Source organism: Argentina silus (assembly GCF_951799395.1).
Source record: "Argentina silus genome assembly, chromosome: 6".
Lineage (NCBI taxonomy): Eukaryota > Metazoa > Chordata > Actinopteri > Argentiniformes > Argentinidae > Argentina > Argentina silus.
In genome coordinates, this window is record NC_139660.1 from 12,745,406 (window position 1) to 12,880,316 (window position 134,911).

Sequence of the window (134,911 nt, forward strand, 5' to 3'; positions counted from 1 at the left end):
ACCACTGTACAAGACAGTAGGCTATAGGAACCATTCACCCTTTCAGTGCCTTGGACAACTGCCTTTGCAGTCTCTTACCCCACCATCTCCAGTTTCCAATAAAGAGGACTGATAGTTCTGTCAATGTTTGTGGTAGCTTTCTTTTGACAGTGAGTAGATTCGATTAAGTAGCCTGATTGGCGGCAGTTCAATTACTAGATCGCATTTTTGTAGACCTACTTATTTAATTTGTTGCTGAAATCGTATTCCATTGCTGAGATTAAATGAAACTATTTTGTACATTTTTGTCGCGAATATTTTGTCAACTGCTGGCACCATGACACTCGAGACTCTCATTGTAAATTACATTGAAGTATAAGCAACACTTGAAACAGTTTATGACCTTTAAGCCGGCGTCTCTACAATTAGGGTGCCCCTAAATTTGTGACAAGCGTTAGAACTCCTTCCCGACCTTACTTGCGAACAAGCTAGTGCCATTGGTCTACTCATTCAAGCGCTCCTCCACCATTCTCCCATGATTCCTTCTCACTTGTTGGAAGTATCTGAATTTCCATCTCGATTATTTTTGCTTCCATATTTTGCGCAGACAAGGACCCCATAAAAGATAACGGCGTATAGCATGCTTCAAGTGCCATGCATTCTTTCCCAGCAACACACGCGGAAAACAGCTTTTCGATTTAACACTGGCGTCTGTATTTTTTCGCGTCTGAGTGAGCTACACTGTCGTGACGACGCTCTTTCTCCCTGAATGATAGTGGCTATTGCTGTACTCTCTGACCTCTATTGAACATTCATCCATCAGGACTGTTGCATTCTTCCAGGGACACCGGCTGCGCGCTGAGCCTAGGCTATTCATCGGGTGAACGTACGCCGCAATCCATACAGTGCTCTTTCCATCTCTTTTTCTTGGTAATGCAACTAATTACTGGTACCTTTTAAAGCGGTTGAATTCAAGAGGAATACTGCAAGTTGATGAAACGAACAATGTAACACCTTCAGTGTCCGACAAGTAAGTATCCTGTATGTTTTGTGATGCGAATAGATTCATCACACGACGCGAAGCATCACTGACGTCCGATGATGTTGTTCATTGACTTGACAGGTCTGAGGTGTATTGATTATGAACATGATTCAAGCGACAGCGTTGAGCAAATGTCACTTAAAATGTGTCACGAGATCAAACTGTGTAATGTGGGAGTGTATTTCAGCAGTTATTTAACGGGTATATCAATGGTGCATGCGACGCATAAAAATGAACTGTTAGTAGAATAGCTGAGAATGAACTGAACCCCATGCTCCTGCCATTTTTCTTTTACCTCTCACATCCCACACCATATACTTATGTGTTATATCTACTATGTGTAGCGCTCGCCCTCCTCTAAAGAATAACATTGTAAAGTTGTATGATTAAGCCTACTCTTGGGGGCACAATTAGTTAGCTATACTGTCTCGCGCACACACACACACACACACACACACACACACACACACACACACACACACACACACACACACACACACACACACACACACACACACACACACACACACACACACACACACACACACACACACACACACACACACACACACACACACACACACACACACACACACACACACACACACACACACACACACACACACACAATTAAGTGATAATGCTGCAGGTCCGGATGTTGTATTCACTGACCCGTGCTCAAGACTCGATAAGCATGATAATGTCGCCTGTCCTCCCTATATATCTCCTTATTTTTTCACCTCTAGCGGAGGCAATGATGCAATGGACTGATTTCCCACGGGACTCTCTGCAGTGTTGTCCATGCTGGGCTAACAGGATATGGGATCAGAGAGCTACAGCCACAACAGAGAAATATGCCATGTAATACTATATACAGTGCTAAGCAGGGGCTTCTGTTGATGGAATTGATAGTCTGTGTCTTAAACAAGGGTGTCAACAATGCCTAATCTGTATGTGTTTAGGTAGGCCTACTCAGATACTTTCCTGTGGGAGCGAATGCATATTCAGAGTTAAGATTTCAACTTGTTAATGCAGTGGGCTATTTATCCATATGCTTGAATTTTAGGAGAGATGTTTTAGGGCAATTAGTAATCTGATTTTAACAATGATAATGTTGTGTTGAGATTGAGTACAGGATAACAATCTACTCCTCTTTGAAACGGAATTATTGCCACAGTAGAACCGATCTATGGTTATTATACAAGGTTCTCTTGTTTGAAAAGTTTTATATCTTTCATATCCAAAAATCTTATTCATATTTCAAGTTCTGAGATTTCTGAGACGATAAACAGTACATACAACACTTCAAGGGAAGTGAGAGGGCAGCAGGGTTAGAACTGCTATTTCACCAGAGTAGACCAGTCACAGACACCTCTACCTCTAATTTACTTTAAAAGTAAGGGTAACAAGTGATCATTTGAATCACGTTTTGACCAAGGAAAATTGGTATCTGATGTTGCCATCTCCCTATGGCATACTGTGCTTGACAGAGAAAAGAGAGTACACTCTCCCGTCTTTTTGGTCATGTCTCTAAGCCACCTACTGTACAGACCTTATCATAGATGTATTCTCTCAGAGAACATGCTGAGATGAGTGCTTTTTGAAGATGGAAAAGGGGTAGGGGGAAGGGGCTCAACTGGAATACCTGGCTAAAACTGCCCTGTGATGGGAAAAGATTGTTGCAGGAATGAATTTAAATTATTGAAAGGCAGGTTTTACGGTTGCTAGATCCTGCTGTTTCCAAGTGCATAGATAGAGATGGCTCTATCAAAAGGTTCATGTGATTACATAACAGAGGGGAGAGATACAGGTATATAAGGAGCGAAGTCCTCTGTTCTGATTGAATTGTACAAAGAGCTCTGACCTACCCTAATACTGTAGCTACTGTATAGGGTTGATGGAAGGATGATGAAAGGAAATAAAGTAGACTTTTGGGGGGAAAAAAGCTGGAGTCATTTCTGGGTTTCCACAGCATTATGCACTGGATATCTCACCTCCCATCATCAGAGAACATGTCAGTCTGTAGTCCTTCTGTTGATATGTTTATTTGTCCTCCTCTCAAATTCTGTATTTAATGATTTATATCAACAAATACAACTGCAACTTAAAGCTGCTGTTGTACAGTACCTTAGGTGAGGATTGAGGCTTGACATGTGGAGAAGCATTTGATGGCTTCTGCACACACAGGAGCCTTTGGGGTTGGTGAATGCATCACCCTGCTCATCTGAGCATTTAAAGGCGATGCGCAGTGTGTGTGAACGGAGCAGAGCATTGGAACATTGCCAAGGTGAATGAAGAGTCTAGGAGGCTAAACCAGGGCCAGATCCTTGGCACAGTCTCTCACAGGGATATGGGTCTTGGAACAGTAGTAGTCAACTTGGAACCCTTTTTATTATTATTATCTGCTTACGTAGCTCTTATGAAGGGGTTTATCTAATGAGTCATCTACTGTACACACTCCAACATGGTTGTTGTTATACGGTATGCCTTTTCAGAGATACATGCACCTAACTTTATTTATTGCAGCATTGTCAGAGGTCAGTTCCTTGCTAGTATTATCCCTTGCTCTTGAGCCCAGCGCACTACATCCTATAACAATAGTCAATTAATATCGGAAGTGTTGTAATGTCTCATAAACATGCATGGTCGCTTTACTATCCCCATCTTCAGGAAGTGCGCCTTCAACATTTGCAAAGTCCCAACTTCTCACACCAATGGATCAAAGTCTAGGGTTATTTGTTCTTGCTAGATGATATAGTCCAGACTAGCTCTATGGGGTGGGCTGTAATGTCCTCACTTATGGGTGCGGAGAGGTACAGTCTGTACAATGCCATAACATTGTAATGATACCTCTCTCAAAAGAGTGACAAAACACCTAACAATGTCAATTGATGGCAAGGAAGACTGTCATAATGCATGGACTATCAAAACTGTATCTTACATCAGGGCAATTTCTTTCTCACTAATAATTCATTTAATATTTTGATGTTGAGGCTTTGAGAGATTTTAATAAGAAATGGGTACTGTATGATTGTTTAAAAAAGATAATGATCAGCTAATTTTGTAGGGAAACCTATATCAAACTTCTGCAGTGTAGTTTCCTGTTCTTCATATTACACCCTCAACTGGTGACGAGCAGATTTAACTAGGCACTGGAAAACTAAAAACAGCACTTAGTGTCAGACAAGAGCAAATCTCCGTCAATATTTGTCGAATAGAAGCATTCCCATATCATTAAGCCTCTCTGAGTTAAGCCTACAGTCTTTCCTTCCCTCCCGGGGTTGTTGGTGTAAACAAAGCTGAATGGGGGTCTGCTCTCCGGCCGTGTGCTGCTGAATAAGGCCGTGGCTGAGCACCACTGTCTCTGCTTTACTGCTAGAGCCTGCTGTCTGACTGTACTCATCTTGTCTGTCCTTGGAGTGAGACAGATGTGTGGAAAAGCAGAGGAAAGTCAAACTGAGCTGGGCTCAGAGAGCAGCAGAGGAGCCTCAGCTAGAGAACCATCCAACTTAACGGTTATTAAGTGTTACTCTGAACAATGCAGTGTTAGTCAGAGCAAGAGTTGGAACAGATTAGACCAAAAAATGTATGGCAATAGAGTAACGTTGTCTTATGCACATAACATTGTGTTTAGGTGCTGGACGAAGAGATGCACATGATAAAAGACAAAAAGCCCTGCACACTTTAATGCTCCGTTGTTAAAAGTGATATTAAGGAGAATAACAGTGTGCAGGCTTTTTTTTTCTTCAAAAAGAAGGGGATAGAGTAGATTAGGATGATGTGGAACAGTATGCAGTAGTAAATGACAAATGGAGAACAATAAAGTACTGTAGTAGAGTAGAAAAAAGCAAAGTAGCTAGGCATGAAGTGATCATAAATCCTTCTACAGTGTTCTGTCTGCACACGCCACCTCAGCTAGGGCCTGAAATGGCCGGGGGCCAAGAGAGGAGAGTATAGGAGATGGAGACAGTATCAGATGCTCTCTCCACAGAGGGATTGTGGAGGACCATCTACATTCCTTCTATTCTACATATTCATCTATAGTAGGCTATAGTCATTGATCCAATGCTTTTATCAAGGCCACTGACTCTGCACCCTTAATAACCGTGAGAAAATGCATTAATAGAGCAGACAACATTATTTTTGTCTAACCATAATGATCAGCCATAATGATCAGCTTTTCTCATAGTTATCTACCCATAACCTTCTATGCTGTCCACAGACCAGAGCCAGGTAGAGTTTCGGGTGCTAAGAGGCTAGGTATTTAAACACACACACACACACACACACACACACACACACACACACACACACACACACACACACACACACACACACACACACACACACACACACACACACACACACACACACACACACACACACACACACACCACATCTATTATGCCTTGGTGAGGATACCCAAGATAAAAGACATCACCAACACTAGTCTTTGCAGTCCCACTCAAAAGCATCTCATGCTTCCCACCCTTTTTGGTACATATTTCCATTGCCATTCCCAAACACACTAACACAAAGAAGATGGAGAGAAAATGTGAAAAGAGGGAAGCCTACTGGAGCTCCTGATAACAGAATTACACAAATTACATTAACTCTGTGACCATGAATCCTATTTGGTGTGTGTGTGCGCGTGTGCATGTGCGTGCACATGCTATCGAGTGGCAAGGCTTGGCGGCTTCCACAATGATATGCTCTGTACCCAGAGAGAGATTTTGGGGTATGCCGCATGAGTGAGTGGATTTTAGTTTGCATCTGCTAAAATAAGTTGTTGCTTATACTCTCCAGTCAGCTTTTGGAAGTAATGATGAAAAATTAAAGGCTTATAGAAGAGGAATAGCATAAAGTCTATTATGAAGTCTAATAGTTTGAGGTTTGCCAATCAAAATAAATCTGTTAATGACGATTTGGGATATGAACCATTGCTAGAGATTGATACTGAACTACTGAAAATCTATTTTAAAAAGTATGCTAAAAGTCGTTCCATGGTTCAGACTGAGTTTTAGCACAGTAGTTGTGTTGTTGCCACAGGGCTTTGGAACTGTACAGGCTTATGTAGAATTAGTGGGCTTGCTTGAGAAAGTTCAACTACTGTTCTTGTACTTCTTTTACTCTCTTTCTTCCGAATTTCCACCTGCTACTCCTACTACTTTTAAGCCATTCACACCAATCGAACTTTACAATGTGCAGGGATGTTTTACTTGTATTCAACTTTTTGAAACTCATTATAGGCCTACTTTTTAAAATATTCAGCTTTTTGTAACTCAAAAACTCAGGCGTTAACATGGTGGAATGTTGTTTTAGGCCAGCATTCTGTGAGCTCCATATGTTGTCATCATTACTGCAACTGCCATGAAACTCAGAAATATTGAATGTTCTATTAGTTGAGTTGAACAACTTTGTTCATCATCACAAAGTTGTAATTTAAGATTAATGTCATCATTCCTTCATTTATGAGAGAGCGAGAGAAAGAAAGAAGGGGATAGAGTGGCAGTCATACTGTATGTCTTTCCTAGGAGATTAATGCTGTATCCTCATCCACATACCCTCTCTGCATACTGTACTGATTACAAAATGACCAGCAAAGCACAGCAGTAAGGCAGTGGTTCAAACATGTTCTTAGGGTATCATAGGTGGCTCTTAAGAACAGAACACTGCTTGGCTCTGCGGTTTGGGACTGTCAATCAATCTCTTGTAAAACAAAAAAGATTTCCTATTCTCACAGTGTAAGTGGAATATCAGAGTCTTGGCACAGATACTCCTAGAAACTATTTTTTCCCCCCTAAATGAATCCCTTTGTTGATGCCAAAGGGTGATGCAATTATTCGTCCTGCCCAATGAGGACATGCCGTATGGTATGACTCATACTGTAAGTACTATTGTGTGTGTACTGTAGAATACTGTGGTGTAAGTACTTTAGAAAACTGTTGTGTAAGTACTGTATAGAATACCACAGAACCTTGCATGGATACTTTTATAAACTTTCAAAATGGATCTCAGTATTGATGCCAAAGGATGATGCCATTATTGGCTCATCACATTGTGGGCATGTCCTCAAGGAGGACTCATATTTCAAGAGCCAATATTGGCAGTGTAGGCTGATTTTAATTCTGTTTTTGTTGATGTCTGTTAGCAGGAAGTTACACCACTGTTTACCATTATGTCATCTAGCTGAATCTAATTGAGATATGGAGATCAGATTATACATTATTGTTTGCCTGCAAAGACATTCTTCTTGAATCATATTCTCCATCCCAGCAAGGATACAAAAGGTACAGTTTAGTTGACCAAAAATGTACCCTTGGCTGCTGCATGCATGTACATCTATACATGGGAAGTATCTGAATATAATCAGCACATGACAGGAATAGGAACATTTAGAATTGCTCAATGGACAAGAAAGGGCAGATGGGAAATATGTAAGTAAGTTTTGACACTGCATTTAATGTTAAAGATGGAGAGAGAGTAAGGTGACAAATGATGGTTGGATGAAAAAAAAATAGTTTGATGGAATAAAAGTAGGAGTGGGTGGGAGGCCTGCACACTCATAGCAGTGATAGAGGTAAATGAATGGAAGGTATTGGCAGGGACTGAACTACTGTACAGTGTATGTACACACACATACATACACACATACACACACACACACATGCAAGTTCTAGCAACCCTGAATGTAAATGCTGAATGTGTGTTGACATTAAGAACTTCTTATGTGAAGTTACAGTAGGGCTCTGACCTTTTCTGACCATATGACCTGACCAGGAAAACTCTAGTGGGATCATGACACGTGGTAGGACTTTTTCCTGGTCTGGTCACATGGCCAGGATAAAGTCAGGACGCTCACAGTTAGATGTCTCCAGAATGCACATAGTTGACGGAGAGAGTGTGCCATGGTGCAGAAGTCTGTTTATGGACTGCAGTGGCATGTCTGTCTGTCTTATCAGTGTTTGGACTCCTCAGGCAGTGTAAGGGGATTGAAGGCTGCGACAGGCCACTATTGTTTCTCTAATCTGGGCCCAGCGGTGGTTTGTGTGAGCGGCTGATCCAGCTCTCTCTCTCTCTTTCTGTTTATCCAGTGTGTGTGCGTTTGAAATATTAAACAGGGCCTGTGTGTGTGTACAGAGTTGACACTTTCTTGGTCTGTCTGTTCTCTTTAAATAATGAAAAGATGATAACAGTTACATGGATGAGGAGACGCAATGCAATTGTCAATGAGTACAGTGTCTCAGAATAACATAACTTACACAACTTTACATACACAACTTTAAAAATGTAACAGGTTACTGTTACACATAAGATACAGTAGCGTCATCTCTCCAGACTTTGATCCACAAGCTACTCAAAGCCTTTGAATCTCTAGGATTCAAAGACAAAATATAACAAAATCTTCCAGGGAGGTATTTTTCTGTCAGTCATTTCTTTGGACGAATGGAAACTTTCAAAATGAAAAAAATCTTCATATTTGGTCGATTTGGAGAGCTAAAGTTTTCTATATTCATCGGCCACTTTATTAGGTACACCTGTTCAACTGCTTGGTAACGCAAATATCTAATCAGCCTATCACATGGCAGCAGCTCAATGCATTTAGGCATGTAGACATGGTCAAGACGACCTGCTGAAGTTCAAACCAAGCATCAGAATGGGGAAGAAAGGTGATTTAAGTGACTTTGAACGTGGCATGGTTGTTGGTGCCAGACGGGCTGGTCTGAGATTTCAGAAACTGCTGATCTACTGGGATTTTCATGCACAACCATCTCTAGGGTTTACAGAGAATGGTCTGAAAAAGAGAAAATATCCAGTGAGCGGCAGTTCTCTGGGCGAAAATGCCTTGTTGATGCCAGAGGTCAAAGGAGAATGGCCAGACTGTTTCAAGATGATAGAAAAGCAACAGTAACTCAAATAACCACTCGTCACAACCAAGGTATGCAGAAGACCATCTCTGAATGCACAACACGTCGAACCTTGAAGCAGATGGGTTACAAAAGGGGGTCTAACCCAGTACTAGCAAGGTGTACCTAATAAAGTGTCCGGTGAGTGTATATCTACCAACTGTTACTGGGGGATGAAAACATACAGATGTGGAAAAGCAAAAGCAACCCTTCACCGGCTCACAGCTTGTGTAGGTGTAAACAAACACACAAAGGTTTCTCTGCCAATAAAGTTTAATTGCCATCTGAGGTATGTAATTGTCCCCACATGTAGGGAGGGATGTAGGTGGGGAAAGAACAGACATGACTGGGCACCTCCTGTCTCTGTCAGGAAGTGGTGGCGCCCCGCACAGCGAGGCATCCCTTGTGTGATGGAGCCCCATCCACCTGCAGCTGTGTGATTATATTTCATTACACTGAGTCCTTAATCAGATCTGCCCTGCTATTCAAACTCAATTCTGTCTGGCTGACTGGGGACGACACTTCCTTTGTAAGCACCCAGTGTGCACACACATACACACACACACACACACACACACACACACACACACACACACACACACATTTGTGCATGTGCGCAGGAAGAAAGACATCCTAAGTACAGGGTGTGTGTGTCTGATTGTGTGACATGTAATCTCTAAACCCAGAATCTCATCTTTATATATAGAGTTGGATTTAGTGAGTCTCTGTGACATGCTGTGTGTGTCATAATGTATGTCTGAGTTTGTAACTGTGTGCATGATTTTGTGTGTGTGTTTGTTTGTGTCACTGTGAGGGTATGAATCTGTGGTTTACACGCCAAATATGTGTGTCACTCCAGTAAGCGCCATTGTGCCAATTGTGCGCTTTGGGTGGAGAAAGATGGATTAGATATGGATAATTAGATTAGACTATAGATTAGAGGGGTGTGTCTCATGAAAATAAATGCATGCTCATCTGATATTATACATGCAAAAGTTGTGTTGATTCAGCTGACTGCTTGATTCAATGTAGGACAATTAGCCTACAAGTATTAGCCTACAGAGGGGACTAAACGTTTGTACATGTATTATTTTTGGTGGTTGGGATTGGAACCTTCCATTCTTTAGATTGGCCTTGTAAAGGGTAACTGATCACTTCATCACTTGTATACAGATATACAGTAGAACTCTTTGCCCTGACATGGCAAGCCTCCATTACTGTAGAGACAATCATAGTAATGAAGGCGTACCATATCAGGGCTATGGTATTCTGAGCCTATGATAATAGACATGGGTTGCATTCGAGGTCATCTACATAGCAGTTGGACTGCACAGATCGTTAGATTGTTATATCATATTCAATGGGGTTCCTGGTTTTGTGAAATCTGATCATCTGTAATGTTTGGCGACCTGGTAACTGAATGATTGGACTATGCTCTATGGACTATGGTAACACTGACCCAATGTCTGTACTGTAGCTCTCAGAACATTGTTATATAATCAATTATAGACGTAATATACATGTACATATTTGACAAACGGAGCATGGCACAGATAGGGTGAGAGTATTGACATTTCCGAGACCAGCACACTGTTTTTCTCCAACCAGATTTGTATTCTGCAGCCCCATCTTGTGGCAAGTGTTGGTACTTCAAGAATACTCTGGAGTGGGACATTTGATCTATCATCTACATTTTTGTTCTCCAAGATGACATCGGGGAGTGGAATGTGGATCTGTTTTCGTCCGTTTGCATGTTCGTATGTCACACGCGATATCTCAGACAGCGCTGGGACAATCTTGACCAAACTTGATGGTGAATGATGCGTCTTGTCATAGAGATCCGGCATTTACAAAATGACACTTATTGGCTCAAAGGGGGTACTATAGCATACAATTGCGAAATTACACTGATTGGCCTAACTGAAATTCCAAACTTTGATCAAGCATCTCCTGTCCCGTTTGAGCAAAAATCTGGAAATTTGGTACATATGTGTGTAAATGTAAATTATAGAAAACAATGGATTGATGAAAATATTTCACAGTCAATTAATTGACATCAACCATAATGTTACTTTCAGTATAATCCAACAAGAGTTAGTATAAATGACAGTATTTATAGACTGTATAAATGTCCCTTGTCTGCCTTTAAAAAATAAATCCTCTTTTATATCAATGCATCTCCCTTCCATCAAACAGTCCATTATCTGACATACCGCCCATAGACAACTATCAATTTTTAATTTCTGGAAAGGGAAAAAATAATGAATTGTCTCTCTCATTAATCCACAAGACATACATTTGAATAATTGTCACCAATTCACACAAGGAGGAGTGCAACATCATTCGGGGGGGACAACATGTTTACTGTAGACTTGTTTAAAACCTCTTTCTTTCTTTCTTTCTTTCTGTCTTTCTTTCTTTCTTTCTTTCTGTCTTTAGTTGATCAGGGTGTAGTTTGGTCTGAAGACGGTGCTGTGTGTCTACCCATCAGCGTGCCCCATCCTCTTTGACGTCACCTGCCCCGACACTCTACTGATGTGAGTTTCACTCCTTTCTTTTCCCACACAGCCAAGAGTCAACAATATCATATACCGTACTATCAAATCACAACTGTCACTGGAACAATCAAGGATAACAGCTTCACAATCACTGTACTCTAGAATATACAATATATAGGGTATGTTATTAATTGTTGCATGGTGAATATAAACGTGATTGGTACTTCCCATGTTCTCTATTGCAGGTGTTAAAGCACACTTTGGTGAACGTGAGTACCAGTTTATGAAAATGTCATGGACAATAAAGTTGTATTATTTTATCTTATCTTAGTTCCATAAAATTATGTCTATGAATGTATTCAGTACAGCTGGACCCATTCTCAATTGTTAAAAACTTGATTCCTCACATCCTCTCCTCCTTCCTCCACTTGCTTCCTACTCAAAACGTCAGAGGGAAACGAGGGGAGTGAACGAGGAAACGAGGGTGAGAGGAAACACACTTGTAAGAAATTCCTTTGGAATTTGGACGTTCCTTTGGTCTCTCTTAGCCCATGGACTTGGTTTGATGATGTAACTATTTGTGCCTCCAGAGTTTGATGGAGAGCTGGTCGGATGACAGCTGGAACTGTTGTTATAACTGGAGGAATTCTCGCCACGGTGATACTCCTGAGTATCATAGCAGTGCTCTGTTACTGTAGACTCCAGGTAGGTGTGTGTGTGTGTGTGTGTGTGTGTGTGTGTGTGTGTGTGTGTGTGTGTGTGTGTCCTGCATAGAGTCACTTCTTCTAGTTCTACTTCTTCTACAATTTACAACTGTATCCTGTGCATATGACCAATAAACTGTGACTTCATTTCCACAACCATGATATATCATATATTGCCTTTTTTTTTCTGTCACACTTGCCCAATATTATCCGTCTTCACCCCATCACTTTAATTATTTTTCCGCCTTTTTGTCACCTTTTCTCTTCATTTATTGTCCTTCATCCTTACTCTCTGTCATGGTTTCATCTGGACACTAGGGGGCGGCAGTGACCACCTCATGAACTCAGGCACAACAGGTGCATATTATTATTTCATTATGACCGTTTAATAATAAGTTGTGTGTTTTGTTTATCGCTGTGTGGTAGCTTGACTCTTGCCAGAGGTACATCTCTCATGGTCCTTTAATGCCGTGTCTTAGGAACAGGTTCTCTAATGTCCTAGTTGTCTTATTTAAATCCTTTTGTTTATTATTTTCCAAGGTTTGTTCCTGTCTACCTTGTGGATTACTCCAGTAAAGTGGCTTTGCCTTTCAACTGCATTCCCTCATCTGGTCTCTTCACACAGCTCACACTCTCAACCTCTCCCCATTCTAATTTTTTCCTCCTCTCCCTCCCCAACTCCATCACTCATGTTTCTCCCACTGTCTCTATATTTCACTCTCATTGTCACTTTCTCTTCTCCTTCTCTTCCCCTTCTCTCTCTACATCCACTTTTTCTCTCCAACTCTCTCACACCTTCTCTGTTTCTCCTCTTACCTCCAGTATTACTGCTGTAAGAAAAATGAATCTGACACTGGCTCTGTCTCCCAGCCCCACTTCGCCTGCAACGCCTGCAGTGCTCCCGGCTTGGACGGGGCAGCTGTTACCCCCCTCTCCCTCTCCACAGACCCCCCAGCCTCTGGCACTGCCCCCACCACTGCTGGCGTCCCCCGCACCTATTGCCCCACCTGCTCCCCTTACGACTCGCCCTTCTACATCCGCACTACTGACGAGATACGCAACGGCGGTGAGCGCATCACCTACATGCCCACGCACTACGAGAACCAGGCGCTGGCACTCTCCCTGCCCCCCCAGCACGGCACCTTGTTGAGTACCAGCCAGCAGCAGCGCAACTTGGTGCCGGACTTCTATACTAGCACCCGAGCCATCAGTACTGAAGTGTGACCACCTACCCAATTTTCTCCAGGGGTTTCTAATGTATGTTCATGTTCTGGTTGCTCAATTGGTGGGGGCAAGGTGCTTGTAAAGCCAAAGTTGTGGGTTTGATTTCCTGCACGGGCCACATATACACTGAATATATGTTCAATGGTAATTGCTTTGGATTAAAGTATTTTCAAAGTTGACCATATTTTTGTGAGGGTGGCCCCTGGCAGCACCTGTCTTTGAGTCTCTCTCTCTTTTGACCACAAAAAGATGAGTGACAGTGGGACATCGCAGAGGAACAACCGTCATATGAGCCTGTGGTCATGAACCTCCTCGCTCTCATTCTCTCTATACTGTTGAGCCAGCTTCTGGTTAGATTTGAGTAGACAATCTTTCTTTTTTAAAACGGAGGTAGCTATACTGTTTTATTGTTGTATAAAACCCCAAGCAAAGGGCATTCATTAGTCCCCACTTGAGGGGATGAGACCTACACACTGTCTGTTGAGGTGCTGCAGTGTGTGGTGTTCCTATATTTACTGTTTGAGGGCTATCTATATTGTTGTCTCACCTGCACCTACTCTTGTAATTTCCTATATCTGCCAAAAGAGAGAAAAATAAATCTTGTATACAGTATGTTTAATTTTGGACCAGAAACTAAAGCAAACTCCATTTTGAGAATGAAGGTAATGAATGAAGGTAACCAGTAAGAAGAACAATCAATGTTTCTTACCAATGGATGAGATGTAGAGTAAACACATGAAGAGACACTACTTCAGAGCTTTCTCTATGCAGGTTCTATGCACTCAAACCCAAGAGAGGTGGAGAGAAAAGCCAAACAATGCAGCTGTCCATCTTGTATGTTTTTCTTTCAACTGTAACTGTAACTTTGTTATTGAAATAGGACTACCTGGTGGCTTCTTTTGGGACAATAGAATTTGATGGTACAGAAGGACTAGAATATTACCGTTTAAAGTTAGGTCAGTACAAGGGCGTAGTTTTTGGAAGAGGATGATATAGATCTCGTATTGAATAGACAGTTTGTCCATGACTCAAAACTGGACTACCAGTAGACCTACTAGTCAAACTGCAGAGCACTGAAGCTAAGGTTCAAATGAATATATTGTATTTCTATTTATTGACAGTGATGCAAAATGTTGAAAATATATATAATAACAACATGCATTGAAAGCATTGTTATGTATTAGTTTGTCTCCTTGATTGACCGGCTGACTTTTGGGATTTGGCCATAATGCATTTTGATTAGGAACGACTGAGACTCTTGTATGATTGTATGAAGTCTGGTATGATTTAGATGTGCTGTACTGTAGTTTGTGTCATTTTGTGTCTGCACTCTTCTGAATCCGCTTGTTAAATATATGAACTGTACACGTCCATGTTTTTTCTTTAAACATAGTATTTATTTCAACTTGTGAAAAACTTGAAGTACAATATTTATGTAATTAAAGAATACACCATTACTAGTCTATCAATCATGTTATGGCACTAATTTCAAACTATTCATTATAGAGCATTGCTTACCACATACATTGATTTTGCCACAATGTTGTTTTGGTGTGAAAACAATTTCAAACTTAGATTTGTTGAAACAGCTAAGAAAAAGAAATTAAAGACATGTATGATAGTCTTACCACACATTTTTTAAATAGTTTTCCCCCTGACACTTATATACTTGGCAGGGATTGCCATATCCAACCTTGTTTGACAACATCAGCATTGCCATAACCAAATGGTAAACAGTCTTTAATCCATTGGCTCCTTACACTTTGAGGCAGATCTGCAAAGCTTTTGCACTAGAGGAAATATTGTGTTTTTTCCTCCAGTTATTCTAGGCCTAAGTAAACAAATGAAAAGACACTAGTGGTAGATGGGAGGTTGAAAGAAGGAATATGATGTAAAGTTACAGGCTTTGTTTGTAGTGTTATTTAAGGGTTATTTAAGGTTTTGTGCATTAGTAAATCCAAACGGGTCCAAATAAAACAAGTCAGAACAAAGGCACTAGGGCTTCCAGAATTCTGCCTAAAGCAAGTTTCAATATAGAATACATACACAATTATAGTTACCTCCATGCTAGATAAGGATACATTTTCATTATTGAGCTCTGCTAGATTGGGTTAGTAATATCTTTTAAAAAATCTATGGAGTTTTAGAAACACAAGGCTAAGACAAAAGGATGAATGAAAATAGAAACAAATCAAATATTTCACAGTGTTACTTTTTGACAATTAAAGATTTGTAACTGCTTAAAATGCCATTGTTGTCGTTATTCTACAACGCAGTATATTCAAAAGCTTTTTCTCTTTAGTTGTGTGTTGTATGCCAACAGTTGGTCACACACACACACACACACACACACACACACACACACACACACACACACACACACACACACACACAGTAGAATAGGCTAATACCCATTACTTATAACAATACGGCCATATTTCAAGGGTCTAGAAGACTCAATAGAAAAAAGAAAAAAAATCCTAATTTTGTCTGTAGCCTACATTAACCAAAAAACAAACTTCCATCTGGTCTAAAATGTAACAGTAAAGCATGTCACAACATCTTTACTTTCACCAGATGCCAGAATGACTAATACTACGGGCTCGCTCCCGTGCCTTGCAGCTGGAGCGTTGATGAGTCTCCGGAACGCGCATAGGACCGGTGGGGTTCGCCTTGCCGATCGGTGTGCTGCTGCAATTCATCTGACAGCTACTCGCTCGGACTCCGGAGGCGTTCACACTCTAAACAAGTAAGTTGTTTTGTAGCTACCTTCTGAAGATATTTACCTGCGACAATTGCGTGTGGTGTAAGGGTAACTTGATATAATGGCTCACAGTCAGTATTGTTCTTTTGTTACCGACTTTTCTCAATGTCTTGTGCGAGGTTGCACCAGATAAATCTGGTGGCTGAACTGTTTTGACTCATAGCGAGCGAGCAAGCTAGCTAGCATTTGCAAAAACTAGCTTAGCAGGTGTAGCTTGTAAGGCACTTTTGTGTCCAGTCTCAGTGGTTTGACACGTAGTTATGTTGTGACAGCCCTGTCTTTACTTGCCTTATGTATGATAGCTCAACATCACAAAGCAATGGTGTAATTTCCTTGATATATGTTATTTTAAACATATGCTAGCCTGCAAGCTAAACATTTGTCATGTTCTTTACGAAGCTAGCTTGCTAGTTGGCTAGCTAGTTTCCTTCCTGTGCAACTCGCAGGCAAATTGCCATTACAGTTTATTGTACTATACTACAGTAAATAGCTATCTTGTTGTTAGACTTCAACCAGCGATTGTAGTTTCCTAACACTAATGCTCAAAGTGTTAGCTTGCAGCTAGGTAACATTTACATAACAGATACTGTAGATAGCTACCCAACAAACAGAGGTAGGTTAAGGGAAGCTGTCTGACCTGTAGCTGGGTTAGCCAAATACTGTACATGGCTTTACTATTTACAACGTAGTTATCTGTTTGTTAGCTGGCATGTTTTCATGTGACAGACAGCTGAGACGTATTGCTAGGCCTTTCTAGGCTCATCCGTCTCAAAGTGGACAACCGATAATTTGTCAGGAGCTTGTGTCGAAAAGTTTGCCTTGTTGCCACACCTTTCCTCTGTTCTCCTCAATTAACTTTACTTGGACTTGGGCATCCACGTTTACAGGAAGGCTGGATCTTAATATCTGGCTGGAAATGTTAGTGTAGTTGCTAGCTACAATACTGAATTATCTAGGTTTGGCAAGTATGGTGAGGGAGGGAGAAAATGTCTAATGCACAGTATTTAGTATCTGCCAGTACAACCTGTAAAAACATGTATATCTTGGAGGACAATAATTAAGATCACGTGAATCAGGACATAGAATAGAAAGTAAATATGCAGCACCCTCCAGACTGTTTTAGGTCAAGTCAAGCTTTACAGTGGCCTTGTGCTAGAGGAGCAGTTTCAGTAGTGTTTATTCATATTCATCAAGTGTTGTACAACGTTTTAGCGACTGTGGCTAGACCTAGACCTGCTGTGTTTGCATTTGAAGTATTATCCATATTTGCAAAAACAGTCTCTCTCTCTCTCTCTCTCTCTCTCTCTCTCTCTCTCTCTCTCTCTCTCTCTCTCTCTCTCACACACACACACACACAAGATGATCTTTATTGGTTGGACAACTAGTTCATTAATGGATGCCCCTACTGCGTAAAATGCAGTTGACAAAGGAAGCACAACTGAGTCAGTCAGTCTACCCTCTTTGGTTTCTCATTCTGTGAGTGCATCCGTACAGTAGGTAGGCCTAAGGTTAGCCACAGCAGTGACAGGCCTGTATGGGCCCCACCATACTGAGATCAGATGTCTTTGCCAGAGAGGCCGGAGGAAAGTTGCTGTCACCAGTAACCAAGCAGTTATCCATGCTCTCCACAGGAACTCAGAGTGAAGTCATGGCCCAGATATATCCAGAGTACTGTCAGAGACTTGGCATCTTGCAGAAAGTCTGAGAACCTACCATGAGAAATAATGCCACTTTTCACCCATCCTCCTTACCGTCAACACTGACAATTTTGTTTAAAAACATCATAAAACTTATGCAGATTTGGCTGGTGACCTGACTGTGTGTGGACAAGTGGGAGTGCTAAGTCTGAGTCCTCGGGTTTGGCCATGATACAGCTATAGACAGACATTCGCCCACCATAATGTCATCTGGAAGGAGATGCCAGGCAAGGAAAAGTGGATGCCCCACCTTCATGATTGAGACCATCAGCTCAGTCGTTTTCCAGGTGCTGAATGCTTGAAAGCAGTTCTGTAGCATTGGACTAAATATAGGCTAGTCTAGAGTGTTTTTTTTTTTGTTGGTATATTTATTCCTTTTATATAGTATATGTATACCACTCAGGCCTAGTCTACAGGCTAGGATATTTTGCCCTTATTGTGTTTTTTTTGCAACAGAAAAAGCTTAGGCCCGTAGCTTGATGGTTGATTTGATTTTAAGGTGAGGCTACCTCGTCTTTGTTAAAGCGGAATTTTACCAAAAAAAACATATATTTCTCATCAGCCCACCATTAGCAAGATCTCGAAATATCATTAAAGCCTCATAGATATCCTAATACCATGCTTAGATTTACATCCCGCAATAGTCTCATGATGATGTGTTTTGACACAAAACAATCACTATGAGAGTATTCCAGGAAGTAAATCTGAGCTCACAACTGGTATATCTATGAGGTTTTTATGCACAAAGTAATTATATTTTGGGACCATATCAATGGTGGGTTGATGATGCTGATAAAATTATGCTTTAAAAATGCTTTAACTCTCACACAGCCTGATAATACATTTGAGTAGACTACGTGGTAAAAGGGATCTGAACCTGTACTGTATGAGAGTGTCTAACTGTGTGTTGCAATGCCAGGGAGCCAGTTTCACCTGTAATTCAGACCAACCTCTGCCTGCCCACTCACAAATGTAATGGGATCATTATTGTCTTTGTGTGTAGAGACGGTCTATGAGTGTTCTCAATAGCTCTCACCACTCCCCTACCTAAATATAGGCTGTTGTGAGTGAGAGATATAGTGTTGGTACAACAGTTACAGTAGGCTTACCTGGTTCCCATGTTTAGATAGGTCACCAATAATTATCAGGCTACTGTATGCAGGACAATGTGGGTATTAGGCCTACATTCAAGACTGGAGACTGAAGGGATAGGGGGGTTACTTTATTAGAGAGGGGATAGGGGGAAACTGCTACACTCCTTGGCTATGTTCCAAAATGCGGTCTTGCACTCTATAGACCATATACCAAGTACGGTATACGCTCTAGATAAAGTGCAAGAACGCATTTTGGAACACAGCCCCTGTCTCTCAAAATAAAAAAGCCCTAGACATTTCCTTGAAACATAATAGTCAAACATTCAGGGCACAATTAAATCAATAGAGATAGCCAACACTCTTATCCTTTCTGGTATTGTGCTTTGCATATTGAGGGGGAACTGTGGCAAGATAAGGCCCACTGTTTAAATTACCAGGGTGGGTTGAAAGAGCTAGGCTTAGGCTTATAGCCTGTATTTTTCTGCTAATTAAATTCATTGAGTGAGTCAGCCCACAGTTTGGCCTATTGTCCCCAATAACCATGACTAACTTTCTCATAAACATATAATGCGCAAACCATTGTAAAACAGGTTTGGAAAGGTCTAGGCCTAGCCAGCTACACATCACAAGCTAAGCCAAGGTTGTGGTTTCGATTCCCACTAGGACCATATAATAAATGTATCTGCTCACTACTGTAAGTCACTTTGGATAGATGTGTCTGCTAAATGGCATATATATTAATAAATAATAATAATAAATGTATTTGTATAGCATACAGACTATGCAGCTCAAAGTGTTTTGACAGTTCAGCACAACCATATCACAATACATTTACATTTTACATTTATGGCATTTAGCAGACGCCTTTATCCAAAGTGACTTACAACAAATACATTTGTTTAAGTAAGTGAATCATCTATCCAACAGTCATCATAAGACAAAGTATAAATAAGACAATAATGAATAGTTCAGCACAACCATATCACAATAATGAATAAAACAACTTTAATAAAAATAAAAAAACACTAAAATAATCCAAAAAGTAAAAAGAGTAGAAAAAAAGTATTGGTAATTGTATGGCAGGTTAAAAAGATATGTTTTCAGCTGTCGTTTAAAAATGTCTACTGAGTCCACCTCTCTAATACATTTTGGCAGGGGGTTCCACAGTTTTGGCGCGTAATGGATGAAGGCGGCTTTCCCAATTTTCTTTTGGGGAACCTTCGGTACGTTTAAAAGACCTACCTCAGAGGACCTGAGGGCTCTTGAGGGGACATAGGATACCAAGGACTCTAAGATGTATGGGGGTGCTAAGCCATTAAGAGCCTTAAAAACAAGTCAAATAATTCAAAATCAACTCTAAAAGACACAGGGAGCCAGTGCAGTGCAGCCAGGACAGGGGTTATATGCTCTCTCTTCTTTGTTTTCGTCAAGAATCGAGCTGCAGAGTTCTAAACCAGCTGTAGCTTCTCAATTGTCTTTTTAGGAAAGCCAGTAAAAAGAGCATTACAATAATTAAGTCTGGTTGATGTAAAAGCATGAATTAGCCTCAGCATCCTGCTGGGTTAAAAACGAACATACCTTTAATAATGGTAGACATAAGCTCTGAGAATTGCTTTGGTGGTCTGTATAATGTTAAAATAAGCACATTTGATTCAGCTTTTAGCACAATGGCAAGATATTCAAAGGAAGAGAATTGACCCAGATCAATGTTAGTGCAGCTAAACTGATCAGAGAAAATAGCAGCTATTCCCCCACCTCTCTTCTCCCGTCTCACTGATTGAAAAAAATTGTAGTTGGGAGGAGTTTCAACAAGAGTTGCAATGCCGTCAATTTTTAGCCAGGTTTCCCCAAGAAACATAAAATGTAACTTCCTCTCAGAAATAAAATAATGAATTAAGAAACTCTTGTTTGTTAAAGATCTCACATTTAAAAGTGCTATGTTTATACTAATGTCCATCCTTGCAGTATGATCTTTTCCTGTTGCCGATTCCCTTGGAAGAGGCCGAAGATTCTGAAAGCACACACCGTGCACAGTGGAACGACTCACCAGGGGGGAGGAGCTCTCTGTAGCAACAGTCTGAATAGGGAGATGAACCGGTGAGAGTGTTAATGTTAATGCCAGGGGAGGACAGTAAGGGGGGCTAGATGAAGATGAAAACCTGAGAAGAAGAGGGGGATTCTGGTGTGTGTGTGGAGTGTATATTAGGCCTATAGGCCTAAATCTCACATACCAAAACACTGCCCTTGTCCACTGAGCTTTGTAATCTACTGCAGGGGTTTGGGTCTCTGGCAAGACTACTTGTCATTACGAGAGCTTGGGTCTCTGTACCACCTCCATAACATTTGCACAACTGTGTGTGTGTGTGTGTACTGTATGTCTGTGTGTGCTTGCATGTGTGTGCACTGTATGTGCATGCATGCGTGTGTGTGTGCTGTGTACTGAAAAATGTGTGCAAATACAGTTGTTTTTAAACATTGAGAACAATCATACTCTGAATTCTCTTTAAAACTTGGTACTTTAATAGCCTATCACTGGGAGCATTCATTTCTTTGTCTCCCTCCTCTGCAGCCTGTAATGGATGTAATTGAATGAGTGTGATGGGAGCACATGACTCTGCTGTCTCAGTGGGACACAGTTGCCCAACAGGCCATGCTGTGTGTTTAGCCCTTACTCTGTATCTGTGTGGGCTCTTTCGCCAACAAGGGTCAAAGACCCCTGCTACATGCCGTCCACGTGTTTCATTTTGATGGTGTTAGCCTAGGTGGCTAGCAAGTGTTAGCAAGCAACTCTTTAAGGCAGGCTTCGAGGGTGAAGGGGACTAGCAACTCCCAGCTGCTACTATTCCATGCTGCAGCGGACAGTGTTTCTGCAGAGTTTCAAGGTAAATTTGTCTTTAAAACAAGGTCTTTGGAAATGTTCAGTTTGTAGGACAGCTATTCATTCACTGTAACAGGTCTCAGTTCAAGAACCACTTGGCTATCTTAAAGGGGCAATTAATGATATATTAAATTAATGATATATAGGCCTTGCTATTGATTGTTGAATATAACATATAAATGCCTCATGTGCTTAGTTCAACTGTCTTAGCCCCTCAGATTCCAAAATATAAGCTTGGTTTTCTACATTGTTTAAAAACAATGTAATTGTAAACACTTTATAGCTTCAAAACATGGTTAAAACTATCATTTTGACCCAATGGATGGTCAGTCCTTGCATCCATAGCTCTGTTTATGAGTTTGAGTCCTTACATTTCTCCAACCCCATACCATAGCTGTTTACCCCCAAAAGTTGGGGGTGACCACTTTGTTGTTTAAATCTCAGATTGTCCCTTTATGATCATGACTTAACCTTGAGACCAAGGTTGTACTGTATGTATTTTAGGCCTACGTCTCAAAGCTATAATTTGAAATTGAATTTGATCTCATCAAGATGTGAGACAGAGGATATTAAACCTATACAGGCTATTGTTATACCCTTCCAAAACTGGTAAAAGTCTTCAGATCAGTATCATACTTCAAGGTGTTTACCCAAAATCCAGTTTCATGTGTATTTCAGGTAAATCCACAATGCATACCGTTTCCATCTGTCATCATTTTGGGTGCAGCTGCATCATAGCTATCGAAACGCGAGGCCTGTGTTTACTTCCTTAAAAAGTCTCATACTGTGTTAAAATACGTCAGAGACTTTTTGCACTCTGACCCTGCTATTATGCTCACCAGGGGGGAGGACCTATCTGTAACAACAGTCTGAATAGGGAGATGAGCTGGTGAGAGTGTTAATGTTAATGCCAGGAGAGGACAACTTTCATATTGATCCTAGATTCCATTAAGAATACCAAAAATGCTATTTTACCATGCTCTCAAGTTAAGATAAATCGCGAGCAGATTACTCTCAAGCCAATATCTGAAGCTGATAACTCGACTCTACGTGTCGTTAATGATGCATGTGAACATTAGACATTAAATGGGAGAACTTGGTCACCATTATGTCATGCTGTATTAACAGAACATTTATCTAGCCCAACACATCACATTAATGAACATAGGAAGAATGAGAATAGAGTATCAACAAATTAACCAATTTAACAGTTTCAAAGCAACATGTGACTATAAGTTTAACCATACCTTTAACGTGTGTCAAGGACAACATGGGAGACCGGTGGCCATGGGCCTTACCCGAGTAACTCAAATCTTGCTGTCCTTGTCCTTAAATATCATCCCAACAATAGGACAAAGGTGTGAGATGCAAAGCAATGCAAAGGAATTGACAAATGGCGAGGTGTGATTTCTTCAGGATGTCCGCCAGGCATGCTCATTCTACTGTGAATCTGATTAGGCTACAGCGAGTATAAAATGATATTTAGTGGGCTAGATTGAGAATATATTGGTGGATGATGAAATAACATGAAATATCGTGGCCATATTGAAACTAATCGTTCAGTATATTTTGAACACCTAGGCAGATTAGGAGCTTCTCATAAATAATACAAAAAAAGCACAGAATCTGAATAAATTATACTCCTTCTGTATCCTTCTGTTACAGTCATTGATCCTAATAGGGCATAAATTAATAAACGTCAGAACTAAATAAATACGATCAATAATTACGATGTAGGCTACACATTAAGGTTACTGCAGTTTATCTATATGTGCTTTAGCCTTGGCTAAAGAAAAGCGACTTCTATAATGGGTATTGTTTTATCAACAGAATGATGTGCTGTATCTGCATTGCCCCGTTCTCAACATTGCTTGTTGGCTGAAGGCTGAGGTGTATTTCTGTGTGCTTCTTGTATTGGTAACCCAGTGCGCATGCTAGATTGGCAGAGGCCTGCTCATGGCTGCCCAGGGGTCGCTTTTTGCTCACTCGTTGTTCTCGCGTTGTTCTAGACGAGAGTGAATACTGAGCAAGTTCAGTGGGTGGACAGACCAAAATGGTGATGAGGAAGTACGCATTTCGTTGGGGCATTAGCGACACAAGCTACAACTATTGAAATGAATCTGGTGACGTCAGACTTCAATGTGTCCATTCATTTCCAGTCGTGTTCAACAGAAGGACCTCACGTGGGAGGGAGATGGGAATCTTGGGAGTTGTACAGTAGGAATTGGCAATTTGGAAAATCAGGACTGATCAGGGCATTCAAAACAAAGCAGTATATCTTGACTCAGGGATCATATTAAAACACAACTTTTTGTGAATGTGTCTTCTATTGACTATTGAAAACAACACATCCTCTGGATAGCAGGGTAAAATTCTGTTTTAACAGAGCGTAACATTGGCAAAACATTTAGGCTAGATTCAGACTCATTTTCTAAACAAAGTGCAGAGCATAGGCCTATTTTGTGTTCTGAGCTGTTCAGCACAAGCTGGGCCTAAGCATAATTTGACTGTGATGAATCGAAGATATCCATTTCAGATGACATTGTGGTAATTGAGGCTTGGTGTAATGTCTGGGTTGGCAGATTTTGGGCACTGCTGTCAGCTGAGTCTGAATGTCCTCTTCACTCAAGTTTCACAGTTTAGAATGAAGCTATGATGACATTGACATTGTGGCTCTTTAGGGCCACACATACCCTAAATAGTTACCCTGTTTTCTATTTTGCTTCTTTTTACTATGGGTTGTACTATGCCTTTTGTCATTAATGTGTTTTCATACTTGCTGTAATTTTCTTTAAAATCTCTTTTTAAATAATTTTAAGTGTAACCTTGTGTAGAATGAACTTTAAACATTAAATGAACATTAGAAATGAGCAACATAACATTTCACAGAATTTGTGTTTTGACCAGTCTATTACTTTGACACACCACACATTCTCAGTCCCCACACCCTAACCCAACCTATAATTGTACAAGCCATGGGTTTTATGTGATTATGGAAATCCTAAGAAAGGCCTATGTTTTGTATTGATGTGTCCAGGGCTGCTGCAGAAGGGGGCCGAAGGCACTGTGCTGTGAGGGCAGGGGGAGAGCACCTGCCCCTGGGCTCCCTGGATAACCATGGATGACAGCTCCTCTCTGGGCAAAGTGAGTGGCTCCACAGAATCCGTGGCCACTGTCACCAGCGAGGAATTTGTGCTGGTGCAGCCCTCTGCCGGAGGATCACCCTCAGGCTCCGAGGGCAAGCCCCGACTCAAGGTGAGGGACAGTCAGTCAGTCAGTCAAGTCATTAGTTTATATACTCTCCCTCACTTGTTCACTCAAGCATTCATTTATTCAGTCTCTTACTCACTCACTCATTCACTCACTCACTTGTTGCTCATCCATGTATTATTTCACTTGCCCTCTTAATCCCTCTCTCAGATGTCCTGGAATGGTAACGAGCAGCTGGAGAGAGCAATGGAGGAGGTGTTGGATGACGATGTTGGGAAGGAAGAGAAAAGTGAGGTGGAGAGAAGAGCAAAACTTCAGGACCCAGAGCTCTCCCCCACTACACCTGACCCAAAGACGCGGCCCCTAGGCCTGGTGCTGGACCCCCTATCCTCTGGTACTGTACACCTGTCAAACCTCCCATTGAGCTGATGTCTAGCTATAGAAGCATGTCTGACATAAGATTTCCACACACCCTTGTACACTTTTGGGAAGGGGAAGGTTTGAGTTTTGTGAGTATTGAATCTCATGGTAAGATATAAGCCCATGTCTTATGAATGCTATCAACAATTTTAGATGCATCAAGTTGAAAATAAGAAGTTAAATCAGTTAAATGTTGTCCCTGAAACCACAGGAGCCCTCTGACTGGTTGTCCTGCTGACCTCTCATGCATAAAGAAATCTTATCTACCTTCTTATCAGATATCTGAAAACTGTCTAACTAACTAATGCGTTACTGTATGGAACATCTGTACTGAAGAAACCATAAACGATGAGATATCTGCCTCCCTGGGGGAGACTGACTGTCTGACCCAAACACAAAGTAGATCTCTGCTACAAACATGCTAAAAGAATTAAGGCTAGGGAGGACCCAGAATGAAGGATCTACTCACAGAATTCGTAGGCTAACCACAAACTTAAGCCTCCACCATTGGCTTTACTCATACAATTTGTTTTATGACTCATTAAAATAAACGGTCAGAACATATAAGCAACCATGGAGAAAATATTATTTATATATATTTCACAAAGGAGAAATATACATGCCATTTGGCCCGGAATCTCTGATAGATACATGAAGAATACACATTCATGTTTTACTTACTAATCTCCAGTAAGTTGCATTTCAGTGTTGGTAATAATTGTGCAAGTCAGCAGTGTAAATCCAGGTGCAGCTCTCATTGTTCTAGTTCCTGTTGTTGACTGAGAAAGTCTGAAACCACAGGTCAGGTTAGACATGTTCCACACTTCCTCTTTCCCATACCTAGCTTGCTCCGCTGTAGATGGCTATTTTAGAACAGTCCTAACTGCAGGCTACATGCTAACGGTATTGTGGATTGTCTAAACAACATTGTTGCACTACAAATGTATATCAAATAACAGTTTTGATCTTGATTAGTTCCATCCCAGTTCAAGTCAGAAATTGTACTCAAGCACTGGGCTTGAATTTGAGAATTACCTTTTGTTTGCATGATTTTCCCCCTCCAAATTATAGTTGAACAAATGAAAATGCATGGAGCCCAACATAGAATCTTTATGGTAAAATTAATGCTGATGCTAATGCACATACTATACCTTGAACTGTGATATTATACAGCTAGCAATTTAGCAGAATGAGTCAGCCAAGACCACTTACATGTGTAAAACAAATAAAAGCAGACTTGCTTGACCACCTCAGCAGAAATGACCTTTGCCCTCCTATCTGTCCCCTCAGAGGTGTCTGCATGTCCTGTGGGCAGTCTCCCGGTGCAGGAGGAGGACAGTGTCCAGTTCAGTAAACTGTCCTACCTTGGCTGTACGTGGGTGAAGGCCCCTCGCAGTGAGCCAGAGGCACTGAGGGCCATGTCCACCCTGCGGGCTGAGAGCGCCATCCCCATACCTGTCACCCTCTACGTGCCCAACGTACCTGAAGGCTGCGTCAGGTCAGTAACATACTGTAGGCCTGTGTGTGTGTGTCTACTGACACACATCTTGCTACCTTAATCTAGTCCGTCGCTCACACAAACACCAGTGCCTAATACTGCTGTGCATGGGTGTGCATTTGTTTGTGTGTCATGTCAGAACCTTTGCCACTGGAGTTGAACAGTCCTACTTCCTAGTCCTACTACACACTTGCAATGTCAAGTGTGTAGTAGTTGTCATATACAGTGTGTGTGTGTGTGTGTGTATACATACATACAGTACCAGTCAAAAGTTTGGACACACCTTGCTAAGAGTGTGTAAAGCTGTCATCAAAGCAAAAGGTGGCTACTTTGAAGAATCTAAAATATAAACCATATTCTGGTTTGTTTAACACTTTTTTGTTTACTACATAATTCCATATGTGTACCTTCATAGGGTTAGGGTACCTTCATAGTTTTGATGTCTTCAATATTAATCTACAATGTAGAAAATAATAAAAAATAAAGAAAAACCATTGAATGAGAAGGTGTGTCCAAACGTTTGACTGGTACTGTATATATATTAGACATGGGAGCACCTGCACCAGTTATGAAGGGTAGAGCATATTTGGCTGTATGCCTAACCATTGAAGTCCACAGAAGAGGAAATGAAACATTGGGTTATGAAATGGTCATGAAATGACTAATTTCCCACAAACATACTTTTTTTTTGTATGAACATGACTTGCACTGTAGGATTACGACAGAGAGGAAATTAGGGAGGCATGTAGAAAATGTTGACATCAATAGATGACAACGTCAGTGTATGAGGTGCTTGGGTCTCACCAGTCATCAGCACACCACATTTTATATCCTTTAAGGTTTGATGAAGGATGGCTCTGCATCTTTAAATAATGTCTCTATGATGCATTAAGTTGTGACTTGTGAAGTACAGTTGGGTCCGGAAATATTTGGACAGTGACACAATTTCATCATAATTTTGGCTCCGTACACCACCACAATGGATCGAGATGCAACTGAAGTGCAGACTTTCAGCTTTAATTCAAAGGGTTGGCCTTTACTGCAGCTGTCTTCAGTTGTTGTTTGTTCGTGGGTCTTTCTGCCTTTAGTTTTGTCTTCAGCAAGTGAAATGCATGTTCGATCACTTGACTCAGCCATTGCAGAATATTCCACTTCTTTGCCTTAAAAAACTCCTGGGTTGCTTTCGCAGTATATTTTGGGTCATTGTCCATCTGTACTGTGAAGTGCTGTCCAATCAACTTGAATTTGCTGAATTTGGCTGAATCTGAGCAGACAGTATATCCCTAAACACTTCAGAATTCATCCGGCTGCTTCTGTCTTCTGTCACATCAACAATAAACACTAGTGACCCAGTGCCATTGGAAGCCATGCATGCCCATGCCATCACACTGCCTCCACTGTGTTTTATAGATGATGTGGTATGCTTCGGACCATGAGCAGTTCCAAGCCTTCTCCATACTTTTTTCTTCCCATCATGCTGGTACAGGTTGATCTTAGTTTCATCTGTCCAAAGAATGCTGTTCCAGAACTGGGCTGGCTTTTTTAGATGTGTTTTGGCAAGTCTAATGTAGTCTAATCTGGCCTTTCTATTCTTGAGGCTTATTGAATGGTTTGCACCTTGTGGTGAACCCTCTGTATAAGTCTTCTCTTTATGGTAGACTTGGATAATGATATGCCTACCTCCTGGAGAGTGTTCTTCACTTGGCTAGATGTTGTGAAGGGGTTTTTCTTTACCATGTGAAGGATCCTGCGATCATCCACCACTGTTGTCTTCTGTGGACATTCAGGCCTTTTTGTGTTGCCGAGCTCATCAGTGCGTTCTTTTTCTCTCAGAATGTACCAAACTGTTGATTTGGCCACTCCTAATGTTGCTGCTATCTCTCTGATGGATTTTTTTGTTTTTGCAGGATGTAAGGATGGCCTGTTTCACTTGCATTGTGAACTCCTTTGACCGCATATTGTGCGTTCACAGCAACAGTTTCCAAATGCAAATGCCACACTCAGACCTTTTACCTGCTTAATTGATAAAGAAATATCAAAGGAATAGCCCACACCTGTCAATGAAACTGCTTTTGAGTCAATTGTCCAATTACTTTTGGTCCCTTGAAAAAGAGGGGGCTACATTTTAAAGAGCTGTAATTCCTAAACCCTTCCTCCAATTTGGATGTGAATTAAAGCTGAGAGTCTGCACTTTAAGCCTATATTCATATAACTGTAACTTTAATATGTTTTGGTAAACAGCTAAAATAACAAAAATTGTGTCAGAGTCCAAATATATATGGACCTAACTGTATATCCCTTGAACTCCCCCTGTCCTCTCCTGCTCTCTAGGATTGTGGACCAGGCCTCGGGCACGGAGATTGCTTCGTTTCCCATCTACAAGGTGCTGTTCTGCGCCCGCGGTCGTGAGGGCTCCATCGAGAGCGACTGCTTCTCTTTCACAGAGAGCTACCGTAGCTCTGAGGACTTTCAGATCCATGTCTTCTCCTGCCACATCAAAGAAGCTGTGAGTCACAGTGAAGTTAACCTTGGGAAGAGTTTTACTATAGTAGAGTGTAGTTTGGTGCCTTGGCATTTGCCTCCATAATACTGGAAGAAAGCCAAGGGAGGGCGCTTCAAGTCCAAGACCAAGACCCATAGATTAAGGTTTTTGGAATGATGATTTCTTTGTCTGGCTTTGTTAGATTTCAGGACTCAGTAGAAATACTCTTCTTTTCTTAACCCCACAAAAACACCAGGAAAACTTTTCTCCCAATTTTCTGTCTGTAAAAAAAAAATATATATATTCTGCCGTGATGAATCCTATTCTCAATATTCCCTCCCTGCTATAGGTGAGTCGCATCCTCTACAGCTTCTCCACAGCATTTCGCCGCTCCTCCAAACCGGCCCCTGATGTGAGGGACTCGGCCCTGCCCCTCTCACCCGACAGTGACGTCTTCACCTTCACCGTCTCCCTGGAGGTGCGGGAAGATGACGGCAAGGGCAACTACAGGTTAGCCTGTGTGTGTGCATGCACACAAACACAGAATAACACAGTTTAAAGCGCTCAGTTAAAAACCCCTTTCACACTGCATCTTGGACCCAGGTATTTTCTGGACTTGACCCAGGTTTTCAAACCCAGTAATATACCCAGGAGTAGACCAGTGTACAACCTGGGAAATTCCAGGTGTCTCATCTGTTGTGAAGGGGGTCATCAAATGTGTCAGACAGACATCATAATATAGACTTAAAACCAACAACTGTGTGTTTCTAACACCTTCTCCATTCACCTCCCCGCAGCCCAGTTCCTAAGGACAGAGACAAGTTCTACTTCAAGCTGCGCCAGGGTGTGCAGAAGAAGGTGGTGGTCACAGTTCAGCAGATGAGCAATCAAGAGCTGGGTATCGAGAGGTGAGGGGGCTTAGTGCGTATTCACTGCACTGCATTGTATCCACTGTAACATAGAAGTGTAGGGTTTGTTTGGATCTAATTGCATACAAAGTTTAAAAGAAGACAACAAAACATGAGTGTGTGCAGAGTATGGAACCGAGGAATCCCAAGAGGGCTTGCATGCATAAGAATTGGGGCGGCCAGGCCTTTGTATGGGTATGCAGGCTTTGTTCCAGCCCACCTCCTAACTTATTTCTCTAATTCTTATTCCTTTAATCAGCAGCTTGGCTGGACCTCAATTAGATTAACCAGGTGTGTTAGTGCAGAGCTAGAAGAGAAGCTATTACATCCTGAAGCAGAGCCCTAGGTTGAGAATCCTCTATCCAGGGACTGAATTTCAGAGTAGGCTCATGAAGTTGTAGTAACTCTACTGGGTCAAATGGTTACGGCAACCTATGGAAAACTTCACATTTGGAAATACAGTAGCTACAGTGTAGATAAAACAGACAATGTTTGATATGCCACTATAAACAAATAACAGGTTTTTCTGATTGATTTTTTTCAGATCAACTTCATCAGTCATGTTTACAGGCTTTTAAACAGCACAGCTGTTTAGAAGAATTAGACTGTGCTTTTTATTCCACCCCCTCATTTCCTCCCTCCTGTTTGTTTTGTAGTGTTCTATGAATAGCAGGTACTGGACCGTGGATCCTATTTTTAGTGTCAACATCCTATTGGATCTTTCCTCAACAATGACACTATAGCGTAGCATACCTACTGTGTTATGCCCAACTAGCTGTATAAGATGAATGGAGTTGCACATGAATTAGCTTGCCTGGTACAGTGGAACCAATCGAATAGTCACCAAAGTGTGAACTGCAAGCTTAATTAAGCACACCTGTGTTTGATCCAGGTCTTGTGGAAGCGCAGTACATTATGGTGAATGGTAAGAAAAATAAGGAGGGATTCTCACAGTAACCACTTGATGGCGCTCCTGTTACAAGAAACAGGCAGTACGTTTTTATTGTGATACTGCCACTGGGCTGCAGTCACATTAGATTTCTTTAGTTAAAACTTAGTTAAGACTATTCATACAAATAAACCCACACTAACTAGCCCAGAGAGTCTTATTTTTGTACATGTAGGTCTTTGTTTTTATGTGCTTCTTTTTAAAATGGTCAAATAAACTAAAGTAAACACACTGTGGAATGCGTGTTACCTGTTGGAGAAATGTTTGACTATTGCAATTTTAATTCGATTTTAATTTCATTTTATTTTACCGCTAGAGAGTCTCTCAGCAAGGACCATTTATAAGATAAAAACCAAATGCTGAAATGATGAAAGGTGAATTGCAGTGGCCCTTGATCCATTGTTCCTGACCTGTCCCCGTCTCCCCTAGGTGTTTCGGGATGTTGCTGAGCCCAGGGCAGAAGGTGCGGAACAGTGACATGCATCTGCTAGACATGGTAAGCTCTCAGGGTGGTTTGATGAATTCTATTTATTAGCCCACATGAGTGTAGCTAATATTCAATGTCTATATTCTCTAGATCTATGATAAACATTCATTATTTTCTCTTTTCTGTTTTATTGTCATAATACTGCACTGTTCATAATGTGAGGGACATAACAGTTGCTTAGAGTTATTATTGACATGAATTGGGAATTTGTTCCCTTATTGACTATAAGCTACAGCTCTACAGAGCAATGATGTCCATAAGATGTGACATATTAAGTGTCATATTTGCTGTCATCTACTCTAGGTCCAATGTACACATCGTGATCATACACAATGTAAAATCCCAGTTTACTTGGTGTGTGTTGGGTGGTTTACTAAACTTCTTATGAGTAGAATCCAAATTCTTCCTGTTTATTCATACTACAATATTCGTCAGTGTTCTACAGTGATATTTACAAGTGTATAAAGATGTATTGTTAGCATTTTTTAGCAGAGGTTTATGTGGAGTGTGTCAATTATGTGTTGCGTCTGCTCTTGTTTAGGAGTCCATGGGGAAGAGCTCGGATGGAAAGGCGTATGTGATCACCGGCACATGGAACCCCAACTTGCCTGCTTTCCAGGTGCTGAATGAGGACACACCTAAAGGTAGGCGGAACACCCTGCTCTGTCACCAGCTTTGCATTTAGCTTAGCGTTTAGCTTAACATTGAGCCTAGCGTTTAGCCTAGCTTGTAGCATGTCCAAGCACAGCCCATCGTATTTAACATATACTGTAGTGCTTTATAAGGAAGTCCTTCCGTACTGCCCTATGGATACAGTAAAAGCATAGCTTTCGGAGGTTGCTGGTTCTTTCAATTCCATCCCCTTATTCCCCAAAATCTGAGCAACGCCACTGAAAATGATGTTATTTGATGTTGTTATAGTCTAGTATGTACAGTATGATGTTGATTAATTATATTTTGGAAGGCACTTTATTTACTAATTTTATTTTGGTTTTCATCTCTGTGGACGGCCTGTTGGAATATTTCTGTGGCTATGCTCAGGGAGCATTCAACCTGAGGTTATTGAGGGCAGAGGCATGTTTTCCATGTGGTAATTCTGCATAGTGGTCATGTCTAGATGGTCCGAAGTTCAAACTGTAGGCTATAGCACCTTCCTCTGATTAATTCTCGCTCCTGACCAACTGGGTCATATTTTTGTAAAATCACTTTTTTCAATATTCATAACATTATCAAAATCAGTTAATTGTGGTTTCTTGTATTTTTACAGTCAAATTGTGTGCTTTTTCGAGGGGTAGTAAAAAAATGTTGACGTAGCAGAGGTAACCAACTTGAATGTTGGGATATGTTGGTGTTGTCCACATCATTTTAGTGTTACAGTAAGACATTACAGAGCGGTGCGAGTGCAAGACCTCGCCTCACTGAACCCATTATATCAAACAAATTAGTCGAGCTGCCAACTTGCTGACTCGGAAAAGTCAGAAGAGTTTGACTTGAGCCTATGAGGCAGGTTGTCAAAGCAACCCAGCTCCTGGGTAGCCAAAACTACAACCAACGCTTACACATAAATAACAGACCACTCTCGTATACGTTTCAACATAAGAAGAAACTATAAGTAAAAGGCTTTGATTACTGGTTGGCATAACATAGGCCTATGTAAACCATGAACTTGGATATTTGTTTCCATGTACATTGTCAGCCTGATTACATGTGCCTGATACAACAATTCATTTTTGGTATAGTTGGTATGTATAGAGCAGGATTTACACCGTTCTTTTTATTTTTTTATAATAAATGTTTAAGGGATAGATCAGCTTTGAAAAATAGAATTTAAGTTCTATCCGATAGCATTGCTTGCATAATTTCTAGTCCGTTTTTTCCCCCTGCCCAAACCGTCCACTAATTGGAGGACATGAAAAGAAAATTATAATTATATGCTGCTGTTTAAGTATGAAAGCATCTGACAAACATTGTTTTGGGAGTGAGTTATCCCTTTCTTGCTTAATCCCAACACAGAGAGAGAGAGCAATCTAAAATAGAACAATTTTAGTTGTCTCAACTAAACAAGTTCTTTTGGGACTGGGAGTAAGTGATCCTGAGGTATCTGAAGCTTGAAGGGATGCCGTTACCCTAAAACATCATTCCAAATCAACATTTTATGCTTGACTTTATCGTAATTGGAATCTATTTTTAGACAATTTCTTATAATGGCTGTAGTGTTGTCGTCTTTTTTCAAGTTAATTGTTATAATAAAACCTTCTCACTGTGAAATGGGTTATTTTCCTTTGTTTCACAGTTTGGTGATTTGCTATCTGCTCTTGTTTATCCTCTTCCATCATTATAGTTTACCTTTATCCCCCAGAAGGGGAAATGGTAAGATTAAACTGCCCAAACTTCACTTTCCATGTGAAGGTCTTATGCCATAACCTTTGCATCTCACTTTGTTCAGATATCAAAAAGCGTGTCTCCTGCTGTGAATTCCATATGCCTTGTTTTTGTACATAGTGGGTGTGTTGTTTTTGTTAACAGTGTGTATAAATACATAGAGGTGATATTTCAAGATTGGTCTAAAGACCTCTCATCCGTTACACAGATATGAATGTGAATGCATTATGCTACCCCCCTTTCAGTTGGCTCATTCATCCCCTATCCCCTATGCCCTATAAAGAGTATTGATATTTATGCAACTAAGAACACACTATGTTCTCCCCACTGTATGAACAAAAGATTCAAGCAAGTGCATACTGTACCTTCATATCCACTTACACTGTGTCAGCCGACAACAGCCACTTAGACTCAGGCAGTTACACTGTATGCATTCTGGAGTCCTTGTTGATACTACAAACACCAACTCAGCATAAACCTCTCCTACGACCCCATCACTTACCCCTAAGCCCCCACCCCCCACTATGTTCTTTCTGTGATCGTTTCCAGATAAGCAGGTGTATATGACTGTGGCTGTGGACCTGGTGGTGACGGAGGTGGTTGAACCGGTGCGGTTCCTGCTGGAGACCCTGGTGCGGGTCTACCCGGCCAACGAACGCTTCTGGTACTTCAGCCGCAAGGCCTTCAGTGAGACCTTCTACCTCAAACTCAAACAGGTATGGGTTCACTAAGATGACCCTCACAGTACTGTAAATATGCAGCCTTCACCGCCAAGACCGATAGATAGATGTTTATGTCCCTCTGACTAGTCCACAGGGATATGGACTGGACAGATACCAATAACTTTTGCTCTAAGATGGGGTATCAGCCACATTTTTGTCTTTCCAATCCTCTGAGCTAAGTGAGCAGTAGATAATACCAGTAAGACATCACTTTGAAAATGATGAAACCACTTGAAAGTATCAACATCTACCACATTGTCATATCAGATCAACTATGTGTATGTATACACAACCACGCCCAAAACACAGACCCTGCAATAAATCTCTCTGACCTCTGATTTAAAATTCATGAGCGTCATGGAGCGAAGGGACATTCAATTATCGGATTTGAACACAAGTGCAGGTAGTCCAGTCATTTCGCAGGTGCTTAAAAAGCCAAATCAAGGCTTAAGTCGGAAACACAAGCCCCCCTTTTTTGAAAGGCAAATCTCCTTTACTGTGCTCGGGGACCCTGTGAAGCAGCAAACAGGAGGCTTTGTATCAGCCGAGCTAATAAGAGGCTGCGTCTCTCATTATAGCGCTATAGCAATTAGCGCCAGTGCCTGAATCGCTGCCTGATTGCCTCTGTAGTTATCTCATCAGCACCAGGAAGAATGCCGTCGCTGTAGTTAAAAGCTAATTAAAAGATAATATTGTCGTGGTTCTTGCACAAGATTCTAATCCGTCCGTATTATTTTATTCTTATTTATTTGTTCCAGAGGGCTCTCATTAGGGTGTGTGGAATTCAAGTTATTGTCGTCACTCTCGGAGAACATATTTTGTGTCTTGTTCACGAGAAAATGGAGGGCATTTGGTGACGCTTAAAGGTGCAATCATAAAAACGGCTGGCTCGCCACCTCTTTTGGTATAAAGTTGAAAGATGGGGAAATATGGCCACTCTGAAATTCATAAACAGAGCTCTCGATGCAAGGACTAACAGACCTTGATATTGAAATTACAGTTTTAAACATGTTTCAAAGCTAAACTTGGTTTGTTTACAAAGACATGGTTTATAAACATTTAACTTAAACAATTGTGATAAGCTAATTAGAATCAATGTGTAAAAAACTAATTCCAGATTGTGCCTTAAGGGAGATGCTCTACGTAAGGACTGCCCAAAACTACAACAAACGTTTGTTATTGTAACACCCCAAATCTGTACTACATAAACCATTGTAAATGCTGATCTTTTTCAAGGTAATGGTATGGCAGGTTGCCATTAACTAGCTGTTAGCTCGTCAAATTAATAGCCGTCATGTCAAATTATAGCCGTCATCGCTTGTTAGCGTTAGCGTACTACATAGCCTTTATATAGGACCCTTGTTCTGTTGAGGAAAGAGTACCCAAGGTTATACTCTAGTCCAACCGCTGAGTCAAAACAAAACCTCTCTGGTATCAACAGTGATGAGGTGATGTGGATTATGACAAAAGCTCAACTTTGGAAGTGACCTGCACAGACGAGTGAGCCGAGGCACTCTGTGCTCTGATTGCACTCGGCTCCCTGTGAACCCTATTACCACTCTGGTCAAAAAGCCGCCGGTGGGATCTTTGGCTCTCTCTCCGCCACTGCTCCATTTAATTTCCTCCTGTACGTGTAATTATATTTTCCCCTGCTCCCCTTGGGCGGTGGCAAAGGTGAGGCTAACTTTGGATTGGCTTTCAAAAGGGAGCCTCTAAACATATTAAACAGCCAGTTGCGCTCGCTCATATGTAAATGCTGTTTTCCTAATGGAGAATATAATTTTCCAAAACTTTTAGTGACTTTGCAGATAAAACCTATATTGAGTTACTCTATTGCAGTGTATTTTCTTATTTATTTTTTACCACATTTTTAATGAAATGTTTATATTTTCCAGGAAAGAGCAAATACAAGGCAGTCGACTATCATAGGGGATTCACAATGAACACATTCGTAGAGAACAAACTTAGGATATAAAAGAGGAGTAGAGGGGAGGAAAATAAATAATGTTAACAAATGATGATACATAGGAGTCAATGTAGTGTAATACATAGTAATGAAAATAATAGAATAACTGCAATATCTTTGTGAAATAACTGTTTCCCCCACCCTGATATCAGACTTAAAGGTCTTTGTATTATGTGTGCACCATACATGACCGTGTGTGTGTGAAGGGCGGTGAGAAGGGCAGCCAGGGCGATGCCATGTTGGAGGTGGTGAGTCTGCAGAGGCAGACTGAGAGGGCCAATGGGGCACGAGGACGGCTTGCCTCCCCAGCTGAGGAAGAGGAGCCAGAGGAAGGTATGGAGCTTTCTCTCCCCTTATCTCTTTATCTCTCTCCCTTACCCTCTCCATCTCTTTCCCCTAGCTCTCTCTCTCTCCGCTCTCTCTCCATGTGGGTTGAAAAAGGGTGCTTTGCCATGTTAGGTTGCTCGTGTTCATAAGCTTGCTGCCCTCTTCTCCACTTCTCCACTTCCAAGGTCACCATGAGAACCCTCCTCCCGGCCTCTCCATCCACAGCAGTCACACAGGGACCACGTCATTTCATTACCAAATATTGCTTGATTGAAAAATGCACTCCATTCCCTAATGCTGAAAAACTCACGCTGTTCAAAAAACGAGTCTGTCTCTGAGCTTACTCAGATTGGCTTTAGGGACTGTGTACAAGGCAAAAAAGAACAGATTGCTTTGGCACAAATAGCTTGTTGGAGGAGCATTTGTTTTATTTATATATTTCGAGCAATCGTTTTTCCTCCTTCCTTTTACACCTCATGCAAATGAGATCATCTGTCCAGATATTCCACCCCCAAATTGAATGTTATTCCACGTTGGCTCACGTTGCATTTTCTTTAGGAAGCCCCCAGCCTCCCTCTGTATTTGGCTGTCATGAATCAACTGTGAAGTTTAATTTAGTTTGGGTGTATTGGGGGGGGGGGCAGGGGCGGGCGGGCGGGCGGGCGTGTGTGTGTGTATGGAGCGTGGGCAAGCAGGCGTGTGTGTGGGCGTAGGTTCCTCAGACAGCGTGGAGGTGTTCTGGACCAGGCAGGACTGGGTCTGAGACACCCCAGAGGCTCCGGGTTTTGAGGCTCAGTGGTTTCACTGGAGCGGAGTCCAATCCGGTTAAGTGGGGTTGGTTCACTGGCACAGCCCACGCGCTGTGGCAGAAGACCACCTGGTACCCACACTACCCGCCTCATCCTTCTGGCAGTCTCAGTGCTCAACTCAGTAAATAGTTTCAGCAGGATTCCAGTCTATATTTTAAAGATCATTTCATGCTTTCCTCTAACATAGGATTTAAATAATGATCATTGAATGTGTGATGTTTTTAGGTCCACAATTGGGTTTCATTGATGACAGAGGGAACAACTAAACAGTAGGATTGCAAATTCAATATGGCAAAGGTGGAAACTTTCCATGGGAATTAATTCTATTACATACTATAACAGCCTCTTAAAACTTTACTTAGGTTAACATTTTGAGCTGTAATGGTGTGTGACATGTAACATTGACCTTGTACTTGTAACATTGGTCCAGATTATCCATTCAAGAATGAATTATTATCCCCCCCCCCCCCCCCCCCACACACACACACTATTGTTTTATCCCTTTGTGATGCATGAGTTTTCATGTTAATCCTCAATGTCATGCTCCCCCACTGCTAGAAGGACCTGTAATTCACCAAACTGTCAACCCTAGGTATAGGCAAAGCAAGTAGGTTTGAAATGGCAAAAATACACATCATCTGACTTCCTTGACACATAAAATGATCAGTCAAGGTCAATGAACAACTCATCAATAAATAATTTTCTGTCAGATTACTCTCTAGAAGCAACCTGTCCACATTCAGTATCAAACAGCTCTTACTGTTGTAGGCAATGCAGGTTGTAGGTCAAAGCAGATTTTTTTTTTCTTTACTGTAAATAAGGGTGGCTGGTCCTTTTGAATAATGGCAAAACAGGAGAAATAACATCACCATTTGGACTCCAAAGGTGCACCAAACATACCCCAGTTCCAGCCCCACCACTGTAAACAGGGTGTTTTTCCACATGACTGCAGTCCAGTAGGTTCCCATGCTCTTCCAACAAGGTTCGCCCATTTCATTTATTGTGCATTTTAGTCCTTTAGCAGAATCTCTCATCCATAGCAGAATAACCACATAATAGCACCATCACCATCACAAGTACTCCTCCTCAGAAATAAATGTCATCACAATACTGGAATTAAATTCAAACTGAAAAAGAAACATGAAAAATATGAAACGAGGAGCAAAGTTTGATCTGGGAGTTTAGTCTAGTTTAGTCTCATTCAGGATCTCTTAAACAATGCCCAGGCTTCTCCTCTCTTACAGTCAGCACATTGACACCTGATTGGTTTGAACCGCGTTGTCACCTTCCGAAGATGGAGGATTTTTCTCCAAGGCTGGAGTTGTGTTAAAAAGCACTGCAGCTTCTGCCAGGATGGAGAGAAAAGCCATTCAGAGGCATTTCTAAAGCGTCCGCCTGCCCCGCTGTCAGTGGAGGGTGGTGAAAAGAGAGGCATTCAAGGGCTCTAGCTGGAGGTCAACCTCATTGTCAATGGAACTGAATGCTTTCCCAGTGTGAACTGCTGCCTGCCGATTCCCCCAAGTTATGCACACGTGCCTTTTTTATGTTCTTGTCAATTGCGATGCAGAAACTGACCAGAATGTCTCTTTTGCTCAATTTTGTGTCTGTCCTCTCATCCACATAAAAGGCGAGGCGCACACACACACACAAAACATATCACATGCTTACATACTTTCATATCAGTCTGTACTAGGGCTGTCAGTCGATTAAAAATATAACAAACATTTGTTGATTTAATCTTTTCCTATTAATGTGTAAATGTGATAAATACGATTAAAAAAAAAAAAAAAGTTCATCCGGAAATTTAGGTGGTTGCATATTTTCTAAACATTCCTAGACAGCCCAAAGTAGTGTTTAAACAATGAGTGGGGCGTAATAGGATTCTTTATGAAATCAAAGGTGTGAATTGCCATTATCATTCTCATGGATGAAGAAGGGTACAAAAGGGGTTCATTGCTTGAACCGAGCTTCCTTCGTGTACAACACTCTTCTTTACTTGGTTACATGTCACTCACTCTAGCTTTAACTTCTTGTCCTTGTCCTGATATATAGAAATCTGATTTCTCAAATTAGTTGTCAACTGAAACATTAGTTGATTAATCTGTACAGCCCCAGGCTTTACACATATGTGTACATTCACACCCACACTCCTATTTTATACACAAAAATAATATACAGGATTAAAACCTCTACTGAAGTGCTCAGCGTCGTACACCAGCCTGTGAGATGGCCCGTGCAGTGGGAGGCGTGGGGCTCTGCAGATAAAGAGGGTCTACTGTAGGCTTCTCTGTAATGACCTTTTCTAAACGTACTGTAGCGCCTCTTTCCACACATTATTTTATTACCTTGAGTCGCAGGCAGTGTGGAGCTGCAGCCACTGCCATGTCACGCTCCAGGGCCACGTGTCGTGTCCAAGCAAACCTCTGGCTGCTCAAAGGAGAGCCTAGAGTCTCTGGTAGTACTGGACCTGGAGCTTACAGGAGCAAAACTGTCATTTGGTTATTTGGTTGGCGACCAGTATTGACCAATATGCTAAGTGAAAATGTGACTGAAATGTTAGATGCTGGTTAATGTTAATCACAGAGTGTGTGTGTGTGAGAGAGAGAGCGAGAGAGTGTGAGTGTGTGTGAGAGAGTGTGTCAGACATGGTGTTTGAGCCAGACTAAGGGCAGAGAACCCACCCTCTCTCTCTCTCTCTCTGTGTGTTAAAATGGCAACAGTACTTGTCAGCTCTGAGTGGGAATCATAGCTCATCACATCCAGCCTCTTCAGTCTCCACCATGAGAGCCGCCATCTCAGCTTACAGTAGTACAGCGCATTGCGGCCCCGGCCAGTGGCTACATTACTTTACAAGTGGCCCAAAGCTAATTGGGTATTGTGTAGATTCATTTTGTGGTTTACTTCCAGATTGGAAGTCTACAAAATAATGGAATTTGTAATAGAGTTGGTACGTTTTGTATTTATACACTCCCAATAGTGTTGACAGATCAATGCCTTTAATTCACAGTTCTCACCCAGGTATATATTATCATGCCCCTTATGTTGCGTCATTGGTTTCAAAACAGTTATTCTTTGCAACTCTTGTGGCTCCCATTGATGTAGAAACTGCAAACTGGACTTCAATTGAGTCTCATTGGATCTGACACGTTCTGTATTAGTAATGACCTCTGATCTCACCGCATTCTATTGGGCCTTGTGTCTCTCTTTCCTGCAGATAGTGACAGTGAGATCTCCAGTGGCACCGGTGATGTGTCCAAGGACTGCCCTGAGAAGATCCTAGAGTCCTGGGGTGGAATCCTTCACAGATGGTGAGACTCCCAGTCAGAGGGAGAGATACTGTAGTGTGGCACTCATGATCACAGTTTCATTGGACAGTTGATACTCAGAATGAAAGAACCTAGCTGGGCCTATTGAAATAATGACCATGTTAACAGATTGCATGTATTATAACATTGTAACAACTTCTACTTGTATTGGGGCAACTCACCTCATCCACAACCAATGTATACAATCCAAGCTATCATATTGTCATACATTATCATACATCAAAAGGGACGAATAGTCATTGCAATATCATGTCTGTACGTTCTGTAATTGCATTAATGGGGGGATGTACAGTGGATGACAGCTAAATTAAATGAACATTGCCATTTACAGTAATACATTTCTGCAGTCCCCTGCATTTGCAGTAAATTAGTTGGATGTAGTGTCAGTGAATAAAATCAAAGATCTATCAGTATCTAATATTGTGTGTGTGTGTGTGTGTGTGTGTGTGTGTCAGGCACGGGAACCTGTCTGCACGGCCTAAGGGCCTGTCAGCACTGGTGAAGCCGGGGGTCCCCGAGGCCCTGAGAGCTGAGGTCTGGCAGCTACTCTCTGGCTGCCACAGTGACCAAGCCCTGCTGGAACGCTACCGCATTCTCATTACCAAGGTAGGCTTATAACTGAATATATTCTCACACACACATATCATTGTCTAGAATGCAGAGGTTGTTTGATTTTCCACTAAAGATTGCTGCATGTCATAAAACCTAACCAAGTGTTGCGGTATTTGAAATGTATGAACCAATGAGAGTTGTCAAATATATCTAATCCCTAAAGGCCTTGGTGTGAAAATGTTTGTATATCACATTTGAATATCACAGTCCTTTAAATACATACATCTTACAGTAGATGTCACCTCAAGTTGTCCCTTGTCCCTCTGGAAAGCCTCAAGGACTGTGAATTAGCTCTGTAAAGATCACTCGGATCCCGGGGAGAGCAGGGTTGATGTTGGAGTGGTTTTTGCTAATTCTCTTATGTTGCTCTTGGAGGTATTCTGGTTCTCATGCCAACTATGGGGGATGGCAGGAATTTTTCCCACAGTAAGGCACTATTGTTGACTTTATCACAAACGGAGCCCTCGTGGTGTACTGTAAGTTGAAAAATGCTGTTTGAGATTTGTCATGACTTGTCTAAACTAATGCACAGGGACACATGAGATTGTCCCTGACAAAAGAACAGGACGTACAATTGATCCTCATTATCTTGTTATGGTATCAGAATAGTAGTATCTTGGTGAAACGTACTTTATTCATTATTTCATTTTTATTATTTTGCAAGTACAAAAATGAACTGCAATGTACAATATATGATAGGTATAACTTCTGTATAAATCTCCGGCTTCCAAAGGTGTAGCGTAGCCCTTTCTATTGTTAGCATCCTGACCTTAATGTGTGGTGTGTAAGTGCATTTGTGTGTAAGTGCAGTGTGTGAACCTCCCTGTCCACAAGTCTGTTCATCACGTGGGGAGATCAGGCAGAGACTAGGCTAACCTACTTGCCCCCAACCCTCGTCCTCCTGGCACTAAAATGTCATGACTAATGTACAGTACCCTGGGCTATAGTCTGGCCAATAGCTTACCCCTAACCTACAGTAAGCCACGGTCCAATTCACTCCAACTGAAACAGTGAAATACAATATGATACTGTGAAATACAACACAATATAACATTGGCAAAAAAAAAATCTGAAATACAACACAATGTGCAGATACAGCTGTCTGTTTGATGATATGGCCGATTGCTTGAGATGATGTGGAGGTTGACAGAACGAAGGCCCTCAGTTTTATGTATAATACAATACTCATTCCCAGAGGAGAAAAAGGCTTGAAATACAATGCGGTAATCAATGGCTAGGAAAGATGCTGAGGGAGAGAAAATGGCCCCATAAACAAAAGGTTGCTTGGATGAAAAAAAGGCAAAGACGTCAAATGAAAGAATGAAACAGAGAGGTAGCGGGCTTCTTCTTCACATGGATTTATGCACGGTTGTTGTCTTTCGCCAGGCGGTGTAAATTTTCCCCCTCCACGCTTCTTTAACCCAGAGCCTCTCTCTCCCTCTCTCCCTCTCCCTCTCCCGCCTCCCACGGAGATAGGAATAGCAGCAGTCCAGATGAGCTGCTAAATATACCTCACACAGCTAGCTTACGTAAATCAGGTTATGTGACACGGAGAACAGAGCTCACTCATTCATTTTAATTTGTTGAGTGGGCTCCCCCCGTCTTATTGAAATAATGATATCGATAGATGGGCTATTAATAACAGTGAAAAGCCGAGGGGTGGGGGTGTAGGGAGCGAGTGACGGGGCCGCGGGGGCCTGGTGATGTCAACGTTATTAATGGCTTTCTGTCTCAACTCGATGATGATTCTAATGCTGATTGAATCCTAAGTTATTGTGCCGTGGCTGGTTATGGGAATATTGATGTCGTCAATCAGAGCACATTTCACTCAGGCTTCTTGACTGTGACGTGCATTTTAATAATTACACCTGGCACTTGGACACAAGGCTGTGTTGTCATGCAAGGATGCCTTCGGTAGGGGAAGAGGGGCTGCTGTGTCCTCTCTGTCTTTTGGGTCATAGTCATTTGTCAAGGCTCAGGGTGGATTTGTGGTAATTTGTCTTGAGCTGATATAGATAGATAGCTACTTTATTGACCCCCGAGTGGAAATTAAGGCGTTACAGCAGCTCACATCACAAAAAACAACAGCAAAATAAAGTGACAATAGAATAATAGAATAAAATAGACATCTGGAAACATTATATACAGTAAGAACAGTCCAGTATGATTTAACATCCCCCAGCCTGACTATGATCACCCCGATCGAGCCAGTCGAGTTGTACAGTCTTATTGCGGCAGGCAGAAAAGATCTCCTATAGCGCTCCTTATTGCAACGTGGTTGTAGTAATCTGTTGCTAACGGAGCTTCTCTGCTCTGCCACAGTGTCATGTAGGGGATAGGAGGGATTGTCCATGATGACCAGGAGTTTGGTCCTCATCCTCCTATTGGCCACCTCCTCCACAGTGTCCAGGGTGGCACCGAGGACAGAACCAGCTTTCCTAATAAGCTTGTTCAGCCTCTTGGTGTCACCTTCCTTGATGCTGCCCCCCCAGCATACCACCGCGTACAGCACTGCGCTGGCCACCACTGACTGGTATAGTGCTGTTCCTAATGTGTGAGGCATGATATAGTCATTGTTATGGCTGTATCTAATCAAACGTGGTATACCACTGGCAGATGTATTAAAGTTATAAGACAGGATATCACACCTTTGCAACAATTCACATTTTATCTCATTTAATCAATAACAAAGTTGACTGTTAGAGGTTGTCCATCAACTGAATATCAGTTCAGTCAAACTCTTTCTCAGAACTGAGAAACCCTCTTACCTAATCTCACACACACACACCCACTGTGTGTCAGACATGAGATTAAGTGCTAACTTGCAAATATCTTGTTTCCCAGTCTGTGTGGCGCTTTTCCAGAGGGAAGCGTGAAACTGACATTTTCACAACCTTTTACTCACCCAGTGTGATCTGCCAAAGGTGTGCTGCTGTTGAATCATGGCTTTAAAAAGCACTGAAAGTTATTTTGAGCTATTGTTCATCTGAAGAACAATTCCACTGCATTGCTGCCAATTCACTCTGAGTTCTCTTCTGTCTGGATCAATCAGAACCAGTAAGGGAGGTTTGATGGCTCCTATTGGAGGTCTCAAACACTGGTGTAAGTGCAGACTGTATAGGCCTATATACTAAATTGAATGTCCTTGAATGAAGATTGATACAGTATGGACAATAAGAAGACCTTTCATCAGTCCTCTACATGTACATTTTGTATCTGTGTTTTATGGATGAAAACTAAATCCAAGTATAGGCATGGACTGATTGTATTAGTCAGCTAAAACATTCTTTTAAATGTCCTCAGAGGCTGTGGTACACTACTCTACTTTCAATTCTCACCTGGATTGGCTAATGCTGTCTCTCACCCGGGCCCGTAATGAACTCAATTTCAATCTTTATGAAGCATGTAATTAAATCTGAGATGGGGGATCTTTTTTTGCCTCTCTGAAGGTGCTTTACGTTTTTATGTACCGTCATATTTGGGCTACCCTCCAGCTTTGTGGTGGCATTTAGCAAGTGATGGTCTGCAATCAAAGGTAGCATCGGCAGTGGTGTCAGGATAGAATTAATAAGACTCCTACGCATTATAACCCACATACAATACAGTACAATGTACATAGGACGAGCTGCCATGGAAACCTGCTTGGATTTATTAAGTTGTTTCTGCTTGTAATACTGTCTATGCCAGGTCTGGTTGTAATACTCTCTATGCCAGGTCTGGTTGTAATACTCTCTATGCCAGGTCTGGTTGTAATACTCTCTATGCCAGGTCTGGTTGTAATACTCTCTATGCCAGGTCTGGTTGTAATACTCTCTCTGCCAGGTCTGGTTGTAATACTGTCTATGCCAGGTCTGGTTGTAATACTCTCTCTGCCAGGTCTGGTTGTAATACTGTCTATGCCAGGTCTGGTTGTAATACTGTCTATGCCAGGTCTGGTTGTAATACTCTCTATGCCAGGTCTGGTTGTAATACTCTCTCTGCCAGGTCTGCTTGTAATACTGTCTATGCCAGGTCTGGTTGTAATACTCTCTATGCCAGGTCTGGTTGTAATACTCTCTCTGCCAGGTCTGGTTGTAATACTGTCTATGCCAGGTCTGGTTGTAATACTCTCTCTGCCAGGTCTGGTTGTAATACTCTCTATGCCAGGTCTGGTTGTAATACTCTCTCTGCCAGGTCTGGTTGTAATACTCTCTATGCCAGGTCTGGTTGTAATACTCTCTATGCCAGGTCTGGTTGTAATACTCTCTCTGCCAGGTCTGGTTGTAATACTCTCTCTGCCAGGTCTGGTTGTAATACTCTCCATGCCAGGTCTGGTTGTAATACTCTCTATGCCAGGTCTGGTTGTAATACTCTCTCTGCCAGGTCTGGTTGTCGTCTCTCGGTTTTCTGGTTTAGGTCCTTATGTCATACTCCAGGATATACCAGCTTTTGCTATGCAGTTAAGACATTGTTCATGTCATACATTGTGGCAAGCTGTATTTGACAAGAATAAAATAATAATGCAATTTAGAGCAGGCTAATAGGCATGCAAGTGGCTAGGTAAACAAATCCAAATCAGGGGTTGCCAAGCTTTCCAGGTCCATAGTCGTTTTAAGGTATTTATAAGATACAGTACGATACAACTGGATTTCGGGTGCATTCATGTATTTTGATTTGCTGTGCTTAAAGCAATAGTGCAATTTTATTTTTTAACTTCAACATGATCTCACACGTACATCTTGGTTGAATTGACCACAGCCCAGGTATGTGCAAAAATAAAGTGCACTAATATCCTTTAATACGCTATTAAAATACATATTTACGGTTAGTTAGCTACCGCTTGTATTTATTTTAGCTAGCAATCGTAGTGCTAGACATCGGTCTCCAGAAATGATGAGTGTCTGCATATATTCTATAATTCCTCTATTCTATTAAATTCTGAGCTGCCATCCTTTTATGCATGAGAAGTGTCCTTGGGCTCTGAGTGTCTGTCACTCACTATATACCCCCTCCCTACACTCCCGCTACAGTGTCCCTAGGCCAGCTGTATTGCTGAACCACACGTCCACACGTCCACTCCCCCACCCCCCTCCTCCCCCCTCCCCCACCCCCCTCCTCCCTCACAATGCACTCCTGTTCACAGCCCCCCAAGCCCTACACAGACCTTAATGCAACTCAACGTCATTTACTCAACTCAACTCCCATTCACACAGCCCAGTGGCCTCCATTAACAGTACACACCATGCTCTCTCTTCCCCCAGAATAATCAATATCTGGAGAAACTAAAATAAATTTGATTTGTGATTTTAGAGCATGTTAAGTTTGGCCATTTGACACCAAATAAAGTGAGAGGAAAAACAAGATGTAGCATTTATAAAGTTTTCATCATATCATTCATCCGGGATTATGGGATGGATTTTTATGTGTGTCCATTTGCAGCCCCTCTGAGCTGATATGCTTGCTCTTCTTAAGGTGTGTGTGTGTGTGTGTGTGTGTGTGTTTCATGTGGCTGCAGAACCAGTGCTGTGCTTGATGCTTCTGACAAAGAAATTACATTTAGATTACAGTGAAACACCGCAAAGCCAACTCCTCTGGTCATGTGTGAAGTTCCCATCACCTCTCTCTCCCTCTCTCCCTCCCTCCCTTCCTCAACACAGACTGATGGGTAAGAGCCCAAGGGCACAACTAGGAATGCAATGAGCTTCCCCTCACACACTGTAATGTATACAGTAACTTGATACAAACGGTTTACAGATTATACAGCGCTTCTCAAACAGAAGAGCTCATGCAAGAATTGGTCAATATGTTGTTAGACCTTTGAATAAATTAGGCTATAATTACTCTATTACCTACTGTAGTAATTATACCCCATTTTCAAAGCATGCACTATATTTGCTGATATACTGTATATGGTACCCTATATTAACTATATCACTGTAACCTAATTAACCTTCCATCTATACAACCAGTTTTTGTAATTTAAATCCCCCTTTCTTCCAAAGTCTATTGTGAATCATCAGGATAGGTTGGCCTTGGCTCTATTTTGTGTACCAGTGCTACAACAGGTTTGGTTTGGCAATGCATTGATAGTGATACTTGTATCGAGTCCCCGACAATGATCTCAGCCCTGTTCACCCCAGGGGCAGTCTCTGGGTGTCAGTGTTAGTGCAAGCTACAGTGCACTACAGTAGCCCTGCCCTTATTTACCCAACCGTGACAAAGAGCCAGGACAGCGGCTGCCTGCTTGTCCCAACACACAGCCATAGTGGCTGGGATCAAAAGCCTCGGGGGTGGGGTGGGGGACAGGGAAAGGGGATTACTACCTTCTTTTTGCTGCCCTCCTTGTTCCCTTTATTTTTTCCCTCAAATAAATTATTAACATAGCCATCTGGACGGTTTTTTTACCAGCACTCCAAGAGGTAAAGAACAGCAGGTTGTCGACTTCCCATTCAGTGTGTCCTTCTCATCTCTCTGTCTCCTGTTCTTTTGTGCACTACTAGGAAAATATAGGGTACAGTGTTCTAAAACCGGTGGAAATATGCTTTAACATTTAGTGGACATTGTGTGTCCTAGAGGCTTGCAATGGTTTAGTTAAGCCTCACTCGGTGATGGTATACTACAGACCTTCTACTTCAAAAACTGCCCTCCTGCCTCCCCAATTTGCTACTGCTTGTTAGACTTTGTCGCCTGTCAGCGAGGGATGGTCCCAACTAACTGAAATGCCTGGCAACTGTAACTATGGGGCAGTCATAGCTGGGCTTGGTCATTGGTCAGTGCAACTGACTGGGGGCAAAGAGAGTGAGCGAGAGAGAAAGAGAAAAGGGGGAAGGGGGGTGGGAAATGGGGGAGGGGGCTTAGCCTAGTAATTTCGGGAATAGGAAACATGTCTAAATTTAGCTCTCAGAAAAAGAAATGGAGAGAATGAGGAGGAACACATTAGGAGAGAGACAGAATAATGTGGCTGAGAACCTCAGGTGCAGCCAAAATGGGAGGGGAAAGAGAGAGAGCAACAGCGAGACAGAGAAAGAAAGAGGGAGGGTTTATAGGAGGGAGGGAGAGAGAGTGTGCCGGCGAGAGAGAGAGAGGGGGGGGGGGACTGTAACCCAGTCACAGCATCTCCTTCTCACTGCACCAGCGGTGAGGGACAGCTCATCTACTTGCCTCTCTTTCAAAGGTTTTCATCTATTTTTTCGGTATAAGTGCTACTAGCCGAAGCTTCTGCTATTGGACTGCTTTTGGTGGATGAACTGCGTTTGTCTCTTTTTATTCAGAGTCCAGTTTATTTATTTGGAGTAAGCTCAGGTGGACTGGATGAATGGAATTAAAAGGAGACGCTTACAGAGGACAGTACTGAACCTAGGACTTAAACTGGGACTCTCTTTCTCTGCACTGGTGGAGTGCTTTCCCTTTTGTTGTGCCTGGGTTTTTGTTTCGAGGAGCAGACGTATTGAGTGAGAAAACAAGAATCAAAGGATAGACGGCCGTGCCTCCCCAAAACAAAAAATGCATCTGAATGGACCCGGGCTTGTATAAGTAATAATATCATCTGAATGGACCCGGGCTGTATAAGTAATAATATCAATAGTGGAAACAAGCACTCCAGAGGCGAGGCTGATGTAAACAACTTTCACCCTTGGCTGTCAAAAGAATGTCACTGGAAAAAAACGGAACCACAAACAAGTTTATGGGATAAACAAGCAGAATGCAGATATATCCTCACACCCATGGTAGCCAGATATGCTGAGAGGAGCACTGAGACACTCCGTTGTCCTCTCACAGCTCCAGTGTCCATTAACCTGCTTATGTTGAAGAGATAAAAATCCTCTGCTCAACTTGCTTTGCCTGTCTCACAACCTGAACGAGGAAAGTTCCTGAAGTAATTGGATTGGAACTACCAGAGAAGAAGCCCTCTTTGTGGCTACACACACACACACACACACACACACCACAGGATCTGGACATTTTGATGCGCTTCGCTTCGCCCCTCACGCTCACTGTGGTGCGCTGTAAACACAATTCCCCCAGCACTCGGTGGAACGAGAGCTGTGACATTAACTCCCGCGGAGATCCCTGTGTTTTTCTAGCGTGTGTCTGTGTTTTGATTTGGACAATAGCAGGGCATACATGGGGTCCAGACACTGACCGGGGACCACTCTGTACTCCAAAATAGGATGCATACTACGAGAACTAACTGATACTGATGGCACTTTGTAAAGGGACTCGATATTGGAGGTATGATACAAACACAGAGACTAATATGGATGTCATTTTCTTTGCATGGCTGGTATTTTCTGAGTAGATTCTGAAGCAGCTCTTTTTTTGCTTCAGCACAATAAGCTATTTTTAAATCCAATAAAAATGACACAGTGATGGTAAATTCCCCTCTACAATTTACTTATATCTATAGACTTAATATAGAGTCACATGCTGCCTGGCTTATTTAATCTGCAGTAGGATCTGCAGGGGAAGCAGAGTGTCTGCCTCATGCTTCTCCCCCACGCGCTGGCTGCCCTACGTCTCTTCAGCTTTTTGCCCTTGTGAGGACAGCTCCTGCCCTCAGCCCCCAGTGGCAGCCCTCATTAGAATCAGGAGATGTGGCCACGGACTGGCAGAGAGAGCAGTGGGAAGCCCTGCCACTGGTATAGATGCCTTGAGTAGCATTAGCCTTTTTTTGTTTTCTGTCTGACTGTTACCTCTATACCTCCTCTAAGCATGACTGATTGGAAAAGGAGAGCCGAGTCGGCAGTAGTCCTTTCCTGCAGGCTGTATTGATTTTCCTCAGTCCTTGTTCATTTGATCGAGACCCAGCTATGTGAGAGTGAGTGTGAGAGAGAGCGAGAGAGAGAGAGCTAGAGAGACAGGATTGAGCTCCGTTTGCTGAGGGAGGCTACAGACAGCAGACAGGTCTCCAGTTACAGGCCATCTGCATCACATGTGGGCAGCACAAACCTGACCCACCTGGACCGTGCCCAGAACAATGAACCAGTCAGGACTGACGACAGCCCTGGTGCCTACTGCCAACAGCAGCCTCCCCTCTGGCGTGGCCGTCAACCACTCCTGCCCCCTGGGGTGGGGCCAGAATGAGGGCTTGGAGGCCTGTGTTTTGGAGACGGCCGTCATAGTGCTGCTGACAGTGCTCATCATCGCAGGGAACTTGACCGTGATCTTTGTGTTCCACTGCGCCCCCCTGTTGCACCACTACACCACCAGCTACTTCATCCAGACCATGGCCTATGCTGACCTGCTGGTGGGCCTCAGCTGCTTGGTGCCCACGCTGTCCCTACTGCACTACCCAGCTGGCGTCCAGGAGCCCATCACCTGCCAGGTATTCAGCTACGTCATCTCCGTGCTCAAGAGCGTCTCCATGGCCTGCCTGGCCTGCATCAGTGTGGACCGCTACCTGGCTATCACCAAGCCCCTGTCCTACAACCAGCTTGTGACGCCGTGCCGGCTGCGTGGCTGCATCGCCCTCATCTGGGTCTACTCTAGCCTTGTGTTCCTGCCCTCCTTCTTTGGCTGGGGCAAGCCGGGCTACCATGGGGACATCTTTGAGTGGTGCGCCCACTCCTGGCCCACCTCTGCCCTGTTTACAGGTTTCGTGGTGTGCCTGCTGTATGCACCCGCCGCGCTGGTGGTCTGCTTCACCTACTTTCACATCTTCCGCATCTGCCAGCAGCACAACCGGGAGATCAGTGAGCGGCGGGCACGCTTCCCCAGCCAGGAGATGGAGGCCGGGGAGGGAGGCGGAGGTGGTAGTGGCAGCGGGCATCACGGGGGGCATGGGCCTGACCGGCGCTATGCGATGGTACTGTTCCGCATCACCAGCGTCTTCTACATGCTTTGGCTACCCTACATCATCTATTTCCTGCTGGAGAGCTCCCATGTGCTGGATAGCCCTGCCTTGTCCTTCGTCACCACCTGGCTAGCCATCAGCAACAGCTTCTGCAACTGCGTTATCTACAGCCTGTCCAACAGTGTGTTCCGCCTGGGCATGCGCAGGCTCTCGCAGACAATATGCTCCTTTAGCCACTGCGCAGCTGACGACAGGGACTTCGGAGAGCCCAAACCCAGGAAGAGGGCAAACTCTTGCTCCATTTGAAGGGAGGGGACTTTTGAGGATATGGTAGGAGAAGTAAAGAATTAAAAGATTGAATCTCTACAAAGCTGCTGAGCATCAAATTGACAGGGCTGTCCCAAGGACTAAGGATTCCCCAATCTGATGGTTTATTTAAAAGAATACCAATGACATTGCCAAAATCATGATTCACAGGCAAACACTAGATTTGCCTGTAGCGGCGTGAGAGGAATGTTCCAAGAAGGTTTTGTTTCTGAACAAGAAGAGTAACGGGAGATTGGCACTATATTTTGGCTTGCAGCCTACTGTATGTACGTCTCTTGCAGCCTACTGTATGTACGTCTCTTAGGACATTGTTTTATCATGGTTATCTCAGGCTTTGACGTTTACATTTTGTTTGTCTCTTGTCAGGTAAGCAGTAGAAAAAAGACAAAGCGGTAGCACTTTACAATAAGGGTACATGAATTGAAATGGTACAGTAGTAGTTAACAATAGTTAGTAGTTACTACAATGGTGGTAGTAGTAGTTAATAATGAACAGAGAGATTGACATTTATATGTGTGTGTTCATAGAGAGAGAGAGAGACATTTAAATGCATCTGTTCATCATTAACTTAAGTTAACTACTACCTTTTAGTTAATGTTGATTCATGTACCATTGTGGTAGTGTTACTTACAGAGCTATAGGTCCTTGAAATGGAGAAACATTTTCCCCAAACATTTAATGTGACCTTAAGCATCTCTGATTTCATGGTTTTGTGAATAAGAATATATTGAGTTGGACTATCAATATTGGCCTGTTAGCATAGGCCTGTATTATTTGTAGGATGGTTAAATTAGCATAGGCAACATCAACATGTAATCATCATTGGGTTATCTGGGCGCAAATGGTTGACTATACATTCACTGTATACTGTATATATACACGACATGAACAATGGTGGCACCCATTACATTGATCTTAGATAACAACAAATGGTCTGTGGCTTTCATATTTAACATAATTTTGAAGAGTTTGTCAAAGGTTTTGTTAGCAGACACAACATTGAGCATGCAAAGACTTTCGGTCAGCCCTAAACAGAAAAGGAGGGCACTCAAACTGAAGAGTTACACAAACTGCACAAAAAAACACTGCTGGTTAAAGTAGTCTTGTTAGATATTTCTCTATTTTGACGTGAACTTTTTGAAACTTTGAAACATTTTTTTCAATGCCTCCTCAGATGACTGTTTAGGTGGGCAGATTATGGGTGTATGATTCTGTCCACAAGTGAATATTCCTTAATTTCTTCTTTATGGCTGCTCATCGGAGTTTAGACGTTTTACATCTACTCCATTCTACTTAAGGACCAGCGTCATACATACTGTATGTCTCTGTCCCATCAGTTTATCCATGCTAATTGCAGACTGTTCCCCTTTTGGGGCTTTATTGTACACATTGCAAATGGCATGTGCAGTAAATGCACCATAAATACTGCCTTTGGTTATGTATTTTGCTTTTCAAGACAGCACCGGTGTAGTCATTCCTAACTGTTCTCTTGTACATTCCTAGAACCACCTATTACTATAGTTAATGTCAAAAGAATTCATAGACGCGCACAATTTCCAACATTGAGTTCTTGTGAGATCCCTTTCGTGTAGGCTATTTGTAAATAGACCTTTATGACTGTAGTGTATCTTTGACCGTGTGAGAAATAAGCAACACAGCAAACCCAACCTTCTATATCGTGACTGTTGTTCAACTTAATGCTGCTTAACAGTAACCTGTGTTAGTCATTCCCCACTTTGCATTACAGATTGTTCTGTATATGTGCCTAGAGATGTATATTTTAAAGAAAGATATCACAAAGTTTTACATCATTTTCATTCTATACAGTAACATGGACACACTGCACTTTTTCATAATTACTGTCTGGCTGCATGGCATTGTATTGGACCGTATTTTGTGACATGACCCTTCCTTTGGCTCAACCTAAGACACATTTGCATTTGCTGATGCAGTTCCATTGAAATTAGTCTTTAGTGAGCTAATGATTGGGGTCTGAAGGATTGCTCTTTATGGCAAGTTCAAAAAGTGCATAATCAATTTGAAGGTGATCTTCATCATGCTGTAGGTTTTCTGAATTATGCCATAAAATCTGTAAACCTTTTCCACTGGGTTGGTTGATGTCTATAAGATGAAAACAAAGAAGGGGCCAATTATTGATGTACTTCAAAGTACCTTGTGTCTAATCTGATTTACTGAAACAAGTAGGAAAAAGCAGATACAGTAGACAATGAAACATCATTTTGAGACACTCTTTATTATATTATTTTTCCTTTATTTTATGTTTTATTTGTTTTACATTGTCTGAGTAGTGGAAACAGAGGAGTACAGTTGATGACTTAAAATAAAAGATCTGCCATCCAACCCTGCCATTTTAAGACTTAGTTAAATAGTCACACAAGTGACTACAGTATATTATCCTGACTATCTCTGTGGGTAATTCTACAGAGAAAATCACTATTTTGTGCATGTATGCACTATAGCACTAACTTCTCACTCTCAATCAAGAGAAGGCTACAGTGCAGATTGTTATGATACATGGTAATTCAGCATTGTTGATAAGCAAAATTCCATCAAGATATTGCTTAAGTCTTGTCCTTGTGGTTTCATGGGGGACAGTTGGTCACACTTGGAATATTGGCATTGCAATCGTGAGTGTGTTACCTAAATAGTTTATTTTCAGCTAAGAGTTGGCTAAATTGATTTGTTCATTCTTTTTATATGGTTCATTTCTTTGCAGGTTGTTATGTGAACTGTATACATGTTGTTTTTATACTCAAGCACCACTGAGTATTCATTTTTTGACTTATGTATGATAATGACCAAACTTGTTTCCTCTGAAGAGATGGAAGTACAAACATGTAAAAAAATCAAGTGCATTGGTTAGGGTTTTTCATCTTTTAAAGATTAGATTGACACAGTATAAAGTCTATTTATTTATTTTATTATTTCCAAATGGATACGCTACTTGTTAAATAGGAGTATGTATGGTATGTGTATCTGTTTTTACCCTGCTGTACAGCATATCTGTTTGAAAAAAATCTTATGACGAAATCTCGACCAGTGATGGCACATATATTTGTGTTAATTCAACTAGGCTGCTGTGACTATGAAGTATGATGTTTTTGATTAGGAGACAAATCGGTTAATTACACAGTATCTATTTTTTTATTTCTGAGATTTTGTCAAAGGCTATGGTTTTGCTGTTGCTGCCAATCCAATTAAAAAGAAATGGAAATTAAAATGCAGCACTGTTGCCTTTGTGAGCACTGCCATGATATAAAGAAGTAACATGTTGCTATGTCTGAGATGGAGTGTGCAGTTGTTTTACTCGGTGGTATAAAGCAGACAATGATAGAATGGCAATGTGCTCACTCAGTGACACAAACAAAGTGAGCTAAACAAAGTGAATCCACTAGCAAGTGTGACTTCAACATTTCACATTATACAACTTGCGATTCATAAATAAATCATGTGCACACTTCTCATGATACGAATGATCAATTACACATATACCTTGATGTTATGTAATGCGTGATGAGGATCTATTCCTTAAAAATAAGTAGATTTTCTGATAAAAAAAACTGTGTTGTTTCTCTCTTTCAATTGACTCATTGATTGACCAAGACACTGTCTATCCCAACAGTAGCTGTAATATAAAGTGCAGCTGGTTAGCACGGTTAGCTTTAGCTCAGCATTCAACTGACCATTAGTCTTCAATATTGCTACACACACAGCAGGGCATTATCATTGCAGCTGGATCTCCAAAGGTTACTGCGCTGGCCTCGGAGGAGGAATAAGATCTGTGCCATTAGAGACGGAAAAATAATGTGATCTTTCTCCCCTACATCTAATGAGCACATCAAATGTTTGTCTGATCATGCAGCTCTTTGGACTTTTGTGGGGTCATGAATAAAGTATGTGTGCTGATGCCCTTCACTTAGCTACAGACCTTAGTGGTTTAATTATTGCCTTACTGTATGTGGGAATTGTAATTATGGTTTTAAATTATCTTTATATATGAATCTGACTCTCTTGCAGATATGCACAGTATGTACTGAGTAAATCGAGTATCATCCACTTGCCTGTACCATATAATTACCTTTCTCATTCAAGATTTGAGAGGGCTGAAGGGGGTGGGCTGTTGTGAGATCGCCGTTACTGGCTATGCAGCTACCATGCCCTTTCCTGACATTGGAGCTAATGCATGCCGTGTCGCAGACTCTCCCAGCCATCGAGAGGTGCTCATTATTTGGCAGACATTATCCCGACAACGCCACTGCGAGCTGCCGGGTCTTGTTTCACTGAGAGAAAGCTGAGGCCGGGTGAAATTGCCTGGTGAAATCCATACCTTCACCAGCCATGTTCACACTATTATTCCCCCCCCAGCTGAGAATGTTTTAATTAACCAGGCAATGAACCAATTCAGTTAATTTAGGGAAATGGTTAAACACCTTGATTGTGGGGCTTCTTTCAAATCCCTCCTTTATCAGACTATTGTTGAGAGCTGTTATTGGCAGACATTTTAATGGGCTCTTCACAAGTTTGTTCTCAGTGTTGTATTCAGACAATTTCATGGTAACAGAATGACCCTGGGGCTACATTTGTCACTTTCAAACGTATGCCAAACAAAAACCCTTTATAGCAAAGTTTCACAAACGATATAACTCTTTGCACAAGGACTACTTCTAACAATTCCAACTAAAAATGTATTTAAAGAAAAATACTTTAAAGTTCTCTAACGGAATGACCCTAAAATCTCCCAGGGTTTTTTATGTAACCACATTTCCCCAAAACCCTGTTAAATATCTGCTCCAAATTAAGATTCAAATATGTATGCAGAAGGAGTGGGGTGTTGGCTATCATATGATACCTTGAGTTTGAAAATATCTCTTTTGGTTGTTGAGCTGCAGTAAGTGCAGTGGAAACAACATTTACATTTACAGAATGTTTCTTCATTATACAACAAAAGTCTACACTTTTGCCACCAAAAAACTGAATTAGAAATTTGAAGAATTGAAAATGAAATACAAGTACGCCTGTGCAGGTGCAAGTGCAGAAACACACAGAGACACCCAATCTGCTCCTAGTTTGCCTCAGAATTGGCCTGCAAAAATGATATGTTCTTTATTGTCTGCAAACGGTGTCGGAAGTATCCGAAAAATCTGTCTTAGGGACACCACACCAGTGCGCTTTTTAATGATGAAGACAAATCTCTTGCTGCTCTTTTTGTAGAAGTGTGCAACATGCATGTCATCATTCTCAATGGAAGTTACTTGTGATACATATTTGTGTGATTTGCTGGCTTTGCTTTCCCAAACGTACGCAACAACAATGAAGTCTCCATTTATTGGAGCATGAAATGAGGATTATGATGCAGTGCTTGGTGAGGATGTTAATGCAGTGGTTTGTAACTACTATTGTATGATTTCCGACTGTTTTTCGGCTGTCCCTGTGGAAGAACACTTTTGGAACCCTTTTGGGTTCCAATAGCTTTCTACATGGAACCAAAAATGATTACTTAAAGGGTTTTCCCACAGGACAGCCAAAGAAGAAGTTTTAATCACTTATTAATTCATAAACTAAACCATTATCGGTCAAGACACAAGTATTTGGTAGGTCTACCTATACTTCTTGCTTTTATTAACTTGAATTATCCTTGCTCCTCATGAGGCAGAGACATTTGAAAATATCTTGTACTTATTTGGGTTTTTAGTATCAGAATGACCCGGACACTGGCCAATGATTCTTGCTTACAGAAGCCAAACCATTTCCTCAGAACTAAATATAAGTGTTGATATTACTTCACCGGGGTCTATACTGGAACATTAATGAGGTTTGATGTTTTTTTAAACACCTTTAAGGACTTGTTCTGGTAGAAGCTTTTCCGTATGTTTGACCAGAAGTCAAAGTTTCTGCTTATCCCGATTACTATGGTGGAAGATGGTTGAGAAATGTATTTCTGACTTGACAGCGTCCCAACAATATAGACTCACCTCATTTGATATGCTCTGATGAATTTCAAATTTTGGATCTTCATGGATCCTTTTACATGGAACTGCCCATTTGTTATTGATGGCTCTCACCCTGTGTCTCTGTCTATCTCTCTCTCTCCTGACAGCCATCCTATATTCATTCCTCTAAAATGGCAGTGTCTTGTGTTTCCAGCTTTGTAGGTTGCTTGATGGCTTTCAGAAGTTTGTCATGCTCCCTCCCCTGGCTATTGTCAAGGCGATGCTCAGTGGGTGGCTGTTGCTTAGCTGCTGATGCAGCCTTCACACTCCAATAAAGAGGGGAATAAAATAAATAAATACACATCTAAAATTAGCAAGGTGCTGACCTGCCGGTTTGAACCGAGGATAGACTGTGAGTGAAAGTTGCACTCTAGTTATTATTAGGGTTGGGTATTTTTAGACCTCTGTATTTGGCACAGAAACCTCAGGCCTCTCTCTTTCCCACCATTTCTCCACACATAGGAGATCATGTTGTCAATGTTTTTCACAACATTGATTTTTCTTGGAAGTCAAGGCTGATTAGCTAGTTTTCGGCAGTCTCTTTGACGCACACAGATCCCCATCCATCTATCCCCTTAGCATACCCAACTGTCTCCTGACAGGCTTCTTTCTACAGTAGTGCGTGTGTAATAACTGTTTTGTAATATATTTGTCATATACATTGTCATACAGTATATGAGGTGTTCCCCTTCAAACGCTATTTTGTTCTTTGTATCATCCTCCCCTTCTTCTTGTGCGTGTGGTTCGACATTTGTTGTTCTTGCCAGCCTTTCATCCATATGCATGAAGCCAACCAAGAGGAGCTTACAGTCCAGGCTGCTGAATATTTATGCCCAAATCCTCTCCATGCCGACTGTATTATGAATTCCCTTTAATATTAATCGCTGCAGCTGCACCACTGTCGAAGAGTGTCTCTTCTCCCCATCACACGAACCCAACTTCTCTGCTAGCTAGGTGAAACACCTGCCCCTATCTCAGAGCCTACCAGGCGAGGCAAGGCAAGGCGGAATGCCCTAATCAAAGATGAACAACTGTCAGAAACAATGGGGCCCTGTGATGCCTACCAAACAGTTTTTAATGGGTATTCTGCATAAATGAGTAGACACACACACACACACACACCTCCATGCATTTTATATGGCACAGCTCAGCCTTTCAAAAGCTCTAGTGTATTTAACTAACACATTGCCTATGCTGTCTAACAGGTGCTTGCCACGTCATGGCAGGGTGAAGTCTTGTTATGTGATGATGGAGCAGCAGAGTAGTGTGACTTATGAAGGGTCCAGCCACTAAAAAGAAGAGGATTTTGTTCTGTGAATCAAAAGGCTGGAGTGGCTGTCCTTTTACCAGACCTTTATGGTTTATTCAGATTGACTATACTGTACTTATGTTGAGGTAAAGGCTAATTGTTTTCTTCCAACCTATCAATTTATCATTTTCACCATCTCCACCTTCACCATCCAATTCACACACCTTAACATTAGCTAGAATGTCGGTGAAGGATTGTTTTTTTTGTGTGTGTGTGTGTGAGCTCCCAAGCACGGCTGACAATGGCAGATGAATGGCCCGCGGTTTGTTGACGCTAACGCGCACCGACAGCTGCCCACTCGCTGCTATTAGGCTGGTCGCATGCCCACTTCGCCAGCTAACGCCATCTGGAAGCCTGCACATGTTACATCAGAGAGATAGGGGAATGGCAAGGAGGGGGTGGGGGGTGGTAGTGATGGTGATGGTGACATGAAAGCCAACCAGCTCTAAGTACAAGCGGGTATAGTGGTGTGGAAGTACTGTAAATGTGTTTTTGCACAGCGATATCACTGTTGGTGTCTTAATGACTGAGGATAAAAGAGCATATGATAACGCACTGGAAAGAATAGAGAGTGAATATATGAAAAGAAGTGCTTGACGCTCAGTAGGGTTTTCTTTTACCATTGGCTTCTTTGCTGAGTGGGACATATACAGTGCCTTTGGAAAGTATTCAGACCCCTTCACTTTTTCCACATTTTGTTGTGTTATAGACTCAGATGGATGGATTAAATTAAAAGAATTTGCCATCAATCCACACACAATACCCCAGAATGACAAAGTGAAAACAATTTTTTTTAAATAAATTTAGTACATTTATTAAAATTGAAATACAGAAATACCTCATGTACATAAGTATTCAGACCCTTTGCTATGACACTCTTAATGACACTGCAAAAATGTCATCAACAAATCACTCTAAGTTGAATTGAGTCCATCTTAATGCAAGGATAATAGTTCATGTAATTTTGGAATTAATATCTTTGTTTTTATAGGGTCTCTGATTTGCATGGGAATCAATTACACACTGTATAGATTAGGAAACTCAAGAAAATAAACAAGTAAATGGGCTTATGAAGTGCATTCAATATTGTACTAAATGTGTACATTTGCCTAAAGCACAGGGAATGTGATGGATATCGCAAATTGTTTCTTTTGTCTCAATTATATCATGTTTTTTTTTATTATATATATTTTTTATTTATCCTTGTTGTCTTATGCAATGCAGACTCAAAAAGCACTCACGAAAACCAACCCCCCAGCGCATTACAACTTTTATGGCTCGTTGGTGAATTCCTTTATGAAAACCCATTTTGGCCAATGTTATTGTAGCGAACGGCAGGGCTCAAACTCGAGACCTGCTTGCCAACCAGTGGCCCTAGCTACTGGCCCAAGAGAGTTAACTAAGATAAGGAGAGGTGGGCAATGTTATAGATATAGCTGTAATGCCCATCTCTTCTGTAAATGAGGGGGGATTTGAAATGGCTTTTTGGTGATATTTTCTAGCTCACTGAAGATTCTTCAATGTTTGTCTCTTGTTTGTCTTTTTGACCCTTGTAAATTGTGAGTGTGTGTGTGCACTATGTATATATCGCCCCACTGCCAGTGTGGATGCCAGCCTCTCGCAGGACTGGACCCAGCTGCCAGGCTCCTGTGGCCTGCCTGACTCTGGCACACACACACCCCCGCCATGCCCTCAGCAGGGAAGGTGCCAACCACAGAGACACAAAGAGAGAGAGAAATGGAGAGAGGGATGGAGGAGTATACAGAGATGGAGACAAAGATGAAGAAAGGTAGAGATAGAATGACCAGTATGGAAGGTAACAAAAGATGAGATGGAGAAAGGACAGATAAAAAAGACAATAGGAATTTGGAGAAACATAGATTGGTAGAAATAGAGATGGTGAGAGACAAAGGGACAGAGTTCAGAGAGACTCAGGGACATATAGTTGTAGAGAGGCCTTCAGCGCATTGTTGGCATTCATGTCTCTCTCTGTGTTTCTATGGTCATGATTAGTGTATATGTTATGCATAATGATGGTGATTGATTGAGATGGTTGGTTGACTGAATCAATTATTGTTTTTTTAGTCTGTCTGTGACATACATTGTGAAAATAATCTTGTATCTCTCTCTCCCTCCCCCTCTCCCCCTGTCCCTCATATTCTGTCCTCCCTGTCCTATCTCTCGAACACACCCAGCCAAACCCCAGGTGGTCTGACACTGGCAGACTCTGTGTAGCCTGGTCCCCAAGCCTCTCTAAAAGCACTTAACAGAATGAAATACCATAAGACAGTGGAATAGCCCCCCCCCAGCCCCAGCTCGCCTATTACTGGCCCTCCGTCCCAGGGCAGTGTTTCACATGCTAATATGAGTAGCACACAGTATTATGGTGTTGATTAGTGTTCCCCCCAAACCATTATCAGTATGGTTAGTGCCACCACTGTACACTGTGAATAGGGAATGTCCTCCCTGGGTGTGTTGTTGGAGAGATTGGATAAAGTAGCATATCCCTTATATCCCCAAGCTGCTCTCGCTGCTGTGGCACACAGCACACTGCTCAAGTGTTTGTGTTTACACAAACATACACAAACACATACACACACAAGCGTGTGTGTGTGTGTATGCGTGTGTTAACACAAACATACCCTGTTTAGCAACCCAGAGACTTGAGCAGTCTGCTGTGTTCGACTGCAGCGAGAGCAGCTTGGGGATATAAGGTATATCCTACTGTACCTCAGCCAATCTCTCAAACAAAGCCTTCATACACACACATGCACACACACTCACATCTAGCCTGTCCAGGCCCATACACGAGAACAAACAGATAAACAAATTAGCGGTGAGTATGTGCTCCATCACAACACCCCATAACAAGAGTAGATCACAGCTGCTTACAGTAGGACATCAATATCTCGACATACTGTAGCAGACAAGGTGGGGGAAATGAAAAGAATAATAATCTGTAATAAACTAGAAGACAACCACAGTTTGGAGTGAGCTTTTCTAACCTCAGTAATTGTATGTTGGATTGTTGATTGTTTTGAAATGTTTTTGTTTGAATATGGACGCGTTTTTTGAGTTTCCTTGGGGATCATAAGGATGCCACATACACTGTAATACTTATGTGGCAGAGTCACAGAGTTATACTTTTAAATTCTTAAAAAAAAACAGTTGTACAATCTATTGAATCAAAATGTAATTGAGCCCAACCCTGTTTGTTTTGGGCTCAATGGGCCAGGTCAGACATAAAGGAGGTTCATTGACCAGAAGCTAAAAGGGGTGAAGGGTATTGTTCTCTCATTGTTTTTTTTTTCTTTGTGTTGTTATTGATAACCTTCTCTTCTGTTTGTGTGTGTCTCTGTCTGGAATGGTTAGAAGGGAGGAGGTGGAGAAGGGCCTCGAAAAGAGGGAGGTAGAGAGAGAGGCATATTTATTAGGAAGGAATGGAGAGAGGAAGAGAAAGCATTTCTATACTTCTATGGTACAGACTATAATGAGATACTGTATATGATGTCAGAAGGTTAGAAGTGTGGTCTAGGAATGGTATTAAAACTTCAAGGTTTTGTTTTACCAAAACATTCTTTTGAGGTCTCCAAGGACAACCTAAAAATGTCATTTGTTGTTTTGATTCTGTCTTGGTTTCATTGCCAAGTCACTGTTTTGATGTGGGCTGTCAAGGACATCTACAGAAACCTTGGTTTGAGTCAGAGAAAGAAAATGTCTCTCTTTGAAATTGTCATGGTAACTGAGAGGTTCTTCAACACCTGTGATGAATCATTTAGTAAATCAAAAAGTCTCTGTCATGTATGTGCGACTGTGTGTTTGTGTATTTTCCCATCTCCACCGGCGCTTTTTCCTATTTGCTGCCCCACATTGTTATCCCCTTGGATCCGTGTCATCTGAGTCCCTCCCCATTGTTTTCTGTGAAAAGCCCAGCCAACGGGATCATGTATCTCAGGGCCCAAAATAGAGCCTGCAATGGAATAACCAACTAATGTCATTAGGAACTGAACAAGCAGGTTATGAAGACCCATAGTACTAGGGAGGCAGGGAGAGAGAGAGGGAAAGAGAGAAAAGGAATATTCACTCCCCTCTCCAAGGAGTTGAAGCGTCATTTAATCAGCCAACAAGTGGCCGCTTTTGAGGAGTGTTAACAGCCTCCCCAGGGGTGGGTGCGCGTGCGTGCGTGCGTGCATGTGAGTTCCTCCAGAATTAAGTGGTCAGTAACTATAGAACATTCACTGCTGTGCTGATGCTGCAGCCTTGACTCCACAGTTGCGAAGATTGTGTGTGTGTGTGTGTTTGTTTGTTTCTGTATATGTCTGTGCTTACGTGTTTCGTTGTTTAGAGGTGGGCATTTGAGCAAAGGCATATTGATGCATGTTTAAAGTAAGGGATGTTTGGCAGACCACACTCACATTGACTTCTGCTCACATGTAACTCAGATATGCCTGTGCATGTATTGTTTGCGTGCCCTAACCCCTCATGTGGTCATACCTCCATGTGTGCACAATTCACATGCTTGCCAGTTGCTGCTCATGTCAGTGTGAACAGCGTGGTATGCTTTGGTCACATCTGGGGGGGCCAGGCGATGAGCAAAAGTGATAGGCCAGAGATGAATAGAGCCAGTGTTTTTCAGGAACTCATTTCCCAGCTAATGACAACCAGCAGAGAAATGAGGTCACCGAGGAAGGGAGAGAAAGCACCAGAGCATGATCTTCACTTTATCTCAACAATTACACCAAAGACTGGGTGTCATCCCACTGCATCAGGCTACGAAAAACCAGTTTACCTTGAGCTAGGTTGTGGCCGCTGATTACTTTTTGTAGATTGCGTTTCAAGTGCTGGTTTGCCATTGAATATTGTGCTGGTCAGTTTGAATCATGGTACACAATGTGTTGGCTGTTCTTGGGTTTGTAAGGCTGCTGTTCTAGGTCTAGGTGTTTCACTTTGTTTTATCACTTGAAACACTGGCTCAACATTTCCCATTAAAACCAGTTATAGAGAAGGGGGTAAAATGTGCTTGTATATATGCATACTTACAGTATTGTACAGTGTGTGTGTCTAGGGGAGAATTGACGTGTTTCATGATTCTTTCTTGAGTGTTTCCCTACCACAGCCCAAGACTTCACTGAAGTAGTGTAGCTATGGCAACCCGGAGCTGCACTCTGGAAGGGAAGAGGTTTCTGAGAGTTTATTTGAAGTTTAAAAATAGGGTGCAATTAAAATTGATATTTGTGCCGCTCAAAAATAGCGACTTTGTTATTCATTCATGTATACATTTATTTTGAGCATATAGCCCTTCGGGTACATTGGCTGCACAGCAAAAATAGAACCCTTCTCTCAACTCAAAGAACAACGGCCTAACCATCCCAATACTACTCTGTTAGTTTATGCCATAACAACTTGATCAGTGGTCGCACCTGTATTTCTGTATTCAATATTATGATCCAGCAGTGTTATAATTTCTGCACAGTTCAATAAATGTGCAGAGGTTTCAATGGATTGTTTTGTAACAGTAGAACATTAAGTAAGCAATTTACAGGATACTGTACATGGGGACTATTGTTCTTACTTATGAATAGTGGATGGTTATGTAATGTCAAATAGAACTCTTTTGATGGTCTGACTTGATAGAAAGTGCCACAATTCCAACATAATAAACCTTGAGTGAGAGTGTGAGTGTGCATGTACTGGAGCATGTGAGAACAAGGTTGGCTGCAACAGACAGGTCAGAGAGGTGAACCGAGACTGACAACGCATGCTCTCTCTCTCTCTCTCTCTCTCACATACTCACACTCCCACACACACACACACACACATGCAACCTCACATCTTTATCCCCAGCACACCAGAAGTGATGTCTACCTTGTCAATTACCCTTCCCCCAGAGTTTGTTCTCCAGCAGGGCAAAAGCTCAACCCGAGTCCTGATGAAAAATGGACACAACCTCCAATGTCCTCCAGTAAAAACACAAATATAGAAATGTCAGGTGCCAGGGGATACACTTTATCCAGTGCCCGCTATCAACAGGGGACTACACTCCAACCCTGTTCCAACAACCTACTCACACACCTCTCTGAAGTGCACTCAACTTGGAACAAGCCTACGGTCCACAACAAATTAGAATGCATCACCACTCAGGCCATTAAAACCACAATGACAACATGGCGACAGATGAGTTTGCAATCTGTCAAAAAGACCAGCTGTTGTACCCCCTAAGGGACCTCCCCAAAAATGATTTGCCACGACAAAGGACAAAGGTCTGGGAGGGACTTGATTTTTAATTAACGACTCACCGCCTCAGGATGGGAAATGAGCAGTGGTTTGGGATCCAGGTGTGTAAAAAGAGATATTATGTATTGGGGTCTGGTTTGTTATGTCTGGGCTCACTTTTAGTCATAACATATTTTTAGTCAATGACCAGACTGCCAAACAGGGGGAGATGCACTCCCGTCTCAGTGTTCTTAAAGGGCGTATCACAGCATTCCACTTTAGAATGCTCTGTAGCGTTTCCTGCCATGGAGATCAGGTTCACGGCGGCTGTGTGTGTGCGGTCTGTTGATGCGTTGTGTGTTCTCCCCACGACACACTTAATAACGGGCCGCCAGTATGATCACACACAGCGCATGCATGCATAATGCATGAACAAGATTAATCTGTCTCTACTCTGGCAAGGCTTAAAAGGCACCCCACCTCTCTCTCCCCTCCCCTCCCCACCCTCCCTCCCTCCCTCCCTCCTTCTCACCCACCTCCATCCCTCCTTCTCACCTTTTATTTCGTTGCTCCTCTGCAAGATTGGGCTATGTGATCAGGCTAATGCAGCTGTTTGTCAATTTCAATTATGGGTTCCTTTGAGGTGCTAGATTTCACCTAGGGAAGAAATAGGCCTGTAATATCCTTTCTGTCAATCACCTTGGGGCTCTCTCTCCTTACTCAGCCTCTCTTGCCCTGAGAGCAACCTCTCTCCACCTCTCTCCAGGTGTCTTTGCTTTGGTTTGCCAGGCATAGGTTGTAGTCAAGCTAAACAGAATTCATAAACATTGTCCTCAGATATTGTCCATGTGACTTTCCATAAGGGTGTCATTGCAAGCAATGCAACTGTCACGCCTGCAATACCATTATGATAATCCTCAGAATACTGAGGACAGCGGTTGCTAAAGATACAGGAAGTAATGGAGAGTGAGAGAACATTGGACATCAGATGCTTTGTAGATGCTACCTGCCTTCTTGAATCCCCTTGGCGAAAATAATCTAGACTTCCACTCTGCCTACATGAAGTCCTCAACATTTTGTTTCTCTTAATCTTTAACTCCTGGGTGTGCCACTCATTTTGTGTACAATATTCCCTGAAGTATTGGGCGCTGTCTCCATCCTATTAAAATACAAGACCTGAGAACATTCCCTGGAGGCGTCCCAGGGTGTAGTCTACAGACAGGCGAGATCTCTAACACACCATCCTGCCTGTTCATCTGAGATGCAGGCTGCTCTCCAGCATGGCATGCTATTTGCCCCTGCTCTCTCTCCATTGGGGTGTGTGATGGCATGGTATTGGCCCCTGCTTAGTCTCCATTGGGGAGTGTGATGAGCACATTGGCATCCCCAGTGATCTGGGTCAGGATGCAGCAGGATGGGCGGCTGGTGAGACCTGATCCCTCTCAGTCGGGGTGATGATGGTTGGAGAGGAGCCGTCTCCCTGCCTCCCTCAAAACCCGCTGAAGGAGCCAAGGCTCACATCCAGCACCGTTCCAAACACACTCAGCATGATACAACACTACTGAGAATAACTCAGAAAGTTCTAGAAATTAGCTTTGCACTTTCAGCAGAATGTACTGTACATTGTGATAAGCGAAACTAGAGCTGTGTTTCAGTGTTTTATTTGACCTGCACCGGGTTCAAGTACTTAATGATGCATGCACCTCAGAAGTGCATGTATGCTTGTGACGTCAAAAGAAGCCTTGAATTTTGCAATGTTAATATAATATGCTTCGGATGTCCTTTGTTGCTTATGAAAAACTACAGAAAATAATTTTAAAAACTGACATTTCTTTCCAAAACAGTCTTATTTGGCCAGATGGAATACAAAGTTTAACATGGGTTTCAATGGGGAAACATGCATTTTTTTGTGTTGCAGTACCCAGTATGGCCACCATGGTATTGCAGGCTTCAAAATCTCTCGACAGCAATAGTAGCCTGTCACCAACACACAAGGAATTATTTACAGTAAGGTAATTTAAACTGGTGCATGGTCTGATAGCAGCATACACACACTGCCACACTCATTTGCATTTGGCACTCCAGGAATTTCTGGATCAACTGTTGCTGTGCAGCGTATCTGCATCAGCCTAAAGAGAGCGAACTGTGTCATGAGCACAATGCAGCTAGCTGTCAGACTGACTTGATGATGCTCCTGCAGCATGATGCTAGTGGCACTTGTCACGCAGGATCTCTTGCCACCCTTATTGGGTTGGCTGTCTTGTGGGCTTAATGAGGTTTGACTGAGTCTGAGCCCTCACATGCAGCCCAGCTTGGAGCGTTAGCAAAGCATCACTGCATCTCAGCAGTTGGTCTGAACTGAGTAGAGCCCCTTCCACAACAATATTATGTAACCTTGTTGAATGCTCAACCAAGGTTCTGACCAGTCAGACTATTTGCACCCACATGTTGATCTTGTGTGGACAGATGTTCTTTGGTTCTGCTCAGAAACCTCTGGCAATGTAGCATTGACAGCTTGTTGGCCTTTCGCTAGAGTAATCTGATCAATCTTGTTGGTTGACTTGCTTGTTAGCGTTCCCCAAGCACATTTAATTTCAATAAGGGCGCTCAACTGCATTACAATAATAACCTACAAATATGTTCATTAATCCATCTCAGCTTAAAGGGATAGTTCACTACTTTACCACTTATAGTGAGATGGTTCTTACCTTGAAGGTGGTCTATGGAGAGGAGAAATTGTAATCCATGGTTCAGAGTTGTTTAAATAGCCACTACTAACTTCAGCTAACTTTAGCCACCGCTAACAGAAACACTATTGGTGTTCATGTTGAAGTTCAACATTGGTGGCCAAAAATCACCTCAAATGAAGTTGGAATTTACTTTGAGGTGATGTGGACCCAAATGTTAAACCCCCTCCCCAACTAATGTCATTAGTTGCAGCTGTTTGTCAATTTAGCCGAGCCTAACAGTGTAGAACTCTTCTCTACAGTAGCAATCCCCTTAATGTGGCAGAATTCTCCCCAAACCGTTGGAAGCTTCCAGCAGTGCTCTCTAAGTGATCTCTCAGTGTGCCACAGAGGTGAGCCTGTCTCAGATCAATGGGCTTGAAGGTCATCGGTTTTATCTTTCTTCCTAACTGGGGGGAAATTTGACAGCACTAGCCTATCTGCTTGTTGACCGGGTCTTGGGTAAGGCAAACAACAGGCGAGCAGGGCTACTCGATCTGTCAACCCCTTCGAGCAAACTCCACAAAAAGGGTTAGCTTCAAATTAGCCTTAGCAATTAGCAAATTTACGCAAGGGAGAGACAGCATCTCATATTGACTTCCACTCCATTCCCTACCTATTCCTCTCCCTCCTCCTCTTCGCCTGTTCGTCTGTGGCAGGTTTCACAGATGTTAGTGCCTAAATTACCATTTGGAGGCCCCCCCCTACTCCCTCTGCTTATTTATGAATCCGATTTGTCTGGAACCATGGGCCTTACAAGGTTGCGCTGAAGATGAGAGAACTATTTTCATACATGCAGAAAGAGAGAGGGAGAAAGAAAGAGCGATAGAACGGAGGGAGGAGGAGAGCAGAGCAGAGCAGATCCCCACCATTCCATAATTAACGAGAAACTATGCCCCCTGGATTGCAGCTTGGATTACTGTTTTTTTCTTTCTCCCAGACATACAACACACAACCCAAGCCCTCCTCAAGGCAGTGTTTTCAGTTTATTTGTTTAATGCAATGTAAATCGTGTCAGAGCTTGTCATAATTTCCTAGCTTTTATCTTCAGCAAGAAGAATGGATTGTTCACACGTAAGTGTCAACATCACCTTTTACTGGTTTTGACCTCAATTTACCCTGCTGTGGAGTCCCTTATTCTCTGTTGCATCTCGCCGAGGGCAAGAGTGGCACTCAAGGTTTGCACCTGAGTGGCTAGCACCAGCTCTGGTTGCAGTGTTAGCTTGTTAAGGAAATGGCGATGTTGGTGGCGGTGTTAGCCGCAAGGCAGAGAGGGAGCTTGACTTGGCTAAATCAGCACTTTTTATTTCTCTGGTGCTAAATGGGTTACCTGCCTGTGCTCTCAACGGGGCTGAGTAATGACGTGTCCGTCTGAGAACAGGCCCCCAAGCTGCAATTAGAAGAGCTCTCCCCCTCCATCTATGTCTCTCTCTTTCTCTCTCTGACTCCACACAGTCAGTCAGCAGTCAAGGCAGCTGGGGGTAAAGCATGACAGCATGTCACACAGACACACACACACAGATTCTGATATAAAAAAACAACAGCACCCCATCTCTCTTACCCCACTTGCAAAATAAACTGTCAACACTGCTAGTACTGTCAGATGTAACAGGCTAAGCACGTTAAATGAGTTGAAGTGATTGAGCAGGATCATGTGTAGAATTCCACAATGCCACAAATCTGTGCACAACAGTAATTTTTTTCTTTTCTTTTTTTTTTCTTCTTTTTTTTTTTAAACGATCCCCGTGTGCCAATAAGTCTTTGCACCACACAAATGCCAGGTTCACATACAATATTAAAACTATTTACTAATAGTTATAATAGATACTGAACAGCCATACTATCAATACAGTATAGTATTTATTTTTCGCTGGAAGGATGCAAAGCTTTTACAAAGATTTAATTTCAAATGGGTGTTTCCACCACGGCACTTTCATGAAAGAAACCTAAACCAGGAAATTGCTTTAGGAAAAGTTATGCATTCCAGCCGGCGATTTCGCGGCCGTATCGCCGGGTGAGTGAATGATCGATATATATACACATACAGGCTATTGCTCCATTTTGAATAACATATACAGATGTAGTTAATATATTTTTGTTGTGGCTGTTGTTTAGTTTGAGCTCCTGCAATAACTTTGTGTGTGTGAATGTTCTCAAATGGGGTCTTTTTAAGAGTGTCAGGGGGAGGGTGGTCTTTGAGCCTATGGTAAAACTGGGTCATAGCCCCATACTGTTCATAGCCATTCAATACAGTGGGACTAATGGTGATAGTGGATCTGTAGTACGACCTACACTCCTCATTCAGCCATGGTATGCTTCAAAGGCCCTCAAGCCCCCAAATCCACTGATAAAATGGGTCCACTAAACTGAGAGAAATATCCCCTCTTTTGAAATGATAAGGTCATACGAACACATTGCAGCAAGGACCCAACAGACACACGAACGTACACGCGTGCGCACACTCACACACACACAGACACACTGCAAATACCACTCATTGAACTGAGCCCTGACCATACCACTGATTCCTACAAGGAAGTGGTAGCATTCAACAATTACTAGAAACAACAGAACACTACGAGAATGCAGTATGTGTATAATGGGTATAATCTTTATAGAAGAGAAGGCTAGTACGTCTAGAGTTTATTTATAAATGCCTGGACTTTTTCAACTTCAAAGAATCTCTCATAAGATGGGTAAAAGTCATGTATAATGATCATATATGTAAAATAATGAATAATGCTTACTTCTCTGAGAATATTGGATTGACATACGGGTGTATGTCTTCGGAGGCTGGGTGCGCACTGGCTTCTATCCACATGTAATCACGCAAATAACGATTGTTGTCCTTCTGTCTGTGTGCGCGACCCATTATGGTTGAAATGGGTAAGCCATTCATAACCGTAAAGTCAGCTTCCATTCACCATGATGAGGGTAAAAGCTATGGTGAGGGAGCGCAGAAAACTGCCCATTTCAAGTGGATTGATAATGGAACACTGTTTAAACTATCCTCCTTTTTTAATTAAACCATACAGTTGGCTACAATTATAATTACATCCTCCAGACAGAACAAATATTACAGTAAATAATATGGATAAACTCTGATGTACCCATAGAGAAAAAGCCAATTTTCTTGGGTCTTATTTTTTTTTAATGCCATTGTGAACAAGGACGGTAAAATCATGTCACACAAGCAACTAACAAAAGTGTATGCTCAATACTAATATATTTAATATACAAAACAACTATTGACACAGAAATCAGTTCTTTTCAATTTAAACTCTTTAAATTCTTGCTACAAAAACAATGCTCAATATATGGGGCATTGAACAGTCAGCCTTGTGCAGATTCTGCCACGAGGAAACAGAATCAATAGATCATCTATTTTGGTACTGTCCATCGCAGGCTCACTTTTGGATTCAGGTCCAGGAATGGTTGTTAAGGCATAATATCAGTGTGCCTATAGACCTGCAATCTATATGGTTGAGGGATCTGAGGGACCAGGCCCATTCATTGGGAAATATGATTATACTCTTAGGTAAAATAATTATTTTTAGGGAAATTTCTGCAGAAATTATACAAATGGAGATGTTCAAGACCTTTGTAAAACATCACAGAAAAATAGAATGATATATTGCAAAAAGAAGTAGTAAAATGGTCATATACTGAGAAAGCTGTGGACATCTAAAAGTTAGAATAAAAATTGGAATAAATAATTGAATTGAATAACTGATTAACCATCCACTACCATGACATGTAACCCTAACACACTAACACTAGCACACACATAGTAGCCGATCACAGCTTATCTGAGCTGCGTCATGATTAGCCAGTATGTCCAACACCGAGATCTCGGTGTATCAGAAAAGTAGCTGAGGAGAGAGGAGAGCTACCCTTATTTACTGGCATTAGTTGACTAATGACGCCTTTAATTAGTAGTGACATGCGCCGTTAATTTAATCAAAGTGTTTACAATTCACCCTGTCAACGAGATTTCTCCAGCCTCTGATTGATGTTGCCATGGTAGTGCTCTTTGTTTAATTATTGGACTACTTTGAACAGGGATGCAGGGAAAGTGTACAGAGCTCCTGCAAGGTGTGCGTGTGTGTACGTGCGTGTGCATACGTGCATGTGTGTGCATATTTTAAATGCCAAAAATGCAAGACATATTTTTTCTGAGACATTAACATTGCTTTTGCTCTAGTAATGAAATAATGTAAAACTGTTAGTTCCAATCCTTCACATAATACATTGTGTGTCATACCGCCTCTTCGTTTTCAAATCTCATTAAAGCATTACAAGTTGTTTCGCCAGCTATCACAATCAAACCTTTTAGTTGTGTGTTGCTCGTCTGCTTGAATAATCAGAGCTGTTTTTGGTTATTGGCACAATATGGAGAGAAAGTAGCCACTTCCAATTCCAGATCAGATGTCCGCAGTAGAAATGTAGCTATGCCACAACGCTTTGTTAACCAAATCTTTGATGACTAAATCCAGGGTTTTACTCGGAATATTAGTTTATTCATCAAATGGATCACACCTAAAGTAGCCTCTGCCGTGTAGTAACCACATGACTGTTGCTGCAAAATACCTGTTCAGACAAAGGAAACAATGACCAGTATTTGCTGTCTACATACTGAGAACATGTAAAAACCCAAGGCAGCACCAGTTCCGAAAGGAGCAGCACTTCCATGACTCTTACTGACTAACTTGTTAAGTTGAACAGGCGCTGCCAGGCAGTTGGGGAGCCATCAGTGTATCAATGGTATCTCTGCCCATAAAGAGGTTCAAAGATGTTGTCTCAGGGTGGCGAGAGAGAGAGAGATAATGCCAGTGTGGCACGACTGCACTTTGACCTTTTGACCCCATCTGGTCTGATTTGACCTGGCTGTGACTCGATTTCAACTGCAACTTATCATGGCCTAGCGTAGGCTCTTTCAATCAAACCTGGTTTCCAGGAAAGGACCCACCCCCACCCTCTATATCAAAGAGAGGAAGCAAGAGGAGAGAAGTATTAAACAAGCTCAAATAAAGTGAGACTAGACTAGGCTAGGAGTGAATTAAACCATTGTGCATCCTGACACTCTTCACTTGACTTTAACTCCATTACACACAATTGAGTGTCATTTGCTCTGGTGCATTTGTTTTTACTCTCATGCCTCTAACTTGCAAATGCTTTGGCAGTTCCTCTTCTGTCATGTCAGCGAGCAGAGAGAGAAAGACAATGTTTTCCTCCTCAGATATACACACACACACACACACACACACACACACACACACACACACACACACATACACACACAAACACACAAATGTCAAACCATCAGGGCTCAGGCCTGTTTTATCTGCAGCTCACAGTGGGTTCTTTCAGAATGCCAGGCCTCAAGTCTTCCTTGAGGAAGCGTTGCGTTGCAGATTAGAAGCCCAGGCTGCCTAGGCAGCTGAGTGGAATGGGACAGCGGGCGCTCAGACTGCAATGCTGTGAAGATCCAGAGGAAAAAAGCAAATGTTGTAGCCCTGGCCCCAGCAAATGTTAGGCCATGGCTATTTGTCTTATAGGAAGGAATCTATTGATTGAACCATTTTAGGTTATTATAAGCCTCTCTATATATTATAAGCCTCTCTATATTTATTTTTTTCTTGTGTAAAGGTGGTGATGATCAGTCAGCCAGAATTCATTAATGCCAGAAAGTTTTTCAGTGGTGAAGGGTTTGATTTGCTATATCTCTTAAGGATGTTGGTGATCTTTATTGGCTTTTGATTGCGTGGGAGTCAGTACAGGTATGCATATTCGTCAGTGGTATTGACAACATGTGTTTTTCTGCATGTGTGTGTGGTTGTGCGCATGTCTGGTGCACAGTATATTGGTAAGTCTCACACACCTCTTCTGTATGTTTGTCCTATAGGACTCTGCCCAGGAAGGGGTGATAACTAGAGACATCCACCGGACCTTCCCTGCCCACGACTACTTCAAGGACTCGGATGGAGACGGCCAAGACTCTCTCTACAAGATCTGTAAGGTAAGGATGGCCCATAGAACCACCACAGCCACTACTGATACCTCGATACCAGTCTGAATCTAGCTGGTGCTAGGTTTGAAACGGGGGGGAAAAAAAAAAAGAAAAAAAAAATCACTGGTGAGCTCAGCAATAGCAAACGGGCTGGTAGGCCGAGGAAGACTTCTACAGTGGATGACCGAAGAATGCTCACCATAATTAAGAAAACCCCCAAAACAACTGTCCCACAGATCAGGAATACTCTCCAGGAAGTAGTGTGTCAGAGACTACCATCCACAGGATACGTCACCAGCCTAACTACGGAGGCTTCACTACAAGGTGCAAACCACTAGTTATCCTCAAAAAGGATAGTCAGGTTACAGTTTACTAAAAAGTACCTAAAACTAAATACTAAACATGAGTGGCTAATTTGAGCATTATATGAATCTGTCCCATTACTTATGGTATGCCCTGAAATAGGGGGACTATGTGTAAAAACTGATAATCTCAATACTTTGTAATGTAAATATAAATGTCCTTTAACCTCATTGTGATTGTTTTATTTCAAATCCCAGTATAGAGTCAAAAGAAGAAAAAATGCTTCACTGTCCCATTACTTACGCAGGGCACTGTATCTGATAGATGTAAGACCATAAACAGAAATATTAAAGCAAACAAGCTACATACAGTAGTACTGAGTTGCCATAGTAACATATTGGGATGCACAGATAGATGACTTTGTGCCTCTCTCAAAATGAGACATACAAACATTTGTTTATATAATATCATTTCATTTGTTTCACACCATAATTTGACTTGTTCTTATTATGTATATTTCAGGAACACTACACTGAATAATGCTGTAGTTAGTTGGCCAAAAAAAATGAACTGAGTTGTCAGAAAGCCTTAACATCCTTCCAAGTAGGTCATTGGAGAGCCAGGTCTCATTGATATGCAAATACATGTAGATTGCCTGTTGATAGGCTTGGCTAGTTCCTGAAGAGCGACACACTTGTCTCCATTTCCTACAGTACACAGCTTTTTCTCAGGTAATGCCATTTTATAGTTCCAATCCAACATTGTCTTCATTAGAAAGGAATTAGTTCAGAGGTAAACAAAATACACAGTGGATGGTGTGAACATTAGGTCAAAAGGGCCTCTACCATTAATCTAGTTGGTTGTTCTTCAAATGATAATTACACAACAGTCACAGTAATCTGTTCCCTAAGCAAATTAAATGTGTTCAACTAACAAATGGGGATGTCATGTCTTCCAGACCCCCATCCGTCTAGCACTGAATCCTTTAACCATGGCAGGGTCCTGTGAATGGTGCTCTTTATCAAATGTGTCTGTCTAACTGCACCCAAGACAGCTCGGCTGAGTAAGCTCTTCAATTACTTACCATGTGAATTCCCTGCCAGGTGGAAAAACATGTTGACATTTTTTAAATGTCCATCTCTCATATCCTCGTATGAGCATTGGGGGATGTTTTGAGATCACTATTACTCTATTTTAACACTTGTTACAATGATAGACACTGTATGAAAATAAAAGGTAAGTCTACTTGAATTCTCTGTGGTTGTCAGCAACATGGTCAAGACAGTACATTACAGATGTCATCATCATGTGAGCAGGTAACCTAGACTTTATACACAAACTTGATTTAAATTCCATCGAATTCAAACATGCTTATTTAGTGTACATGTACTTCCATTGGTTTTTGTATAGAAAATGCTAATATTAGTGGAATTTGGCAGTGGCTGACAAACCCAAAGAGTGGATTGAACTATGTCCTTGTCCAAAGACTACTGACGAGGCAAGGCAAGGCAAATAAACCCTAATTTAAACTTTACTTCAAGATACATCCTTTCCTAGTTTTGAGTAGATTTTAGTAGGCTGATTTTCACCGGTTGCTGCTCTTTGAAGAAGACTAGCCGACTCAGGGAGCTTTCTGTGCTCTCTGTTGTTTAAATCTGCCCTTTGAAACCAGGGCTTTAGTAAGCTCCTCTCCATCTCTTGATTGTTACAGACAGATTAAAGACGCCCATACAAAAGAGAGAGTCCCAAAGGCTCTCACACGACAGGAACTAATGGCAAAGCCAATCTAGCTCCTCAAGAAAATTTGTTTTATATGCTGTTTGAGGCGTGTCCACAGTCTGACAACTCATTATATAAGTTTTGACAGTCAGTACTGGCCATGCTGCCCTTAATCTGTGTGAATTGTGGAGCAGTATATAGCCTGACAGATTTGAGGTGAAGGGCCTAAAAAATGTATTGAGTAATTCTAAAACTGCTGAGGCAATGGAAGCAACTATTTGAGTTGCAACGGGACCTCTTGTCCAAAGGAGGTAGTACACATTGCCTAGCCATCAAAATAACAACAATAACTCATAAATAAATGTATGTGCAAAGAGCTAAACATTCTTTGTCTATCATGAATGGCTGTACAACTGTAATGTCTTATGCCTCTCATCGGTGAACGAGTTGACTGACCAGTGTTGTCCTCTGTCTGCTGTGTTTCAGGCCTACTCTGTCTACGATGAGGAGATTGGCTATTGCCAGGGTCAGTCCTTCCTGGCTGCTGTACTGTTACTGCATGTAAGTGTGAATGTCATCCAACTGCAAACGTCTCTACAAGTACTACTCAACTATCTATACAACTGTGCAGAATTTTAGAGGATAAAGTGGGACAAAGTGGTTTTAATGTGGGCAACATAGACTGGATTGAAAGGAGATTTGACCCAGCTCTGAAAAGGTGATTCAGTAATGATATAGGGAGGAAAGAAAGGAGAATTTAAAGTCGAATTTTATGAAGGAGGTATATCGGAAAAGAAAAGAGAAAGGGATGAGAGACATTTTCTGATAGAGGAAGATCAGAGGTGGAAGCAGAGATGGGTAGATGAGCAAGATGTGAGAAAGAATGGGAGGAAGGAGGAGTGATGGAGGGGAGATAAAGAATGAGAAGTGGAGAGGTCCTTTGGCATACAGGAAGCAGAGATGGGTCGGTGAGCAAGGTGTTAGAGAGATAGTTGGAGGGAGGAGGAGTGATAGTGGAGAGAGAGGAGCGGAGAAGGAGAATTTAAGTCCTTTGGAATGCAGGGGAGGTGTCAGGAATATTAATGACCGTGCCTGTCTACCTGCAGGAGCCCATTCTGCCCAGGACACACTGTCGCACTGACTAAATACCCACTTGTGTGCGCGTGTGCGTGCGTGCAAGACACACACCTTGTCTTTCACACTGACACTCCCACCTTCTGTCTACCTTTCATACACTTCCCATATCCTCTCACCTTGTCTCTCTCACTCACACCTCAACTCAATCTCTCTTATAGTCTCTATCTCTATCCCATGTATTCCCTTTTTTTTCTTCCTCTTTCCAACATTTCTCCAGTGGGACATGAATGTGTGGTGAAAACTCAACTCTTCTCTCTCCTCTTTCAACTCTTTCAAACTAGTCTTAGTGACAATATACTGTATATGTAGCAAGTAAGACTTCAGTAGCTGTAGTGATTTTACTCTACTTGTATGCTTACCCATTTAGTTTCCTTTCTTGGCCTTTCTCACTGTCAGATGTCGCCCTCATATTCAGGGATGTAGTGGTAGGGAAAACGGTGGGTAAATACTTGGCACCGGAGAAAATTACGTCAATGCTAACATTAAAATATGGTATTTTTCGTAAAAGGTGGCTAAACACTACATTTGTAACGTAAATAAAAAGGTGTGTAAAAAAACAGAGATTACCTGTGTTTACCCTTCACTAAATCCCTGCTCATATTACCCCCTCTCCTAAAACGTCCCCTGCTCTCAGAGCTGATAATGAAAGTATCACTTTATGTTAGATAAAACAAACAGGTACGTTGTCTGCCTCACGTACGGTATACCCCTTTAAATAATGTGTTAGCTTTTGTAATGTCAAACTAACCAGAAGAAAAAAAGATTAATCGAAGCAACATTGCTTCCATTTGACCTCCACTCTCATACACTTGTGAAACCTCCTTTCACACTGGATGTCTGACCTCATCTAAAGCTCCATTTATGGTGTGGTGTTTTTATCTGCTTCAGATGCCAGAGGAGCAGGCCTTCTGTGTGCTGGTGAAAATCATGTATGAGTATGGGCTTCGGGCTCTCTACAAGAACAACTTTGAGGATCTCCACTGCAAGTTCTACCAGCTGGAGCGACTGCTACAGGTTAGTCTACATGTCTACAACAGCAATGTAACCACTGATGTTCATGATTTATGACCAAACTTATGGCACAAACTAAGACGTTTTCTTATTACAAACCTATTAGGGTATGCCTGCCTGCGTAGGTGTGTGTGTGTGTGTGTGTGTGTGTGTGTGTGTGTGTGTTTGTGTGTGCGCGTGCGCGCGCATGTGATTTCTGCACACTCTCAAGGGCAGGGGGTGAATGTGTGAGAAGGTAACTATGAGTGTTGGGGCCTAAAGGGCTTAACTCACGCTAGCTATTAGGCTATATCCACTCCAAATTGGAGTTTAATTTTGTACTGAAATCCACTTTAGCCTCCTAAGTGGCCTTCTTTCAGCATCAAGCTGATCTGGGTTAGTATTGACAAGCTCCCAAGGCAAGGGTGTTAGCATTGATTGCTAAGCATTAGCATACAGGTGGGAGGAAAGCAAGGTTATACAGCAACTATATTTCCTTTAACATTTCCTCACTACGAAGCACAAGGTGTTGAAATTTATGTTCGTTTTGTATTTGTTAAAGTTAATTTCCATTTACAAGCACATACACACACCAAACAATATGTATTGCATGTTGATGTCCTGCAGCTGTTGTCTCTGATTGTTAACGGTGTAGTTAGTCTGAAGGCTCCAAGTTCTGTGGGAGAGTGAAACCGTGTTAGGTATGCTTGGATTCAGGTATGATGTGTGGAGTCGAGATGAGATCAGATCACCCGTGTTTTTCAATAATTTAATACAATGTGTGCACAAGGGAGAGATGCAGCATACAGTAAGGTAGGAAGGATCTCTGAGGAGCGGATGGCTGGTCCTCAGTTTTAAGCTAAACTACAAGCGGTGGAAAAGTACCAGAGACAGCAAATGTAATTACCTTGCTCAGCCCCCCTCTTCCTTTCTGTCTTATCATATGGGCAGCAGGTGCCCACCTGGAGGTTAACGTGTTTACCATGCTGAGGATGTGAATGGCACCAGCAGTTTAGCCTAAGACAATAGCCCAAGAAATCCTTCTGTGGACAAAGAGATGGGGGTCTGATCGAGCAGCCTATAACTGATCTGACAACTGTAATATTAATGCATCATGTAACTTATTAATCAACCAGAATCATTATTCCCATCAGCTGCTGGATACTCATGTTGGTTACTTGTCAGTCACTGTGTTTGAGAGAGATGAAGGTATATTGACTACTTACTGCTTTCCGTGTCAAGACCCCATTTACGCCTTACCATGTGTCCTTAATCAGCATATTGACCACATTCTGATTGTGTCAACATTAAAAGAGAATGGAAATATACAACATTGTGATCGCGTCGCAATCCGATCTTCAGAACCACATCCAGCCGTGGACGAGCTTGCGTTGTGACTGCATTGTGGACAAGTGTTAAGAGATATTAATAATAAAAGAACAAATATGGACAAATGTCAACTCTCTCCTACATTCTCTCTCTGTCTGTGTCCAGGAGCAGCTTCCTGAGCTGTGGTCTCACTTCCAGGAGTTAAACCTGGAGGCCCACATGTACGCCTCCCAGTGGTTCCTCACTCTCTTCACCGCCAAGTTCCCACTCTGCATGGTCTTCCACATCACCGACCTGCTGCTGTGTGAGGTAAGAACCACAGCACTGAACCACAGAAACGAGCTGTACCTGAACCCAGCATTGAACTTCATTCTTTATTGAACTTGAATTAGCCCCTAATTCATTCAACTCACTTTTAAACCCTCTAACATTATTTTTACCTTCAACATCATCACCAATCCATACTCTGAACACTAAATTTAACACCATCAGTGACCCATAGCTCCTACCATAACCATTGACCCCCCCCCCCCCCCCCCCCATACAGTATGAGCATCTTTACCAACTCTGGCCTTAACATAAAGCAGAGCCTTCCCAGTATTTAAATACCTGTGTACCTCAAAGCGAAAGCCTTAGCAATGGTAACCCTGAGATCACACAGTTAGAGTAAGATGAAGCCTTGAACCCCCTCTCCCCAAAGCCAGTTTCTTACCAGTCACTGTACAGACCTGTTACCCCCAGGAGAAGCTCTGTGGCCTTTTCTTTTAGTGATTCTGTCTCCTCTTCTCCTCCCCCTCCTCGTGTTATTGGTCTTTCGTCCCTCGTGCTGACCCCAGGTGGAACAATTAAATGTTTCCTGGGCGTTTTTCAGCCAATTAGCCGCGTGATGAGAATCTGTTCCTCAGTCCTCCAACCTGCTCAAGCTTCTCTCTGACATGCTCTCTCCCTCTTTTCTCCCTCTCCTTTTTTTCCACATTCTCCCTCTCTCACCTTTCTCTCTCTCTCTATTTTAGATTGTCCCTGTCTGATTTCTTCCTCTGTCTGATTTCTTTGTTGCGCCCCCCCCCTCCCCCCCTCTCCTCTTTCCATCTCTTTCTGTTTTGCTAGATCTGCCCTAAACATACAGTGGACGATGTCCATCCTGTGTGTGTACAGCATATGTGTGTGCACACCTTTTTCACGTCTATGCATTTTTTTGCAATGGTACATCAAACCCTCTTGCGCTTGCTGACTGTTGGACTCCATTTCAGTTTGACACGCATGTGGAAGTTTGTTGGCATTCTTTGTGTGTGGTGTTGCCCTAAGCTACACACTCATTTATACACACACACACACACACACACACACACACACACACACACACACGCACGCGCCCACACTCATGCTCCCGACACCCCAGCGCCATCTAGAGCCCTTAAAGAGGGAGAGAGGAAGATAGAAAGAAATAGGTCCTTTGCTCAGTTATTTATAGAGCTGCGGGGATATTTTTAGCACAGTGTTGCCATGTGAATGGGTTGTCGGAGCGACAGAGGAGACGGGTGTTCCCATGCAGGGCTGACATCAGCATTGCATCTCTCTCTCTCTCTCTCTCTCTCTCTCTTTCTCCTCCTCCTTCAATGCTTTCTCCCACTCCTCTCCCACTCTTTCCTTATCTGACTCTCTCACTCTCTCCCTGCCTCCATCAGGTTTTCTCCCTCTGTCATTCATCCATCTGACTGTCACTCTGTGGCCATGATGCAACCCCACCTGTCTGTGAGAGGGACTGTCTGTTTCTCTTCTCCTCCTGCCATCTGGCCCTCCCACTCTTTCCCTCCTTTTCTCTCTCTCTCTCCTTTCCATAGCCATGCCACTTGTCCTCCCTCCATCTCACTCTGGCCATTCTTGAGGAAGATTATGTCACTCAGTGCCCTCAGCAGAGGTGCATTTGCATCCTCAAGAGTGGTTGTGACATTAATGAAGTCTAACATTCCCATAATGCTCCCACAACATTCCCATAACGTACCACAAGGAAAGCAAAGTCGGATCTTTATGATCCCCAAACGGTGATTTGCTGCAACATGTCGACAACCAGGCAGAATTGAAGTGTAAACAGAAGTGTAGTATGACAACATTTGACATCTAGAGCAGACTACAGTGAAAATGCGGTGGTACTGTATTAACAGTACCACCCAATAAGCATTGAGACTTTCCATCCTGTATACTGTAGGTTTGGTTTTCTTAACTCTCGACATAAAAGCTGTTGAAATTGTGATAATTTGAGGGAGTCTTTCATTTCTGGAGGTCCATTATGACAAACACAATAAATTACAATCAAATGAGCTTTATTTGTATGACTTTTAAATAGTGAGAGTATTTACTATATATACCTTATGTAGTAGGGAGCAGAGGTGGATGGTCACTTCAGCCCTGCTTTAGGTCCCACTGAAGCCCAGTGATTTTTAAGTAATTTAGGATTATAAAAAATCCTTGAAAGTTATTCATGATTCTCTATAAAAGTCATCTGGATTGTTGACTTTTCTCATTTGATTGATAAACTAAAACGCAATAACATATTGAAGGTTCATACTGTAACTGCACATAGCACACTTTGTTTACAATCGTTTATAAATACATTTCAGTAGGGCAATACGTTCAATATTTCAGTTCCTAGAACCAGATGTCATTGCAAGTGATGATGACCTCTGGTCCCAATACCATACACAGGTGTGTTTAGGTGATAGCCTCAGAGCTGTACGTCTCATCCTGTATATATTTTCTGACCCTTTTCTGTCTTGTCTTCCCCAGGGATTAAACATCATCTTTAACGTTGCCCTGGCCCTCCTCAAGGTATGATTGCTCTACTTTGTTTGATTAGTTTTAGATCAAATCCATTCTTTAGATGTTGAAACAAATCATGTGAGACAGTTGAACAAAGGGACACTTGACCCCTGATCTAGACTAGGTCCAATGGGGCATGGAAGAACTCCCCTCAGTTCAAGTGTAACTGCTGCATTGGTATTACACACTCTTGGGAATGCCCTGAAAAGTGGGCTGTACCAATGTTTATATTTTGAACACACATTGTATGGGTTAATCTTTTTAAGCTTGGGGCTACCTTGATTTGTTACGGTAGTGTCCAATTACTCCAGTCTCACCCCTAATTTGAACCATGAAGGTAAGGAATATTCCTTATAAAAGGAACCAGACTCAAAATGACAGGGTCCATGTACCTCCTGTTAGAATCATTTAATGTACATTGCCAATATAAATTATACACACACTTTCAAAGTGTTCACCTTTTGTTGCCCCAGACCCTGCAATCAAGGATTTTTTCCCCATTGATCTTCACAGCGTATACTAGAAACTTTCAAAGTAAAACATTCAAATAATTTATTAAAAATGACAGAGAAAACCTGTTTGCAAAAGTCTAAACCCCCTTGCTGTGGCTCTCTTTAAATTTGCTAAAATGCAAAAATGTTACAAATGTTACTCAAGTTGAATTGAGTTTATTGAGTGCAATGATTTGAATGTAGAACTTTCCTACATTCCCTCATTCAAATAGGAATCAATTACACACTTTGCTGAACAGGTTGTCACTACAAACTGAGGTATAAAGAGGAACAAAACTGCTCAGGAATGCTACCCTGAAGCCTGGGGAGACTTACAAAAAAAGTCGAATGGCTGAGAGGGAGAAGTACAGTGGATGGGACATCATCATCCGATCACTCTACAAAATTGGTCTATATAACCTACCTGACGGAATCCCTTAATGAATCTATTTTAAATCCATAATTGTGTTGCAACAATGAAATCACATCAAATGATACAGCAAAAAACATGCATTGCCTTTTCCGCACCATGTCCTGTTTTAAGAATAGTGGTAGCTGCATCATAGTATGGGTATGCTTGTCACCGGCAGGGACCGGGGAGTTTGTTACCATCAAGAGAACATGTAGAAATGTGTTAAGTTGGTAGTGACAGCCTTATCAACACATTGTGTAATTGATTCCTATTCAAATCAGGGACTCTACAAAGACAGATATTCATTTTGAAATCACATGAACTATTGTCCTTGCATTCATATGGACTCAATTTAACTCATTTGAGCTCATTTTATGAGAGCCACAGCAAGGGGGGCGTAGACTAGGTCTTTTTATTATTATTATTTTTTTTTTTAATCTGTTTTTCATTTTTAATAAAATGAAAAACAGATTTTTTTTTAAACAATAGACATTTTCTTTCACTTTGAAAGTGTCAGGTAGGCTGTATAGATCAATGGGAATCCTAAAATCCTAATTTAATGTATTTTTGATCCTAGGCTCTGGGAACAAAAGGTGAACATTTTGAAAGGGGGGTGTATACTCTCTATAGGCACTGTATATTTCTATCCCTCTAAGGTCCTTTTACTTACTTGGGATCAGCAATGTTGAGAAGTGTACAGTAAGTGCATAGAAAGCTTGTCCAAGAAGCAAGCCCTGGCCCCTACCCCTAGGCACTCAAATAGATAAGTGTGAATGATATGGTTGTAGTTTTACCTTGCCCTTTGATTGGCTTGGCGGATTCTTGCTAAATACCTGAATACAAGTGCCTAGGGAAGAGGGGCTAGGGGTAGGAGTTGTTACTGGACTGTGCCTTTGCAATGTCAGACTATGATGTAATGGGAGTTTGGCTTGGTAGGCTATATGGAGGAATGAGCTGTGAGAAAGTGAAATAGTTTGTCTGTGTCTCCCTCTGCTGCTCATAGACATTACTGCAGTGGGAGGTAATGAGACATTTCCCTCCATTATATCAGTGATTTCTGAAGCTGTTTTTCTCATGGGACTTATTCTGTTATTCTAAATACACCCAATAGCCTAAAGCACTTAGGGCCTAGCTACAGTATAGCAGTTGATTCAAATGACCAATACAATTGCTCTAGAAGCTAGAGAAGCTAGGAGTTCAAATACAGGTTCGGATTGGACAGGGCAAGTCATAATCATTTGACCAAATTCTGTATATTACATGTGATTCTATTTTCATAATATTACCCATCTCATTATGTTTACACTGGTAATATAATATATTTTCACCTTATTATTCACCCCAAATTGATGGTTGTGACGAAATACGATGAAACAACAAATTAGGAAATTGAATATTGTGTAAGTAATTGAATAGTGTGCGAGATTAAAGAAATACTAGCCTATACTGTTAGAGGATGTTTTTGTGATTGTATCGATCCACACTTGTTTTGATGACACAGTAGAAGATTTGATGTTGATGGCATTGCAGCGTCATTGATATAGTGCTGAGGGTTTCTATGGTGGTTAATATGATCATAGACAATGCAATATTTAATAGAGATGCTCATTTAAAATACAGTCAGTAAAATGTCCAGAGATTTCAACAAATGAAATATAGGCCGACCTCTTTGTCTGTTTTGATGGGTTAATACGGCCGAGAGTGACATGGTGTCTGACTGTAAACTGACGGTCACAGAATGTAAACATACAATTTTATTGGTCAAGGACAAGATTTCAGGTGATGAGTTTTTGCTGAGGACTTTCATTCCATGATAGCCACATATTGCTTATGGGCATTTAGTGCTATTTCCATGTAAAATTGTTGCAAATTGTACCTTTAGATACAACTAGTTATGTGCTTCAGTGCTGTATAAAGACATATTCTATTTTTATTTTATATATTTAATAGAAGTCTATACTGAGTACTGCAAATTGAGTTATTTGCTGATAAATGAGTTGATAATCAATTAGTCATGAACCTGTCAACGGTTTAGCATTTGTTTTCTTGCTTTACCCAACAAATTTTGGATTTGACTATTGACAAGTAATATTTTGATCAGTCTATCTGCTTTGATATACAGTATTACATAAGATGATTTGGGTCTTTAGAGTAGTTTGTTTTAGTCCATATCATGATTCAGTTTACAGTGATGATTGCACCACAGATTTCGCCATACTATTTTCTATTTCGTTCTATTGAATCAACCATAGGGGAAGTGAGTAACAGGAAGGGAATAGGGTCACATAGAGTGTAATGTTAGATGAACCCTTCCTCTATACATACCACAGGATTTGACTCTACTCTTAGAGAGAGATTTTTTTTTTTTTTTTAAGAGAGAGAGAATGTTGGAGGCGCTATGGGCATGGCTCCCTCTATTTGAACTGATGCACTGTCTCTCCACAGTCTCCTCACTGCTGATATTGTTAGATTAGATTTATTTTATAACTAAGGAGTGCTTATATGTCTATCTGCCAATAACCAGTACAGAATTCAACAAAGATGAAAATTATAATTAAATTAAATGTTAGGATTTGCAAAAGAAGATACTGGAGCCTTTCACTTGAGTGTGCAAACCATTTTTATTTGTACCAAATGGGAGATACCATTAAGGACAGAAGAAGATGGGAGAGAGTGTATTTGAGGAAGTGGAGAGCGAAATTGAGGATAGAAGGGGGTGAGTAAGGGGCTTGCACTGCCTCTCTCCCATTGGCTAGGCATGACGGCATTCTCCCTGGAGGCTCTCTCTCTGCCCCTCCCCTCTCTCTTTCTACCCACCGCTCCCTCCCTCCCTCTGCACCTCTCCCTGTGCACTTGCCTTCCCTTGCCTGTCTACCATTGCCCGTTCAGAGCACGCAGCAGCAGTAGCATCCGTTAGCAATTAGCAGCGGTGCAGCAAAAGAGAGGGGGCGTCTGTCACATTTTCTTCAGGGATGTCTACCAAGAGTGTATCAGCACAGCCAGCCTGCAGACCCCTCCCTCAATTCCTTCCCCTCTCCTTCTGTCTGCTTCCCCGCTCTCCTCCTCCTCTCCTCTTCTAGCTCCAACAGCCTCTCGGTCTCCGTTGCACGCTCTCTCTCTCTCTCTCTCTCTATTTCTCTCCGCGTCTGGCGTTTGGTATGTACGCTCTGCTGTCAACCGCCCAGCCCCACACCTCTGCAACAGAGCTGCCTGAGCAGCAGGCTTAGCCGTTAGCTTTTAGCATCACAGGCCTCACCGGGGGAGTAACATAGGAGAGAGAGAGGAAGAGAGTGGGGGAACACCGGTGTGGTTTCTCCACCTGCCTCATCTAACCACTCCCTGAACTATCGCTCCAAAAATCCCTTGCTCCCCTCGTTGGCCAGTGTTTTGGACCAGCTGCACCTGACACAGCAGACAGGACTCTATTGCCAAGGACTGGGCTCTCCTTGTGAGGATTTACAAACCTGGGGTGTATTTTTCTTATGGACGTCTAGAGGCTTTGACGCAGGAGTCCTCTTTAAAGTTGTCTCCTAGGCTTTGACCGTTTTTCAGTGACTCGACTGAGGTTGTACCCCTGCTTGTTGTTTCTATTCTGGAGTGAGGGAAAAGCTATCCTGGAGAAGAGGGATAGACCAACACACACCAACACTCGGCTCCTGCGGAATCGCATGACAAGAGCCATCTCTCCTTTGGCTCTCCTGACCGGATCTACCCTATGTCTGTTCCCCTTCCGCCTCAACTCTGACTCACTGGCTTCAACAGCCATTCAGCCGTAAACAACACATACTGGGCCGAAGCGGCTTCACCCCCCCAAAGGCAGTGTGGCTTTAGCCAACCATGCAAACAAGCCTCAGCTTCTCCTCTTCCTTCAGCATCATATCAGATAGAACAATCAGCCGTAAATGACTATAGACATTTGACAGGTTTTTTTTTTTTCCAAAGCAAACCTAAATCCATCTGCTTTTTCAGGTGTGACTTTACCATTACATCTTTTTATATAAAAGTAATTAGCTTTTTTGTGATAAAAAAAAAAGTGCATTGCTTTGATGTCTCCACTCGTATGCTCCAAGCCTTGGGCATAGGGGCAAGGTTGCACAAAGAGGGGAGATTCTCTCTTCAAAGGAGGAGGGAGAAAAAAAAGGTGGAGGACGCATCCGGCACCTGTCGTCTACTTAAACCGCAAACCCACGTGCCAGGCTGCTTTGTTGCTAGGCAACGACATACCGTTTGGAATTTGGGAAGAGACCGTGTGAAAGAGGATGAACATCCAAAGCGTGACAGTGTTTCCAATTTGGATTGAATGGGAGAGATAGCTGGTAATTCCTACACAATGCTGAAAGCAGTGATAAGCTGCCATTTTATGACTGTAGTGTTATTGGGCCTCTGGCCTGTATGTAGTCTCTGACAGTGGTGCTTATTTGATGGACTAAATTAACCCTCACTGAAATCTCTGGTGCTCAAATTAGCTGGATCAATTCTACCTTTGTAAATGTTTTGTCTATTTTTGCTGAGTTTATATTATCTTGGGGACTGCGGCTTTGCATCTTTTCCGATCTCTGTGGACCATCCAATCCTATACCTCACAGTGTTGTGGCACTGCCCGATGCAGAAAAATCATCTTCCTCTCCAAATAGGTCACCCCTGTCATTTGTTGAGACTCACTTCCCCAAAATCTCTGGACCTAACCTCAGTCTGGCTGGGTTGACCGACCTCGACCTCCACTTGGACATTACCAGGACCTCAGACGGCACGCTGGAGTCACCCTGCACCCTGACCCTGGAGGAGCAGGACCCCCCTCCTCCACCCCCCTCCTCCCCACCCCCGGTGTCCTCCTTGGCCCCCCAGCTGTCCCCAGCAGTGCCTGGTGGGGCAGAGGAGAGAGGTCTGATGGAGGAGAAGGATGGGGGGCAGGCGGGGACAGAGTCCGTCTGCAAAGTGATGGGGCTCCTGGGGATGGGCCACCGTCTCTTTGTCCCCCGACTACTGGCGGTGAGAGAGGAGGGGTGGGGGGGGAAACTAGCTATTATTTTAGTATTTTACTAACATTATTGACAGTTAAAAAAGTTTTCAAGGGGGTTGAGTTTGAATGGCTGTCTGGCAAAAGTTGCCTAGACAATTGCACTGGAGAAAAACATGGTTAATAGTTTTCCAAACTCTGCCTATTGTTCTGGTATAGGCCCAAGGGATCCAGTTTTAGCAGTTGAGTGCTCATCCTAGCTAGAGTGATTTGAGGGTTCTGATATGCCAGTGATTCATAACATATCAACGGTACTGTAGGATTTGTGTTTTCCATCTTTTGTGTCTTCTCTCTGGTGCTGGTAGACTGACTAATAATGTTGGTATTTTTTCTATGTGACTCTGATTCCTCCTTTTTTATTCCTTGTATTTTAGCTGCGGTCATATATACTATTGAAATATTAGTCATCATATTAAAGGCTGCCCTCAGTCAATGTGGTTCTTTCATGTAAATGTACCGTCGTGAAATGCTTTTTTACTTTACTTTTTTGTATTTTAGGCCATAATTATGACAGTGCTTCTTTATGCCATTGGGTGGTGCTATGACTGTTATATTATCGTACTCAAGTGTCAATATTTGTCATCAAAGGATACAGTGACACCAAGTAAAAATACTCACCCAGCCATAGCCCTGCATAGGCTTATGTTTTACTAGAGACAGTCTTCAACTGTGTTGCCGAAAGTATACTATATGAGAGTTCCTTACAGTAGGTCCTATTTTACTAAGCATTTGCATAGTAGGGTATAACACACCAAAAAACTATGCTAAAACATGAAACTTTCATCATTCTCATATCACCTTAGGTCTCTCATAATAATTTGTTTTGGTCTGCCCTCAACAGTAGCTTATGTTTACTTCCCTTTGTTAAAAAAAAAGGAAAAAGAAGATTAGCACATGGTGAGAACATTGATGTAAACCGAGTGTGTAGAATGGACCAATTCCATGGCCAGTAAGCTCGTAACCTAAGCCTGTCCCCTTCTCTCTTATCACAGACATCAAAGGATGACCTGCTCCAGGCAGACTTCGAGGGGGCACTGAAGTTCTTCCGGGTCCAGTTGCCCAAACGCTACCGGGCGGCAGAGAACGCTCGCCGGCTCATGGAACAGGCCTGCAACATCAAGGTATAGTAGGAGCCCTCAGCCCACACCTGACTAGCACTTTATTACACTGATCCATACACACTGTCCTGAGCACTCTTCACAGTGAGTGATGGTCAGAGCTGCCAGTTTAGAACTATCAATCCAGGGCGAAATGTATAATTTAAGTATTATATAATTCTATATTTCTGACCACAGAAAGTCGAGAAAGGGGCACTATTTCTAACAACTGGCTGTATTGAATCATTAGAATAGGCAGATACAATGTTGTGCCTATGCCAACTCCTGAGGTTCTTCATATCCCTGAGTTCATTCATGTTAGATTGCTTTACGTACAGTAGTCCAGACCTGAACAATTGAAGACATGCTAAAACAACTAAGTATACAGTAGCTGTGTCTGATGAAATCACAAAGCCCATTGGCATTGTTTTGTGCTGAGTAGAACATGTCTGTGGATGCAATATTGTAGGAATATGAGGTCTGGGGGGTTGTGGCTCTAGGAGTGGGTAGTTAAACCGCCTGCTACACCCTCTTAGAGTAAATAATCTTTGGTGAACTGCGTGGACGTGTTGTGGCATATCAGTCTGTCTATTGCCCAATGTCTACTACTGTATTTGTGCTTATTGCCAAATGTTTTGGTTCTTACCTTGAACACACAGATGATGCCATCCCCATACTGTATCTTATTCATTGTTTTCCATATCTTTGATTTGCCATGACCTACCACTAATGCAGGCTGTCTGTACCCCCTCCCACAGAGAGTAAAATAATTAGCCTTTTGGTATTTGGGGAATGTGCTGAGGTCGGATGAAGGAACCGGCGGCCCATGGCTGCACATAGGGATGGCAGTGGAGCATCATGGGCTCAAGGCTAAAGCCAAACACTCATTCACAGGCAAACACACACACCCGAACAGTATATGGACACATGCCCAAAGAGGCAAGCAACCACACACAGGCAGACACACATATGTGCAAGTTGTGTGTTCGGTAGATAAACTGATATTTCAATTCAAGAACTGAAAAATAATGTTTACTTGACAGAGTTGAAATGGAAATGACCCCGAACTGTCTGTCTGTCTGTCTGTCTGTCTGTCTGTCTGTCTGTCTGTCTGTCTGTCTGTCTGTGTGTGTGTGTGTGTGTGTGTGTGTGTGTGTGTGTGTGTGTGTGTGTGTGTATAGCTTTGCAAATGTCTAAGTGGTGATTGGGCAGGGTGATTGCACTCTTGTGTCTCAGGAAGGAAGAGGAGTAATAGAGATTAAAGTGATATTCGCCCCATCCCCACCCTCTCTGTCTCACTCCCATCTCCCCTGTGTATTTCTTACCATAGGATATCCTGAGTGGAGAGACTTTGCATAAGTTATGCAATAATTGAGTTGTAGCGGCTTATCTCCAGGAAAAAGTTTTTTATTATTATTTATTTTTTATAAATAAATGTTTGAGTAATACTGCTGCTGCTCTCTCACATTCTGTAGTCACATGATATATCAGGCATGTAAGCACAGACACACACAATTTGCCTCTAAAACTACGCTGTCAGAGAAGGATAGATTTTAAAAATACCATGGGAGGGAAGGAGGGAGAGAGAAAGTGTGCAAGGTGAGCTGAACCGGTGCATTCATCGGTTGCCTGACCATGAGTCAGCAGAAAACAGAGGTAGGCTCAAATTCTTCCACTTTCATTTGGATGAGAGAATCTTTAGAGCCATTGCAAGCAATGCTTAACCATGGCTCAACTGTGCAGACATTTTACATTGCTCAGGCCTCTCCTATGTTCTGCTTTTTCTCTCTTTTTCACTCTCACTCTCACTCTCACTCATACTCATACTCATACTCTCACACTCACACACACACTCTCCCTCCTGAGGGGAGTGTCTCTGTTGCTAGTTCACATAGGCAGGGACTGCCTGGTAGAGATTCCGATCACCTTGGGTGTAGACACTCTGCAGTGTTACTGAACGGAAGACACCAGGGGAAGTCAGCCTCAACTCTGAGATTGACTATTTTCTTATGTTGGCTACTCTGTTTGGATGTAAATGCATTTGATATGACTGGATTCTGGTGATCTGACGGGCTGTTTAAACCAGAATATGGAGGCTCTTGGCTAGCCGTGTGTGTGTCTGTGTGTGTCCGTCCGTCCGTCCGTGTGTCTGGGTGTTGGGTGTGTGTGTGTGCGCGAGAGAGAGAAACAAGAGACAGCAGCCCTCTCATCTTGGGATTTCAATTCTCTTTTAAATTTCCTCTGAAGTGACATTCTGTGTTCTGACAGAAAAGGGGCTTGTCGCCAGAATTAGCCACCGTAGTCTATTTTTGTATCTTGTCCTTTTTAACACTTTTTAACACTTTTTTTTTCCATTTGTGTATATATATATATGTCCTATCCGTTTTTTTTGTGGCGCTTAACTTCTAACTACAAGATTCTGGTTCGAGAGAGAGAGAGAGAGAGAGAGAGAGAGAGAGACCTCAGCTCTTTAGGGGGAGGAGTGTGTCAGAGAGAAAGAGACAGAGGAAGCCTTGCATCACATCACTGATCAGGATTCAATACCATTAGAAGCACTCAAACGCAAGCACTTTCTACCAGAGACCAAACCTAAGGGAACTATACTTAACCATGGACAAGCATGTAGTTCATGCTACTTCATGAAAACGTTAATGAGACGAAGGAGGAAAGCTTGCCTGCTCAATTTATTTTCTCTTTTCATTTTTTTGTTGATGTCTAAAGCGGATCAACTTGACTTCTAAGCTGCTTAGGAGAGTGCAAGAATTCACTGGCACCTGCTTGTTTCAGACGAAGGAGACTAAGCTTCCTACAAGTAACAACCCCCTCGGATTATGGAAGGAATTTACATTTCATAGCCCCTTAGACACCCAAGGACATTGTCGAGAGGTGGAGAAACACTTTCCAAGACAAAAAGGCCTTGAAAGTCTGCATTAATATTTGAGTCCATTCAAAACTAGCTTGGGGACTCTCACTGAAGATTTCAGCAACAGGGCTTGATTTGATTGATTAATCAATTTGAGGTTATTACATTTCTGCCTTGTCTGGAAATCCCCTTGGGAGAAATTTCAGGCTCAGTGGTTTCGGCGTTGAGAAGAAGTGGAGAGGGGGAGGAAGAGTGAGCAGTGGTGCTCCAATGCTACTCCCTTGAGAGGTGGAGATGTACATGTACAGTGCCTTTCCACACCAGGGACCACAGAGAGACATCAAGGCTCTGCAAAGCTCCACAAGAAGCTAAAGCTAACCAGAGGGGTTCTAAGGAGCCAGGCAGCTTGTACAGCCTCTGTATTTTTCTCTGTGTATGAATTTCAGTGTCAGAACAAGTAATTTGTGGAGACAGGGTGTATTTGTGATGTGCAACTGACAGTCATTGTGGTCAGTCTGACAGCTCCAAAACTTACACACACACACACACACCCACACACACACACATAGAAGTGTGTGTAGCCAAGAGCCAGAGTGTGACTAAACCAAACTTTATCTTACCAAAAACCGGAGTGGGAAAATAATACCCTCAATGCAACCTAAGACATCACGGACCACAGCACAAATAAATAAAGGAGAGAAAGGAAAGAGGGGGGGAAAATAACCGCCAAGGAAGACGGGAAAGAAAGGCACCCTATCTTCCTCTTCCCTGCGCTTTAATACTGAGCATCAGAGAGAGAGAGAAACAAACAGGTGTGTTGTTCCTTAGGCTCCCCCTTCCTTCATCCCTCCCTCCCTTAGGGGTGTGGCCTGAGCCCTGAGGAACAGCCAAGGAGTCCAGTCACTCTGCTCTCAGACAGACCTGTCGGCTCCACTCCTCTCTACTCCTCTTCTTGCTCTCACAACATCTTCTTAAACAACCCACCTGTCAAGCTCTTTGTCCTGTAGTCAAGATGATGCAAGAGGTTTCCATTACGGTGGCCTACGATGCCCACGTTATCAACCAGATTTGTGAGGATGATATACTAGCCAGCCTGGTGGCCCACTCAAAGCCCAAACCTGTGGTAGGTTTACCCATCCTCTCCCTCTCCCCCTCTCTCTCTCTCTCTCTCTCTCTCACTGCCTGAGAACTACACAAGCAACATGGGTTGTTTGTGCAGTGTATGCAGGAACTAGAAAACTGTATCCTTCCTGGCTTGTAGGAGATTGTGTGTGTGTGTGTGTGTGTGTGTGTGTGTGTGTGTGTGTGTGTGTGTGTGTGTGTGTGTGTGTGTGTGTGTGTGTGTGTGTGTGTGTGTGTGTGTGTGTGTGTGTGTGTGTGTGTGTGTGTGTGTGTGTGTGTGTGTGTGTGTGTGTGTGTGTGTGTACTCTTCTGATAGTCTTTTCCCCCACTCTAGTCAGTCAGCTACATTGCAGAACACTAATGACATTACTGGTTGTCAGTTTGTTTCAATTAGAGATGTATTCCGGACTCAAAGGAGACCTTATTTTTGACCTTGCATTGTGAGTGTGAGTGCATCTCAGATTGGTCATTGAATTCAAGCATGACCCAGTTTTTCCTGAAACATCCATTTGAATGCTCAGATAAGTGGCATCATTTCAATATTCAAAAGCTTCTAGGCAGACAAGGCACCCTTATGCAACAGAAGGCCTCACTTCCAGTCCACACAGTCAGTCAGTCCTACTGTAGTAGAGTAAATTCCAGGTTACACATCCACGTGCGCGTGTTCATACATCATACTGTATATGCAGGTACTGTATATTACACGTGCCTTACCTGTGTACTCTGTTTGGGTGTAGTAGTAGATAGGATTGTGTAACATTTGAGAGTTATCAATAACTGCTGTGTGCTCATAGGTACAGTTTGCACTTGTACTGATTAGGAGTGGCTGGAAAACAATAGCTGCATAGGCTGGCATTGGACAGCTGAGCCTCTCAATGGAGATTATTTTAGCCCTTTAGTTCCCTTAGTGAGAGCGTCCAGAGTGCGACTGTGCTGGTGTTAGCTAGATTGTGCTGAGTTTGTTTTGGTTCCCATTGCTTTACGTACTGTAGTTCCATCTATCACTCATTAGAATGTATGGTAGGGCATGTTATAGCATTGTGAATATATTCTGTTTGGCATATGTTACAGTAGCATATCCTTGTTTATAGTACATGTTAGCATTGTGTGGATGTTTTAGTGAAGCTTATGGACTCAATGACTAAGCTAACCAGAAATCTACTTCAGAGATGGTGAAATGAAATACTCATTTAAGGATGGAAAGTATATTGTGGATATTGTATTAGTCATAATATATAGAACAGGGGTATGCTTAAGGCTCACATGACTTGAATGGAAAGGCTGAAAGTATAACACTGGGGGCGGCTGCCACCTACAAGGCTGTTTGTGGTCCGATATGACAGAAGGAATATGTAGCAACCGGAAAGTGAAAGATGAGTGTCTGAGAGAAAAAGAGAGAGAGAGATAGAGAGGGTGGGAATTGAAGCCGTTCCTTTTTTTATATTGTTTGCACTTGCACATCCAAACTACAAACCTTTTAAGTTGAATGTTGTATCCTTTCATTTCCACACTTCTGTACAGTCTCTGTCCTTCCTATTCATATTACTTTTTGGTAATGGCTCTGTTCACTCTAAACTCCTCTTTTCCCACAGCTAGTGATGGCCTCTTATCTTTTAGGAATCACACCTGCACACACACACACACACACACCTGCACTACCAGGCTTGTGGCTTCAGTCGCCAGGAAAAGAGGTGCTCAGGGGGATGGAGAGTCCTTAGAGTGGTTAAGGATACAGGCCAGTGGACCATCAAATAATGCTGCTATATTTTTTGTTTAACCAGACGCACAGACACATTTGCTGTAACTCACTACTGAGCTATCAAATCTAGAAAAGATGTGCCTGCTTTTTAACTCTCTATCAGGTTGAGAACAAAGCTAGCCTATAGAACAAACATATGTCTGTTGTTGAGGTACTTTGTGGGGTAGTTAAATGATAACCTAACAGGATCAGCCTTTGTGTATCCTGGGTCAGAAAGGTCAAGGATCAACAGGGTGTGGATAGGTCAGGTCAGATAGGTCAGGTGGACGCCGTGAAACTCCACTGGGCTGTTTAATGGTCATTACACGGCTAGGAAAAGACTGTCAGTGGCTCATGACACTAAGCTACGGGTTGATACTTGTAGAACATGTACCTGTAGAAGTGTTTTCATCCCATTTCATTAAACATGCCATGCCTCTCTCTCCCTCTCTCTCCCTGTCCCTCCTTTTACACTGCTTTCTTCTCACTGGACAGCTATTGCTTCCCTTCTATCAATGAGTTGCTCTTTCACACTTTGTTTTTTTTCTAAACTTTTATCTCTCTATTCCTTCCTCCTTCCCCCTCTCCCTCTCTCCTTCCACATCTTTTTCTAGCGGTCTCAGTCAGTGAGCTGTGCCCCCCCTCCCCCTCACTCCTCTCCAACTCTCAGGGGGCCTCTTGTGTACCATTAACAAAGTCCCTCCCATTGGCGACTTGTTACGTCTCAGACCAACCTGTAATCCACATCCCTAGCAGCAGGTGCCATGGCAACACCGACGGCTGAGCCTCCCTGCACTCGACACAGAAGGGATAGCATTTCTAATGGCCTGGCTGGCACTGAGAGCTCCTCTGTCTCAATGGGTCGCAGTGTTTAGGGGTGGGCGATATGGCCTACATTTCATATGATATTTTCCACACTATGGACAATAACGATATGATATCATGATGTACCATGATTTGTTTATGAACCACATTTTATGAGCCCTGCAAGGTTTATAGATGACAAAGATTGCTTTTAACCTGATAAAAAACCCTGGGGTCGCATGGAATTCAAACGCGCAAAGTTTGAAAGAAAATCAGAGCAACAGGAAGTAGGAAAGAAAATGGAAAGATTTCTTCACCCACCTGCGTCCCCCACGACATCTTCAAGTAAAACTAAGAAACAGACATCAAAAATACAGAGAAAATATGATAACCTTCCTTCAGTATGGATTTACTAGCATAACTGAAAACAACGACAAATATGTTGAGCTGAATAAGCAGCAAGTGTACTTCAGAAAGGCAATGACTGTCAGTGAGCAAGCCTTGAAAGTATCTTTTGAGGTGAGCCATCTTGTTGCAAAGGCTATGAAGCCACATACCATTGTTGAGACTTTGATATTGCCAGCTGCCATTGAAATGGTAACAACGATGTGTGGGGAGGCCCTAAAGGTTGAGTTCTCAGCCATGGCAGCCATGGCAGCCATTTTGTGTCAGGGCTAACAGCATGTTTTGGTTGACTGAAGGTTTTGCATTGTCCCCTCTGTATGTATGGCTTGGAGTTGGATGATAAAACAAATAATATAATTCTCTACACACTTACAATAAACAGTATATCACAGGCTCACCTAGCTCACAGTTTACCAAACCACATTTGGAGAAACAGAATGGGACCAGTTGACACTCTATTCTACTCTAGTCTCGTTTGTGTCACCATCTAGTGGTTGAGAATCTCACCTCAAGTGAACTCCTGTTCACTGACACTAACATCTCCTCCCAACCCCCAGGTGCCCACCAAGAAGCTGAAGAAGTTTGAGAAGGAGTACCAGTCCTTGAGAGAGAGCCAGCTGCAGCAGGAGGACCCCATCGACCGCTACCAGGTAAGAGCCAGCCAGTAAGCCCCTCTATGCAGCTGCTCCAGGTTCAAATTGCCTCTGATCACAGGCCTAGGATCAAATTAGCCAATCCTAAACCTAAACCATTAGGTAGGGTGAATAAATACCTGACCTTGTATCATGGGCTTCAACATACTCTGTTGCAGCCACCTAAACATTGCCAGTGTTTCTCCTTATCATTACTCAGGCAGGATGGGCCCTAACAAACTTAAATCATTTTGCCAACATTAGAAAAGGTTTGCCTTGGTTAGCAGAACTAGATATTGCTTCACATGCTTTTTGTGTCCCGCCTATGAAAACAACATCAAGGAGAAACACTGATCTTCCTTCCTCCCCATCATCCCACGTTTTTGGGGAAGGCTACAGTACTGTAGATTTGGGAGGTAGACCCCAGTCACACCCATAGTGTCTCTCTCTCTCTCCCTCCCATCTCAGTTCAGGTCTGTTTAAAGTGCTGCGTTGAACATTTCAGACCTTCAAAGTCACACAACCTCATGGGAGAAAGCAAGAGAAAAAAAGAGGGACTGTTGTTATGAGTCAATGCCATATCATATACTTTTGCTGGTCAATTATGTGGAAAAATATTGGCTGTGCAAGATGAGGGCGTTTCCCTTTGCTACTAGGTTTATGTTACATTTGAAAGCGAATACATCCGCATTTAGTAAAGTGAAGCTGACAGTGGCATGTTTGAATGAAACTGATGTCTCAATGATTATAAGCCAATACTTTGAGTATCATTTTACAATGTGCGATTGATTTTAGTATTATGTGTTTGATGGACAAACTGACATTTACATTTTTTAAAGTTTTTTTTTTTGGTTGGTCATTGTTGTCTATTTTACAGAAGGAGTTGTACTGATTTTTTGTCTTAACCTTTCTCAAAAGGGTTTATACTTTTTTATATTAAATGTTATTTTTGTACGAACACACAATTGTATTTAGATAAGTATTATTTTGTTCTTAAATATTTGATATATCAAAGGCACTGATTTCTTAACTGACACAAATCACAATAAAGTTTATTTTTTAAAGAAGCATCCTGGTTGTTTGAGGAGATCTTTAGCCGTTTTTAGCTTGAGCTCATTCCATCAGTACAGTATTCTCACACATAAACCAAATCAATGTAATGAAAGTATATTGTTATCTCACTGTAGCTCAGGTGAGGCCGCTCATCTAATATTTAAAATCAACCCTTCCCTCCTTCCTTCCCTCCCTCTTTCCATCATTCCTTGACGTAATCATCGATCTGATGAGGTTGAATTGGTGTAAGCACCGATCACACCATTCAACCTTTTAGCACATGTGCCAACAGAAGTAGAGAGGGTAAGGGAAGTGACTGAGGAAGGGGTGTGATAGTGGAAGAGATGGGCCAGGGAGATCATGTTTAGCAACAGAGTGTGTGTGTGGGGGGGGGTTGGGGGTTGGGTTTGTGTTTGCGTGTGTGCGTGTGTGTACTATTGGGTCCCTAACTCTGGATTGGCCACAGAAAAGTGCAAGGTAAGCTACCTCTACAGTTTAAGTTTGCACCTAGCTCAACATCTTACCATGCTTTCTGTCTGTCAGTCTTTGTGCAAACAGGGCAGTGCTCTTGTCTAGCTTTGAAATGTGAAATCAGACCTCACCATGTGACATGGGTCTGGGTGCGTGCGCGATGCGATTAGTGGCCCAGAAGCCCCAGCAACCAGCAGAGACCATAGCCAAAGGAAGGGAGAGTAACATGACCCACATCAGTCTCTATGACAACTGGAACATCCTAAGCATATTGTCATGTGAGACCACTTGCAGAACAACAGACAGCAGAGACCAAGTCATAAGACCTCCTTTACGGCAACAATGGGGACTTTAAGAATATGTGTGTGCATGTGACAGAGAGAGAATTTGAAAGAGAAGGAAAGTAGTCAGGATAACAGTTTCAGTGTGAGAGGGACCAGAAGAGTCCTGCTCATCTTTCCAAGTAAGGAGATGTCTTAAGATATAAGTAAATAGCTCTGGATGTGTGTCAAATAGTTAAAATACTAATTAACATCATTTGAATTTAGAAAATATTTGCTATTTAAATTAGGATTCTCCACTGGCGGCTTTTTTATGGATTAGGCAAAATGTACTAGATTGGCACGAAAGATCTGGCATTAGAAAATGCAATGTTATTCCATCCACATAGCATACCCAGCAAGGGTTAATGTTGCAAATCACTAAACACCTATTCTGTTAGTTCGTCAAGTGTATGGTATGGCCGTCTCTTTAGTTGATCTGTAATAACCAGCAAAAGTATAGTGCTTCTGTCAATATTCTGCCTGCAGTTCAACCTAGTTCTTCTTAATCATATTTGTATTGGTTCTCTGTAAATGATAAAGACCTTGATTAAAAGGGAAAAAGGAACCTCCTCCAAAAACAAGGTTTTGAGGTTGGTAACGAGCAGACGTTTTATTGTACTTGTCTGTGTGGCTGCTGTCTGTGCCGTGTGTATGTATGTGTGTGCAGCAGAGCAATTATAAAGAGAGTGAGGCATTAAGGTAAAAAAAAGTTTTACCACCATGTTTGATTTTTTAACTGATGAAAGATTCATTTATACTGAGGTTTATTGTCAGTGAACTGTAACTGGTCAAACAAAATGCTGTTGAAAATGTTCTTGTGTGGTGGTAAAAATGCACCATTGCACCCATGTTATGCTTGTGAGGCTTTGGCAAATCTGTCAGCTACAGTGCCGTGTGTCTGATTTTGATATTGTAACATTGCATACAAGTTTATCAAATGAAACAGTTAATTTTGGTGTGTGTGTGTGTCTTTTTGTGTGTGGTCTACAGAGAGAGAACCGTCGGTTGCAGGAGGCTAGCATGCGTTTGGAGCAGGAGAATGATGACCTGGCCCACGAGCTGGTCACCAGCAAGATCGCCCTCAGGAACGACCTGGACCAGGTAGCTAGCCACCTCTAACCTTTAGCCTTTCAACCCCACCCGCAACCCCAACAGCTACACAGCTACTCATCGCAATATGTACTCAAACCTGTAGTGTTGGCTCTGGGTCAGCCAGCTTAAGTAGCTTTTAGTTCAAAGTTGAGGTGGTATATACAAAACTACTGGTCCATTAATGTCCAAAACAGCACTTGTTGTGTGCTGACACTGCTGTGTCGTTAAGGCCACAACCGTCGAGGGTTACACCCTTCCCTTTGCTTTCCTTCAGGCAGACAGTTCACCTGACAGGGTGGTACTTCTGTATAACACTGCCCTCTGGGGATATGTGATGTGTAGTCGTTTATGACTAAACATCCTAGACCTAGGGTAATAACACTATTTAGAAGGCATATGCCATTCTTAGCAATTTAAAAAATCTGGGAAATTAAAGTACGTATTCATGCTATATGCAAGTAAGTAAGCCTTGTGAGCTGGAACACAAGAGCCAGAACGGCTCATAAGGCAGGAGCGTGAGGCAGCTTGATGTTCAAGTACAGCCCCTGGACAGGACGCTAGTATGTAGCACCCGATTCCAAACACTGCCCCAGAAACCCCTTTGACCATGTTTGATTACACAGGGCCATCAAGTCTTTCTAAGGGCTGCTGCTGTATAGTATGTTGACGCAGAATGTATGAACGTGTGATGACGTCTTCCAGGCAGAGGACAAGGCGGACGTGCTGAACAAGGAGCTGCTCAACACCAAACAGCGTCTGGTGGAGACGGAGGAGGAGAAGAGGAGGCAGGACGAGGAGACAGCACAGGTGACACAGCTCACACTCTCACATACTCAACTCCATTGTAACGTGACGATATGTCTGACCATGTCTATGAGGTCTGTATAATGATGATAAGTATTACCAGTTGCTTAAGGATCTGTGTTACTACAGTTCTAAGCACATAGTCTTTAAGATAGGTGTATTAGATGAAGTGCCTTCGATTGAGGGTACGATACTGTCCTATTATTTTGTCATCGATGATTAATGATTGTGATTAATAATAATAATAATTTAATAGTAGTAGTAGTAGTACCTCTCACAGAGATTTGTCTCTTGTCAGGGGTAATGTTCAACCATTGCTTTGACACATTGTAACTAATATATGCAGGATTATGTGAGAGTGAGACTACAGTTATTCTAGGATTGTGTCTGAATTTGATAGGCAGTATATTTTACTATAAAGGGGAATGGGTGATTATTTACTACACTTTTGTGAATGTCAATTGGCAAAACCAACTATTCATTTTGTTGTTCTGCCTTGATTGTCATTAGCAGGGCCTTTTATGTACGTTGCTGGCGAATGACCAATCTCTTTCCTAGCATATTGTAGCTAGTGTATTGTGGGTCGTGTCAGATTTTACCCAATGCCCTCTTTTACACTATTCAGCTAAAAGAAGTGTTCAGGAGGGAGCTGGAGAAAGCCGAGTCGGAGATCAAGAAAACCACAGCCATCATTGCTGAATACAAACAGGTAGGATACACAAACATTTATATTAGTTGTATATGTAATACTAGTTAGTACAACACCTGGACTGAACATTTTCAATAGAAAATCTCCATTGAAGATTTGTTTTAGTCTAGGATTAGGCTTAATCTGTGTCAGGGAAACCAGCCCATAGAGTAAGGATTTATCTCAGCTCTATGCATGGCATTTTTATAAGGTTGCACCCTCCTGAACCTGCTGACCTGTGACCATGTTGTTCTGCTCTTTGCTCCAGATCTGCTCTCAGCTGAGCACCAGGCTGGAGAAGCAGCAGGCCGCTACTAAGGAGGAGCTGGACATAGTCAAGGTGTGTAGAGAATTCACATGATACCATGTCACACATAACCAGAGTGCACTCAAACTGCTTTGTTAGTGTTTTCTTTATTAACGTGGCTCTTGGTTATTTAGTAAAGATAGGTAATTCGTAAGGAGGATATGTATTAATAGTTGTGAGTTACTCCATAAGCTCCCCAAGTGCACTTAAAAATAAATGTATGTATATATACTGTGTGTGCCCAGAGCAAGGTGATGGCGTGTGAGCGCTGCAGGGAGGTGTTCAGTAAAGAAGGTCCTCTCCAGATGCCTACCCCTAGCAGAGACAACCGGGACTGTGAGCTGGATGAGGAGAAAGACTCACTGAAGGCCCAGCTACGAGAGCTAGAACTAGAGCTGGCCCAGACCAAACTCCAGCTAGTAGAGGCCAAGTGCAAGATCCAGGTCAGATACCACAGCACAGAGAAACAGACATGCTTACACACACACGCACATACACATACTGTACACACATCCACCCCTTCTCAATAAAGAACACAGCAGAATGTTCTCTCTCAGGCGTGCTTGTATTCTACCACAATACATGGTCTAAAAAAGGGGGACTATATATAAAAAGTTTTGTTATTTTAAAGTTTTATCTTATTTCTAAATGGTGAAACCAATTTGTACAAGAATACCCTCAAATAAAACCTGAGAATCTATACTTTAACCTTTATAGTAATTGTTTGTTTGTAGTTTGGAGTGTAGAGCCAAGAGAAGAAAAAATGCTTCACTGTCCCAATAATTACAGAGGACACTCTATATAATATTCAAAACAGAATTGTACTTATGCAAAACAATGGCACGTAAATTATATTACAATTTTTAAGAGAAAACAAAGGCTATGCAAGCTATAATGACTATTCATTAATGCAATGATTATTACAATTATGGCGTTATTATGAATGGTGACTGTTCATGATTTGTGTTGATTATTTATGACTATTGTGAAGATGACCATTCATAATTCTTATGACTTCCATCTTGTCCCACCTCAGGAGTTGGAGCATCAGAGGGGCGTCCTGATGAACGAGATCCAAGCGGCCAAAAACTCTTGGTTCAGCAAGACCCTGGGCTCTCTGAAGAGCTCCAGCAGCTCCCAGCCCCCCTCCTCACCCAAGGATCAACCTAGCCAGGATAAGGTGGTCTAGAACCTGGGTGGACAGAAGGAATATACAGTATGCACAGGAGAGGTCATGAACTCTAAGGGGATTACACCCAAGACATTGCAGTATTCCCTTTTTAGGGGTCGAGGAGCAGGGGAAGAGGGGGCCCTACTTTATCCCACCCCTCCTGTGAACACTAGAGAAGAGAGAAGGGAATGTCTGTCTATCTACACTCCCTCGTCCTCTCACAAGCCCCACCCACTCCTTGTCTGGACCAACCTACCTTAGTAACTTCAGGTTTGATCATACAAAAGGTCCTGTGAAGACGTGTACTCAGTCATGGTGTTTGAAACTGTGTGGATAATGACTGCGGTAGGTCTGGTTGTTGATGGATATTCATTTATGCTGTTGTCTGGCCTCCTAGTTCACAAAAAGCCAAACCTTAATGTCTTTGAAATGAGAGGATACCTGAGTAATGTAATAACCCAATGTGATTGTTGGTGCCACTTGACACTCAATACAACAGCTCCTCCTCGAGGCTGTACATTTTTACTGCTGAGTGATAGCCTTAGCAGGGCATGCCAATAAGTGAGAACTAGGTTCAAATCTAAAGTAGATGATCTTCTGTCAGGCTTGGGTCTGACTTGCGAAGATAGTGCATTAGCTACTGGCAGCGGCTCATTATCCACATTATAGGATTACATGTTTGCTGCTTAAAACTACAGGAAACTGCACCAAGCATCTTCAGCATAGCATATCTTTAGCACAGCTTACCGAAAGGGGACACTGCATTCAGAAAAAAAAAAAAAAAGGTATTTCTTTATAGTAATATTACGTAAACAATGTTGTCATATAAATATGTATAACTAATTATTGATCATTTTTAATCTTGTACAGTTCTTTAAAAAAAATGCTCTGTTCATTTGTTTTTTTACTGTTTGGAATTTGAATGTCATCTTTGTAGATGTCGACGTAATTAAGCACAGTGTGTAAGGTCTGGTCTAGTTCAAATGACGGAGAGCCAAAGTGACATTCCAACTTGTCTGTTCCATTCCTGCTTCTATACCATATTCAGAAAACCAAGTTCCAAGTTTCACATCTACACCTTTAGTAAGTGAATGTCATGGTGAATAGCTGTTGAATAGCTGTCATCTTCAGTGTGAAGCATCCTCTAATCTCACACTTGTGAGGGTTCTTTGAAGGAGGTAACCATAATGTTTTAGGAATGACTACCCTCCCATTCAGCTAACTATCAGCAATAATTGGAGCATTCCTTGCTATGTTTCTGCATTAACAATGATCAAATCTCCATTTGAAGATCCAGTAATTACATTTGAGCTTTAACAATAGTGCTAAATGGCCATGATAGATCAGTAGCGATCAAGGAATGAGAGTGCATGATGAAGAACGTTCAGTGGAAAGCTCTTTTATAAAATCTATTATGGAGTTCGAGCAGTATGTTTTGTTTGTTGACATGGATATGCACATATTTGCCGCTATTAGAAAATGTGGACATATAGGGCAACACGTAAACCTACATGCTTTACCTTTAAGCCAATTCATCAGCTATTCTGCGTAGACTCACCAAACCATTCACACAACATGTGACGACTACCCAATAAAATGGCACAATTTCATTGCATACGCCACGATAAAGCACTGAGAAATGTTGTAGTGAGCGACAAACAATTTGAACATGACAAAACACCCGTCCAAGCTGGCTATATAGTGGGCATTTGATCAAAAGTCTCTCTACATAGAAATGTCCACTCATTATGCTGTTCCTGGGGCGATGTACCGTTAACGCATGTTTGTGCCCTCTCAAACTAGAGTCTGGGGCAGATAACTGCAATACACATGCCAAGAACACTGCTTTGACCTCCATTATCGAAGCACTAATTTGAGTTGGAATAACCCGTTGGACTTTAGACCGAGACCGTGTAGAGTACTTGTATGTGTGTGTCCTGCACTGTAACTTGAGTAGTTCCAGTTGAAATGGTTTCTTCACATGACTGCCTTCCTTTTTTTGACTAAGCAGTGACTGTTCTTGTCAAAGCCCAGTTTGTAAATGAAAGATTGAGAAGAAAGCCATCTGAATACATTGCATACTCACTAAAGAGAATCATCACCTGTGCCATGACATACAGTACCTGTCCTGTCCGCCATTTTAAGAGCAGGATGCAAGTCGGTAAGGACAATGCAGAGGAATCTAGGCCATGTCCCAATTGTCTTATCCCCACTTCCTTTCCTTCTCTCCTTTGTGGTCACTGATCTGAAAGAACTGGACAATATGATGCCAATTCAGGCTCAACATCAATCAGTGATTATGAAGGAAAGGAAACAATGAAAGGAAGCCATCTAAGAACACAGCCATGTTTTATTGGTGTTTTTTATGGACAGTAATTCAGTCATGTGTCTTTCTTAAACTTGTGTCACATCTGTTATGGTTTCATCTGTTATGGTTAAGTGCTATAGCCAGTGTCATATCAAGTTTTGCGAGGTTCCAAAGCTTCTGTGTATTTTATGTACACTAACATTGCATCAATATCTTAAACACTATTTTAAATGTTAATTTGTACTCACAAAGTTATCCTGAGAACAAACTTACTTTCTTTCGTTACTTTTCATTGTTGAGGAGACAGCTGCCAAATTATAATCCACACAATTACAATGATGCAAACTAAATAACTTCAGATTTACTACAGAGTGTGATCCATATTGTACAGTATGCTGTACTTCAACAGCTCTTCTGCTTTAGAGTTATAAACTTGGGGATCGTCCCTCCATGTTCCTTTTCATTCCCATGTGAATCAGTGACATGGTCTAACTAATGGTATTTTCTGTACAGTAACTGTCTGATGTACATTAATAAACTTCAGTTTCTCTGTCCACTGACTTACTTTTGTTGTTGCTTTTATTGAATGACAATTTGCAGCATACATCAGTTGGCATGTTCTTCAGTCCTTATGAGCCATCTTTCAAGGTGTAAACACAGTGGTTGCTATATACAGTCTTAACAATCTGAGCTTTAACCATCACAACAAACATTCAAGAAACAGGCCTAAACCTGGCCTTGAATTAGACAGTTGACATTGGTATTTGTAATTCTCTTCATTACACTTGATTGTAGTTGCTGCGAGAGGAATGGATAACTAGTTCTAAATAATGGTGATCATTTTTCCAGTCCAGTATTTTTCACATCATGCAACAAAAGGGAATGGAATAGAGAAAGCCAGACACTTTTAAAGTCACACTCTGTAAGACGCATACCATCTAAGAGTGGACTACCAACTAAAATGTAAACAATATAGAGCCAATGCATCCCATGACATGACTACTTTGACACAGTATCTGTGCAGCATTTATGATATCGACAACTATAGGTCATTATTTGGAGGTTCGGGGGTTCTTTCAGACTGGATTTAAGATGCACACCTCGTCCTCATGTCGTGCTTCTCTTGGTTGCTTACTTCATCAAAGTAGTTGTCGGTGAAGTGGAACATCTGCAGCACAGCACTGAGGAGCAGGATGTCACAGCTCAGATCCAGAGCCAGCTCCTCGTTGTCGTTCTTCAACTGGATGACACACGACATGGGCACTCCCATATGCGCACTCACTCACCTCCTGCACCACTGAACTAAGCATGGGCTTGTATAGCTTAATCGAGTCCATCAGCTCCTTTCTCGTCCTGTAGGAGCAATAGCTACCTGTTACTAAACTGCTCTGCACTGGAACACCGTGAATACAAGCCATACTGTACTAATTAATGCTGCAATACAATGTTAAAGGGGAATTTAATGAATTCCCCCCAAAATACATGAAGAAAAACAGGATAGGCAAGTTTGTAGGTGGTTGCTGTGTCTCCCATTCAGCCACAATATTCAAGTCATCAACATAAGCATTATGCAATAATTAAATGGGCACATCAGAGTAACAATATTTCGATGTGAAGCTTACTCTGTTTTCTGTTTCCTCCTTGGCTTTTCTGTGGTGTTGCTACCCTCTGTAAGAGAATATAATATTTCTCATGGTAAGATGGAAACATCAAAGTTAATCAAATCACAAAAAATACAGCAAAAGAAAATGTATTCTCCACTCGCCTTCCACTTAGTACACTAACACACTCAGTTAGTTGGAGGTTGTTGCCATGCAGTTAGTTGGAGGTTGTTGCCATGCAGTTGGTTGGAGGTTGTTGCCATGCATTTCTTCAGCATTGAAGTTGCAGAAGTTTCCTGGGGCAGTATACACTTGAGCTTGGTTGTTATGTAGAAAGAGACAAAATATTTCCAAAATAACCTCCAAAGGCAAACCCAGAAGAGTTGAATCCTACAGCGAAAGTAGGACACATCTTTGGTGAAAGGCAGCTGATGCGTAGCCATGAATACTGGCCTTGAACAGCAGGCAGAGTTGGACTTTTCCCAGTAAAGAGCACAAACTGATATTACACTATCCAAATGCTCATTCTGGTTTGGTCAAATCTTTAAAATACATAAAAAACACTTGAAGATTTACCTAATCAAAACCATGAGAGTAAGACAAACTTGGTTGCATTATAAATGTACTATTTATGGTGTAGATTTACAGTGCATAAATCACAAAAAGGTAAAGGTACCATATGCAGGATTGCACCTTCTTTTCACTGCAAAGGGAATTGCAATGACAATTCAGAATAGTGTCTCCTCTCTCCCTCCCCTTGCTCAATGCAAACTATTTCTAACTGAAACAATGAATCTGTCAATTATGTTCACGTTTTTATCCAGCGAATGTCTTAGTTACATGACACTGAAACTAGCAAGGGACCTGTGTGGTTGAAATGCAGTAGTTTTTTTAGTTTTTTAGCCGAAACATGAACAAGGAAATGAGCCAGCGGAGACACTCACATTTGCTTAACCCGAAGTTTCGTACAAATCCCCTCATTTCCCAAATTAAAATCAGACAAGGCAAAAATCTGTCAAACAAAACAAAATGATCAGAACACATGTTACAAACGTATTTGCACACGAAGGCTTCCGTTGCTCAAGTCGGCTTCCAGCACTTTCAATTTCCATGATCAGAGAAACGAAACTGAAGCCGAATCTCTTGTATCCTGACCTCTGAGTCAGACATTCTCTAAAATGTAAATGCTTTTTGAGGAGGGGATGCAAGGAATCTAGATAATACTTTTTTGATTATTTTTTTTAGAGCCGTAAATATCAATAAAACTCTGACAGAAACATCTATATTAAAGATTAAGTTTCTAAATGTGTGAAATGACAACCAAATATAGTACGCTCATTATCTCTTACACATCACACACATATTAGCCCATTAACAGGACAAACATGTCTTAATAAATAGACTTTTTTCGGTATTACTAAAGTCGAATTTATTTTTCGAGATATCTGGATTGCTGCATAACGTACAGTTTACCTAAGCAGCACTTCTTATGCTTTCACCAGTAAGGGTGATGGTTATTACTAATCTCTACAAACAAAATTGGTGTATGAATTTTCAACATTAACAGAAGTTTGAGTAATTTTTATTCAAGGAAACACTTCAAGGAATCAAATTATTTAATAACAAAGTAACTTATGTGAAAATAAAGAAGAAACATGACAAACATTCTCTGGTTACATCACCCTGTTACAATACTTATTTTAGGCTCAGTTGTACTGTCCTGGAAGTACAGGTCCACATATTGCAGGATGTGATCCACTGCACTGAGCAAGAGGATGTCAGTGTTCTCATCTAGGTCCAGCTCAGACGAGTAGTTCTTCACTGGGACAATGTAGGAGGTGGACATGCCAAGTAGGGCCCCAGCCTTGGTCATCTACACAGACACACACACAAACACACACAAACACGACTCAGTCATGTATGTACTGACACATAGAAGAACTACTGGTAAAGACAAGGTAAGACATCAATGAGGGACATTTAATACCTTTTCCTGTACAATCCGGCTTTTGTACACCTGGGTGATGTCACAGGCAGTTTCCTGACACACCTGGTCCACGTGTGTCAGCAGAGCCACTTGATGCACTCCTAGATAGAAGAACAAATTCCCCCTTGTGTAAAATGACATAGCAACACTTCTTGCAGTGACCATGGAGCGGCCTTAAGAATTAAATGGTATGCATACAGTATACTGTCCAATATTTCCTTTCATAATAATTCTTGTATTCAACTAGGGCCCTGGGTTTTTCTTGATCCCCTGATGTGACCAAGTAAAATGTAGGGACTTATGGCATATTGTTTTAGAGATAGTCAATCAATACAAGTAACTTGTGCTCACCCAGGTCACTGATGTGTTCTCGGAGCTGTTGGAAGGTGGTGCTCAGGCTTTTGGAGTAGGTGGAGATCTTGGAGGCATCGACCACAAAGACCACACAGTGCACTTTGTCTTTGAGGGATGGCTTCTTCACATAACCCACAGTCTCTGATCTCACTGGCAGTTCAGGACTAAACTATAGATTAGATACAGTTGATTAAAGGGAATGAGATTCAAATCAACTTACATTTACATTACCCTTGCTCCTACCCCCAAAATGGTCAAGCCTATCAGAGGGCATGGTGGTGCACTTACCATTTTGGAATTGTATATATGCTCACTACACTTGTGTCCATTCCCCCTAACAAACCTTGTGTCCCTCAGGAGCATGGCCTTTGATGATGGCTAGAGCGTCATGAAGCATCAGTCCAGTGGTCTCCCCTTCACCCAGACCCATGACATCACACAGTCTCAGCGCAGTGGGCTGCTCCGCACTCTGTCCACGGATGTGGAAAAACTGGAGCTAGGACAGGAGGCCAAAGAGAGTACCAATGTATTAAAGTATTTAGTTATTAGCAGGTTTAAAATAGTGAATTTGACATTTGGAGTATTTACTTGCACAAAATACACGCTTCAGCTTTCCAGGACTAGAGTTCAAGACCCATGATGACACTTGATCGCAATTTGTCTCTATACTTTCTTGACAAACTCACGTCTTTCCATTTCTGCCTCTACCTTTTTACTGAAGCCGGCGGTGGACGAGCCAACCATGGCACGGTTGGTAACTCTCCCGTTGAAGATGGACTGAACAGAGCTGATGAAGCTGGACTTGCCGGCTCCGGCAGGCCCAAGCAGCAGTATTGAAGCATGCGACACAGCCTCACAATGAGGCTTATAAGAGCTGATGTACTCCATCAGCATCTCTTTACGGCTGTACATACAAACAGTATAATGTAATTCACATGGTTATGAAATGGTAATTTTCCAATCAATTTCATTACATTCAAGGTGGTTAGTAACATATTAGGCCTACTATTGAAGGTTTGAGTGTAGTGGTGGTGTGATACTCACTCCTCTGTCCATGCCACCTCTCTCCATGGAGACTCTAGCTTACCAATCGATTCTTGATGTTGGGGTGCAGAGTGAAACAACGGCATGAGTGAAAATAACTGAGGCTAAGATATATATACCGAAAAATGGCCCAAATCCTCACTAAATTACGCTGTATGATTAGGTAGTTTCACAAGAATTATAGGCTACTCATTTTTGCCTACCTCTCATTCCGAACACTGGTTCGAACACAGGTGTCATCTTTTCGGACAATTTGAAATCCTTTTCCTTTGTTAAAGGAACAGGAACAGCAGTCCCAAAGTTAAACTTGGCACTGGGGAGGGTAAATGAATTCATTCTGCCAATATAAGAAAAATATTAAAATAATTAATTAAACAGATTGTCCTATAACCAGTGAAAAGTAGTAATTTATTTCAGAAATGTAGTTACTTGTAATTCAATTGTCAATACACCGATTATTGATTAAAGCCCCCCCAGTGATTTGAAGATACCAGTCTATGACATAGGCCTAGTAGTAAGTGAGTGGAATCCTGACTTAAGATCTACGCGCATAACTCAGATCATTGCGCAAGTTTACCATTGACATCAATGCAAGATTTATGCAAATGTACCCATTGATTCTCGAAAAATATGACTTAGAAATGCCTAATAAGTTTTGTCTTACCTTATCATAACTTAACATATAAGGTTGTTTCACTTCATTGTAAGCTTCATGTATAGTTTTGAAATATGTTTAAAACTATAATTATATTACAATACCATGCACTTATTAGTCCTTGCATCAAGAGTGAAGTGGCCATTCCCATTCCCGAGCCCCCTCTCTCAACATTACACCAAAACAACAAAAAACTAATGAAGCAGCTTTAATAATACAATGTTGACATCCAGAGCAGTAGTCACATTTCTACCAAAAGAGATAAGAAAGCTTCACAATCTTAAACAATACAAACCTGAACTGACAACAGATTGCTTGAAGATTTTATCAATCTCAATGTGTAACTGTAGCTCGCTGATCGAAGCCAGAGGAGACGGCTAATTTACAGTACAACCAGGTACACCTGCAAGCGTTGTTCGCAATTGGCTTCTAAACTGACGTGGAATTTCGTTGGAAATGAAAGTGAAAGTGATCAATTGGGCTTCCGGAATTCATTCTTTCAACTAGTGGACAAAATTCTGCCCCATGCACCTCCCCACTCACCCGTTCAACATCGATATTTGAGCTTATTTAACACATACCGGTATACTGCCTAAATAAGTGGCTATGCTGCTCCATGTGACGAAAGCTTTTTGTCGGGCATCTGATGAGGCCTACCTGATGCATGTTGCAGTGATTGATAATGTCCTTGGATGGTGAAGATGATGTGTGGATCAGGCCAAGAAAGCCCTACCTGCTTTCTTTCACCTGTCCAATCAATAATGTCATAGCAGGATGTGAGGCGATACGGTTTTGTCAGGGTGTAAAAAGTGGATATTTTCCCAATACTAATTGGTAATTCACTGATAAAGTGTGCCACTCTTACTATTCATATTATTCATTTTCTCTGTTCTAATTGCTTCCAAGTAAATATATTACAAATAGTTGTACTAATACATTTTATTTATGTTCCATTTATCATCTTTTTCTTTTTCTTTTTTTTTTACAGTGAGACATTAATCTCCCCTATTTGTATAGGTTTCTATTAATACCATAGGTAAAATAAACATTCCTAGTGGAAAAACTATATTAAAATGATGCTCAACTGCAGAGCATGACAAGCCATAAAGATAGGTCAACACGATCCTCAGTGTTAGAAATACCCCTAATACTCTAGAAGGGGCCAAAACTACATATGCCACATGCACAAGTACTTGTTTGAAACAAGATCTGTTTCAAACATGACCACTTATGCCAACTGTTCTTTCCTGTTTTTCTGTCCTCCTAATAACTGAAGAGCTGATCTACTTGTGTTCATTTTGAGAGAGGGGGGGCAATATGTGCCTTGGGAAAACACTTCTGTTCCACCCAGATAATGTTGTTCACAACATTTCCTCTATGCACTTCCTCTATTTCAGCTAAAGTATTTCACCAGTCTAGCCTTTACATAGGAGATAAAGACAGAAACATATGTCAGTTAAATTCAAAATATTGATATACTTGTAAGTTCCAGAGCTGGAATTCCATCAGTGGGTTTGCCAAACTAGTTTGGATAAGTTCTGCATAGAAGGATTTCAGATAAACACACAAATGTCCATTGCAATAGGATGCAAAACAGGGTGACAAAATACTGTCGGTCTTTCCTCCTTGTAGTGCACCCCGACTCAGAGAGAAGAGGGCTGCGTGGGGCACTGGAGGACAACAAGACAACGAGATCACCAAGGGATTTAGGCAGTTGATGTTTTTCTCCTCTCGAGAGCACCCACTGAAACCATTCAGCAAGAATGAACAGAGCAGGAGGACTGTGTCTCAGTTTACTACTACTGGGGTAATATTTTATTGTAATGTAACTTTCTATGCAGACTATATTGTCTTATAATAACTGTATTATTGCAGTGGTCTGAGGATAATGATCATGTTTCCCACAGTTGTGCACATGGAGGACAGCCCTCTCATCAGGAAGTGGTATTCGGTGAGGGGATCCAACTCTTTGTGGAAGGTAAACAAAAAGTTGGGAAAATTACCATTGTTCTGGATTTGAATAAAACATCTAGGTGAAATTTACGTTAGGCCTAAAATACACGGGAGGAGGTCAACCCTTTTCCTGGAGGTTGTGTACGCTTTGGTCCAGCTCTAACACACCTGATTCTACTAGCTCATAATAATCTGCTGACCTTGACTAGCTGAATCAGGTGTGAATCAAGAAATTATCACTGCCATATTTTCCCAAAATGTTTTGACATTTGAAGAAATATTTGTTCTTTTGAAACAGAGTTAAATTGTTGCTCAGACTTTCTCTCTCTGTCCACAGGTTCGAACCCATCCAGTCCCTCCGTACTCATCCTCTCTTCCATTGGCAGTGATCCTGGTACCTCACACACACCTGCCCTGGTGTGTGTCCTCAGTGGCTTACTCACAAACCTTGTGGACATCACCTGGTGGATCAACAAAACAGTGGTAACCCCAGGGAATTATGTAGTTTGGACATCCTGGGAAAGTGATGGCACATACACAGCTACAGGACTCTGGTATGTGTCTACAAAGGACTGGAACCCCAATAATAGCTATTGGTGTGGAGTCAGACATGGAGGAAAGGTTTATAGAAAGGGAACACAGCCTTCTCTTTGTGGGGATTTCAATTGATGTAGTTCCAATTTCACATGGACTATTTGCTGACTTTCATCCTCAATAAAGATGGGGAATGACAATGACATTAGACATTAAACAATATTTAAGGCAATTAGGGGGATGAGTGAGTGGCCCTGTCCAGAAACAACCCCTGGCCCCTATGACCAGTGATACTCAATACTGGTCCTGGAGAACCACAGTGCTGCAGGCTTTTGTTCCAGTTCAGCAATGATACTGATTCAGTTAATCAAGGTTTTGAAGATCAGTTGATTAGTTAAATCAGGTGTGATAGCACTAGGCTGTCACAAAAACCTGGACCCACTGAGGTTCTCCAGGACCAGGATTGAGTATCATTGCCCTAGACACTTGTGTAGATCTTGGAGGACTGGATAGGTAAGCAAGATGGTAGTAGCTCCACCTTGCCTTCTACAGGCCAGGTGACATTTTCATCATCTTGCTTTTACCTATTCAGTCCTTTTTAGATCTACCTATCTCTGTCTAAGCTGAGGGATTAGAGGTTGTTTCTGGACAGGGCCAGTGAGTGAACTATCCTGTATTGTTATCCAAAAGTGGCTGAATATCTCTTACACATACGACAACTCTGAGAGACAATGGAAGTATATATATATATATATATACTTCTCAATGGAAGTATATATATATATATATATATATATATACTTCTCAATGGAAGTATATGCGACATGAGGAGACATTGAGCAATGCTACAGTAGGCGACACACCATTAGAAGGGAGGTGAAGGTGCAGAATTAAAAACACATTCTGGCTGTCATTACTGTGAGTTGACACAAGAGGGAGTCCGACAACTTACCATGGAGTGTAGTGTTTACTGTATGTTGAGTGATAGCAAAGTTCATACATCGGGCATCCCTGCTTCACTCACTCAGGGATTTCAATTAGTACAATGTGCCTCTTGTTCTTAAAAATATCTCTCATCAACAAGCTGTTAAAGAAACTGAATACTTCCTTAAAGTATGGTTAAAAAATGCCCTTGGGCAATGTCATTGTTCAATCATTAAAATACCCTTTAATTGATATAATTCCAATAGTGTGTGTGTGGGTGGGTGGGTGGATGGGTGGGTGGGTGGTTGTGTGTGTGTGTGTGTGTGTGTGTGTGTGTGTGTGTGTGTGTGTGCGTGCCTGCATGCATGCGTTTGGTTTCAACTTAATCCTCTCAGCAGATCTTGTTTGTGTTGTTGATATGGTCATGATATCTTTACATTGTTGCATGTTTAGAATTTAATTCATATCACTCTAGGGGTCTGTTAGGGTAGAATCCTTACTCAAGATCCGCACTCATAACTCGTAAATCTTGCAACATTCATGTAAATCTTGCATTGATGTAATGAGAAATTTGCACAAGGATTTGAGTTACGTGTGCAGATCTCGAATGAGGATTCCACCCTAAGTGACTTATTGCATTTTGACAGTATCTTGTTTTGACTACTTAATATATCTTATGTCTTTTGTTCATCTGTTTAGTGTCTCATAATTCACATAACGTTCAGTCCATTCTTGGAGAGTTGAATGCTGTGTCTATAATCAATTTCATTGACTTCCTCTTGAACAACTAAAATGTTATTCAGACGAAAAGTATGTTATTCTGGGTTGTTCCTTGGGCATGAAGGATGAAAGAAACGCTATTGCCTTGCTATTATGCACCATTTGCCAATGCCCTTACATATTTCCAAACATCTTCACTGCATTAAATAGAACCATATCAAATTTCTTTTGTCCTGGTTGTGCTTTTGCTTATATTAATGGCATCGCTAGCTCCTCATCACATTTGAAAGAACAATCCACCATATTACTGCAATAGCCAGTATCAGTCAATGACCTCAGTGTCCGGGCTCAGCTAAGCTGTTTGCTGTGTCAGTAAAAGTAAGCAAATCTGGGCCACTTTGTTGAGGACTGCTACACAGATACGAATAGGAAGTGCTGAGTGAGAGATAGTATGGGGAAACGTGCATGTCGTGTGTGGTTTCTGTGGACCAGGTCCAAGTTGAGAGGCAATGAACAAAATCCACACAGTACTTGATGTTCCAAAACAGGAAGTGACACGGGTAACGGAGGAGCTGCATCGGGGGAACGTTTTTTTGGAAGTAATCTCACCATAATCTCACCATCTCACACCAAAATCACACCAAGTGTGGCCATAACTGGGTTTCACAATAACATGATGACGAATGCTTTGGATGCGGTCAGTTTTATTATCTACCTCCAAATGGTTAAGGTTAGTATTTGAGTGGGACAAGCTGATTCTAGATACAGTATGTTCTTGGGTGGACGATCTCCACGTCCACTAAGGATACAAGACAACAAACAGCTTGCGCTACATCAGTGTCAGTGTCTGTGCTTCAGGCTGATCTGGGGAAGAGGTCAGAAAGCTTAGGCAGCAGTTGCTCTGACTCAGCAAGCACCTTTCTGCTCTCCCCTCCCCAAACCATTATGGTAGAGGCATGTAGCTAGACTAGGGGAGTTGTAGATAGAGAGAGAGCAGGGAGGAGAAGGGGGGGGAATAGAGCCAGCTAAACAGGGAGCTATGTGGACTATTTAGCCGTGTGACACTGCAGTCTTTTACGACCCCCTCCTCACCCTACACCCACACACGCACTTACGCACACACACATTCAGCAAGTCACGCACATGTACACGCACACAGCCCCCCCCCCCCCCCCCCCCCCCATTCCATCCCCTTCCCCTTCCCCTTCCCAGGGCATTGCCAGCCTTACTGGAGGCACTACAGAGTAGGTTTGCCAGTGGCCTCGTTAACATAAAGTGCTGAGAGGATGGAAACCAGAAGACGGCAAGGATCCGGATGAGGCCGGTCTGAGATTAAAAGAAATAGAAATGTCATGCCATGTTTTTGAAAGGCTGTTTTCCTTCGACGTGATAGCTAGTTGGTATACCAAGACGTTATGTCTGGAGTTCATGAGACAAACAGACAAACAGACAGACAGACAGACAGACAGACAGACAGACAGACAGACAGACAGACAGACGGGGGGGGGGGAGGGGGTATATTCTATATGATTACATGTATATTCGATATGATTACATTTGTATTGCAATTTTCAATAAGTTACCATACTATGTACATGCAAACAAGATAACAATCATGTTTACCCAACCCAACAAAACACACATAGGAATCTTAAATCTCATAGGAAACCCAAATATTGAAATGTCCAATTGTTTGCATTGAACAACTCTTTCGATCCAGAACCTGCCAATATTTCTTCTGATGTGTGTGTGATGGGACCGGTGTAAGAAATATAGTAGAAGCTCCCTCTGCCCCATGTTTAAATCATGCTAATGCTTCGAATGCATGAGAGTGAGTGGACTAGTGCACACTTCAGGGGGAAGGGTAGGAGAGCCTAGGGAGTGTCCCAGACAGCTGAGCCCTGCATGTGAAGCACCAGACATGTTGTTCTGCCATAGAGGGAGCCCTGGGTAGAGGAATGTGGTAAACAGATACCAGTCATCTCTAAAGCTTTAACAACTATGTAGCATTGGAACAGAATTTATAGGAAACATGTCTGTTGAAGGGGAGAGGGAAGATGTCCGAAGCAGGATGGTGACCATATTTTTTAGGCCATTTTAGAACTCTTGGCCTCAATTCGATGAATCTCACTTATGAAATAGTCTGAGTAGGGATAAACCCCTTTGCCTGACCTGTTCTTTCCTTTAAGAAGAACCTACAGTAAAAAATTACCCCCTGACCATAGATTTACAAGGGAAGTGCACCCCCCAAGTATCTGACCAACAAAAGGAGGTTCATTCTAATAGAAATTAGTAAACGTTTTGTGACATTTGTTACACAATAACATGCAATAACATCATCAAATGCATTTGCTCTGCAAAAAAGGTCACGTCACTAAAAGTGTAAAACAACTCTTCTCAGCTATAATTTATGACTTGCCTTCTGATAGCCTGTGTGGAAATGTTACCATATTGCTTACAGCCAGTCACTTCAGATCTACATGACTGCTTAGGTGGTAGGGGCTAGGGTTTGATTTGGGATTCAGCATAAGGTTGTTATGGTTGTTATGATTGTTTCTTTTATCTGTTAGGAACAGAGAGACAGGCCCTGACTTGCTTCTCAGCACTGAAACCAGTTTGGTAGTCAGTCATCACTGACTAACAGCACCTGAGGCACATTGAACTTAATGAACTTTTTTATGTTTATCTTCAGTTGGCACACTGAATTGGACACATGTTACTGTACAACATTTGACATTTCCAGCACACTGGCATCTGAAATACTAGATATGCCCAAGTATTAATAACCCCAAAATTAACAAACAAATACAGAGTATTAATATTTCTACATTATCATCCCAATTGTTGAAAATTGTATGCATAAATTAAAACCGAAGGTGGAAGGTGTAGGATTTTAAGGCAGAAAATAAAAATAAAAGAATAACTATCTTTTGTTTAACGAGGGAGACGTGTCAAACCTGTTATAATTGCTCTAAATTGGTTGGATAAATGTTTTAGAAGGCTTCAGACTTGACAGTTCTTAATGCTTTATATAGCCTAGGGCGGATGTGCTGCCTCACCTCTATATCTAGACATGTTTACCTCACACTCCTCTCATCTCTGCAAACAATCCCAGAAACCCTGTCTGTCTGTCTGTCTGTCTGTCTGTCTGTCTGTCTGTCTGTCTGTCTGTCTGTCTGTCTGTCTGTCTGTCTGTCTGTCTGTCTGTCTGAGGCCATGCTTCTACATGCTACTTCTGCTCTCTGTGTCCAGCGCTCAACTGAAACATTCTGGTGAACAGTGAGCCTAAGTGGGAGTAGCCTTGCTCTCTCTCTCTCTCTCTCTCTCTCTCACTCTCTATCTATCTATCTCTCTCTCTCAAGACCGAATGGTGACTAATGTTGGCTGCTGGCCAGGCCTGTCTTTACATGTCTGAGAGGGGAAGGGGGAACACAGGAACCGGTCTGAACCAGCGAGAGCCGACTCTCAGGCCTTTTCCAGAAGCCCCCCAGCCTCCAGCCCCCACCCCCTTCTCTCTCTTCCCTCTCTCTCTCCTCTCTCTCTCTCTGACTCAGACGAGGACTGGATGAACTTTTCCTCAAGCACCCCGTCACATTCCGTCTCCTGGAAGGGGACGCGGGTACACATTCTTAGGAAGCGTAAGAGGATCCCCTCCATGTCTTCCATGGTAGTGCGATGATGATGATGATGATGATGATGATGATGATGATGGTACTCCAGTGGGGACTGGACGGACAGGTGTTTTCTTTTCACAGTTACATAAGGGGGAGGTGTCATGGGTGGTCATAGGTAGATTGTCAGGAATGCCTACTTGACATGAATACATATTTACACATACCTCCACTGAGGGACCATACGTTCCCATGTGGGTCACTGGCTGGAATGAGGGGGGTTGAGAGCAGTACCCGCCACCGTCACCCGCCATCCGCCACCCGCCACCCGCCATCGTGATGTGACTTCATTTGGTTCGAGAGTCATCTGGCGGCTATTCGTGGCTCATTTACGTTCTAGATCTATATCAGGACATCATGATCATGGAGGTCATGCTTGACGTAATTAGCCAGTCTAGCAAATTACATTCTTATCAAGACCATCATTGCACATGTTTGGATCAGTTGTGAACACAAAAGGAAGAGTAACATGGTAATAAATGTTAATCTAAAACAAAAATGTAATGTCTTTGCATCAGCGTCCTAGCACATGCTACTAATACAGTGACAGCTATGTTTACATTATGATACCCTCAGATAAAGTGGCTGATCAGATGATGTATGGATGGACAGACAGGTAGTGTCAGGCCGTAGCAAGCTGCCTCTCACCTCAGACAGGGACAGCACGTTCAGAGCCAGCCTCAGATTAGCCACGCCACGCCACGACACCGTCACTATTCTAGGAGGCAGGGCAGCCTGGTCCAAAACACCTCCCTTCATTTTTTAAGACTGACCACTGTCATCACCGGAGAAATCACTTCCAGTCAACTCAGGGCATGATGTGGACGTGTGGTAAAAAGATTTGTCATGCCCTGAGTTTAATGCAGATGAGTTTAATGCAGATGGGTGCTTAAGTGCAGAAGTATCCATGCATGTGGGTATTCTATAGTATTTGCATTTAGACACATACATCTCTCTAGAAATATGATGGGATGCTACATTTCAACACAAGAGGCAATGATAGGCCAGGAATGGGATAAGACTGGCTGCCAAACTCTTTGAGGAGAGCTGGGGAGGAGGGTTAGGGGTGGAGGGGGTGAGGTAGTACAAGTTGTATGCTACTTCTGTTTCTCATTTATATGGCACAAGAAAATAGGGGTAAACACAGTCATTGGATGCAGCATTAAGGCACAGGAGGAGGCTGTGTAAGGGAGAGGGGTCGTAACCTTTGGCCTCACCCTATAAATCAGCCAAGAGCTTCTCCGCACTGAAGGTATTCATCACCCCATTGCACTGTGGGATAGCCCCCACTCTGGAGCCTCCCTTCAATGCCAACTCAGAGGTTTTATAACCTGTGACCAAAGAGCCATATATCGGCAAACATTGCCGATTTTTTCCATTGCACAACTGCATTTTATTTATTTCCCCCAGAAAAAGCTCTCAAAGTACCCTTTTCCCCTCCCTTTTAAGATGAATGTGTATAGATATGCTCTGATCTGATTAGTTGTAGTGACAGAGAAGAATAGCAACATGTTTCATTTTCTGCCACGATAAGGAATGTTCCCTTTTGCTGTTCACTTTTGGACTGACTATATCAACATTGTAACCAGGGATGTTCAAAATGAAGTATAGCCCTGACGGCATTTCTGAGGAAACATATTCACATTGGTTTGACTTATCATTGCTACATAGATGTACATAGATTTATGTAGCAATGTCCATTTTGAAATATAACAAGTTACCTCAAATACTTGTTACTACTTGTTCCTTTGAAACTGGACAAACGAATGGAGTTAGGCTCTCACTCAAAAGACCTTCAAAGGCTCTTCAATTACTGTAACTGTAATATAATACAAGTGATAGGGGAATTTGACCCCTGCTCCACGCTAAAGCAACTTAAAACTCAGCATGCATGTCTTCTCACTGTTCTTTGCACTGCTCTTTCAAATGCAAACACAAAAACAAAAAAAACACTGTCTTACAGCAGTCCCCAAACGACACTCAATGTTGCTCCTCCTGGTATTTGGGCTGAACAGCTGTGCGAGTGACCCCCCCTTTGGAGGAGCCCCCACTCACAATCTCTCCATTCACAGCTCAAGACAATCCCACGTGAGAGGGGGACCGCCAGCCGGACAGATGAAACCCCTCCAAAGGTCCTCCACACAGTGTTCCCAGACACAGTGATGAAACTGGCTCCTGTTCAGTGGCTTGCTGGCTGCTTAGGCTTGGTTGCTGTCCGACTGGTACTGTATATCTCTTCAGTGTACAAAAGGCAATATGGCTATTGTGTAGGGTGCTTCTCTGGGCCATTGGGTGGATGTGTGTCTGCCAAATGACCTTGGCTAAATGTAGATCCACGGATGTGTATTGTGTATGCGTACAGTAGATGGACTACATTTTGACTATATTGTGAATGGATTATCTTTTTGGGGGTAAAATCTGTGATTTGGACAGAATATTGTTTGTTAAGAAGAAAGACTAAGCTAAATACTTTTTCAGACTATTTATTGACTACTCAACTATGCCATTACTGTACATTATGACAAGTTCAAAACAAAAATGTGGCTGGCTATTTTAACGCTTTTAACAATGGTCAACACTCTTACAATCTTAAAGGTAACTCTAATAAGACTCCAATGAATTGTATGCCTATAGGACATAGTGATCCTCTGTGTGTGAGATGTGTGTGTGTGTGTGTGTGTGTGTGTGTGTGTGTGTGTGTGTGTGTGTGTGTGTGTGTGTGTCTGTGGTGGCAGGTTCCTCAATGCTGTGACCCATCACCTACAGGGTGTTCCCAACAGGATGGACACAACGTTCCCACATACATGAACATACACACACACCTGGTGTGTCTGTCGATGCCAGTGCCAGGCCACTGCACTTCGTCCGACAGGTAAAGGGCAGACAAGGCGCTAAGTAACCCCGCTGCCACCCCTGCGCTAACCTTGCAACCTCGCCGTGGCATAGGGCCAGCTAAAAGCAGCCCAAACCGGAGTGAGCCAGTGCTGTGTACTGCACCACCACCACCGCCCCCACACGTCCTCCCCTTCTCTCAACAGCCCCAATGCACGCACGCACACACACACATGCTTCCACTTCCTCCTCTCTCTCCTCCCTCAGTGCTCGTTCTGCACTCTGTCTGTGCTCTGTGTTTACACTGATGGGTATAGACTTGCACATTCTTTGTCTATATCTACATATTCTTTCTTCTTTATCTTTGTTTTTACCCTTCTCAGCTTAAACAAGGCACCATCTTGGTATATGTGTGTATTGGTGTGAAGAAACCACAAAGTTTGACCGTAGAGGCACAAGTTTACATGGTTCTTTCCTGTTGTTGGAGAGCTGTTAGCGGTTTAGAGAGCAACTTCCCATAGTCTTCAAACTTACTGCCATCATTTCAGGACTCGATGGAGTTCAAGATGTGAATCTGAGATGTCATCTCCAAATTAGCATAGATTACATACACTGTAAAAATACATGTAAACATACGATTGCTCCTCCCGCCGTAGGCCTGCACATTTGCAGTCAGGGGAGGAAACAGTTGTGTTTCTTCCCCTGAAGAGGGAGAGTGTGTTTATGTCCTGGCTTGGATAACCATGGATGAAAAACACTTGCTAATACTGTTATTCTGCTCGTTCTCTTCAGGCATTGCCTCACTCTGTTTTCACTCGGGCAGGTCTCAGAGGTATTTAGGCTTGGACCAACACCTGCTTTCAATCAGTTCCACAGTTGGAGTGATTGGAGAGTGACCCTCATAATAGTTTCCCAGAACACTGCTGAGGAGTTCACCATGCTGTGCTATATGTATGAGAGGGCTGTAGTGTGTACAGAGAACACATCCAAACACACCCACACACCCACACGGATCATAGTGCGTGCAGCACACACACACACACACACACACACACACACACACAGAGGTTTGCATTTCTTTCAATCACATCTTATACACTTGCCTGGAGACCGTGCCCACATACATGAGTGTGTGTGTGTGTGTGTGTGTGTGTGTGTGTGTGTGTGTGTGTGTGTGCGTGTGTGTGTGTGCGTGCATGCATGCATGTGCGCATCCAAGTATTTGTGTGTCAGTGCTAATGTGACAAGCTAATGCTATTCATAAAAACTCATCTCTAGCTAATAAGTATCATTTTATAACATACCAACCCTTAAAGGTTAGCTATTGTAGCATATGATGAGAGGTGGGGTGAAAATATATGTTTTGTGATTTTAAGCAAACACAAATGCTATCAAACCATGGGGTATGTTATTGGTTAAGATATCAATAAATCATTATCGATTAATAGTCCAAATGGGTTACACTTAACAAGGTAACAATCCAAAGACTAGGTAATCATACCTTAGTTTTCCTTGTTATTGTCTGACTTTGGTGAGTGGCAGCATTGTGACATATGGTGTAGAGGAAAAGGGTTTCAGTTTAAATCATTGAAAGTGAAGCTACATTGAGGAGACATCTCATACTTGAATTTGGATCATGGTGAATTACTAGCTTTGTTGATGTCTGGTTGTTGTTGAAGTTCATCATAATAATCATAATCATGGCCTGTGCAACTTGTGAATATTTTGAAGAGGTAGGATAGAGGTAGAGGTCCCTGCCTTGTTGTTGTCTACTTTTGAAAGGCATCAAACTAGGTCAAATGTCACTCAAGCAGTGAACAGCAACAGGTCTGTTTGAGGGAGTGTTTTGTCATCCTCTGGGCCATTTAAATTCTTGTGGTTTTCAGTTTAAAAGGCTGATGATGTCACTACACACTTCACCTCAGCCTCAGACGAGGTGTTGGTAAGTCAGGGAAATTCTTACTCTCCCATGATTGGCTGGTCAGGGCTTTGTTCCCTCCTGAGCTGTGCTTGACAACAGCAGAGCCAATAGCAGCTGGCTGCGGGAGGGGCCTCTCCGGTGCTCTGACACAGAGAGCTGTTTCCTGTAAAACCACAGTCTGGCCTGTTGTTCTTCTTCTCAGTCACGTTGAGTGTTCTCAGATGCAGTTGCCTGCCTGCCTCTCTCACTGCCAGAGAAGGCTTGGTTTTGATTCCCTTTTGTTATTGTGTCTCTAAACCTGAGGCCAAATGACACTGGCTGGCTGATGAGTTCCTGGTGCCTGCTTTTTCACACCTTGCACTCTGAACCTATTCTTAAGCCCAAAGTTGGCACTGAGTAAATGGCTGGCTATTGTTCAGAGCTGACCCCTCCCCACGGCAGCTGTTGTCCTGCACGAGAGGAGTCAAGACGACACATAAACAAACAGTCATAGATTAACAACAGACATACACACACACAAACACAGACATGCAAACACATGCACCAAAGCATGTTAACTACATAAAGGCACAAACACGCACACACACACACACACACACACACACACACACACACACACACACACACACACACACACACACACACACACACACACACATATGCATACTCTCACACAAAGGCATCCTCCATATGTTATTCTAGTTAAATGACTGGGGTCCTGCCACAGCTGGGGCTGTTGTGGGGTCAAGGGCTTTACAGAAGAGTAAGCTGCAGTGGCGATGCCGATGCCGAGGTACCCGCTTTTTGCTCAACCAAGAGCGGACGGGTTTCAGATGAGTTTCTTCTGAGTTTCTCTAGCTATGTGTGTTTACAAAGAGAGTACATAGGCACTGTAAGCATTTTCCATAGAGCATCAAGTAATTTCAACCTTCTGTTAAGGAGAACCATGAGTTTGAATGAATGGAGTGCATATGCTCACCAGTGTTCAGTGTAGCAGTAGCATATTGAATGGTTGCTAGCCAAGCCTGCCGGAAGATTTCCCAGCACGAGCTGAGCGGCCTTCACAAACACTAAGGATGGCGTAGTGTTTCTCCGCCTGCTGCCCCTGTGTGTGTCTGTGTGTGTGTGTGTGTGTGTGTGTGTGTGTGTGTGTGTGTGTGTGTGTGTGTGAGAGAAAGAGAGAGGGTGTGTATGCATGCATGTGTCTGCTTGCGTGCGTGTGTGTGTGGGTGTCTGTGCACCTGAGGAATGAGTTCACCAAAACAGATGTCCATGGAATGGCTCCTCTGCACCAACAGAGCTGGTCCGGTTGTGTACTGGGGCAACGTCCGTCAGTCACACCCCTGGTCCCAGATAGGCTCCTGATGTTGCCTTCACCAGTTCTGATCCCAGGCTGATAAGACACACAATGTGGCCTCTGTAAGAGAGGCATTCCTGAGCCCCATGGTTCTAGGTACACTGTGTCCTTTCTCCTTAGTCCCCACATAACCCCCAGTCCTGGCTTCTCCCTACCTGGCCTATCTCTCACCAGTGCCTCTGATTATCTGATCCCAGCCTCTATTGCCTTCCCTCTTACGCCAGGTTCTGTGATTAGAATGACGATATGCAGTGGGATAAACATAAAATCTCTTTTTTTGTCCTGTGTTTGAAACCACCATAATTAGTGGGGTGAGATAGGGCATATGGAGCGTTGGCCATTGTTTCAGTCAGATATTATCAGCATGTAGTGCTGTGTGACTGCATAGGGTTGGTTATGCAACAGCATGAAGTTTGACTTTGTGTTCAGTGAGAGTTGTATTCAACTTTGAAGTTAGGCTGTGGTGAGTTTGTGGTGAAGTTGGTACCAACGTAACCTAATGGTTACCCTGTTAACAAAGCCTTGTGGTGTCATCCTGGTGCCAACACAACAGAAATTTGTCATGCCAAATCACAGACCTGAATCAAGATGATAAAAATTAGGCCCACTGAGGACTAGTTGTGACAATTGGTAGCCTCCCGTCTTGACCCACGTGGGGCATTCACTGATGGGGTACAGCTCTCAGGTCTCGCATAGAATTTGGCGACTAACAGCAAGCTAACAGAATGGTCAGGTCTGAAAAAGCAACTATTTTAGTTCCAATTAAATTATTCTACTAAACCTGTTGTGTTAATATGCTAAAGGCTAAACACTGCAGTTCCCATCTCCTTTGAAGCCATATGGTCCCACAAACACGTTGTTACTACCTTTGGAAATCCTACATTGACTGCCAAATGGCAACTTTGCACATGGTTGACACCTGATTGTCCCTTGGTAGGCTAAAGGCTGCACACTTACGTTGTCGCAACCCGTAAAAGTATTTCATTGGTATGTAATGGCGATCTTCTGACATGGCTGTCACTACCAAAAGGAGTAGGTTGACACTAGGTTGCAACAACATTGCTGTGTTTGCTGGGGTGATGCTATATTGCAACAAAAATGCAGTGCAATATGATTGGGTCCCAGACAATGCACCTTAAGTTCTTAGAGGACATGGAATTCTGATATCAACAGCATACAAACATTATCCCTCTAAATGACCCAAAGAAGAGATGAAGGAACTTCATAGATGGGCCAAGCATATCCACCAGTAGAATTTCCCATTATTTAGTTATGACTTAGCCTGAGACTAGCACAATAGATTTTACTAGGTCAGGCCTCTGGCTCTGCCATGTCATTCTCAGAGGGACGTGGTGGCCCGGGGCCACCAAGGGGACGTTTGGGGAGCGTGATGAGCTCTAGGGTTTGGGTCTAGGCCAACACAGGGGGTGACCTTAAACCAAGACAGGGTCTCTGCTGTCCGAACGAAATACATACACATCAAGATTTTAAAAGGATACAATTTACACAGACAATCAATTTTTTTATTTTTACACACAACAATCAATTATAACAATCTAACACTAACCCTAACCCACTTCTACACTGAGGAATCCTATCCAATCAGGTTCCTAAAATGGCCCAATAATACTAAAGCAAGTTTTAGAGTATCCTGCAGGTCATTCCATGCCCGAGGAGCACAATGACTAAAGGCAGTTTTACCCAGCTCAGAGGAGACATGTGGGACCTCGAGGACTATCCAATCTTGAGAGTGTGTCTGATAAGTGCTAGGTCTCCAGGTGATAAGGGATATAGTATGGGTATAGATTAATTCCTTAAACCAGTAGAACAACATGAGCCAATAGGACAACATGACAACATTCGAATACTCAGAAATCTCCTATCTTGTCAAGTGACAGACAAGCATGTCTGAATCCAGACAAACATTACATAAAGTATGCTAGCTTTCTATTACGTAGGTTTGAGTGGCAAAAGGCTGAATGTCAAACCAGTTCACAAGCAAAACGTGTAGGAAACCAACAAAGAAATCACATGAAATAGCTTGTCAAAATACAGTAAGCTCTACCCTTATCAGCATTGGTTAAGCAGCTGACTTTCTCTCTCTATGCTATTCAGAAAGATGACCCCTTTTTCACAAGCACCTGGGCTTTAAAAGCAGCCGTGTAGATGAAAACGTGAAAAACAAACCTGACGGGTTTCAGTTTTCTTTTCACTAGAAAGACAAACAGAGATGGGGGTTCAAGTGAGGGACGAGACAGAGAGGTGGCTGGGCCAACGCTCACGTTGGTGGGCAGCAGGGGTGAGAGGAGAGCCTGTTTTGTTACCCCTTGCCACGGGACCAGCCAGACTTCAGAAGTAGCAGTTTGCTGTAAGCAGGAGAGCTTTTGGCCAGCCCTCTGTCTCACCTCCTCTGCCCGGTAACAGGTTCTCCTAAATCACGTCTTCACTCCAAATTTCACAAAACCTGTTTATTGAGGGGTTGTTATCTCCTACATTTGCGTATAAATCAACAATTCAGAATTTCTGTCACTTTTTTCTGCTCTCTCAGTTTTGCTTCTAAACAACTGGCTCTCACATACATTTTCCTGACACAGAGATCACAGACCTCTACTTTTCAAAATTGCATGCTAAAACCAGCCAAATGTATCATTTCCAATTTGGGCTTGTTGACTCAAATTCCTCGAAAACAGCCTGCAGCTCAAACAAACAGCTGACATTCTATCCCCCTGGAGAGAAATATTGGAAAAACAGATACAGATTCTTTAAAACATGACAACATGGTAACTGCTCTCACAACAGTGAGAGTATCATGAATCCTTGCTGTGAGGAATGAACACATAAAGTAGCCATCCCCTACTATGACTGCTGAGGGAGCAGCCAGATTGGACACCTACAGATGTCACCCCGCTCATTTGTTATGAAGCGATGCGTTTGAAATCCTGTTGTATAAACAAATTGCCCTAGTCTTCCCTTGCTCAGAGCTCTGTAGAGGAGCACAGGTTATGTGGACTACACATGATGTGGGCACAGTGCTTTGACCTAAATAGCGCAAGGCTCCTGTGGGGCCTTTAAAAGCCTAATTTATACAAGCTGGGCTGTGGAAAGCTGGCTGTTTTCGGCAGGCCCAGGGCCAGCAAGTGTAGGCAAGAGGGCCCAAAAACATGACAGCTGCCCACTTACTCCCACAGACAGAGCCCAGAATGGAGTGCTAATGCTACTTGAAATAAGATACAAGTCCTACACACAGCCTTTCTACAGATAGTGATAAGTTGTTGTCAAGAGGTGCATGCAAAGACCCTCCAATCCTGGTTCATCAGTGTCATGCATGAATTATGTTACTGATGCCGGCCAACATTTATTTAACACCCATCTTTTCTCTGAACTTCTGGACCTCTTCCCACTCTACTGCTTTTAACTGATTACTTATATTGTCATTTTTCAATGAAGAAATCAGCACCAATCACTCTACATGCAGGATTTGGATTGGGCCCAGCGCTTGGTAAAAGAAATTACAGCATTAGGCTAAGGCAAACATATACAGTCTCTCCATTCCAAACAATTTGTGGTTTCTATTGTTTTTCTGATTATTTCAGGGCAAAAAGCTGCCCACCCCTCTATTTTCCTTTTATCATTTTCATTTAATTCCATGCTAAATGTAGGCCCACATAACATGACACATATGTTTGAGGCAGACTTAAATAAGTATTTCATTGTAAAATACATCATATGGGTTCAATTTCGTGTGATGGACACTCTCGATCTCAAGACTCCATGACAGCCATGAAATTGAGTGCTCCTTTGAGCGTTCCTGCAGTCACTATCTACATCTGTCAACCATTTTGAAAAGTAGAAGGCTGAAGAACATCTTACAGCTATATCCTTTCTCCCCTGCACCTCTCCACAATATAACTGACCCACGCCGTGGTTGCACACCTGGGCAAAATTGGGCACAACAGTGTTCTCATCTGCCAAGCAGAAGCTTGCCATTCTCTCCACATGAGCATACAGCAAGTCAAACTTTGGACAAGCATCATTACATTTTGAACCAGTGTAACTGACTTCGAACATGACCTGACTTCAGGTAGACTGACGAGGCTATCTTAATGTTGTGAATGTTATGCACTGTGCATATCATCTAAACTACTGTAGTACTGGGTACTACACTAGGTCTTTTGAAGGAGGTCAATACTGAGAACAAAACAGTTCTATCTATGGTGGGCAGACCAGTGTGGTATAATAGGCCAAGTACAGCTTGTGAAGAAGCTGTTGATGTTTGAATGTTTAGTCAGGTGACAGGTGAAAAAATCCTATATTCAGTTGGAATCACATTAGATACCTGGACTGAAAGTGAATTAACATAATTTGATTTACAGATAATCATTATTAGGCCAGAAGAGTTTCACATTGGTAATAATGTAGCCTAGAGCCAGAGTTGTGACTTGATGGCAATGTTGAGGCGTAATACATGTGCACTTCCTCTAGCTGAGCCCTCAAAGGGGGAGGAGTGTGTGAGAGGCAGCCATGCAGACCTAGTGGTTAAACCTGATCCTCCATCTGACTAGAACATAATGTACAGAAACGTGTCTTTATCCGCTCACATGATGATAAGAGAGCCAATGAGAGTGAAGACACACACTCAGATTGTGTTTTCATCACAGTTAAAAATAGAACCAGCGGTTTCTGTTAAGCATAGAGCCACATTTGACCTCAGGGTATGTGAAGAACTTGTCTGAGGTGAGGCTCTTGGCTCTTTAAATTCACAACAATTGACTCAATTCCAATGCAGCCATGTTCTATTGATAATCATGCCCCTGAGGTATAAAGATCAGCTGAGGGAAAGTTCATGTGAAGCTAAGGCTGCCTAAGTCACCTAGTAAGGCAGTTGTATAACTATGTACACTCTGCAGTTGAATGATGAGGGCTATATTGTACTGTGTTTCTAGATCTGATGAACGGTACAATATAAATGCCAACTATGTCACTAAAAATGAATAAAGATTTTCCACATAAAAGGAGTAAACAAGCCACAATGCATAAACAGACAACCCACCGACCTGCGATCTAAACAACAGATTAATTGTGCCATGATAATAAACATACAACATGTCATGCATCAAACATCATTGCCCCAGGCTGATCCATAGGGTTGTTCTAAAGGCTTCACATCACCTGCAGTAGCAAATGTAAACAGTCACAGGCACACCTAAAGTGGGTCTGACCTGTGAATAGGGGTCTGCTAAGAGTGCGCATGCACAGGCCAACCATGAGTCAGCTGGAGTCAGCTCTGTATCACACAAGCCAGTGGCACAAGCCAGTGGCCATTTGAGAAGCACAAAACACCTTTGTTTTCTGCTCTATTGATGCTCAACATAACAGGCTCTGTGGTTGAACAACACTCATGTTTCTCTAAGACTCAAGTGTACCCAGATGACGACCTTGCTTTGATATTGATGTTTACTGCTCATTTAGGGCTGGTTGGTCATCATAGACAGATGATGCATAGATAACATTATGGTTTACAATCTGTGTGACAACAATCTGATTTCATACCCTAATTCACCTTGGAAAACATAATTTCTGACTGAAGACTTTTTGGAATGAAAATGAGCCATAGTCCAAGTATATTTCAAGCCATGTTCATGGAACCAAAATATATTTTGTATTGATTTCAATGACTGTGTAATAAATCTCAGCAGTGACCTTTATTTAGGTCTGAGAAACAAGTCGATACTGTAATTTAACAATACTGTCATTGTGAGTTTTTGATAGAAAAGGGTAGATGTTTCATCATTATACTGGAGTCCCACATCCCGACATGAGAGTAAGGAGAGATTCAAAGTGTGAGTGAATGGATCTGTTTAAGGAGTCAGAGGAATTCAGACAGCAGCAGGTTCCAGAACAGTGGATATCTATATCAACCCAACCCAGATAACAAGGCTAGACTGCTCAGTGTGTTTCAAGCTTGTTATACCTTTCTCTGCATAGTCCAGAGTCATTTCAAAGGGTTTGGAAGTTTGGCAACATGAAAATAGCTGTTGAAGCTTACTTGGGCAGAGAGTGAAGGTGTGTGTGAATAATAGTGTACCACGACATCTCAGCTGATGAATGAAAGGTCAGCGGGAGCGAGGCTACATGTAAGGAACCCACTGACCCAGATAGACCCCACTTCTTCTCCTCTGGTCTCTGAGTGGAATAGACACACACACACACACACACACACACACACACACACACACACACACACACACACACACACACACACACACACACACACACACACACAAACAACCAGAGCAGGCCTCTTCATTCAGTCTGAGGTGGTACCATTCATTAGTATGTTTCTAACAGTTTTTGCCCTTCATGGTGATTTGCAGAAGCTTCCACCCAGCCCTTGCATAAAAGAAACATGTTGATGGTCCAAGGTGTGGCTGCCATGGCATTATTTGTGGTTTGTGAGAGGGTTCTTTATCAATATAATTATACTCCTAGCAAAACTATTCTGCTGAGGTGCTGAGGGGTGGGATTAAATGAATTCTCAAGATCTATATAAATTATGCTTAAAAATACACCGGAAATGCATGTACACCGGAAATGATACCAAATATACCAGATATGACTGAGAGTACCCCATACCTTCCCCTCTTGCTGCCATCTATCTATCTATCTCACTCTCTCTCTCTCTCTCTCTCTCTCTCTCTCTCTCTCTCTCTCTCTCTCTCTCTCTCTCTCTTCTCTCTCTCTCTCTCTCTCTCTCTCTCTCTCTCTTTCTTACTTGACATACTTGACCTTCTCCATGGTCTTGTCAATGCTCTAAATCTTATTGACATTGACAACAGGCTTGTTTACATCGGGCTCTTCCCTCAGCTTGTCTTTGTTTACTTACTCATACAGACTGACGTCAGAGAGCAGGACAGCCCTTCCTCCCCAGAGAGGACAATAAAAGGAAGACATTTCAGAGGCGAAAATGGCAAACCCGCAGAGAGATGTTTTATTGCCGTTTTTGTTCACTTTCTCAGATCTCTTATGTAACTCAAACAACTCAAAGGTGACAAAACAACATCAAAGGAAAGTTGACCACAATCTGACCCTTGTGGGATACCAGAGTGAAATGACTGTCAGATAGTGTGCCAGACGAGATTTGACAGATCCCTTAGATCTCATTGTGTGACCGTGTGAGACAGCAGCCTGTGTGTGTGCGTGCAAGTGCATGCTTCCGTGCGTGTGTCTGCCTGCCTGCGTGGATGCATGTGTGTGTGCATGTGTATGTGCGTGTGTGTGTGTGTGTGTGTGTGTGTGTGTGTGTGTGTGTGTGTGTGTGTGAAAGAGAGAGAGAGAGAGAGAAATTGAGTCAATTAAGGCATAGGGATAAAATAATTGAGATGCTTGGATTCAAGTCTCCATTTGAAGAGTTGTTAGTTTTCTTCTAAATCTAAAGATTGGCTTTTTGTTGATCATGATGACTATCAATATGATGATAATGATAACCATGATGAGAAATGATAATCAAATTGTGATTGTTGCTTTTTAAATGGCCTAGAATAGAACACTAGTTGACTGTGTGGGTAACATCTGTTGGAATCCTGACCTGACTCCCTGGAGAGAGTTACACCTCCCACCGGCCAGAGAAGGAATCGCTTATCCAGAAGCAGGGACAAAACAAGGATCCTGTTACGTAGGGCAACCAATCCCAGCATGAGTGATCAAATTACATCTGTTCCAACCCAATAATGAGAGAACAATAATGCTGTTCATGTCAATAGCTTGTTTATCCACTGACATACAACTGTATTTGGTAGTAGTAGTAACCCATTTGATAATTCAATATATTTGCTTGGAAAAATGCCCATTTGGATCCTACAAATAGTAATTATGGATTACACTTGATGTCATTTGTTTTATTCTATGTTTGATGTAGTAAGCTGATGTCAACATGCAGTAAGAACAAACATCAAAGGATAGCCTTACTTTTGACTGCTATAGCCTATGTAACCCAATTTTAGGCTAAATTGGGTCAACAAAAAATGTCTTTGTGTACATTTCAACAACATTATAATTCAGGATATTTAATATGATTCTTCATAAGGGTAAGTATCACGAGTGTCTGTCTTGGTTGGGTTTCATCTGCTTTGTTTTCATGGACATGGTGTTCCTTTTGCTTCGAAAGCAAGTCCATTGAGCAAGTCCAAACTAACTTGTCTCATCAGCTTACCACCAATTGTTTTCTTTTTCGAGTCTGAAAAAACTATGTGCTAATCTTACTTTCATCCGAAGAAAATACATTCCTTTGCACTCCTTTCATGTGTTCGTCACATTATGTAGGCATAACTTTGCAGTCCCCCTCTAGACCTTGCGAGCAGCCAGCCCCAGACGAAATAACACAGCCACGTGCATGCCTCACCGTTGTGCGGGAGGGAAAATAACTTGAATATGCGTTTGACGCATGTAACACAGAGGGAATACATTTGCACTATTTGAATACATCCTCTTTGCGTCTTTACTCAACAAACGTGTCAAATGTTTTTGCTGATTAGTCTTCATCTCAATGATATGGTTGACATTATACCATGGTCTGAAAAAGCATCTTATCATAGGCCTAGTTGATAGACAAGGCCCTGAGTGTTTCCTGGCCATGTGACCTGTTACAGGCGCTGACTAGGGCCCAGTGTTTTTCCCAGTCAGGTCACATGGTCAAGAAAAACTCTATATTCAGGAAGAACTCTATAGCTCTAACTAATTGTCTAAAATGTTACAATGAATGCACTGAGACTGTGCATGCTGCAGCTGATACCCCATATTCTGCTGTTATAAATTCATCATCCACCTCTGACATCATCTGTTTTGGGGCTATCGACCTTTCATTGTCTTGTGACAGAGCACTGAACAAAGAGCACCGCAGTCCTCGGAAACAATGGAGGACAGATAGCAAGAAGTGCAATAAACAATAAGCCTAATATGTTCCAGCATGCTGAAATCTGTTTGGAGAGAGATGACCCCAGATAAAGTAATCAAGAGGAGGAGAGCAGTTATTGGCGTAAACAAGGGGGTCCTAAAAGTGTCCAGAATGTTGTTTCCCATATCCCAGGAATATTTTAGGGAACAGTTTAGGACTAGGCTACTGGACACCAGAGCACTACTGCTATAATGGACTTCTTGTCTGACGAGCCCTCCTCTGAAGTTACACTGATTTCCATGAAGCCCTTTGGGGGGGCTGGGTCGCACGCAAGCTGATCCCCCCCATCTGTGAAGTCAACAAGGCCCTCACATGCTCCTAACTCTGACGTCCTGACATCACTGTACCTTCAACGGGCGAAACACAAGAGGCATGTGGGTGTCATGCGGCGTACTACAGTATCGAGGGGCTGCTAAAAACGTGTTGGGGGGTGGGGGGTGAAGGGTGGGGGGTGGAGGGTGGAACTGGACAGCTAGTCAGCACTTGTCTACAGCATTATACAAGAATTAATATTCCTTCCTCTTTGTTCCTCAGTCCTCATATTTTACAGGCTTTTACAGTAGAAAATGATAAGTGCCATAAAGAAAATCAAAGGAGGAATATAATGGTAGTTTACCTTCTACAGTATTGGGATACAGTAGGCTTGTCCAGTTGAAACCCCTTCAAAATACTGAATAACCCCCTTTTTTCCTTATCATCAAGTGTCTTAACTACGTGTTACACAGCTCTTTCTATGATCAGTCTGTGATGCATGCCATCTTCAGTGTGGTTACAATTGAGAACATAATTTGCTACAACATACTGGCATGCTGGTAAGCAGCACCCTGGGCCCCTTAAATAGAATAACCATTCACTTTTAAAGGCACAATGCATCTTTGTATCCAGTAGGTTACATAGAGCAGAGGCACATCAACTTTTGCTCTCTGGCTAGAGACAAAACTTTTGATTGTGGACAGTTCTGCACGCAGACTCCAACATTCCAAATGAAGTACAACAACAACAAGACTCTAAATGTGATCAAAACTTCTCCCATGATATGTCTTCCAATGCCCCGGTGGAACG

The 134,911-nt window shown here is 42.2% G+C and overlaps 4 protein-coding genes and 1 long non-coding RNA gene across 8 annotated transcripts; 3 read left to right on the forward strand and 2 right to left on the reverse strand.

Annotated features, from left to right (window-relative positions):
• Positions 1–12,038: 12,038 nt before the first annotated feature.
• On the forward strand, positions 12,039–13,354 carry fam163ab (family with sequence similarity 163 member Ab; the record flags this gene model as incomplete). Its single annotated transcript, XM_083671387.1, has 2 exons — positions 12,039–12,131; positions 12,953–13,354. 2 exons carry the CDS (start codon positions 12,039–12,041, stop codon positions 13,352–13,354), a joined length of 495 nt encoding a protein of 164 aa, XP_083527513.1.
• A 2,682-nt stretch (positions 13,355–16,036) lies between these two features.
• On the forward strand, positions 16,037–105,906 carry rabgap1l (RAB GTPase activating protein 1-like). Of its 4 annotated transcripts, XM_083672126.1 has the most exons (26): positions 16,037–16,103; positions 24,825–25,042; positions 25,208–25,391; positions 26,708–26,915; positions 29,247–29,421; positions 29,747–29,907; positions 30,195–30,305; positions 31,684–31,750; positions 32,283–32,385; positions 34,673–34,839; positions 37,018–37,144; positions 41,162–41,255; positions 41,729–41,879; positions 74,149–74,262; positions 76,762–76,836; positions 78,301–78,426; positions 79,897–80,040; positions 82,516–82,557; positions 89,461–89,589; positions 97,055–97,147; positions 99,967–100,077; positions 100,771–100,875; positions 101,498–101,581; positions 101,829–101,900; positions 102,113–102,310; positions 102,904–105,906. In XM_083672126.1, exons 2-26 carry the CDS (start codon positions 24,905–24,907, stop codon positions 103,054–103,056), a joined length of 3,132 nt encoding a protein of 1,043 aa, XP_083528252.1. In that variant the 5' UTR covers positions 16,037–16,103; positions 24,825–24,904; the 3' UTR covers positions 103,057–105,906. The 4 variants fall into 4 exon arrangements, with proteins under 4 accessions (XP_083528252.1, XP_083528253.1, XP_083528254.1 ...); XM_083672127.1 differs by lacking the exons at positions 99,967–100,077; positions 100,771–100,875; positions 101,498–101,581; ... (1 more) ...; positions 102,113–102,310; positions 102,904–105,906 and adding an exon at positions 97,598–98,368; XM_083672128.1 differs by lacking the exons at positions 16,037–16,103; positions 24,825–25,042; positions 25,208–25,391; ... (13 more) ...; positions 79,897–80,040; positions 82,516–82,557 and adding an exon at positions 88,352–88,440.
• On the forward strand, positions 49,180–55,575 carry gpr52 (G protein-coupled receptor 52). Its single transcript, XM_083672130.1, has one exon. It carries the CDS (start codon positions 50,842–50,844, stop codon positions 51,961–51,963), a length of 1,122 nt encoding a protein of 373 aa, XP_083528256.1. The 5' UTR covers positions 49,180–50,841; the 3' UTR covers positions 51,964–55,575.
• A 703-nt stretch (positions 105,907–106,609) lies between the features above and the next one.
• On the reverse strand, positions 106,610–108,039 carry LOC310806140. Its single transcript, XR_014554274.1, has 3 exons — positions 107,892–108,039; positions 106,969–107,014; positions 106,610–106,699 (listed from the first exon to the last, which is right to left on the reverse strand). It is a non-coding gene; the product is annotated as an uncharacterized lncRNA (long non-coding RNA).
• A 474-nt stretch (positions 108,040–108,513) lies between these two features.
• On the reverse strand, positions 108,514–111,426 carry LOC310806488 (interferon-induced protein 44-like). The gene is made up of 8 exons (XM_083672597.1): positions 111,283–111,426; positions 110,536–110,669; positions 110,333–110,384; positions 109,997–110,192; positions 109,632–109,784; positions 109,286–109,457; positions 108,935–109,035; positions 108,514–108,820 (listed from the first exon to the last, which is right to left on the reverse strand). The coding sequence occupies exons 2-8, from the start codon at positions 110,666–110,668 to the stop codon at positions 108,626–108,628; spliced, it is 1,002 nt and encodes a 333-aa protein (XP_083528723.1). The 5' UTR covers position 110,669; positions 111,283–111,426; the 3' UTR covers positions 108,514–108,625.
• Positions 111,427–134,911: the final 23,485 nt, after the last annotated feature.

Coding starts and splice junctions, on each gene's coding strand:
- rabgap1l (XM_083672126.1), top strand. CDS start 24,905: ATGGATGACAGCTCCTCTCTGGGCAAAGTGAGTGGCTCCACAGAATCC. Junction 30,306..31,683: donor CAAGAGCTGGGTATCGAGAG/GTGAGGGGGCTT, acceptor CGTCTCCCCTAG/GTGTTTCGGGATGTTGCTGA. Junction 80,041..82,515: donor CCGACCTGCTGCTGTGTGAG/GTAAGAACCACA, acceptor TGTCTTCCCCAG/GGATTAAACATCATCTTTAA.
- gpr52 (XM_083672130.1), top strand. CDS start 50,842: ATGAACCAGTCAGGACTGACGACAGCCCTGGTGCCTACTGCCAACAGC.
- LOC310806488 (XM_083672597.1), bottom strand. CDS start 110,668: ATGAATTCATTTACCCTCCCCAGTGCCAAGTTTAACTTTGGGACTGCT. Junction 110,385..110,535: donor ACCAGTGTTCGGAATGAGAG/GTAGGCAAAAAT, acceptor CCCAACATCAAG/AATCGATTGGTAAGCTAGAG. Junction 109,036..109,285: donor AGAACACATCAGTGACCTGG/GTGAGCACAAGT, acceptor TCTTCTATCTAG/GAGTGCATCAAGTGGCTCTG.